Source organism: Ovis aries, chromosome 3 (assembly GCF_016772045.2).
Source record: "Ovis aries strain OAR_USU_Benz2616 breed Rambouillet chromosome 3, ARS-UI_Ramb_v3.0, whole genome shotgun sequence".
In the NCBI taxonomy this organism is placed as follows: domain Eukaryota; kingdom Metazoa; phylum Chordata; class Mammalia; order Artiodactyla; family Bovidae; genus Ovis; species Ovis aries.
The window spans coordinates 59,227,077-59,367,737 of NC_056056.1; the positions used below are offsets into that span (position 1 = coordinate 59,227,077).

The 140,661-nt window shown below is 42.0% G+C and overlaps 2 protein-coding genes, 1 non-coding gene and 1 pseudogene across 4 annotated transcripts; 2 read left to right on the top strand and 2 right to left on the bottom strand.

Moving 5' to 3' along the window:
- Positions 1-4,698: 4,698 nt before the first annotated feature.
- On the bottom strand, positions 4,699-5,263 carry LOC114113596 (glycine cleavage system H protein, mitochondrial). Its single transcript, XM_027965785.2, has one exon. It carries the CDS (start codon positions 5,257-5,259, stop codon positions 4,738-4,740), a length of 522 nt encoding a protein of 173 aa, XP_027821586.1. The 5' UTR covers positions 5,260-5,263; the 3' UTR covers positions 4,699-4,737.
- Positions 5,264-7,061: 1,798 nt separating this feature from the next.
- Positions 7,062-89,209, bottom strand: EIF2AK3 (eukaryotic translation initiation factor 2 alpha kinase 3). 2 transcript variants are annotated; one of them, XM_060413869.1, is made up of 18 exons: positions 88,746-89,209; positions 71,771-71,900; positions 47,302-47,496; positions 46,045-46,122; positions 45,270-45,403; positions 42,689-42,923; positions 41,519-41,681; positions 40,415-40,555; positions 39,444-39,566; positions 37,274-37,491; positions 36,471-36,583; positions 31,334-31,456; positions 26,535-26,684; positions 24,031-24,811; positions 20,591-20,758; positions 15,930-16,031; positions 10,492-10,554; positions 7,062-8,262 (listed from the first exon to the last, which is right to left on the bottom strand). In XM_060413869.1, the coding sequence occupies exons 1-18, from the start codon at positions 89,048-89,050 to the stop codon at positions 8,062-8,064; spliced, it is 3,423 nt and encodes a 1,140-aa protein (XP_060269852.1). In that variant the 5' UTR covers positions 89,051-89,209; the 3' UTR covers positions 7,062-8,061. The 2 variants fall into 2 exon arrangements, with proteins under 2 accessions (XP_060269852.1, XP_004005950.2); XM_004005901.6 differs by lacking the exon at positions 46,045-46,122.
- A 6,771-nt stretch (positions 89,210-95,980) lies between these two features.
- LOC114113708 (eukaryotic translation initiation factor 4B-like) lies at positions 95,981-96,897 on the top strand (annotated as a pseudogene).
- Positions 96,898-106,094: 9,197 nt separating this feature from the next.
- On the top strand, positions 106,095-106,167 carry TRNAG-CCC (transfer RNA glycine (anticodon CCC)). The gene has a single exon. It is a non-coding gene; the product is annotated as a tRNA-Gly (tRNA).
- Positions 106,168-140,661: the final 34,494 nt, after the last annotated feature.

Sequence of the window (140,661 nt, forward strand, 5' to 3'; positions counted from 1 at the left end):
TGCATGTGCTTTCTCCCAGCACAGTCTATAAGCTGTGTGGCTTCCCCATGGGACCCCAACCCTGCATGGGTGGGGGATGTAACCCACTTCAGTGAAAAATGGAGAAGGTAGTAGGCTAAAGCAACAGCATCAGGCAGAGCCAAATGGATGCTCAGTGTCCAGCCCACTTTTCCTCTCATTTAAATTAAACCCCAAGATCTCGTTCCTTTAGAAAACTTCCAGGATTTGAGATTTTTAAATCTGTTTTTAACATTAGGATTGTTGAACCATCTTTTCTCCTTCACTTTGCAAATAGTTATTTATTGCCATGACTGGTACATTTCTTTTCCTCCTCATTTGGCTATTCCTGAGGGCTGCAGCTATGTCAGTTACACGCTGTTTTCCAAATCCAATTTGACAAATAAGTGATCAAGTACCACACCTTATGCTGGATGCTGATGGGATTACAAGAAGGGGTACCCTTCTAGGATCTCAGCTATTAAGGAGATTTATTTGTACCAGTTACTGGCTCAGTTGCATCCTGTGGGGCAAGTCTGGAGGGAGGGGGCTTGGAAAGGTGTCAGAAAAGCAACAACTTGAAGGAGGAAGAGGTAGGGTTTGGAGTCCAGAAAAAGAACTCTGGGAGACAATGCAGGAGACTCCATTCTGGTGAGCCCTGAGGAGTTGTCAGGTTCTTGTGGCCCAGCCCCTGAGCTTCCAACACTGCTTTCCTACTGATAGCCAGCAGAGGCACAGGCAGAATTAAAATGAAAGAAGGGGGGCTGGCTTCCCTGCTGGTCCAGTGGCTAAGACTCTGAGATCCTAATGCAGGGGGCCAGAGTTCCATCCCTGGTCAGGGCACTAGATTGGCGTGTGTTGCAACAAAGATCACAGACCCTGCGTGAAAGTGAGTGTTAGTCTCTCAGTCATGTCCAACTCTTTATGACCCCATGGATTGTAGCCCACCAGGCTCCTCTGTCCACGGGATTTCCCAGGCAGGAATACTGGAGTGGGTAGCCATTCTCTTCTCTAGGGATCTTCTAGACCTAGGGATCAAACCCGGGTCTCCTGCATTGCAGGTGGATTCTTTACTATCTGAGCCACCAGGGAAGCCCAGGTTAGATACTTGCAAATCCTTAAGACAGTTTGGTATGAGGGAATAGACAAAAACCTTAACTAGGGATTGGAATTCCTGAGATTTGGTCCCAGTTCTGCTCTAATTGGCTGTTATCAAGGGGCAAATCACAGCATCTTTCTGGAAATGAGTTTTACAATAAGAATGGTAATAATAACATCTGCCATGGTATTTTTATAACTTTTAATTTTATTATTATTTTAAAATATAATTTTATTTATTTGACTGCACCAGGTCCCAGCCTCAGCAAGCAAGATCTTTTTTTTTTTTTTTTTCAGTTGCTGCATGTGGAATCTGCAGCTCTCTGACCAGGGATTGAACCTGGGCCTCCTGCACTGGGAGCTTGGAGTCCTAGTTACTGGACCACCAGGGAAATCCCTAAATAGCTAGCTCTCAGGATGGCTTTGAAGGTCAAACGGTCTGCAGCTGGAACTGAGTTGGCAGACTGGGAAGAAATCAACAGGATCCCTCGCTGGGGTGATGAGGAAAATAGTAACTGAAGCAGGCTAAGAGAGGAAGGGAAAAAAAAAAAAAGAGTTGAACTGGCTAGGAGCCAAGCAGAACAGGGAAGAAAGACAGAGATGGAGCCTCATTGAGCAGTGAGAATCTGGGAAGAGCACACAAAGATCTGTGACGTGTGCCCAGCTTACACACTGCTCAAATTCTAGGTAAGATGGAAACAATCATGCATTTGACCCCTGAAGGTTGTGTCTGGCGAGTTTGTGCCTGCCAGCTCTGCATGCCACATGCCTCCATCAGACACATCGTGATCCCAACACAACTGGCTTTGCCGTAGCCTTTGGTCTGCACAGCCTCCCTTTAGGGTAGAATGGTCTTTATGTCTCTGGCACAGAGTAGAAACTGAGCTACTGTGTTTGGATTATGAGTCCAGTGAATTTTGAAAAGGACTTGGTCCTGTCAAGTCTTTGGGAGAGGATGAGAAGATGCCTATTTAGAACAGGTTCAGTTCAGTTGCTCAGTTGTGTCCGACTCTTTGCAACCCCATGAACCCACAACACGGCAGGCCTCCCTGTCCATCACCAACTCCCGGAGTTTACCCAAACTCATGTCCGTTAGAACAGGTTAGGAATGTTTTCTTTCTATTGTTTTAAATTAATTTTTCTTGGAGTATAGTTGCTTGAAATGTGTTAGTTTCTGCTGTATAACAAAGTGAATCAGTTATGCATACATGTATATCCCCCTTTTGGGGTTTCTTTTCCACTTAGGTCACCACTGAGCACTGAAATAGAGTTCCTTGTCCTATATACAGTGTGTGCGTGTGTGTCTAACTCAGTTCAGTTCAGTTCAGTTGCTCAGTCGTGTCCGATGCTTTGCGACCCCATGAATCACAGCACGCCAGGCCTCCCTGTCCATCACCATCTCCCAGAGTTCACTCAGACTCAAGTCCATCGAGTCGGTGATGCCATCCAGCCATCTCATCCTCTGTCGTCCCCTTCTCCTGCCCCCAATCCCTCCCAGCATCAGTCTTTTCCAATGAGTCAACTCTTCTCATGAGGTGGCCAAAGTACTGGAGTTTCAGCTTTAGCATCATTCCTTCCAAAGAACACCCAGGGCTGATCTCCTTCAGAATGGACTGGTTGGATCTCCTTGCAGTCCAAGGGACTCTCAAGAGTCTTCTCCAACATCACAGTTCAAAAGCATCAATTCTTCGGCGCTCAGCTTTCTTCACAGTCCAACTCTCACATCCATACATGACTACTGGAAAAACCATAGCCTTGACTAAATGGACCTTTGTTGGCAAAGTAATGTCTCTGCTTTTCAATATGCTATCTAGGTTGGTCATAACCTTTCTTCCAAGGAGTAAAGCGTCTTTTAATTTCATAGCTGCAGTCACCATCTGCAGTGATTTTTAGAGCCCCAAAAAAGAAAGTCTGACACTGTTTCCACTGTTTCCCCATCTATTTCCCATTAAGTGATGGGACCAGATGCCATGATCTTCGTTTTTTGAATGTTGAGCTTTAGGCCAACTTTTTCACTCTCCTCTTTCACTTTCATCAAGAGGCTTTTTTAGCTCCTCTTCACTTTCTGCCATAAGGGTGGTGTCATCTGCATATCTGAGGTGATTGATATTTCTCCCAGCAATCTGGATTCCAGCTTGTGTTTCTTCCAGTCCAGCGTTTCTCATGATGTACTCTGCATAGAAGTTAAATAAGCAGGGTGACAATATACAGCCTTGATGTCCTCCTTTTCCTATTTGGAACCAGTCTGTTGTTCCCTGCCTAGTTCTAACTGTTGCTTCCTGACCTGCATATAGGTTTCTCAAGAGGCAGGTCAGGTGGTCTGGTATTCCCATCTCTTTCAGAATTTTCCACAGTTGATTGTGATCCACACAGCCAAAGGCTTTGGCATAGTCAATAAAGCAGAAATAGATGTTTTTCTGGAACTCTCTTGCTTTTTTGATGATCCAGCGGATGTTGGCAATTTGATCTCTGGTTCCTCTGCCTCTTCTAAAACCAGCTTGAACATCAGGAAGTTCACGGTTCACGTATTGCTGAAGCCTGGCTTGGAGAATTTTGAGCATTACTTTACTAGCGTGTGGGATGAGTGCAATTGTGCAGTAGTTTGAGCATTCTTTGGCATTGCCTTTCTTTGGGACTGGAATGAAAACTAACCTTTTCCAGTCCTGTGGCCACTGCTGAGTTTTCCAAATTTGCTGCCATATTGAGTGCAGCAGTTTCACGGCATCATCTTTCAGGATTTGAAACAGCTCAACTGGAATTCCATCACCTCGACTAGCTTTGTTCGTAGTGATGCTTTCTAAGGCCCACTTGACTTCACATTCCAGGATGTCTGGCTCTAGGTGAGTGATCATACCATCGTGATTATCTGGGTCTTGAAAATCTTTTTGTACAGTTCTTCTGTATATTCTTGCCACCTCTTCTTAGTATCTTTTGCTTCTGTTAGGTCCATACCATTTCTGTCCTTTATCGAGTCCATCTTTGCATGAAATGTTCCCTTGGTATCTCTAATTTTCTTGAAGAGATCTCTAGTCTTTCCCATTCTGTTCTTTTCCTCTACTTCTTTGCATTGATCACTGAGGAAGGCTTTCTTTTTTTTTTTTTCATGATTAAGAAGTTGAATATTTTATTATTAAATTGTTTACTCTTGTGCAAGGCTGTTACTTCACTGTATAAAAATAGCACCAGCAAACACAGTATATTGCAAAATTAAGATAGTAATATTCTTCACTGGACACTATACAACTAACAAACTTTTCTCCACTGGCAGTTATTTCTAGTGGGAAGATAATTTTGACCCAAATCCAAGGATAGCTGTAAGCAAGTTACAGTGTCATATAAGGTTTAAGATAACCATGTTATCCTTGAATTACATAATTTTTGTAATTAGTTTTACCAGAGATAATTTCAGGAATTCTGAATATTATAACTGGAGCCTAGGCTAAAATTCACAGGATGCTGTGGAAAAGATGCACCATGTTTATCTGAAGTTATTAGAAAGGTAAGCGGTATTTTCTTCAGGAAACATTGTTACAAGTAGTTTCTTTTGCTAAAAGTTGCTTTTTAAATATCTATCCACCACTAATTTAAGACAACTATGCTAGATTAAGTTGTTTCAAAGTAGTTTATTTAGGGGTTCCATTGTCACTCCTCAATAGATTTTATGTATTTCTCATATGCTTCTTCACTCATTAGTTCATCTAGTTCTGAAGGGTTACTGAATGTCATCTTGATCAGCCAACCATCTTCATAACACGACTTGTTGACAAGTCCTGGATTTTCTGCTAGAGCTTTATTAATTTCAGTTACTTCTCCTGATAGAGGAGAATAGAGTTCACTAGCAGCTTTCACACTTTCCAAAGCACCAAACTCCTCTTGTTTGTTCAACTTTGTCCCAACTTCAGGCAGACTACAGTAAACAACATCTCCCAAAGCTTCCTGTGCAAAATTGCTGATTCCCACTGTTCCAACACCATTTTCTGTTGTTACCCATTCGTGTTTTTCTGTGAATTTCCGCACCGACAGCAGAGCAGGGCCGGTGCGCAGCGCCCGGACGGCACCCGCTCGCAGTCCCCAGGGCCGCAGCGAGCAGGGCGCGCTGGGTGCCGAGATGGCGCGCAGGCTGCCGACCGCGGCCCGCACGCTCCGCACCGCGCGCAGCGCCATGTTCCTGAGGAAGGCTTTCTTATCTCTCCTTGCTATTCTTTGGAACTTTGCATTGATGCTTGTATCTTTCCTTTTCTCCTTTGCTTTTCACTTCTCTTCTTTTCACAGCTATTTGTAAGGCTCCCCAGATAGCCATTTTGCTTTTTTGCATTTCTTTTCCATGGGGATGGTCTTGATCCCTGTCTCCTGTACAATGTCACGAACCTCATTCCATAGTTCATCAGGCACTCTATCTATCAGATCTAGGCCCTTAAATCTATTTCTCACTTCCACTGTATAATCATCAGGGATTTAATTTAGGTCATACCTGAATGGTCTAGTGGTTTTCCCTACTTTCTTCAATTTCAGTCTGAATTTGGCAATAAGGAGTTCATGATCTGAGCCACAGTCAGCTCCTGGTCTTGTTTTTGCTGACTGTATAGAGCTTCTCCATCTTTGGCTGCAAAGAATAAATCAATCTGATTTCAGTGTTGACCATCTGGTGATGTCCATGTGTAGAGCCTTCTCTTGTGTTGTTGGAAGAGGGTGTTTGCTATGACCAGTGCATTTTCTTGGCAAAACTCTATTAGTCTTTGCCCTGCTTCATTCCATATTCCAAGGCCAAATTTGCCTGTTACTCCAGGTATTTCTTGACTTCCTACTTTTGAATTCCAGTCCCCTATAATGAAAAGGACATCTTTTTTTGGGTGTTAGTTCTAAAAGGTCTTGTAGGTCTTCATAAAACCGTTCAGCTTCAGCTTCTTCAGCGTTACTGGTTGGGGCATAGACTTGGATTACTGTGATATTGAATGGTTTGCCTTGGAAATGAACAGAGTTCATTCTGTCGTTTTTGAGATTGCATCCAAGTACTGCATTTTGGACTCTTTTGTTGACCATGATGGCTACTCCATTTCTTCTGAGGGAGTCCTGCCCACAGTAGTAGATATAATGGTCATCTGAGTTAAATTCACCCATTCCAGTCCATTTTAGTTCTCTGATTCCTAGAATATCGACGTTCACTCTTGTCATCTCTTGTTTGACAACTTTCAATTTGCCTCCATTCATGGAACTGACATTCCAGGTTCCTATGCAATATTGCTCTTGACAGCATCGGATCTTGCTTCTATCACCAGTCACATCCACAACTGGGTTATTGTTTTTGCTTTGGCTCCATCCTTTCATTCTTTCTGGAGTTATTTCTCCACTGATCTCCAGTAGCACATTGGGCAGCTACTGACCTGGGGAGTTCCTCTTTCAGTGTCCTATCATTTTGCCTTTTCATACTGTTCATGGGGTTCTCAAGGCAAGCATACTGAGGTGGTTTGCCACTGAGTGTCTAACTCAGTCATGTCTAATTCTGTGACCCCATGGACTGTAGCCCACCAGGCTCCTCTGTCCATGGAATTTTCCAGGCAAGAATATTGGAGCAAGTTGCCATTTCCTACTCCAGCGGATCTTCCCAACCCAGGATCTGAACTCTTGTCTCTTGTGACTGCAGCATTGTCAGGCAGATTCTTTAACACAGAGCTACCTGGGAAGCCCTGCGCTATGCAGTAGGTTCTCATTAATTATCTATTTTATACATAGTATCAACAGTGTATATGTGTCAAGTCCAATCTCCCATTTCACCCCTTGGCCCTTGACGTCCATATGTTTGTTCTCTACATTTGTGTCTCTATTTCTGCTTCGTAAATAAGATCATCTATGAGGAATAGGTTTTCTTGAGAGTAGGGTGATGACTCTTTTGAGACCTTTGATCCCATTTTAAAATCTGAAAAATTCCATTTTGGAGCTAGTTCCCTCAAATAAGAATCAACCATAAATCATTTCTAAAAGTTTTATTAAACCATTTAGACTTGAAAGAAGTCAGAATAGTTAACACACTTTTAAGTGCGTTCTGTACACCACCAACCCAAATGGATTGAGTTCAGAATTTTTATAAATAAAAAATAAACTTATTTACAGTGAAAAATAAAAAATGTTAGCAAGTTAGATGATTAAACTGTTATCTACAATCAGTTCTGAGACAGTATTAACCTACAGTATTACATTTAAGACATTTAAGATTTCATTAGATTTAAGAAGTCTGTAATTGAAGCAGTTAGTTGTAACATATGATTTGTTTCTTACTACGGCTTTTTTTCCTTCCCCGAGCCAGAATTTTTGACCAATTTACACAAAAAGCTTCATTTTTCTTTTATTGGAGGTAAAAGTACAAAAAACTCTTAAAAATCTTTCTCCCTAGAACTATCTGAGGAATAAAGCTATTTAATGCTACAAATACTCTAGAAAACTAGCTATATAATTTGTGCTACTTGTCCTCCAAAATAATGCAGCTTCCTAATTCACCCACCAGGGACAAAAATGGAGTCAGCTTTGTTTTGAAATCAGTTTTAAAACTTCCACTCTCTCTCTAGAAAGCGTCTTTCTAGAACAATATGGTTACCACCATGTAGGGACTTTCATTTTTCTGTACTATAAAAATATTTCCATTTTATAATTCTCTCTGTACATTTTAGGGACTGGTTCTACCTCCCTAGGCAAAACGTGAGGACAGGATGCTTGGCCAGCCAGTTTCAACAGACCAACGAGGGAAAGGACCGCACATGACAGGACCTCCCCTCAACTGGAGCGAAAATAAAAAGTTGGCTCAAATGAGGTGTGCGCTCCAAAATCCAGTTTAAAATCTGATTTAGAAAAGGCAGCCTATAATGCAATCAAGTGGAGAACCATATTTTCAAGTTTGCGATTTTGGAAAAGCAACATTCCTTTGAAGCAGGCTATTCTGTTGTCACCTGTTAGGGGTGCGAGCGGAACTTAAGGCTAATTGCTGGGCAAAGGGCTGTGGGGGCTGCTGGAGTGCCTTGAATGTTTCACTCCGGGTGAGCTCATGGAGCGAGACCTCTGTCTGAGGACCGTCTTTCCTGGAAACTCCAAGTCCTCGAAGATCGCGTTTTCAATGATGCTCGCAGCTTCTGGCCGTTCAGTAGCGGATGGGGACAGCATGTCTTGCACCATGGCATACTGAAAGATAAAAACTGTTTTGTGATCAAGGGGCCACTAAACCACTGCCTAAATCAGGAGTCTGCCAAATATTATGTTTCTGTAACTATGTTAAGTTGGTGAGCCAGTTTCTCTTTTTTTCTAAATTAACTTTTATTGGAGTATAGTTGCTCTACAATGTTGTGTTAGTTGTGTTGAATGTTGTACAACCTGGGTTTCTGGCATTGCAGGTAGATTCTTTACCATCTGAGCCACTTGATTCTATAGGGAATCAGTTATAGGTACACATATATCCCCCTTTTGTTTGGATTTCCTTCCCATTTAGCTCACCACCGAGCACTGAGTAGAGTTCCCTTTGCTATACAGAAGGTTCTCAATGGTTATCTATTTTATACATAGCATCAGCAGGCTATGTATGTCAAGCCCAATCTCCCAATTCATCCCACCCCATCCCACCCACCTCACCTCACCCTCCCTTGTCCATGTTTGTTCTCTACGTCTGTGTGTGAGCAACTTCTCAACTCTGCCGCTGAAATACAAAAGCAGCCACAGACCGTACGGAAACAGGTGGGCCTGCCTGTGTTCCCATGAAATTTCATTACCAAAACAGGTAGCAGGCTGGATTTGGCCTGTGGGTCATAGTGTGGCCAAGTCTTGCTCCAAATACACATGGACTATTTCAGGTTAATTGGTTGTTGCCTAATATAAAGGGCCCTAAATCACATCTCTGAAACACAGTCTGACCTTTAAAAAAGATTCATCTTACAACTGCATGTGAATGTACAATTACTTCAAGATTTCAATTAAAAAATAACCATACCAAATAGAGACACGGAGAAGGGGCACGTGGACACAGAGGGACAGGGAGGATGGGACAAGCTGGGAGAGGAGCGCTGATGTGCACCCACTACCGCGTAAAGGAGACAGCTAGTGGGAAGCTGCTTATAGCTCACGAGCGCTCAGCTCAGGGCTCTGTGATGACTTGATAGGTGGGATAAGGGGGCAAACAGAGGGAGATACAGGAGGGAGAGGATATATGTAAATGTATAGCTGATTCACTTCATTGTACAGCGGAGACTAACACAATACTGTAAAGCAATTATACCCCAATAAATAAAGAGAAAAATAAACCATGCCAGTGGTCAGGACCTAGCCCCTTTTCCTGATTTTTTTCGAACCACTTTAATATAACACATAGTCTTGTGAGTCCCCCAGGAATTGATTCACCACTTTGCAAAATACACAACAAACTAATTTTTAGTAAAATAAGCTTCACTTTAAGTTAGCATATCTCTATATTGTTATAAAGTTCATTTTTAATGCAACCCTTCAATATACTTAAAATACTGAAAGATCAATTAGACTTTTTCCAATTTGATAATTAGCCACAAATTTTAATTTACTTCAACTGAATTTACTAAGAAAATTTAAGATCCATCAATGTGTAAATTTTAAAGTGATGTGTTTGTGGACATAATATAAATAAACAAAAACTGCAAAGGGAAACTACAAAGGTTCATTACACACAGTTTTCACCATCAAGACCATTTAGCTTTCCCTTCCCACTATTCTGAATCATTTACTGTTTCTCTGAGGGGTATAATTCCAACACACAAAATCAGGGAAAATGAGGGATTTTTTTTTAAGAAGCTGTTTTTTAAGATCTGTCTCAAATTCACTAAGATAAAGAAATTAATGGCCTAATTATAACAGCAACATGATTCCTATGAGGGTGGGCTCTTTAGGTTCAGCCTTACTGAAAGGCACGAATATGCTCAATTGCTCAGTCATGTCACTCTTTGTGACCCCATGGACTACGTACAGCCTGCCAGGCTCCTCTGTCCATGGAGTTTTCCAGATAAGAATATTGGAGTGGTTGCCACGATCGAACCTGCGTCTCTTGCATCTTCTGCACTGGCAGGCAGGTTCTTCACCACTGAGCTACCTGGGAAGCCCTACTGAAAGGCAAGGTTGTTACAATCCCCGAATGGGCTGTCATGCAGCATGGAGCAGACTCCTAGCTGCCACAACAGGGACTGAACTCGCACCCCTGCAGTGGAAGGTCACACTCTTAACCAGGGAATTCCCCAGCCTTTGGTTTTACAAGTTGTATGTTGTTGGGATCAGGTCACTTTCCTCTGTAGACCTTAGGCCTCCTCATCTATAAAACTCAGAAACTGATAAGCTGACTGCTGACTTCATGTCCTAAGTAAGATTTTAAAGAAAATAAAAGATGAGAATTATACCAACCTCACGAGGGTATTTTTGAGTAAATAGTGGTGGAAATTTGAGATCTCTTACATCAGTTAGGATCTGAAAAGAAAGAAAAGTGTTACTTATCTTTAAATCCATTTTGATATGTGGATCTATTTAAACAGAGATATTTTTTTGATACTGTAAGAAAGGCTGAACATTAAGCAGATGGAAAATTTATCAATAGCTTTTCCTGACTTGATAATCTACACATCAGTGCTCCCTGGGCACAGATTTACCTGCCACCAAATCACCAAATAATTTACATATATTAGAACTGTACATGATCCTGACATCTGGATTTTAATTGAAAATGGACTGATCTGCATAAAAAATAATTCAATCATTCATGAACACACATTTGTGTTCTTAAGTGGGTAACTTTTTCTACTAGTCACTAATCACTTGTATTTGACATAAAAGGACATAGTGTTCTTTTTGAGTGAAGAAAACGAAGTCAATTGTGCTAAATTCTGAATATAAAAAATAAACTAGCTTTTTGGGAAATCTTCATACAAACAGGATAACAGTGTCTACTTTGTATGATTGCTTTGAGACTTAAATGAGGTAATTCAGGCAAACTATGTGGCACAGTGCCTTAAATTCCTTTAAAACATTTATTACTTATTTATTTTTGGTTGCTCTGGGTCTTCATTGCTACGCTTGGGCTCTCTCTCGCTGCAGCGACTGGGGGCTATTCTCTAGCTGTGGTGTGTGGGTTTCTCACCGTGGTGGCTTCTCTTGTTGCAGAACGCAGGCTCTAGGCACATGGGTTTCAGCAGCTGTGGCTCCCAGGCTCTAGAGCACAGGCTCAGCAGTTGTGGCTTGGGGGCTTAGCTGCCCCACAGCATATGGAATCTTCCTGGACCAGGGATTGAACCCGTGTCCCCTGCATTGGCAGGTGGATTCTTTACCACTGTGCCACCAGAGAAGTTCCTGATACTCCTTTTGTAATGAACCAGTTTTGAGAAATGAAATAAAGCAAGTATGTCTTTATATTTCTTGACAAATAAGCTAAAATGAACTTAAAAACATGAACTGGGTTGGCATTGTCACTTCCCACTAAAGGAAAACAGGAACTTCACTAGAAGAGTCTATGACACAGGCCACAGAAGGGAGCGCCTCACCTGCTAATAGACAGGTCATACCAGTGTGCAGATGGATGCTTGAGTCTTGAATCACAGAATTTTTAATCCCATAACATGTTTTTTTTTTTTTTTTTAACCTGCTGCCCTTTGAAAGACCTCATTAAGAAAATGAAATGGGAAGCCACTGGCTGGAATAAATTAGTCATAATACATATACTTGGCAAAGGACTGGAAAAGATGATCAAGGTCATGAGTCATCAGAGAAATGCAAACTGAAACCACAATCGGATTGTACTGCACTCCTATCAGAATACCCAAAAAACGTAAAGACTAAAACCTAAATGTTGATAAGGATGCCAAGGACCTAGGACTCGCCTACACTGTGGGTGAGAATATAAAATGGCACTTTCTTATACAGTTAAACCACTTACACACAATTTGCCAATGCTACCTCCTAATTCCCCAAGACTAATGAAAAACAGATGTATGTCTACAAAGAGACCAGTTTACAAATGTTCACAGCAACGTCCACTTTATTCACAGGTGTTTCCAACAGGTAAATGGACACAGGAACTACGCATAGATACCATGGAATTAACTTAATAAAAAGGAGAAACTGCTGACACACTGAGTAATGAATGAAACTTAAAACCTTTAAGGTGAGTCAAAGAAGGCAGACAAAAAAATGTATATACATGTATGATTCCATTCATATGAAACTTTCTAAGACAAAATAGATTAGTGGTTGCTTGGAATCAGGATGGGATGAAAGAACAAAAGGCAGCTTTTGGGGATGACAGAAATATTCTGTATTTTGAATGTAGTGGTCGTTACATGAAGCTTTAAAAGTATCACAATCGCATAAAAATGGACAAAGTGGGTACACTGTACTGTATGTAAATTATACCTCAATAAAATTAGTTTTTTGAAAAACATCTTGGTCAAATCACTGAATAGTCTCTTTTACATTCACTAATAGAATCTCAGAGGGGTTCTGGCTAAACAAAGCAGGTTTTCTGGAATTCCCTGATGGTCCAGTGGCTAGGACTCTGCACTCCCACTACCGGGGGCCTGGGTTCAATCCCTCGTCTGGGAACTAGATCCCACATGCCACAACAAAAGATCAGAGATCCTCTGTGCTACAACTAAGATCCAGCGCAACCAAATAAATTAAAAAAAAAAAAAAAGAGTAAACACTGCAGATTTTTTTTCTAACTACATTTAAAAGTAAACATTTTCACTAAAACAACTGCAAAGAAAGGAAAAACATTTTAAATGTTTAAAATGAGTGCAATGGAAGAAAAGATCACATCTTTAGAAAGAGCGAGAAAGTAGATGGAAACAGAGTGTAAGTACTTTAGCACAACAGAGAAAGATAAACCAGGGTGCCCATGAGGGATAAGGCCAACAGATGGGGAATTGCTGTGTGGAGCCTGCAGGAGGTGGGGGTGAGGGATGAAGATGGCTGTAGGAGAGCTATCAGAAGTTCTGTATATGGAGTGATATTATATACCCCCAATAGGACACAGAGGGCTTCCCCGATGGCTCAAACAGTAAAGAATCTGCCTGTAATGCGGGAGACCCAGAGTCAATCCCTGAGTCAGGAAGATCCTCTGGAGAAGAGAATGGCAACCCACTCCAGTATTCTTCCCTGGAGAATCCCATGGACAGAGAAGCCTGGCAGGCTACAGTCCATGGGATCGCAAAGAGTCAGACAGGACTGAGCAACTAACGCTTTCACTTTTCACAGGACACAGAGGTTTGCTCTTCAAAGAAACTGAACCAAGGCATTCCAAACATAGGGCCAATACAGAGGCATGAGGATGAGTCGGGGGTGGGCATGAAGAACAGAACAAGTGAAGATCTGCAACAGTAAGACACTCTCCATCCCCCATCCATCCCAATTCTTTCTCAGGCAGGAGAATGAAGCTTCTTCTCTGGAGAGAATGAGGAAAGTCCAAGAGATGCTAACATGTGAGTGCTCTCCCCCACCGCCACCCCAAAGAAAGAACTGGATCATAACACTTAACAGTCGTGTCCATTTCAGGTTGTTTTTTTTTCGGTTGCATGGCTTGCAGGATCTTAGTTCCCTGTCCAGGGATAGAATAGGGGTCCACAGCAGTTGAAAGCTCTGAGTCCTAACCACTGGACTGCCAGGGAATTCCTTTTTTATTTTTTAATGTCCACTTCTAGTTACCATTTTAGAGCACCACTCTTAAATATGAACAGACAGGATTGTCAACACGTGAAACACACACACAAATCATTACAAAACTCAGAGATATTAGTAGGGAGAAAGTAAGTGTGACTATAAAGGGGTAGCAAGAGGGATGGAACAATCTAGCCTGCAGTGTTGGTTACAGAAACCTATATATGAGATAAAATACCATGGAGCTATATATAATACAAAGTACCAGTGTCAAATTTATGTTGTACTATAATTATGTAAGATGTAACACTTGGGAGAAATTGGATGGAGGGTATCTCTTTGTGTTATCTTTGCAACTTTCTGTGCTCTACAATATTTCAAATAGAAAGCTAAAAAAAAACACGAAAGGAAAGAGACAGTATGGAGGAAGAAATACATACATACATATAATTGAGATTCTCAGCAATATGAAGAGACTGAATTCATGTAAAAAGAGTGCAAATACTACAAAAAAGGAACAATCTTAGACGATAAAAACTGAATTGTCAAAGGAATTAGGAAAGTTAGAAGAACAAGTTAAGGAACTTCTGCAAAAAATAGTACAAAAAGACAATGATAGAAAATAGGAGGGAAAAATATTAGACATTTTTAGGAATAAGTCAGGAGTCCCAGGAAAAAACAAAAAAATCGAAGAATGTATCCAAAAAAAAAAAAAAAGAGAAACTTACTAGACTAAAGGATGAGTCCCTTCTAACTGAAAGAATCTACCAAGTGCTAAGTATAGCAAGTGAGCAGGGGAGTGGGGGTGGGGGAGTGAGCGGGGTTGGTGCGGTTGGTGGAGAGATCCGGAAGGATCTGAGAGGACTAAATTTCATAACGGCACTGATAAAAACTAAATCCCTAAAGCCCTCAGAAAGGAAGATATAACAGGTCCAAAATACCCCATATTAGAAAAAATGATGCATCAGAATGGTATCTGCTTTTCAACAGCACTATTGGAAGCTATAAGAGAATGGGGCAATGCCCTCAAGGTTCTGAAGGAAAGTTATTTTCAATCTAGAACTAGAACCTAGTCAATTCATCAATTATGTATGAAGATGGGGGAAAAAAATACATTTTCAGATACCCGAGGACTATAATTTTCCCTCTCATACATTCTTTCTGAGAAATTTACGGCAGAATGTACTCCAGCAAAATAAGAGAGTAATAGTAATAAGACAGTAAACAAAACAAAACATGAAATCTAGGAAACAAGGGATCCAAGCCAGGATCCAAGCTGATTAACATCTGGGTTGCTCCTACCTTCTAGTCATTATGAAAATGCTACTATGAACATTTGCGTACAGGTTTTTGTGTGGACCTATGTTTTTATTTCTCTTGGAGAAACAGGAGTAGAACCCAGGAGAAGAACACGGTCATTCCATGTTCACCTTTTTGAGGAAGTGTCACACTGTCTTACACAGTGGAATGTACCACTGTACACCCCTACCAGCAATGCATCAGAGCACTGATATCTCCATATCCTCGCCGACACTTATTTTCTGCTTTTATTTTATTCTATTATAGCTATTCTGGATGATGGGAAGTGGTATTTCACCATGATTTTAATTCACATTTCCCTGATGAATAGTGATGCTGTACTTATTGGCCATCCGTAATCTTCAGAGAAATATCTATTCAAGTCCTTTGCCCATTTTTTAACAGCGTTGTTTGTTTTTTGTTGTTGAACTGTATTCATCCTTTATATATTCTAGACACTACTTTTAAGACTTTCAGTACTATACTCCTTAAAGGCAAGAGTCATCATGGTTTACTTTGAGAGGGGAAAGAAAACAACTATGCTTAGTTTTTCAGCTTTTAAGCATAGGACTGTGTGGTCATTTGTTCTCTGGAAAATTCTCTGACCACCACCACCGCTCCACCCTGTGGTTCCCCTAGCTTTGCCCTTATGACAAATTTGAGTGCAAAATATGGTTAAGTTATGATCAATTTAAGCAACAGCAAGAAAACAGACAATTCATCTCAACAATTTTTGAAGACTGAATGGAAGCAAAGAGTCTACAAATTCTTTCTCTTCTACTTGCAGTCAACCAAGTTGCTGGTATTAAGAATAACTTATTTTTTCTCTTACAACTCATTTTTTTGTCAGTTGAAGAGTATTTTCTTCTGCCGTTTTGGAGAGGAGGGGAAGAACTTACCCTGACCCTTTCCATCTGAGTGCCGAACGGGTATAGTAATTCAAACAGAATGAGGCCCAAAGAAAAGATGTCCACTTTATGAGAATAGCTGTTGCCATGAATCTGAAATCCCAAATAAAGAAGATTAGAAGAACAGTCACAGAGACAGTATCGTAGATGACCATACAGCATGAGGGAACCCCAACACTGACTTAGTCCCTACTTGGTTTAAATGTAATCCTGCAGGTAAAAATGTTAGCAAAGAGTTAATCATCTCTGAAGCCTCTTTTCTTCAAGTCACCCACGGTTTAAATGTAATCCTGCAGGTAAAAATGTTAGCAAAGAGTTAATCATCTCTGAAGCCTCTTTTCTTCAAGTCACCCACGGTTTAAATGTAATCCTGCAGGTAAAAATGTTAGCAAAGAGTTAATCATCTCTGAAGCCTCTTTTCTTCAAGTCACCCACACCAAGTGTAATTAAACTACTCAGCATCACAGAAGGAAGCCCAGGTATAGCACTGAGATATGCATCAGTGAAATAGGCCCAGCGGAAGCCAGGAGCCAGGAAAAGCTGCCCCCATGCCCCTGAGGTGAAGTTTTTCAAAGCCGGCACTATCTAAAGCAAATCTCTCATTTCTGACTATCTTAGTCCTCACCTATTTTTATGAGAAAATCTTCCAAACCACTCATCAACTGTGGTTAGCCCTCATTACAGCACTTAATTATGGACTTCTCTGCATTCTCGGTTGTATTTTTCATGTGTGTTATTTCTTACTTTTCACAACTAGATTATAAAGACCTGGAGGGAAGGGAGCTGTTTCTTTTGTATTCCTACCATCCAGAACAAGGCTAAGTAGAGAGAAGGCCTTCAACAAAAACTTATTTGCTAACAGGAACAAACGAATTACAACCCAACAGACTCTTAAAAAGGTCTCATTCAAATTAAAAGTGACCTCCTAGGACTCATAAGAAGCCTTTCATTTGGGAAAATGAAGCTAGGCACATAACTTGACACTTGGCAAAGGCCAAGAAGGCTGCAACTTTGAGAATACTCACATCAATATTTCTTTTTATTTATTTAATTTTTAAATTTTTTGTCTACAGCATGAGGCATGCAGAATCGTAGTTCCCCAACCAGGGATCAAACAACTGAAAGTGAAAGGATGGAGTCTTAACCGCTGGACCACTAGCCATTGCCCTAAGATTTATTTTCACTCTTATTTACCTAAAAATGCTTGTTTTCTTTTACACAAATGACTTTTGTCCAGAAACATGATTTGCAGGTCATAGCTATTTTTCATCAAAACTGTACTTATTGGTTTATTGTCTTCTAGGGTTGAGTGTTACAGAAAACAAGCTCTTTAAGCTGTAACCTGTTTTTACCCCTACCTAAATACTTTAATACTATTTTTCCTTTATCTTGAAATTCAAGATGTCTAAGTATAGGACTATATTAAAAAAGACCAATTAAATTAAAAAATGAAAATGTTAAGCATGAAAAAGAATACACTTGAATAATGCAAACAACTCAGGCAGTCTAGAAGGATACTGTACAACAGGAAAATAAAGGCCGATTCCTATGACTCATCTCTGATAAAACCTTCCAAAGATAATCTAATCCACTGGTTCTTAAAGTGTGATCTATGGATCCCTGGGGATCCCAACATCCTTTCAGGAAGTCTACAAAGTCAAGACTATTTTCCTAACAATTCTAAGATGATTTGTCTTTTCACTATGTTGACATTTGCTCTGCTGAATCTTAGCATGAATTAAGGCAGTGGCACCAACCATAATAGTAGTAATTATGTTCTTCAGTTGACATACTGGGGGAGTATGGTGGGAGAAAAAAGAGAGCAAGAAAGAGAAAAGGAGAAAGCAAGAGAGAGAGTGAGAGAGAGAAAGAAAGAAAGAAAAAGAGAAACAGAAAAAAGAGAAATTGAAAGTAAGAGATACAAAGAGAGAAAGAGAAAGAAAGAGAGAAAAGGAGAAAGAGAAAGCAAGAGAGAGAAAGAGAAAGGAGAAAAGGAGAAAGGAAGAGAGAAAGAGAAAGAAAAGGAGAAAGAGAAAGCAAGAGAGAGAGAGAAAGGAAGAGAGAAAGAGAAAGAGAAAAAAGGAGAAAGAGAAAGCAAGAGAGAAAGAGAAAGGAAGAGAGAAAGAGAAAGAGAAAAGGAGAAAGAGAAAGCGAGAAAGAAAGCAACAGCAAGAGAAAGAAAAAGAGGGAAAGAAAGAGAAAGCAAGAAAGAAAAGAGAAAAATAGAAAGTGGAAGTAAGAGAGAGGACAGTTTCACTTAAAATATCCTTGCTGAAGCAGTAAAACTGATTAATTTTATTACGTCTTGCCCCTTAGGCACGCATCTTTTTACTATTCTGTGTGACACAATGAGCAGTGTTCATAAAGCAGTTCTGCTCCACGCTAAAGTAAAATGCTGTCTCAAGAGAAAGCATTGATGTAATTGTTTGAGTTCCTATATGAACTTCTCATTGAGCTCTTCTCATCGAGCACCACTTTGACTTGAAAGAAAAACTGGTAGACCAACTGTGGTTATTCAGACTTGGATACCTGCCAGTATTTTCTTAAAGATGAATGAAGTGAGAATGGCACTTCAGGGAAAACTGACAGTTGTTGCCAAAGATAAAAGTTGAACTTTGAAGTGAACTTCAGAATTTTGGAAAATGTGTGTCCATCACTGGGAACCTGACAGCTTTCCTAATACTTAAAAGCCCTTTCTGGTGAGCTTGGTTGGTGATATTAAGATATTGATGATTTTTTAAAACATTATATGAGATTGGGAGGACTAGAAGAAGGGGGTGACAGAGGATGAGATGGTTGGATGGCATCACCGACTCAATGGACATGAATTTGAGCAAACTCTGAGGAATGATAAAGGACAGGGAAGCCTGGTGGCTGCAGTCCATGGCATTGCAGAGTTGGACACGACCTAGCGACTAAACAACAACAACAATAATGAATTGTGACAATTTTTGGAAGACACATGACGTAGAGACCCAACAGTTTCCAAATGACCAACGCACAACTTTAAAAACTCATGTGTGGGAAAAGAGGTCCATTCAAAGTGTGAAATGGGTGTTACAGCAACAGAATACAGAATGTCCACTGCTATGGTCTTAGATTCCACAGGGCAAATGATTCTTCAGAAACTTCAGAAACTTTTGCTTATTGAGTTTTGGTGATGCCCACATCTACCTGAAAATGATATTAAAATGATCCTCCCTTCCCCACTGCGTATCTGTTTGAGGTCAGATTTGCTTAATATACTTGAACCAAAATAACATAGTTCAAAGGATTAAATGCAAAAGCAGATATGAAATCTAACCCTTTTAAGTCAGATAGTAAAGAGCTTTAAAAAAATGGAAATAAATACCACTATTCTCACTAGTTTTCTTTGAGAAAATATTTATTTTTCAGAAAGTAGATTTGATAAATTTAAGACAGTTATTTTTAATTGAATTACTAAAATTTTATAAATTTCTGCTTTCATCCATAATGTGGCAAATATTGATAGACATAATCTCACAAGAAAAATTATTAAGCTCTCAATCATATTTAAGTATAAACAGGCACTGGCCAAAAAGCCTGAGAACCACTCATCTAAGCTTCTATAAGCTTGCGAATATCATCAGCATTGGGGATGCTACACTGAATCTCCCAGGATGCCCTGCTCCCCCCACTTCTGGGTTCCCGTTCCGTTTACAGAGTTTTTCCCACAAGGCAACACAGCTCAGCCTGTCTGCCGCTGTTTCCTGCCGTGCCTGTGGATGAACACAGAGGGCAGTTCGCTAAACTACCTTCAACTGTCTCTGAAAACAGTTCCAACCTAGTTCACATAAGGGGAAATGAGAGTTAGGTTTGGGAGGAGGACATTCAAAGTCTCCTCTAAATTTCTGGGACGTCCCTGGTGGTCCAGTGGTAAAGAGTCTGCCTGCCAATATAACAGACACAGGTTCGATCCCTGGTCTGGGAGGATTCCACCTGCCACAGAGCAACTAAGCCCGTGGCCACAACTATTAAGCCAGCGATCTAGAGCCTGGGAACTGCACCTACAGAGCCCATGGGCTGCAACCACTGAAGCCTGCTGCCTAGAGCCTGTGCTCCGCAATAAGAGAAGCCACCACAATGAGAAGCCTGAGCACCACAACAAAGAGCAGCCCCTGCCTGCCACAGCTAGAGAAAAGCCTGCACAGCAATGAAGACCCAGCAGGGCCAAAAATAAACAGTAAATTTCTGGCTGTTGTCAGGTTCTGGTTCAGAGGGCAAGCACATTTCATGCATTGTGAATATATTTCTTTATCCACCTCCAATCCAGCTTGCAGGAATTGCACCCTAGCTGTGTTGCCCATGGAACACTACTGTCAGTTTTCATCATTTTCAGATTTTTATTTTATTGGGTATTTTAAATGCAGCACAGATGGAGATTCACGGGGGCACATCTAGCTTGCTGCCATCCTAATTAATAAGTTATTTAGGGACTTCCCTGGTGGTCCAGTGGTTAAGACTCTATGCTTCCAAAGCAGGCAGCATAGGTTCGATCTATCGTCAGGGAACTAAGATCTTGCATGCCAGACTTCACAGCCAAAAGAAAAAAAAAAAAGGACAGAGCATACCTAAAAAAACTATTTTAACAAAAATCTATTTATTCCTCAGAAGGAAAAGAAACAGTTCACCTGTTCTGGGCTCATATACAGCTTGGTCCCCACTTGTCCCGTGTGTCTGGCGTAACCTGGCATTGGGGTCAGAACCATCTGATCTTCCTCATCTTGGTCCATTGCCGTCACCAATCCAAAATCTCCAACCTTGACCACATCATCCATTGTAAAGAATATGTTGGAAGGCTGAAAATAAAAAAGCATATAAAAGCACAGTGGGTGTGTATGGAGGACAGACAGGGAAGAGAACTATTTAAATGACTACAGAAAATAAATACAGGACACTTGATATTCTCAAGCATCTTTCCCTTTACAATGGACTAATATGAAAATGAAAACAATCCTTCAATTCTAGACAAGTACTGTGAATAAAGAAAAGGTAAGGGGAGCAAGTATTCATTGAACATCTGTTTAAATAAATCCTTAGAGATTCACATTCCCTAGTGTCTAGGGTGCTTAATCCTCAATCCCCTTGTTCTTTTTTAACTTCTTATTTTGTATTGGGGGTACAGCCAATTAACAATGTTATGCCAGTTTCAGGTGAACAGCAAAGGGACTCAGCCACACACACACGTATCCATCCACCCTCAAACTCCTTTTCCCACCCAGGCAGCCACATAACACTAAATCTCATCATTCTATACACTCTCTTGGCAAGCTTCTCTATATTTCTGACCTAAAGGATGATTATAATACTAACAAACACATACAGAGCACTTGCAATAGGCCAGAAGATGATCTAAGTGGTTTATTACCGTTTATTATTATTAACGCATGCAACTCATAACCCTTTTAGTCCTATTGGTCCCTCCTTTCACAGGTATGAAAACTGAGGCCCAGAAAAGCTAAGTAAATCACCCAAGGTCACCCAGTTAGTAAGGAGTGGAGCAGGTTCAAACCCAGGCAGTCTGGCTCCGTGAGAAAAGGGTATCTGCTCCACTGCCACATGTCCAACTCTTGCCCTGTAGTAGGAAATCACTACTACATGGTGAATGAATGAGACAGACTGATCTTTGGGCTTGTTATAAAAGGGAAATGTAGGCTGTCAAGGAGAATGACAGCTCTTAAGAACAATCTATATATATATATATAAAAAATTTTTTTTTCCTGGCTGTGCGGCTTGAGGAATCTTGGTTCCCTGACCAGGGATTGAACCTGGGCCCCACATGCAGAGTCCTAACCATTGGACTGCCAGGGAATTCTTTTAACTACAATCTTACGTTGTCTCTTCTAATATAGGCTTCCATATACCTTGTCCCGAATTCTAAACTTTGTCCCGAATTCTAAACTCTTATATGCAACTGTTCATTGGATACACCTAACCATGGGCTCCTCAAATTCAAAATCTTGCACAAGAAATATATCATCTTGGGACTTCCCCAGCAGCCCGGAAGTTAAGACTTCGCCTTCCAATGCAGAGAATCGGGTTGGATTCCTGGTCTTGGGGAGCTAAGATCCCACATGCCTCTTGGCCAAAAAACCAAAACATAAATAATAGTGTAACAAATTCAATAAAAACTTTAAAAATGGTCCACAGCAAAAAAATATATATATATACATATATATATGCATATATAATATTATCATCTTTCCCTACAGCTTACTCTAACCTCAGATAACATGACGACCATTCATAGGCCTTTGAAAGAAGGAGGGGGGAAAGCCATTTAGCTCATAAAATTTACTTTCATTGGGCTTCAAATGGGACTTTCCAGGTAGTACTAGTGGTAAAGAATCTGCCTGCCAATGCAGGAGATGCTGGAGACGCAGGTTCAATCCTTGGGTCAGAAAGATCCCCTGGAGAAGGAAATAGCAACCCACTCCAGTATTCTTGCCTGGAGAATCCCATGGACAGAGAAGCCAGGTGGGCTACAGTCCATAGGGTCAAGAAGAGATGGACAGGACTGAGTGACTTAGCACACAATACCCTACTCTTCCTCAAATAACCTTGTACAAGAGATAGGATTAGACTGTGCTGCCTTCAGTTTCCTCATTCTTCCCCTCTCTGGGCTCTGGCGTCAGCTTCTATGCACCCAACACTAACAGACTTTGGTTCCTTTTCGGTTCTCCAGCATCCATCCATCTCTCTATGCTTCCACCGGAAGCATCTGGAAGTGACTTTAGGAATTTCCTTCTGGGCAGCAAGTTCATGGTTCATGTGGGATGTTATCTGGAGGTGGTATCTAGAGCTTGCATCCACCAATAAGCAAAATCCCAGCTCCTGGCCAGAAGACTGGTTTGGGGATGGGTATGTGTCCAGTATTTCGGTCACCTGATGGGAATAGCCGACTCATTGGAAAAGTCCCTGATGCTGGGAAAGATTAAGGGCAGAAGGAGAAGAGGGCATCAGAGGATGAGATGATTGGTCGGCATGCAATGGACATGAACTTGTGCAAACTCTGGGAGATGGTAAGGGACATGAGGCCTGGTGTGCTGCAGTTCATGGGGTCACAAAGAGTTGAACACAACCAGCAACTGAACAACAACAGTGTGTCCTTGGCTTATCAATTACAAGAAAATCCAGGACTTCTTGATCAACAGCGGCAGAAAGAAATACTCTTCTCCCCAGCACCTCTAAAACATGAAGCCCTGAGAACTGCTGGCAGTTATGCTGCGACTGACATGTGACAAACACGTGACCAAAATATCAAAAGGTTAGAGGGCCTAGAAGGCTTAACATTAGGCTCAATGACAGGTCAGAATGAACACAGTGAAGAACTTTTCAACTGGGAATATATATATAACTGAGTACTTTGCTGTTCACCTGAAACTAACACAACATTGTGTTACTTCAATGAAAACAAATAAGTACTGGAGAAAGAAACGGCAACCCATTCCAGTATTCTTGCTTGGGAAATTCCACAGACAGAGGAGCCTGGCTGGCTGCAGTCCACGCGGTGGTCAAGAGTCAGACGCGACTAAGCGACTGAACAATAACAACAAACTGAGGCTGAGATGTGCAGTCACTCAGCTCCTAGGGGCCTGCCCCAGATGGGTCTGACTCTGAAAAGTGGTTCAGAAAAGTCAAGTCAATCTTCTAAAGAGAAAAATAAATAAGTAAATAAATAAGTAAAGGACTTCCTTGGTGGGCCAGTGGTTAAGAATCCACCCACCAATGCAGGGGACACTGGTTTGATCCCACGTATTGGGGAGCAACTAAGCCCATCAGTTCAGTTCAATTCAGTTGCTCAGTCATGTCCAGCTCTTTGCGACCCCATGGACTGCAGCATGCCCATGCACCACGACTAATGAAGTCAAAGCACGCTAGAGGCTGTGCTTTGCAACAAGAGAAGCCACCGCACTGAAAGATCCCATGTGCTGCAACAAAGACCCAATACACTCAAATAAATAAATAGGTAAGATCAATTTTAAATTGATCAAAAATAAGTAAATGAAATAAATAAATAGAAAAATAGAACAGGTTGAAACCCTCGAGTGACAAACCACAGATAACAGACCTTGAGGTCCCTGTGCATGAGCCCTTTGCTGTGCAGAAACTCCACCGCCTCTGCAATCTGCAGAAAGATGTGCAAACATACGCTCCTTTCTCTCGCCTCAATGGTGCAGCGGCTGTTCAGCCAGTCTTTGAGGTTTTCCTTTCTGCACAGCTGCATCTGGATGTACAGATACACCTTGGGCGAACTGGGCTGGAGTTTCCCCACCGAGCTTTTAGTGAGGTCTAAACTTAAAGTGGTCGGTCTTGACGGAGAAACAGACACAGCAGGTTCGGAAGAAGATTTGCTACCGGCATGCCGGAGCGCAGTTAGTTTATTCCCACAATGGTTGCCCACAGGCGGTTGGTTCATTCTGGGCTCCTCTTTGCTGGACGCGTTATCACAGCCAGAATCTTCAAATACTATAGACGAGGAGGTTCGCTCCCTGGACCCTACATAAGGAGAAGCTTCCGAAGGACAAAGTTCAAAGGAGTGCCCTTCATCATTACCATCCATGGTACCATCCTCCCCATCGCAGTCTGTAAGGCAGCTGTCCTGGAGTTGGCATACTGCATCTGCTGACTTGCTCACATTTCCGTGGTCCATCCCGGAAAACTCCAGCGGAGAGAACTGGCTATCGGACGAACTGGTCTGGCCACAGGAAATCCCAACTGAAAAAGACCTGCTGCTGTGTGGCGAAGGAGCTATGATTTCAATACGTTCCTTTGAAGAGAAAGGATCCATTCTGCGTATTTTAACAGAAGGTACATCCATGGGACTAGGAGAGCTGAGCGGCCAGTCCGTGCTGAGTGGGAGAAGTAAAAGGCACAAGAGTGAACATGTGCAGATTAAACTGCATGAACTACATCCTCTGTCTGCTTGTTTATTAATTTTTTTTGAGTATCTTTTTTTAAAATCATTTTTTTTACTGAAGTACAATTGTTTTACAATGTTATGTTCTTCCCAAGTGGTGCTACTGGTAATGCAGGAGATGTAAGAGATGTGGGGTTGATCCCTGGGTCGGGAAGATCCCCTGGAGGAGGGCATGGCAGCCCACTCCAGTATTCTTGCCTGGAGAATCCCATGGAGGGAGGAGCCTGGCGGGCCACGGTTCATAGGGTTGCAGAGTCTGACACAACTGAAGCAACTCAGCATGCATGCTGTACGACACAAATCAGCTATAAGTATACATACATGCCCTCCTTCTTGAGCCTCCCTCCTACCCTCTATTGATTTATTTTTACTGAGGTATAGCTGACTTACAATGTTGTAACTACACCCTTTGCTTCCAAAGCTTCAACTATAATAAAGCCAGTCACCAAAGGAGGACACAGAAATTCAATGAAAACAAGCCACAGGAGACAAAGACCACGATCGGGCCATTCCTTACCTGGAAAGCTTGATTTCATACCAGAAACTGTTATCTGGGACTGTCATGCCCAGAGCAGCCAGGTTCCACGTAAAACACAAAGCACAAAGGAAGATCAAGGCCAGGAGCCCTCAGTACCTATGATTTGGAAGCCCCCATCCAAATCAGGCCTTGACATACAGAGCCACTTCTCCTGGTCCTTCTGTGGTTGGGCTATAGACAGTGGTCACTGTAGCTAACTAGGCACCTCATGTGGATCCAGAGCTGTGTTAGGTACTTTTAGGCAGAAATTCTATTCCAGCTCTTTAGTAAGTAGTCTACTTAGTAAGTAGGCTTCCTAGGTGGCTCGGTGGTAAAGAATCCGCCTGCCAATGCAGGAGACACAGGAGAGGTAGGTTTGATCCCTGGGTGGGGAAGATCCCTTGGAGGAGGAAATTCCACTCCAGTATTCTTCCCTGGAAAATTCCATGGATGTAGGAACCTGGTGGGCTACAGTCCATTGGGTCACAGAGTCAGACACAACTGAGTATGCACAGGCTCGCATACACGCATGTGCCCATGCTATTGTGTAAGTAGTCTAGTTTTACTCCAGCCCTTTAGTGAGTAACCTGTTTCCTTTTTCTTTTTATTTTGTAGTTTTTAAAATGACCTTCTCTCCTCGGGAATAGCATATTTAACATAAGAATTATCTACAGGTTGCCTAAGTTCATGTATTTTTAAATGCAAGTAGTTTAAAACTACTTCAGAAAGGAGTTGTAAAATTGCTAACCATCAACCCTAAGAAACTAAATGAAAATTGAAAATAAAAAATGGAGACAGAAGTCAGACAACGTCTCTCATTGAGAAAGGCTACTGTAAATCCCTCAGTGAATTATAAACCATAGAGCCCTATCTACCAATGAGTTTAGAAATTCACGTTCTGGACAAAAAAAGGAAAAAGAAGTTCATGTTCTAAAAACTAAACCAACTTACGTAACTAGAGAATATTCTAAAACATGATAACAGAATCAGTAATGTGCTATTCTTTTGTTTAAAAACAAACAAACAAACCCAAAAAAACCTCTAAAGTTATAGTAATAGAAAAGATATTGTATTCATGTAAGTCAAAGACTAACCTGAAAGAAACACTCATTTTTAAGTCTATGTCAAACCAAGTTACCTGTCATCTTTTAGCCAAATTTCATCCATTTTTTCTTGCCACTTCTCTGGTGGCGCTTCCAACCAAGCATTGAAATATCTCACAATTCCTGGGTGTTCAAGCTTGGCTAAGGCTTTCACTTCTCGCATTACCTTCTCCCGAGCCAATTCCCTGAAACAGAGAAACAAAGAAGACACTGAAGGTTGCTCTGAAGAAGCAATTATATCCAACATTGCAAAATGATAAGAAAAGAATTCTTGCTTGATTCTAAAAATCAGAAACAGAAAAATCAGCCTAGTAGCATAATTCTAAAAACCAACCAAGTGTTGTATTAAAAAGTATAGTATTTCTTTTCACTTCTAGAAATAAGTGCTACAAGTGTATACATCCATTCAAATAAAGAGTTCTTAACTGACGAAAAATGAATGACTACAGACCCTTAAAGGCAATTGCTTAATGCTCATTCCTTAATAGGGAGATGAAGAGGTGGAAGTGAAGTATTCAGAAAAGAAGGCTCAGCCTGGCAGCTCTGGAGGACAGAGAAGAAGCACCCCAACAAGGTATATACAAGAATCCAAAAGGCCTGTATGTGTATCCTTCTCTGTTTAAAGCCTCAGGCTTCTCTGTCGGCTCATACGGTAAGGAATCTGCCTGCAATGAAGGAGACCCAGCTTTGATTCCTGGGTCAGGAAGATACCCTGGAGAAGGGAATGGCAACCCACTCTTCTTGCCTGGAGAATTCCATGGACAGTGGAGCCTGGCGGGTTATAGTCCATGGGGTCGCAAAGAGTCGGACATGACTGTGTGACTAACACTTTCACTTTCACTGAATATCACAGGCAGTAATGTTTAGGCAGAAAACCATCTGAATTTGATCTGCTCTGTCAGACTTTATTTTGGGGGGCTCCAAAATCACTGCAGATGGTGACTGCAGCCATGAAATTAAAAGACGCTTATTCCTTGGAAGAAAAGTTATGACCAACCTAGATAGCATATTGAAAAGCAGAGACATCACTTTGCCAACAAAGGTCCGTCTAGTCAAGGCTATGGTTTTTCCTGTGGTCACGTATGGATGTGAGAGTTGGACTGTGAGGAAAGCTGAACGCCGAAGAATTAATGCTTTTGAACTGTGGTGTTGGAGAAGACTCTTGAGAGTCCCTTGGACTGCAAGGAGATCGAACCAGTCCATTCTAAAGGAGATCAGCCCTGGGTGTTCTTTGGAAGGAATGATGCTAAAGCTGAAACTCCAGTACTTTGTCCACCTCATGTGAAGAGGTGACTCAGTGGAAAAGACTCGGATGCTGGGAGGGATTGGGGGCAGGAGGAGAAGGGGACAACAGAGGATGAGATGGCTGGATGGCATCACCGACTCGATGGATGTGGGTCTGAGTGAACTCCAGGAGATGGCGATGGACAGGGAGACCTGGCGTGATGTGATTCATGGGGTCGCAAAGAGTTGGACACAACTGAGCAACTGAACTGAACTGAACTGACACCTTTTCTGATGGATCTAAGCTCACATTCAAGGGATTCCACCATTGCTTGAAACAACATAATATTAACGAAGATGTTATATTCTCTTCCCTCCCCAAGAGAGAGGCAGCTACTCCCACTTTTCTCGCTGGGCTTTATTACTGTTAATGGTCCTGCCCTGAAAATTCCAATAGATTTCTGAATTCTTCACATTCAGTGACCAAATCCTATCACCTCCTCCTTTTAATTCCTGACACTCATTTCTTCCTCACTTCATAGAGAATAGATGGGGAAACAATGGAAACAGTGACAGACTTTATTTTCTTGGGCTCCAAAATCACTGTAGTGGTGACTGAACTCATGAAATTAAAAGATGCCTGCTCCTTAGAAGAAAAGCTTTGGCAAACCTAGAAAGCATTTAAAAAGCAGAGACATCATTTTGCCTACAAAGGTCCATAAAGTCAAAGCTATAGCTTTACCAGTAGTCATATATGGATGTGAGATTTGGACCATAAAAAAGACTAAGTGTGGAAGAATTGATGCTTTTGAACTGTGGTGCTGGAGAAGACTCTTGAGAGTCTGTTGGACTGCAAGGAGATCAAACTAGTCAATCTGAAAAGAAATCAACCCTGAATATTCACCGGAAGGGCTGATGCTGAAGCCCTAATCCTTTGGCCACCTGATTTGAAGAGTCTACTCATTGGAAAAGACCCTGATGCTGGAAAAGACTGAAGGCAGGAGGAGAAGGGGGTGACAGAGGATGAAATGGTTGGATGGCATCATTGATTCAATGGACATGAGTTTGAGCAAACTCTGGGAGATACTGAAGGACACGGAAGCCTGTTATGCTGCAGTTTATGGGGTGCCACAGAGTCAGACGCGAGTGAGCGACTGAACAATTCCTTCCTCATCTGTCTCCACTTCTGCTGCACTAATGCTCTGCATCTTAGGACTGACCTTCTTAAAAAAAAAAAAAATCTACTGAACATGCTTACATGCTTGTCTCTTACTACATACCACCTCCACTTTGATCATGTCACTCTTCTGCTTACAGGCACAAAGTTGACTGTCCATGGAGTAAAATCTAAACTCCTCTGCCTGGCATTTCAGGTGCTGGAAGCCACTTTTCCCATCTTTCTTCCATACTCTCCTCCAGTTTTTTTGGCCATGCTGCAAAGCTTACAGGACCTTAGTTCTCTGACCAGGGATCAAACCCATGCCCTGAGCAGTGGAAGCATGGAGTCTTAACCACTGCTTCACCAGGGAAGTCCTACCCCTTCATTTTTACCCTTGCTTCACTCCTGCCAGAATCCTTACTAATCTTTACACTTCTGTGAGTGTTTGCCTAGAGACTACACTCAGCCCATTAACGCATTTGGCTGTCCTTCCCCTACATGTGTGTCCACCAAGGGACAGGCTCCCCTTGAACATGGTGCAGACATCAGCACCATCATAAGGCTTGCTTTCTTTGACTGCTTTTTGGCTACATCTGCGCTTTCTTCATGAGAACCTATTTACTAAGCTAAGCCATGGGTGACAATCTTCCTCGCTTTGCAGTTATTTGAGTACATATACAAGGGCCTCAAATAGTTACAGGGTCTGGAGGGCAGAAGCCTTTCTTAATTTTACATCCTATGCAGAGCCTAATATATAGGAATATTTAAACTCAAAAATTATATACCAAAGAAAAGAAAATTATTATCAAAGCACTCATATTACCAACCAGGGTTCTTGGCTTCCTTAATCAATAAAAATTGATCAGAAGCCAGATAAGAAATTCAGGCAAGGCTTTATGGGGGCCCCTGCTATAACAGGGGCAGCGAGAATAAACAACAGGTTCCCTTGCTCACTCGCTGCCCGAGGAGGAGCAAGTTGGTTCCTTACATGGGGTGAGTGTAGGCATGTGTCCAGGGGTTGCGCCAGTGGGGTGACTTAGGTGGTCTGCCCACCCCTTAGGTGGTGGTGTGTGCAGAGGGTAAGTGCAGTACCCCGCTCTTGCTCCAGGATCTTCAAAAGAGGCAGTTGGGTTTTTTGGTCTCTGTATCTTTTGTCCACAATTCGCCAGAACTGTACATGCATGTGCTTATTTATTAGTCCTATGTATTAATAGTTTCTTTGTATTTTGCTGCTCGAGGAGAAGTGTGTCCAGGTGCAAGCATCGCAGCAAAGGGTCCCAGGTTCCAGCCTGTCTCACTCAGACCGTCTCACTCCTGTGTCTCTATCTGTTGGACAGCACGTTTAACTATTCATTAGAATGATAGTCCAGCAATTAGTGAATGTTTAATCAAGAATCCAGAGGAGAGGATGTCCCTGGCGGTCTAGTGGTTAAGAATCCACCTGCCAACACAGGGGACACAGGTTTGGTCCCTGGTCCAGGAAGATCCCACATGCCCGGTTGGAGCAACTGAGCCTGTGTGCCACAACTATTGAACCCATGTGCCCTAGAGCCCAAGCTCTGCAGTAACAGAAGTCCTCTGCTCGCCACATCTAGAGAAAGCCCTCGTGCAGCAACAAAGACCCAGCACAGCCAAAAATAAATAAATTCATTATTTAAAGAAAAGAAGCCACAGGAGGCTTCAACAATTGATGGCAAGACAGGTATTACTGAAAGCCAATCATTTTAAGTAGCACACGTTCTGAGCCCAAAATTCTATTTTCAGGAATCTATCCTAAGGAAATAGATGTGATCAAAATTTTCTGCAAAGTTATTTTTAATTTCAACAAATTGGAAACTTAAGTATTTAATAACAGCAAACAGTTAAATAAGATATGGCACAAGTATTCATTGGACTATTATCCAGTCATAAAACATCTTCAAAATATTTTAGCATTTCAATAACAAATCCTTAATTGCAAGGAAAATACTGAGCATACAATGAAGAAAGCAATAGATAAACTGCATTATACTGATAACTGTGCTACCAATGAGGTAAATTTATGACCAGTAAAAAAAAATCAAAAGAAAATACCCTAAAATGTTAAAAGTGTTTATTACTGGGTAGAGCAGACATGGATTGGTCTTTATTTTAATACTATTTCTTATTTTCCACAATAAATATAGATTATTTTTCAACGGTGATATGTATTAGAAGTTTGTAGTTTAATTCACTGTGGGAATGCCCTGAGTTGTTAAGAATCAAAAACAGGGCATATTTTTTAAGAGGATACAAAACGGTCAGAATAGATGACATTTTTAAAAGAGCTGATTACCTGGTGGCACTTAGGACATAAGATTCAGAAACTATGTTTTCTATAGTCTCCATGGAGTACAGTAAGAAGGACATACTGCCTATGAGATTAGATAATACAGTTCCAACTCCAAGTTCACTAAAAGTACCATCCATTACCTGTTGGGGAGACGGATTCTCTTGATAGCATAATTGCAGTCATCAACCTTGTTTCTAGCTTCAAAGACAACTCCAAACCCGCCACGGCCCATGCACTGAATTGGTTCAAAGTCTGTTAGATACCTAAAAAAAGAAAAGTAAATTTATAAAAGTTTGTAATGGTTTTAAATTTTGCTTTGTATAAACTAAATCTCCTAGAAATTATCTTAATAGACTGTAAATAAACTCTTATTTAGCTTTCTTTGCTTTCGTATTTGTATAAATGAAGCAAACACATTTTAATTTTTTCCCTGGGAAATTTATAAAAAGTTAAAAAGCTTCTGCTTCATGGGGAATCACTTGTTAATCACTTATTCTTACAGCAATTTTTTTTTCTCAATTTATTTAATTGGAGGCTAATTACTTTAGAATATTTTAGTGGTTTTTGCCATACATTACCATGAATCAGCAATGGGTATACATGTGTTCCCCATCCTGAACCCCCCTCCCACCTTTCTCCCCATCCCATCCCTCAGGGTCATCCCAGTGCACCCACCCTGAGCACCCTGTCTCATGCATCGAACCTGGACTGGCGATCTGTTTCACATATGGTAATATACATGTTTCAATGCTATTCTCTAAAATCATCCCACCCTTGTCTTCTCCCACAGAGTCCAAAAGACAGTTCTGTACATCTGTGTCTCTTTTGTTGTCTCATATATAGGGTCATCGTTACCATCTTTCTAAATTCCATATATACGCATTAGTATACCGTATTGGTGTTTTTCTTTCTGACTTACTTCACTCTGTATAATAGGCTCCACTTTCATCCACCTCATTAGAACTGATTCAAATGCATTCTTTTTAACAGCTGAGTAATATTCCATTGTGTATATGTACCACAGCTTTCTTATCCATTCATCTGCTGATGGACATCTAGGTTGCTTCCATGTCCTGGCTATTGTAAACAGTGCTGCGATGAACATTGGGGTACACGTGTCTCTTTCAATTCTGGTTTTCCTCAGTGTGTATGGAAAGCAGTGGGATTGCTGGGTTGTATGGCAGTTGTATTTCCAGTTTTTTAAGCAATCTCCACACTGTTCTCCACAGTGGCTGTGCTAGTTTGCATTCCCACCAACAGTGTAAGAGGGTTCCCTTTTCTCCACACCCTCTCCAGCATTTATTGTTTGTAGATTTTTTGATAGCAGCCATTCTCACCGGTGTGAGATGGTACCTCATTGTGGTTTTGATTTGCATTTCTCTGATAATGAGTGATGTTGAGCATCTTTTCATGTGTTTGTTAGCCATCTGTATGTCTTCTTTGGATAAATGTCTGTTTAGTTCTTTGGCCCATTTTTTGACTGGGTCGTTTATTTTTCTGGAATTGAGATTCAGGAGCTGCTTGTATATTTTTGAGATTAATTCTTTGTCAGTTGCTTTGTTTGCTATTATTTTCTCCCAGTCTGAAGGCTGTCTTTTCACAGCAATTTAAAAACTCTTCTGTCCTATCCAATACTTTCCATCATCCATCAAAATAGTTAATCCTTAATTCTCTAACCTTTTATCTCCTGGGGCATTCTGTACTCAAGTAGAAAATGTATTTTACTCTTATGTCAGTGCCTGTGTATTTTATGGAAAAGATTTATTCAGTCCTATTATATTTAAATAACTTTTTGTTTTTGGCTGCACCATGCAACATGTGGGATCTTACTTCCAAGACCAGGGATCAAATCCGTGCCCCCTGCAGTAGAAGCATGCAGTCTTAACTATGGACCGCCAAGGAAGTCCCTAAGTACCTTTTTATCCAGAAATTTCTCTAGGAACCAAAGCTATCTGAAATTTGCTGAGATGCCTCAGGAGACAGTGTGCTCATCACCAAAGGTATTTGGACAGAAGCTAACTCACCATCTGGCACTTACAGGCAGACCTCCACTTGGTAGCCTATTTCCCCATTAATGTCTCGCCTTGCTGCTCTGCTCTGTATGTTCCAGTCAGCTTGCACCAGGTCTTCTCAAACTCGAGGGCTTTTGCTTCCACTATTTGCTCCAATGGGAACTTATTTGGACTTAATAAAACTCTATTCTTCATTCATTCTGCTCATCTCACCACCTCTGGAAGGCCTTCCTAGACCCCTATCTTAATGATCTTATAGCACTCTGCACACAGTACATGGAATATTTAAATTAAGTCTTACTATTTTGCAGTTATTTACATGCAGCTTTCTCTCTCCGCTGCCACTGAACTGTAGGGGACTTGACTACCTGGTGGCTCAGACAGTAAAGAAACTGTCTGCAATGCAGGAGACCTAATTTGATCCCTGGGTCAGGAAGACCCCCTGGAGAAGGCAACGGCAACCCATTTCAATATCCTTGCCTGGAGAATCCCATGGACAGAGGAGCCTGGAGGGCTACAGTCCATGGGGTTGCAAACAGTTGGACATGATGAGGGACTAACAGACTTGATGGCAGGTAAGCATTCTTTTTTCTCTTTGTATTTTCATAGTCTGGTTTTACTTGGCAAATAGAAGGTCTAACAAATATCTATCGAATAATGCATGAATCAATCAATAAATGAATGCATGCCTGTGTGCTGTGGAAGATATTCTTCCAGCCACAGAAAGGAGAGTTGAACTAGATTACCTTTGGTGTCCCTTATAAGGCTAAATTTATTACTTTATGACTTGCACACTCATATTAATTTAGCAGTTGGCTCAGCTGGTTAGAGCATGGTGTTAGGAGGAGAGACAATATATCCCAACCCTCCATGGGCCAATTACTGTCCAGAGAATGAAGAGCAATAATCTGTATGCCTAAAAATACCTACTCAAGGTACTTCAGTACAAATCCATCTCCCCAACTGCAAAAGCCCATGAAGTTCACATCCTCCTCCTGGAGGGCCAACTGAATTATCTTCCTACATTAAAGAAAACACTAATGTAAAAATGGATATGTCTTTTGAAAAAAGATATATCCATTATATATAAAATCATATCCTATACATGATTACAGACTCTATAAACCTAAGTATCACCTTGACTCAGGTCCCAACTTAGGACGTAAATTCATGACTAAATCCAGAGTTCATGCTCTTAATGATGCTTAGAACATAGTAGGCACTCAATAAACACCAGGTATTACACAGATCTCCAGTATTTTAAAAACAACAGCATTCTCTTCATATTGAATAAAATGAAAGGAAAATTAAGTCTGATTCAATTTTAGAGTACGTTATTCCAATCCTCTTCAAAACAGCCTTACAAATATATGCTTATTCATCATACTCCACTCACCCTCCATCTTCACCTGTCACTCATGATTTATGGTTTAATTAAAATGTGACCTCATTTATGACACCTCTTGAATCATCATGGTCAGGATTAGTCACTTAGCTCATGGTTTTTTTCTTGTATGTTTATGTTTTATCTAGTATCACCTTCCTCCACAGACTTTAAGCTCCTCCAGGTGATAAGCCCAGTCTGGTTTGTTGCTATTTCCCCCAAAGCCTGAGCTACTGTCCTGTACACAGTTCTTCAGCACCGATGTTGAATGAACAATGAACGGCTTGGGCAGCGAATTGCCCGTGGAGCTGATGGGCCCCTCTCCTCTCCCTCCCTGCCTGCCTGCTGCTGGTGTTGGCCGCTGACATATAAGTCAGCATCTCTATTAGCAAGGATATTAAAGCCTTTACCACTTGCTGGTCACCTAGTACGTTTTGCTAGAACATACTGATTACAGTCAATTCTCAATTTTTGAGAATACAGTATGAATGCAGCTTAGATAAATCAACAGATAATCAAAATAACACACATTTTAGTTGTAATTATCAGTCTTTTCTGTCATAAAGCTGTTGTTATCCTGGATGTTAAGCAATAAGTTTCATACAGAACTTCCCCTTGTCCCCACATTACGGAAGTGCTAGGCACGCTATCAAAACCAAGGGGAAATGTAACAATAATCCATGGAATAAGAAAACCAAACCACAGCATTATTTCTAGTCCCACAAAGCATTAAAATCTGTACACCTGACAGATCTGCTAACAGAGTCTCTACTTATATTTTACTTTCAAATTATCTGAATTGGCTGCTTTTTAAGTAACCAATCTCTTTTTTCTGCTTTTAACAATGATCTATTATATTGGTGTATTTCTCCCATTTTTCTGCTTTTTATTTTAGACAGAATAAGGATGAGATAAATAACTGAGGATTAGTAACACAGGAGATTTACATCATACTCTAATAATATAATAATTATCATTTATATCATATTTTAGTATGTAATAATTATCAATTATTAATGTCAAGCCCAGTACATGGTAAACCCTCAATAACTAAGTTATCTGAATTAACAGCTCAATTTAGTGGCCATAATTCTCTTTTAAATTTCAGTTTTACTGAGATGTAATTGACATACATGGTGGCTGTGATTCTAAAGTTTTGTAACACTATACTTCTATCCATCTTATATGCCACTTTGAATGAGTTTAAGTAACTTGAAGGGTAAGTCTGTTTCAGGGCTTCCCAGGTGGCGCTAGTGGTAAAGAACTCGCCTGCCAATGAAGGAGATAATGAGAATAGGGTTTGATCCCTGGGTCTGGAAAATCCCCCGAAGGAGGGCATGGCAACCCACTCCAGTATTCTTGCCTGGAGAATCCCATGGACAGAGGAGCCTGATGGGCCACAGTCCACAGGGTCAAAAAGAGTTGGACATGACTGAAGCGACTTAGTACACATACATTAAAGAGAAAAAAGTTAAACAAGATCTTAGTTTAGAGGTTGTTTCTTCTTTTTTAATTGAAACATAGTTGGCATATAATATGTAAGTTTCAGGTGCCACTATATAACGATTTGACATTTGTATACAATATAAAATGATCACACGGTAAGTCTAGTAACCATCTGTTTCCATAGACAGTTACTGCAGTTATCACTGACCATATTCCTTACACTGTCTATTATATCCCTGTGACTTACCATATAACTGGAGGTTTAGAGCACATGTCAAACGAACTACTACTCTGGTCTTCAGCTATTTCACCCACCAGTCCCACTCCTCTCCGTTCTGGCAATCCATTTGTTCTCTAAGGCTATTCCTTTCTGGATTTGAACAGTTACCACCGGAAGCTACAACACACACATACACTCTAGCATAAGACTCTTACCGTGACACGTATCCAGAATTTTTTATGTCATTCCAGCTACTGTCATTAGCTTCTCCACTGACAGCATCATATTTATTTTCAGTTTGACACTGAGTTTCAGATTCCTTCCTTTGCTGAAGAGGTGGGGGAAAAAAATCACTCTCAGTACAAAAGCTGAATTGAAGTTAGCTAACAATATTAGGCTGTAAAATAACATGGAAGAACAAACAATACTGAGAAAACGTATTAGAAGAGCACAAAACAACAGCATTTTCTTTGTCAAAGGGAAGGGAAATGATCAGGGTGGAGCCAGGGCTGAAGAGTGAACGAAGGGTGACAAGCACGTGGAAACAGAAGTATAGGCAACAGTGATTCTAGGGTGAAATTTAAGGAAATGTACCCCTGGCCGCGCGCACGCACACACACAGACACAGACACAGACACACACACACACACACATCACGTGGAAACAGAAGTATAGGCAACAGTGATTCTAGGGTGAAATTTAAGGAAATGTACCCCTGGCCCAGCACATGGGCGCATGCGCGCGCGCGCACACACACACACACACACACACACACACACACACACACACACACACACACACACACACACACACACACACACACACACACCACGTGGAAACAGAAGTATAGGCAACAGTGATTCTAGGGTGAAATTTAAGGAAATGTATCCCTGGCCCAGCACATGGGCGCATGCGCGCGCGCGCGCACACACACACACACACACACACACACACACACACACAAGTTATCTATAGTCCCAACACTTTGAAATAAATGAGATTCTAAAAAATGTCTTACTCTGTGAGGATGAGGATGGAAGAGTCTGCGTACAATGAAAGTTGTTGCTACAATACAAAACACGATGGTTCCAACTATTTCTTTCCACCAGTGTAGGAGAAGAACAGGGTCCTTTTTGCGGATGTTCTTGTAATTTGGGTTGTCAAGAAATCTGACCGTGATCTGCGTGCTCCGTTTGTTTCTTTCCCTCTTATAGTATGGCAGATAATAACCATTATCTTCAAAAAAATAAACATTAGAAGTGGGCTTTTTAAAAAAGATAAACCAATATAGTTCCACCATTAATTGCTAATAATTATCTCATTCCCTGTGACTTATAACACTTTCAATTCCTTTTTCTAAAGTTTCATCTCTTCTTTTGCACATTTCCACAGCCTCATTTACTGTGCTTTTTCTTCCTACAGATATATTTTTCTTTATTCCATAACATCATACACTTTCTTTCTATTGAATAATAATATGACTTAAAAAAACTCTTATTCATTATCTCATTAATAATGCAATCCTTTAAGTGGAAAATAAAATTAGTATTCAAACTTCCTTCAAGGATTTTAAACTTTCCTTTCATTTAGCCACAACAAAATACCAAATTTTAGCATGACTCATTCTTCACAAGGAAAGGAAAACATTTCCACTGTGCTCTCTGGTTCATTTCAGGCTATCAAAATGAGTCTGTCCTAGAAAGCAACTTTTCTTTTTAACTTCTGTTTTACACCGTGTGGGCAGATTACACAGTTTTCTTTTACCTTCTATGTTGATCAACAACAGACTTTAGTACCTTGTTTTTCTTAACTAAATCAATTTAAATTCTACAATAACTTCCCAGTTCTACCATCTAGGGTAACTAACTGATGAGGAACCTACGTTTTTGCCTAATGCAGATTAAAGGATATTTTTTTTTTTATGTTCAACTGTTCAAAAGATGTTCAACTTTCATATCTGAATATACCCAGCTTTCCAGGTGGCTCAGATGGTAAAGCATCTGCCTACAATGCAGGAGACCTGGGTTTAGTCCCTGGGTAGGGAAGATATCCTGGAAATGGCAACCCACTCCAGAATTCTTGCCTGAAAAATCCCATGGACAGAGGAACCTGGTAGGCTATAGTCCATGGGGTCGCAAAGAGTCGAACACGACTGAGCGACTTTACTTTCACTTTCCTAAATAAATAGGAACGTGCTGCATGCCAAATTTCACCTATTTTTGACTTCCATGCTAATTTTCCTTGTCTTAAAACAAAATTAAAATAATCCCATTGTATAGCATTTTCACATAGCTCTTATGGGAAACATCTATTTTCACTATACAGACGGATATTACATAGACTAAATTATATAAGCTGATCATTAAATAAGAGCTAATAACAAAAACTAATGCTTACTGAACATTTACTGTTTCCAGACTTGGTGCCAATTAAGACTAAGCATTACTGGATTTCCCTGGTGGCGCAGTGGATAAGAATCCACCTGCCAGTGCAGGGGACATAGGCTCAATCCCTGGTCTGGGAAGATCGCACATGCTGAGGGGTATCTAAGTCCATGTGCCATAGCTGTGTTCCAGAGCCTGTTGAGTCACAAGCACTGAGCCACAGTTACTGAAGCCTGTATGCTTTAGGCCCCACAAGCCACAAGCAATGAGCCCGTACACCAGAACCGTTGAAGCCCTCGCTCATTAGAGCCTGGGCCCTGCAACAAGAGAAGCCAACACAATGAGACGGCCTTGCGCACTCACGGTGGATAGCCCCTGCTCTGCACAACTAGAGAAAGCCCACACGCAGCAACGAAGACCCAGTGCAGCCAAAAATAAATAAAATGTTTAAAATAAATAAATATAGCAGTGTGTACACGTCAAAACAAAAAAAGACTGCACTATCTCATTTAGACCTTAGAACAATTCGATAAATAGATATACAGGATTATTACCTCTTTGTTTCACAGATGAAGGAATAGAGACAGAGGTAAGTTAGGTGTGTCTAATCTAGCACGTGAAAAAACCCCTGCAAGTCTTTGGAACCTTGGCCACCATATACAACATTCGCTTCCCAAGATATTTTATTTTTTACCCTCCAATTGATTACCCTGCATTTGAATTCTATTAATTAATTTCAAATTAATAAACTAAATAAATAGAAAAATCAGACACCATTTTCAGTTCAAATGTAATCACACTTACCATAAGGATACTGCAAGATTGAAAGTGCACCGTTACTGTACTCTTCGTGAGAAAACTTATCATTACTGAGACATTTGTCAAATTCGTCAGACCCCACCAAGACAGGAGTTCTAGAAGGAGAATCTAAAAGAAAACGGTGAAATCTTAACTGTTGCGATTTTAATGAAAATGGTATGCCTCATTCATTCAAAACAGAGATATTCAACCACAGTTGAGTTTAAATATGTTAGTCAAACAATGGCCCAAGGTTTTTTCCCTTGAAAAGCAGTCTTGTAGAGAAGATGAATCATTTATACAAGTCATTAAGATATGATGTGGTATATGTGATAAAAAAAATATATACAAGGCACAGAAAGACAGCTGAAGAAAATAGATGGCTTAATATTTGAATTCAATTCATTTGAGTGTCTCAAAGAATATGATGTGATCGCCAGACAATGTTTCACAAATATTCTTAATATAAATATAAACTAAATGATACCAAGGCATGGTCAGAGAATGGTTTAAAGTTTTTCTAACCTGTCTAGAGAAACATTTTATTAACACTGATTTCTACAGAAGCAGCTGTTTCTTTGATGAAATCATGTTGTAAATGATAATCAAAATTCATTAACTTCTGAAATACCTTCCCCATTTATTAGAAAGTATGAGCATGCGTGCTCAGTCGTGGCCTACTCTTTGCGATTCCATGGACGGTAGCCCACCAGGCTCCTCTATCCATGGGGTTCTCCAGGCAAGAATACTGGAGTGAGTAGCCATTTCCTCCTCCAGGGGACTTTCCTGACTCAGGGAGTGAACCTGTGCCTGCATTGGCAGGCGGGTTCTTTACCTGCTGAGCCATTAGGAGGCCATTAGAAAGTAGACTATATAATAGTTGTGATCCTTGTGATACTCAAAACTAGGGCAAAGACAGTCATGATCAGGCCTCTGAACATCTTAATAACATTTATAAAAGTTCACAGTTCACTTACGGATTAGAGGTTTCCATTTGATGGTTGGCAAAGGAATGATAGCATTTTCACTATTGACAGATTCCAAGGCCTTGGGACTCGTAGGAAACTTTTCTGAAATTCTGACTGATGACTGCAGATACAGTTGGCCTCTGTACATTCCTAAATCAACCAGAACCCTGTCAATTACATTTAGAATCAAGTGCCAATGATTTTTTTTTTCAAAAAGGTTCATTTTGATTTAATAAAATTAGACAAATTTCAGTTATTGATTCATGTGCTACACAGCTCTTTTCAAAGACTCATGCATGAAGCACTCAAATTTGACCCAAAGGTTATTCAACAAAAACAGGGCAGGAAAGTTATGTACAAGTTACAATGTTTCTCACTGAATAATCTTTGGTAAAAACTGGAAAACCCCTCTGGCAGGAAAATTGAAAGAAATAATTGTACTCTTAGGAAACTAATAGCTTAGATGAAGTAACCTTTTCTTTAAGAAAACCTAAACACTATCATTCACAAGATACTAACAATTCAATTAAATACTATCATATCATGTGTGTGACATGTTACTTTTTCAAATTCTTGCATTTCACTGAGATTGAGGGGTGGGTAGCACACTGATAGCACTAAAAGAATTTTATGAGTATTTGGCCACAAAATTAGTTCAAATAATTAGATTTTAGGGTTTTCAAAATATATTATATTAAAGGCTTTCAATTGCCCAGTAGCACACATGAATTTTGTTTTAATTTTTCAGATAAGCTGTATAGAAAAAACTAAACATAATCTTTAAGAAGGAGCAAGTTGATAGAGGTACAAATACAAATGTAAAAAGTTTTAGACTTTGAGGATACATCATGAAACCATGCTACATAATGGCAACATTTTTAAGCATTTTAATAAAGGTCTCCAAGAAAAAAAAATAGTATGGTAATTAGAAGTTTCAGAACTGAAAGAATGAGAAAGCACTGCAGAACAGAAATCAAAGTATAAATCTTAAGGCCAGAGAATGTACTAAAGGAATTAAAACTACTATACGCACAGCTGGAGCAGGGAGCGACCATGTAGAAATAAAACCTGGACTCAACATGTACTATCTCGAGATAAGAGACATCCACTCACCCAAGTAAACACTGTTTTCTGTGGCTCCCCGGGCAGCTTCTACAATATCTTCTTCATCTTCTAAAACTCCATCACTGGGGGTGTAACTTGTATCATCAAAAAGACTGATGGGAATGACTTTGCCATCCTTAACCAACCAGGCAGATGCAATGGGAGTACAAAACTAAACAAACAAGCAAAAAATGGAAAAGAAAATTTAAATATCTTCACGCAGTATTTATACATATCCTGACTCCTGAAATACCATTTAAAACCACAGGTTTACTTAAACATTTTTTCACTTTTCCAGCTTTTTTGTTGTTGTTCAGCTTTACTGAGGTATAATTGACAAATAAAAATGTATGTACTTATGATGTGGTTTAGTTGCTAAGTCGTGTCCAACTCTCTTGTGACTCCATGGAGTATAGCCTGCCAGGATTCTTTCTCCACGGAATTTCCCAGGCCAGAATACTGGTGGGGGGTGCCATCTCCTTCTCCAGGAGATCTTCCCGAACCAGGGACTGAATGCATGTCTTCTGCATGGCAAGCGGGTCTGCACCACTGAGCTACCTGAGAAGCCACTTATGGTATACAGCGTGACATTTTGGTACATGTGCACACTGTGACATAATTAGCACAATCAAGCTGATACAGCCATCATTTCATAGCTACTTTGTATGTGTGTTTTAAGAACATTTAGGATCAACTCTCTTCACTTCTGTTTAACATTATAAGGATCCTCCGTGCTGTTTCCCATAACATCTAGGTCAAAGAAACGCTGCTGTGAGCTGTTCACCTCACCCACACTTGCTACCTTCTGTCTTTTTCATAATAGCCGCATTCTAACAGAGGGCCTCCCTTGTGGCTCAGCTGGTAAAGAGTCCACCTGCAATGCAGCAGACCTGGATTCGATCCCTGGGTTGGGAAGATCCCCTGGAGAAGGGAAAGGCTACCCACTCCAGTATTTTGGCCTGGAGAATTCCAAGGACTGTATAGTCCACGGGATCACAAAGAGTCAAACACAACTGAGCAACTTTCACATTTGAACCGATGTAAAATCACAAATTTCTTAAGAGCACACAGAACAAGTTGAAAAATTGCAAAATGGCAGTCACCTCCCCTTGCCCAACATGTCTGGTCAGACTGAGAAGGCAAGAAACACATTCATAAATTCTCAGTGGTTCTAGGTACCTGGTATTCCCACTCCAGGTGTCCTCCCTTCTTATTAAACGCCACAACTTTCCAATCTGCAACGGAGACCTTTATCACTGTATCCATCATGACAGCTTCCTGCTCTTCCACGTCTGAAATAATTTTAGACTGTTCTTTGTTTCCACTGGGCTTTAAGGTGCTTTCAATAAATCCGGCTCTAGTTTCCATGTCTGGAATATACCGAAGTTCAAAGTGGCCAACACTGAAATTCCACCTTAAATTTACAAAGGCATGTTTTAGAAATTTACATTTTAAAAAAGGGACCAAATAATAAAGAACTCTTGTAGAGTGAAGAAACAAACACTAAAATTTGGGTCATGAGAAAAGGAACAATTAAACACAAATCTTCTGGAAAAGAGCACACTATTGATTTCAGCCACAAGAGGGCGCAACTTGGATCATGACCCTTCAGAAACTGGTTCTGAGAGCTGTGATCTGACGACAGCTATGGGATAGATTTTTCTCTCAAAAATTAACAAGCGTTCACACTTCTAAATCAAGGCAATTTTCTCAAAACACATCAAAGTCACATCAAAATGCCGCCGCTTGCAGTCGGTCCTACTTCTTAATTAAAGTGTGGAAACATTTCACTCAAGTGTAGAGAAATTAACCTTTATTAGGATATCCCGATCAGCCAATGTAAAAGGCAAGATGAATACATCAAGTTTAGATTTTTATGAAAATAGAGCCTTGAAAGGCAATGTGACCCAGTATACCAAGTCTGAAGGTCATAACACCTCAGCTCCAATCTTCGTTCTCTACTGACAGATCTGGTTAGCCTTAATCTTGTCTGAGTTTTAGTGTCCTTATCTGTAAAGTGGTAGCAGTAATGTTTCCTCTATAACTAACATATAGAAAAATCACATATCTATTGACACTATAATGGTCTTAACACAGATATAAGATGGCCCTAGAATTCTGACATCTCTTAAAAAGTAGATACTCAAGGAATATGGATCTCAGACGTCAGACTCTTCCCATTCTGATAACTCAAACTCTGTTAAGTTGCACATCTGCTCCTATGGCGGCTGAACATCCAACAAGCACTCAACATTTAGGGAAACAAAATCTCATCAGGATGAAGGAGCTCGGGCTGCCAGCAAAGCCCTCGACTTACAGTCCAGGGAATGAAGAGAGAATACGTTCTTCACTGAACTTGAGAAAAGTTTTCAGGAAACAATTATTGTGCATCAAATTAGACAAAATCTCAAAGTCTGGTTCACTTTCGAAAAGATAAAGATGGGCTCTCAAATTCTTTTTACTGCACAGCAATTTAGAATTTAAATATCAGGTTTAAAAAAAGTCAAGCATGTAATTTGTGACCACTAGCATATCTAATCCAATCATGTAATTTTATCTTAGTTTTTATTTATTTGGCTGCATTGGGTCTTACTTGCAGCAAGCAGGACCCTGTGCTGTGGTGTGTGGGCTTCTCTCTGGTTGTGGCTTGTGGGCTCAACAGTTGTGGCACATGGGCTTATTTGCCCTGTAGCGTGTGGGATCTTAATTCCCTGATGAGGGATTGATCCCAGATCCCCCTGCATTGGAAGGCAGATTCTCAACCACTGGACCACAAGGGAAGTCCCTAATCAGATTATTTTAAATGTAAAAATTTATATTATTTGAAAAAGGAAACAAAAAAAGTATTTGACCAAATAAATTATGCTTTAACACTTTAAGAAAATAGATTAAAATATTAATTTAAAATTGAAGTGGTAGTCAGACAAACCACAAAACTATCTACCAGAGAGAACTTCAGAGTCCAACAGGCCCAAGTGAAACAAAGCACATCAGCTTTGTCTGTCTGTATTCAAAGAACTTTGACCAGTGAGGTTGCTGTCTAAAGTATCATTAACCTAAAACTAAGCTAATATATGGGCTTCCCTGGTGACTCTGGTAAAGAATCTTCCTGCAATGCAGGAGACGCAGAGATTTGGCTTCAATCCCTGAGCGGGGAAGATCCCCTGGAGGAAATGGCAACTCACTCTAGTACTCTTGCCTAGGAAACCCCATGGAAAGACACCTGGGGGGCTATAATCCATGGGGTTGCCAAGAGTCAAACACAACTGAGCGACTAAGCAATAACAACAAAGCTAATATACAGTCATTGTACGGGACTTCTCCTGGTTACCATATCCGAAAGCACATGGTGAGAAGTTCAGCTCAAGATTTGTTAATATTAATAGTCATGAAGCCATTTTAAATTTAGCGGCTACAGGGACTTCCCTGATGGTCCAATGGTAAAGAATCTGCCTTCCGATGCAGGGGACGTGGGTTCAACCCTTGGTGGGGGAACTAAGATCATGCATCACACATGCATGCATCACACGCCATCACACATCACACACCATGCATCACAACTGGAGAAGCCTGCATGCTGCAACCAAGACCCAGCACAGCCTAAATAAACAGATAAATTGAGGGGCTATGTTTCTCTTTTAAAAGTAGTATGCTTTTGGGGAAACAAAACAGTTCAGAAAATCTCAACAAAGAAAAAGCCGATGAACTCTGGTCTTACTGTACTTCTAAACATCAATGGCAACACCATCTCAATACACACTTCTCATTGCCACTGCGAGGTCCAACGGCTCTCACGGTTTTCTGGGTGCGCTGCAGAAGCAAGATGTCTTCTTCTTGTTCCATTTCATCATTATCCCACTGGCGACAACTCAGAGCCGAACAGATGTACCTCACCTGAAAAGACAGGTGTAAAATTAGTAAAGAGAACACGTTCCAGGAGATCAGAGACAGTAAAAGACTCTCAATAATTTATAAAAAGTAAAAGGAAGTTGAGAAAAAGAGTAAAAAGCACCCAGGGATTAAGAAGCAACAGCTATACTGTTTAGCACAGGGACCTCTACTCGATACTCCATGATGGCCTTCCCTGGTGGCTCAGCAGTAAAGAATCCGCCTGCCAAAGCAGGAGACATGGGTTCATTGGAGAAGGAAATGGCAACCCACTCTAGCATTCTTGCCTGGAAAATCCCATGAACAGAGGTGCCTGGAAAGCTACAGTCCAAGGGGTGGCAAAGAGCTGGACACCACTTAGTGGCTGAACAATGATGACAGCGGCCTATATGGAAAAGAATCTTAAAAAGAGTGGATGTATGTATAACTGATTCACCTTGCTGTATACCTGAAACTAACATAACACTGTAAATCAACTATACTCCAATAAAATTTTTTAAAATAAATTTTAAAAAACTGGAAGAAAAAAAAGCAGTAATAACTAGATTACCACCAGTTCCTAAAATGAAACATTCAGAACCATAGAAGTGTCAGTGAATATTCACTTCAGGGAACGAGTTTCAGGATTTAGACAACTTCAGTCTTACTGTGAGCATTTCCATGAAGAAATGGAGAGCTAGTTGTGATCTCTTAGTAATAATATCATGAATAAAATCCAAGGTGAGCTAAAGGGAAAAAAAAAGAAAAACCACCTTGGAGTTTCCATACAACAGAAGCATTTAGCTCTAAAAAATTAAAACCTTCTCTAACAGTTGTTAGCATTTTCAAGTACCTCCCTTCAAATCCTCATTCAAAGGAAAGGGGAAATTCTTTGGATGGTGTGACCAAAATCCTCACAGAAAGAAGCATACCTGCTAGGATACCAGAATTTTGGAGCAGCACATCAAATCACAAAACTAGCTGCCCAGGTTCAGTCCCACTGTTTTACAGATGAGAGCACTGAAGGAGAGAGAGGACCGTAAGGCCTCCTCAGTACAATACAGAGGCAGGGGGCTGGAGAAGGCAAAAAAGCTTGGGAGAATAAGAAGGCCTGTGGGCCGAACACTCAGACAAGGGATCATCAAGTTTGAAAGACTCAAGGATCAAAGACCTTTTTTCTATTCTTCCTTGTTTTCAAGTCTATATACAAATATTCAAGTATTAATGTGTTAAGGGGTTAGAAAGAGATTTTTACTTTTCTAAAAAAGCATATTTTTAGTTATTCCCAGCAATGGATTTATAAGACCCAATCTTAAGAGTCAGATTATTTCCTAACAGCTAATAATGGAGAAAGCATAGGTCATTAACAGCATGACTTTTTCATCAGACAGATTTAAATCAAATCTGACCTTGGAAGTTTCTGAACCTTTCAAACCCTCAATTTTCTCATTTTAAAATGAACACGAACTTGCCTCTTAGATTCTCTCACGACAGGCTCAAACTAGAGAAATAAATAAGTAGTAGCAATTATTGTTATCATCAGGATTATTATTAATCCTTGGAGCGTTCCTCATCTGTCCAAATAAAAATTTTTAAATGTAACCATTAGAAATATTGTGATGATTTCAAAATGATGCATGAAAAATGCACCCGACACACAGCAGACCACAGTTACTCATTCTCTTCCTTCTGCTATTCCTGACTCTGCTGTGTGACTCTGTCGTTTATTGTTATTTTGGAAAAATTCAGTTTCTCTTAATAGTATTTCCCCCTTTTTACTCCACAGTTCTTTTATCAAAAGAAATGATATCCTTGGGGGAAAATTATAACAGACCTCAACCAGTAATAGTACAGTTTAAGAAATTATTTCTTCTAGTCTTATTTAGTCTGACTTCTCCCGAAACAAACTGAACATTTTTACTCACCTTTCCACTATATGCACTGAGTCCATATGTAGTGAGAGACTTTCCTCCAACCAAGACAACATCATCTCCAAATTTATAAGACGATTCAAGAAGTGATTCGACTGTAAACGGAACTGTTTCCATGCTCTCACGATCCCGGTCCCACTGGAAGAGGTCTCCATCCAGGGAAGGAATGATCATCTTGTTCCCAAATACCTAAAATAAAAGCTAACTTTTAAAAGGATTCTATGAAAGAATAAGGAAGATGTGCTACATATATCCTATGGAATATTACTCAATCATAAAAAAGAGCAGAATAATGCCATCTGCAGCAACGTGGATGGACCTAGGGATTATCACGCTAAATGAAGTAAACCAGACAAACACAAATATCATACGATATCACTCACATGTGGAATCTAAAACACAACACAAATGAACCTAACTACACAAAAGAAACAGACTCACAACCGACACTGAGAATATACCTGCGGTTGCCAAGGGAAAGAGGGGTGGGGGAGAGGTGGACTGGAAGGTTAGAACTAGCAGATGTGAACTACAGTATACATAGAAGGAATAGACCAGCCACAAGGTCCCACTGTATAGCGTAGGGAGTTATATTCAATATCCTGTGATAAATCTTAATAGGAAAAGAATATGAGAAAGAATATATATATGTACATATAACTGAATCACTCTGCTGTACATAGAAATTAACACAACATTGTAAATCAACTATATGTCAATAGAACAAATAAATAATAAAAATAAAATAAATAAAATAAAGGATAAAATAAATAGAATAGTTAAATAAATAATTGACAAATTAATTAATAAATAAATACCAAGTTAATTAATAATTAAATAATAAATAATTTTGAAAATAAATAAAAGGATCACCAGGAACTAAGAGCCGTGGTCTCAGGCCTGATGCACTTTGGCCTCCGGAGCAGCATACGAAGTTGCACAGCTTATCAACCAAAAGCAATGTAAAAGAACCACCCGTCTCTCCTGGGGCCCACAGGTACACTCCAGTATGGTGTTCCTCAAAGTCTGTTCACCAGGAGCCAAGAGTGTTCCGTAACAAGACCAAATGAGAGTTCTGTGACTACGTGAGTTCAAGCAGAGGTTACTGTAGGAGTTCTTATGGGGATTACTATGCTAATGGATAATGTGATTTTCTAGTAAAGGGACAGTTTATGCAGCACTTTCCAGGCCTATTTTATCCACGCCAGTTACCATCAATGATTCAGGTCTAAAGAACACAGTTTGATTAAGCAGCATCCCACTCTTTCTTTCATTAAATTTCTCAGATCTGCTATGAGCAAGAAGCCTGGTAACCAAGCTGAATGATTTCATGTTCTTAGTTGTCCTTCCTTCTTGTAACAACGTTGATGGAGGGCCTATTGCGTGTCATAGGAAATACTGCCAAGGTCTCAGGCCTGCTGTACTTTGGCCTCCGGAGCAGCATACGAAGTCGCACAGCTTATCAACCAAAAGCAATTTAAAAGAACCACCTGTCTCTCCTGGGGCCCACAGGTACACTCCAGTATGGTTTTCATAGGAAACAGAATAGAAAAGACTAGAGATCTCGTCAAGAAAATCAGAGATACCAAGGGAACATTTCATGCAAAGATGGGCTCAATAAAGTTCAGAAATGGTAGGGACCTAACAGAAGCAGAAGATACTAAGAAGAGGTGGCAAGAATACACAGAAAACTATATAAAAATGATCTTCACAACTCAGATAATCAAGATGGTGTGATCACTCACCTAGAGCCAGACATCCTGGAATGTGAAGTCAAGTGGGCCTTAGGAAGAACCACTATGAACAAAGCTAGTGGAGGTGATGGAATTCCAGTTGAGCTCTTTCAAATCCTAAAAGATGATGCTGTGAAAGTGCTGCACTCAATATGTCAGTAAATTTGGAAAACTCAGCAGTGGCCACAGGACTGGAAAAGGTCAGTTTTCATTTCAATTCTAAAGAAAGGCAATGCCAAAGAATGCTCAAACTACAGCACAATTGCACTCATCTCACATGCTAGCAAAGTAATGCTCAAAATTCTCCAAGACAGGCTTCAGCAATACGTGAACCGTGAACTTCCAGATGTTAAAGTTGGTTTTAGAAAAGGCAGAGGAATCAGAGATCAAATTGCCAACATCTGCTGGATCATGGAAAATCTATTTCTACTTTACTGACTACGCCAAAGCCTTTGAGTAAGGATCACAATAAACTGTGGAAAATTCTGAAAGAGATGGGAATACCAGACCACCTACCCTGCCTCTTGAGAAATCTGTATGCAGGTCAGGAAGCAACAGTTCGAACTGGACATGGAACAACAGACTGGTTCCAAATAGGAAAAGGAGTTCGTCAAGGCTGTATATTGTCACCCTGCTTATTTAACTTCTATGCAGAGTACATCATGAGAAACGCTGGGCTGGAAGAAGCACAAGCTGGAATCAAGATTGGCGGGAAAAATCTCAATAACCTCAGATATGCAGATGACACCACCCTTATGGCAGAAAGTGAAGAAGAACTAAAGAGCCTCTTGATGAAAGTGAAAGAGGAGAGTGAAAAAGTTGGCTTAAAGCTCAACATTCAGAAAACGAAGATCATGGCATCTGGTCCCATCACTTCATGGGAAATAGATGGGGAAACAGTGGAAACAGTGGCTGACTATTTTTTGGGGCTCTAAAAATCACTGCAGATGGTGATTGCAGCCATGAAATTAAAAGACGCTTACTCCTTGGAAGGAAAGTTATGACCAACCTAGACAGCATATTAAAAATCAGAGACATTACTTTGTCAACAAAGGTCTGTCTAGTCAAGGCTATGGTTTTTCCAGTAGTCATGTATGGATGTGAGAGTTGGACTATAAAGAAAGCTGAGCGCCGAAGAATTGATGCTTTTGAACTGTGGTGTTGGAGAAGACTCTTGAGAGACCCTTGGACTGCAAGAAGGTCCAACCAGTCCATCCTAAAGGAGATCAGTCCTGGGTGTTCATTGGAAGGACTGATGTTGAAGCCGAAATTCCAATATTTTGGCCACCTGATGCGAAGAGCTGACTCATTTAAAAGACCTTGATGTTGGGAAAGATTGAGGGCAGGAGAAGGGGACGACAGAGGATGAGATGGTTAGATGGCATCACAATTCAATGGACATGAGTTTGGGTAAACTCAGGGAGTTGGTGATTGGCAGGGACGCCTGGTATGCTGCAGTTCATGGGGTTGCAAAGAGTCGGACACAACTGAGCAACTGAACTGAACTGAACTGATTACATGTCAGGGACTATTCAGTTGCTGAGGATACACAAGTAAGCAAAACAAATAAAAAGAAAACAAAAACACCTACCAATGTGGATCTCAAACTCTGGACTGGGGAGTTAAATAACATAATATACAATTACAGACTATGTTAGGGGATAAATGCCATAAGGAAAAAAACACAGAACAAGATAAAGGAGGAAGGGAAAGTATATGCATAGGTGGGGAAGGGACTGTCATTAATGGTTAAGTTCAGGGCAGGCTCCCATAGAGAAAGTAACATTTGAGCAAACTCTAAACACAAGCGCTAACTCTGCTGATATGGGGGAACAGCCCTTGCAAAGGTCCTAAGCAGGAAGTACATGGTGACAGCGGAGGGAAACAGGCTGCAGAGGCAAGGATGGAGAGCAAGCGGAAAGCCCGAGACGGTGGTGGTGATGGACAGTGGAGGTGACGCTGGTGGTTAGATAAGGGATGCGATTGGAAGGTAAAGCCAGTAGGATTTCATGGTGGATTCCCTGTACACACGAGCAAAAGAAAAGAGCCCAGGATGACTCTAAAGGTTTTGGCCAAGAACACGGTATTTCTGGAGAAAGAGTTAAATTAGTACATGCATTTGTGACATGGGCCTTTCAGCATTAACAAATAGACACAACTCAGGAATTCCCTGGCAGTTCAGTGGTTAGGACTTGGCGCTGTCACTGCTGGGGTCCGAGTTCAATAAGATCCTGCAAGCCATGTGGTGCAAAAAAAAAGAAAGGACACAGCTTGACTTATTTCAGCTAATGCCACTGTTTTCCTGATTGTGAAGGCTCAAACTTTGGAAAAGGGGCTATGAAAGAAGTATGAGTTTAAAAACGAAAAGCCTCCAAACAAATGTCGATATAAACTTAAAAAAAAATTTTTTTTTCTATATGGACTTCTTTGTTCCTTAAGCAGCATAATCTTTTCTTAAAAGAGATACTTACAGGGATATTTTAAAGAGATGCTTTTCTGTCACACAGAGTTTTAAGTTGTTGTTCAGTTAATATATCCTTTCCCCCACCCCCTACCCCCAGGTTTGTCCCACACTCCTGGAGTTCTAGAAAACAGGTTGAAAAACACGACTCTAATCCCCTTCTTTCCTTCATTTCGTAGTTCAAATCCTTATATCTCTGGCTTGAACTATTGTAATAATCTCTTCACAGGTCTTAGCTGGACATTTCCTCAACCTAACCTCTGTGTATCTTCTAGATTAATCTCTAAGTCAGAGTTAAGCTTGTTATGACACTATTCAAAAACCCTCAATAGCTCTCCATTATCTTCTTACTAAAGACCCCAAATCCTAAGTCCAACATTCAAAGTCCTCTAAACACAACCTCATACAACCTTCTCCCCCTTGTCTTTCACCTTTCCCCATGTGGGTGGAAATCAGGCATCATCACTTAAGCAGGATATTTAATGTTATTACTGTTAGTGTTCACTTATGTCATTGTCAATGTCATTCATTCTCCCTGGACACCCTCCAGTACCAACTCTGCCCACTGAAATCCCATTTGGCCTTCAGGCTAGCATCACTTATGCTTTTCCTTTGAAATCCAAGAAAATTTTAGCAGTGGAAGTTCACTGACAGAAGTCTTACTGCTATGCTTTTTGCTGTAACTATACTGAGACAATATTACAGTCTCAAAAAGTGTTCATTGTACTGTTAAATATTAAATATGTTAATGTGTACACATTTATGCTTATACAGTGGCTGTAAAATTAATGCACTCAAGCCTAGTGGCCAGATTTTATCAAATTCCATTCCCTCCGCAAAAGAACAAAGGCCTCTGAGAGACATGGCTGACTCTTGGGCTGGGGCAAGGCAAGTAGAAGGTGAACCTTTAATATCTTATTGGTCTGAAAAGTAAGAATATATACAAAACTGAAGCACCAGAATGATTAACTACTGAATTATAAAGCATTGAAAAAAACAAGGAATTTATGAGTCCATATTGTTAATAAAAAGATAAAATAAACAACATATGGGAGAGAAGGGAATGCTTTTGCTGCAATAAAATGCCAAGAGTTTACTGATATATTTGAAGAGAGGACTGCAGTTGGAAAAATTAGCATCTTGCAGTCATCACAGTTAAGACTATATCAGGCAAAAATCAGCCATGGTATTAAATCTGGGGGGAAATTTTGATGAGGAGCAGGATATCTGCATGGTCCTAGAGTATCTTCCTGTGCTTCCCTAGTGGCTCAGTGGTAAGGAATCCAACTGCCAATACAGGAGACACAAGTTCAATCCCTGGGTCGGGAAGATCCCCTGGAGGAAAAAATGGCAACCCAGTCCAATATTCTTGCCTAGAGAATTTCATGGACAGATGAGCCTGGCAGGCTTTAGTGTCCATAGGGTCGCAAAAGAATTGGATATGACTTAGCAACTAAACAACAAAGTATCTTCCCAACTGCTTATTAGTTACAATAGATTAAAAACAACAACAACAACAAAAACAGAAAAGTCATTATATAGTGGAGAATTTAGACAATACCTTGACTGGAAGATCAAATGAGTTTGATGGACAGGAAACCCTAAGAGAAGGTTACCCATACAGCATTCTGAACCAAGAATGCACAGCCTGGATCTAATCAGGAAACATCAGACAAGCACAAAAGGAGAAAAATTCTATTTTATTTTTAAGTAGAAAGCCAGAGAGACAACATTTTTCAAAAATGTCAATGTCATAAAAGATAGAGTCTGTGGGGAAAAAAATCCAGATTAAAAGAAGCTACTGGGACAAGTAACTGTACTGCCTGACCCTAGACTAGACGCTACACTGGGAATGAAAGACACCATAAAAGACATTGATAAAACTGGAATAGACAATAGATAAAGAGTTGATGACTGTACTGTGATTATGTAAGAGAGTATCTCTATTAAGAAATGCACACTGAAGCATTTAGGAGTAAAGAGCTATAACGGATATTTCATTTATCTTTAGATATTTCAAGAAAAAAAGAGTACATATGGGGGTTTGGGAGAGGAGAGATTACACATACAACTCAAATGATAGAGCAAATAAGTTTTGAGCAGATTAATCTGGGAATACAAGGGTTGGTTCTCTTTTTTTTTTTGGTACTACTTTTCATACCAAAAAGTGTGCAACTTCTTGTACCGTGAAATTACTTCCAAATAAGAGATTAAAGAGAAAAGATACTCAGCTTTGCAGCTGTAATTAAACTCAGAAGGCTATACCATGAAATTGAAGGTTCATCATAATTCTCACTATCTAAAGATCTCCAACTATTTCTCTTTATTTTTTTTTAAAAAATCTAAATTTGGGGTGACTTCCCTGGCAGCCCAGTGGTTAGGACTCTTCACCTCCACTGCCAGGGGCCTGGGTTCAATCCCTGGTCGGGAACTAAGATCCCACAAGCGATATAGCATGGTCAAAAGTAAACAAATATGTAAATAAAAATAAACATTTGATTTTTAATGAGCTCTCAAATGACATTGGCATGTATACATATGTACACCACCACATACTATCTTAGAATTTTAACATTACTATTTTATTCTTTGCTTTCTTCTATTTATTGATAACAACAGATAAAAAGTTCTAATTTCAAAAATCAAAGTTTCTCATCTTTTGAAGAATGTTCAACTCAAAGTTGTCATTAAGAACAGATTTAGGTCATGGTGAAGCTACCGCCAAAGAATTGATGCTTTTGAACTGTGGTGTTGGAGAAGTCCCTTGGACTGCAAGGAGATCCAACCAGCCCGTTCTAAAGGAGATCAGCCCTGGGTGTTCTTTGGAAGGACTGATGCGAAAGCTGATACTCCAATACTTTGGCCATCTCATGCGAAGAGTTGACTCACTGGAAAAGACCCTGATGCTGGGAGGGATTGGGGGCAGGAGGAGAAGGGGACGACAGAGGATGAGATGGCTGGATGGCATCACCGACTCGATGGACATGAGTCTGAGTGAACTGCAGGAGTTGGTGATGGACAGGGAGGCCTGGCGTACTGCGATTCATGGGGTCGCAAAGAGTCGGACACAACTGAGCAACTGAACTGAACTGAACTGAAGCTACCATAGTATTTAGCCAAAGTAATCTCCCCTTTTAAGTTACACATTAGTCAGGAAATCAAGAGTTTATTGTTCTCTACCTTCCACATTATATTCTCTCTTCTATTTACTAGAACAATAAATTCAAACTATGATATAAAAATGATAAGGGACATCCCTGGTGGGCCAATGGCTATGCTAAGACTCCTCACTCCCAGTGCATGGGGTTTGAGTTCAATTTCTGGTCTGGGAACTACATCCCACATGTTGCAACTAAAGATCAAAGATCCTACATGCCACAACTAAGACTTGATGCAGTGAAATAAATATATATTTTTTAATGATAATAAAGATAATAAAAACTTCAATAAAATGATAAAATTTAAAAACAGGTACTGTCTGGTAATGTCAACAGCAAGCACTGGCTGAGGACAAATAGGCAGAGCAGGTGTGTATCACTACAAGAAAGAGGAAGAGAGGTTGGTGGGTCTGCAGGAAACAAATAACATTTATTTTTACTTGTTTCCTCTTCCATTAAACAACTTCTCTTTATCTAAACAAGCAGGTCCTTAGGGAATACAAACATTTCGAAGTGCAACCACCCCCAATCACTCCCCCTGCCCCCCCTCCACACATACAAAAGAACAAACAAAAACCTCCATCAGATGAACAGGAGCTGCTTCCAAACGTAAAAGAAAGTAAACTTATCTGCAATTAAAAACACCATTTAAACAACCAAGAAGATGTCATGTGATTGACCATATGGAGACAAACTGCCTTATTTTATCTGCCCTTTTTTTTTTTTGGCCTTATTTTAAAAGAGGACAAAACCCATAACAAAAAAACATTATGATTCAAGCCTTGGTCATGTCATATTTCTGGATGATGATTTTCAAGTTTACTTTCAAATAGCTGCTCTTCACTAATTGGCTGCTTATGAGTCACACTCACGGCTGCTAACCTCTGCACCAATCTTTGTGAAGTCTTTGAGGCTGCAGCTGTGAAAGCAGATGGCGCTTTTTCCTTGAGAGCCACAAGAAGCAGTTGGGGCCTGCAGTTCAGGTAGAGAGATGACCTCACCTCTCAGAAAAGCATTACCTCACCCTCCCAGCATAGGAATGAGTCACCCGGAGAGTCAGCTGCAAATCTCTTGGTATAAAAAAAATGTAGGTTATGGTGATGCATTTTCACATTCCACCAGTTCGTCTCTGGAAGGAGCCATTTGTTCTGATTCGCTGCTCTGCATCTCACACTAATTATGTGCCTTGCTTCCCACTTCAGTCATTTTCAAAAACACACATGCTTATTATTTGGGGGTGGTGGCAGGGTTTCCCTCTATTTGTTTCTTCCTGTGAATAATTTTAAAATAAAAGGTTTGTCAAATCGGCAGGCAAACTCGGTATCAAAGATCCAACCCTGGTCTTTAACCACCAAGTCACAAAGCAGCTTAGTAAAAGTAATTCAATTACCATTTCTGATCAAAACTTGAATGGCATAATGCATACCAGTGGCACCCGGAATCAAGGACTGCTATTTGAAATCAGAATGTGAGGATAAGAACTCTGTTTTCAAGCGGCAGGGGGAACTTCAACTGAGAAAATAAAGGAACTGACTGAAAACAAAAAATTCTTCTTATTTGAAAAAGACATATTTTCATTTGGTTCTTCCTTCTTTTTCTATGAGATCACCTCCCCACCCACCCAGCCCCAACCTCCACCATCAACACATACACTTTGGGTGGGTATATTCAACTTTAACTTAAAATGAAAGTTTTGAAACATCAAATGTAAAGAGATGACTATAATAAAACCCCATGTGTCTATGACCCAGTTTCAACAATCTTCAACATTTCGCTACTCTCCACTCATCTGTTACATCTATTTGTTAGGGCAGTATTTTAAAGTCAGTCATAGGCATCATGTCATTCACCTACACATACTTCAGTATTTGCTGCTGAGAAATAACTACCATGCCAAATGTTACATCTGACAGAATTAAGAGGAATTCCTTAAAAATCATCTAACATTCAAATTTCCCTGACTGTTGCAAAAACATACTATATAATTGGGGCTTCCTTGGTGGTGCTAGTGGTAAAGAACCCACCTGCCAAGGCAGGAGATGTAAGAGACATGGGTTTGATCCCTAGGTCAGAAAAATCCCCTGGAGGAGGGCATGGCAACACCCTCCAGTATTTCTGCCTGGGAAATCCCATGGACAGAGGAGCCTGGTAGGCTATAATCCATGGAGTCTCAGAGTCAGACATGACTGCAGTAACTTAGCACTCAGAACTATATAATTCATTTGCTCCAACAGGAATATAAAGTCCACATATCACATTTGATTCTTTTTGTCCCCATCAGGGCCCCTTTTTCTTGCTTTGATTTACTTGAGAAACCAGATTATTCATCCTACAGAATGTCCCTCAGTGTGGATTTTGCAAGTGACCTGTTACTTTATTCCCAGTGTTTCTTTCCTTTCTTTCTTTTTTTCCCCTTTTATCTTTTCTTTTTAAAATTTATTTGGCTATGACAGGTCTTAGTTGCAGCGTGTGGGATCTAGTTCCCTGACCAGGGATCAAACCTGGCCCCCCTACATTGGGAGCATGGAGTCTTAGCCACTGGTACACCAGGGAAGTCCTTACTCCCTGTACTTCTTTAAAAGGTGTAATAAAAACTGGAGCTTTGACTGGATGCAGCCTTGATGTTTTGGGACAAGACTACCTCACAGGCTGTGCTGTAAACTTCCTATTATGGTAACAGTAGAGGTCAGACATTCTCATTCACTTCTGTATCGCCCATGGCTGCTTTTGCATTACAAGTATAAAGACCGCATAGCTCACAAAGCCCAAGACATTTACTATCTAGCACTTGATAGAAGAAGTTTGCCAACCCCTGAGTTATGTCATATTGTTACTATTAATCAGTGGATTCAGTGGAGTCAGTCTGGTCCCTCCATTTTAAAGAGTCCCATCAACTTTTCACCATTTTAGTATCAACTGAGGATCTACGACTTCAATAAAATGATAAGAGAATGACTTCCAATTCTTTCATTCTTTCTTCAATTCTTGGCTAGAATTTTCCTGAAAAAAAAAAAAAAAAAGAACTTCCCTTGTTTGGCTTTAGATGCTGGATTTGCCTCTAGTTCCCTGATCAGTGATGAAATCTGGGCCTCCTGAATCAGGAGCTTGGGGTCTTAACCACTGGACCACAGGAAAGTCCCCTCCACGGCTATTTAAAAAGGTATGCCTACAATAAATGCTGGAGAGGGTGTGGAGAAAAGGGAACCCTCTTACAATGTCGGTGGGAATGCAAACTGGTATAGCCACTGTGAAGAACAGTATGGAGATTCCTTTAAAAACTGGGAACAGAACTGCCATAATACCCAGCAATCCCACTTCTGGGCATACACCCGAAGGAAACCAGAAATGAAAGAGAAATATATACCCCAATGCTCACTGAAGCACTGTTTACAATACCTAGTACATGGAAGTGGAGAAGGCACTGGCACCCGACTCCAGTACTCTTGCCTGGAAAATCTCATGGACGGAGGAGCCTGCTAGGCTGCAGTCCATGGGGTCGCTAAGAGTCAGACACAACTGAGCGACTTCACTTTCACTTTTCACTTTTCTGCATTGGAGAAGGAAATGGCAACCCACTCCAGTGTTCTTGCCTGGAGAATCCGAGGGACAGAGGAGCCTGGTAGGAGGCCGTCAATGGGGTTGCACAGAGTCGGACACAACTGAAGCGACTTAGCAGCAGCAGCAGCAGGACATGGAAGCAACCTAGATGTCCATCAGCAGACAAATGGATAAGAAGTTGTGGTACATAATACACAATGGAATATTACTCAGCTATAAGAAGGAACACATTTGAGTTAGTTCTAATGAGGTGGATGAACCTGGAGCCTATTATATACAGTGAAGTAAGTCAGAAAGAGAAACACAAATATTGCATATTAACACATATATATGAAATTTAGAAAGATGGTAACAATAATCCTATATGCAGGGCAGCAAAAGAGACACAGATGTAAAGAAGAGACTTTTGCACTCTATGGGAGAAGGCGAGGGTGGAATGATTTGAGAGACTAGAACTGAAACTTGTATATTACCATAGGTAAAACAGATGACCGGTGCAAGTTTGATGCATTAAGCTGCTGCTGCTGCTGCTAAGTCGCTTCAGTCGTGTCCGACTCTGTGAGACCCCATAGACGGCAGCCCATCAGGCTCCCCCGTCCCTGGGATTCTCCAGGCAAGAACACTGGAGTGGGTTGCCATTTCCTTCTCCAACGCATGAAAGTGAAGAGTAAAAGTGAAGTCACTCAGTCGTGTCCGACTCTTCGCGACCCCATGCACTGCAGCCTACCAGGCTCCCCCACCTATGGGATTTTCCAGGCAAGAGTACTGGAGTGGGGGATGCATGAAGCAGGGCACCCAAAATCATTGCCCTGAGACAACCCAGAGGGATGGGGGGAGGGGGTTCGGGATGGGGGGGAGGGGGGTTCGGGATGGGGGGACACGTGCACCCATGGCTGATTCATGTCGACGTATGACAAAAACCATCATAATATTGTAAAGCAATTATTCTCCAATTAAAATTAATTAATTTTTAAAAAGGTATGTCTCTTGGTCCCCAAACTACTGATGAATGTTTCTACCATTTTGAGGATCCTGCTTTTCCCATTCCTTCTTCTGTTCCCCCAATTCTTCCACAGTCAAAACAGAAAGGGTTTTGGTGGTTGTTTTTTTTTTTTAAACATTTTCTTCTACTTGAAGACTTTCAATCAGACTTTGACGAATCAAAGGGTTCTCTTAGTGAGGCATCTGCATTCTAAGTATATTTATAAATACTTTTGAAGAATTCACACCAACCAAGAGGTGGGGAAATCTACAAGAGAGCAAGAAAATCCTAAAATCCTACTAAAGCTAATCTATCCTTGAAATCCTTTTCTCTCTGATTCATCACTCGCTACTTGAATTTTCCTATGTTAGGGATTCTACTCAGCCATAAAATGGAACAAAACTGGGTCATTTGTAGAGACATGGATAGACCCAGAAACTGTCAGAGAGTGAAGTAAATCAGAAAGAGAGAAACAAATATTGTATATTAATACATATATGAGGAATCAAGAAAAAATTGATATAGATGATCTTATTTACAAAGCAGAAATAGAGACACCGATGTAGAGAACAAATATGGATCCCAAGGAGGAAAAGCGGGGGTGGGATGAATTGGGAGACTAGGATTGACATATATACACTACTGATACTATGCATAAGACAGATAACTAATGAGAACCTACCATATAGCGTAGGGAACTCTACTCTGTTCTGTGATGACCTAAATGGGAATGAAATCCAAAAATGAGGAGATATATGTGTAACGGATTAACTTTGCTGTACAGCAGAAACCAACCCAACATTGTAAAGCACAAACTCCAATAAAATTTGTAAAAATTAAATAAAAAGTGTTAGGGATTCGGAAAGGTTGGCTGGAGGTCATTTTCTCACCATACTCCTCTGCCGGGTGATGGTTTCTCTCAGTTCCCAGGATACTAACACTTCTAACTTTTCTCTTCAACGCAGACTTTTCCTCTGTGAGCACCAGACCCATATATACAAATGCCTTCTTGACATCTCTGCTTGGAGAGCTCTCAAAGTCACTTTGAACTCACCACATCTAAACAAATTCATGTTCTCCCTCTCTACACCTGTTCTTAAGTTACTACTAATTCCTCCTTTGGCTTTTTAATTTCACAAAGACTTCCCTCCCTAAACATCTCTTCGATTCATCACTTTACTTCCCTCCACTTCCCTGTCTCACTCCAATCCAAGCTATCGCCATCTGTTCCAGACTAGCCTCTTAACTGGTCTCCACACTTCTGCTCTTCTTCCTCTTCCAGTCCATTTTCTATGGTGGTGGTTGTTCAGTTGCTCAGTCGTGTCTGACTCTTTGCGACCCCATGGACTGAAGCAAGTGAATCTTTCCTGTCCTTCACCACCTCCTGAAGCTTGCTCAAACTCATGTCCATTGAGTAGGCGATGCGTTCCAACCATCTCGTCCTCCGTAGTCCCCTTCTCCTCCTGCCTTTAACCTTTCCCAGCATCAGGACCTTTTCCAATGAGTCGGCTTTTCCCATCAGGTGGCCAAAGTATTGGAGCTTCACCTTCAGCATCAGTCCTTCCAATGAACATTCAGGAATGAGTTCCTTTAGGATTGGCTGGTTTGATTTCCTTGTTGTCCAAAGGACTCTCAAGAGTTTTCTCCAACACCACAGTTCAAAAGCATCAATTCTTCGGCGTTCAGCCTTCTTTATGGTCCAACTCTCACATCCATGCAAGACGACTGGAAAAACCATAGCTTTGACTAGATGGACCTTTGTCGGCAAAGTGATGGTTAGTGCCACTATGTAACATAGTATACTATGATTAGTACAGACAATATACATAGTCAGCAGAGTACAGGAGGGATTGGTTTAGTAGGATTTTAAGAATTTGTCTACTTTCTTCCAGATTTCCACACAACTTCTAGCTGGTGTGAATACATCATAAATATTTTCTTTTTATTTATTTATTTGGCTGCACCAGGTCTTAGTTGTAGCACTCAGGATCTTTAATTTTCATGGCAGCACGCAGGATCTTTTAGTTGCTGCATGTGACCTTTTAGTTGTGACATGCAGAAAATCCCATGGACAGAGGAGCCTGGCGGGCTACAGGGGTTCGGCTGAGCACACTCATGGGATCTACTTCCATGACCAGGGATTGAACCTGGGTCCCCTGTACTGGGAGCATGGAGTCCCAGCCACTAGACCACCAGGGAAGGCCCTTTACAAATATTTTCTAAATATAAATGCTTCCACAGTTAGAGATAACTGGCTGATAATACAAATGTCTCACTGTGCCAAACTTCTGATTCATCGGCCTCACTGAAAGTCTCAGCAAAACAGAATGTCAAAAAACCCTTTCCATTTTGACCACGCAGGAGTCTCTCCCAGTTAAAACCTTTCACTGGCTTCCCATGGCTGTGGATGAAATCCAAAACGCTTCCCATACATTATGAGACCCCGTATAGCCTGACCCCAGCCTCCCTCTATGGATTCATCTCTACCTCACCCTCATCCTACTTGCCATCCTCGCCTTCTTTAGGTGCTCTGAGCACACCATGATCATTCCTACTGCAAGGCCTTGATGCTGGCCATTTCTTCTCCCAGAGCAGTCCTTCCCTGCATCTCTGTCCATCTCTTACAGCCCTTTGTCCTCAAAGGATCTCAGTTGTAAACACCATTTCTTCTGAGCAGCCCTCTCTGACCTCCCACCTTGGGAGGTCAGGTACCCTTGCTAAGCGTCTCTTAGTTCTATCCTTCCTTGTAGCAGTTACCGTAATTCGACTATGATATTTACACTATAATAATTTTATATCTGGCTCCCCTGCTAGCTCCACATAGTGCCACAGAAGTTCCATAACGGCTAGGATCTTACTGGACCTGTAACACCAGCCGCACAGTCCTGCAGGACCCTCTGCCACCTTAAAGACCAGTTGAGTTTTGGGTGTGTTAAAGTTCAAGTACCACTGACTCTCTCACTAGGGTTAAGAAGCAGGGGCTTCTCTCGTGGTCCAGTGGTTAAGAATCCACCTTCCAATGCAGGGGACATGCGTTCCATTCCTGGTTGGGGAACTAAGATCCCACGTGCTGCAGGGCAACTAAGCCCACGAGCTGCAACTAGAGAGAAGCCTGCACATGGCAGTGAAAGATCCCGTGTGCCACAACTGAGACCCAATGCCGCAAAATAAATAAATATTAAAAAAAAACAAAAGCAGCCGCAGCAGCAGTCAGGTGCTCACAGTACACTGAGCACCATGGTAAGTGTGCTCTCGATTATAATGAGCTTCCCTGGTGGCTCAGATGGTAAAGAATCTGCCTGTAATGCAGGAGACCCAGGTTCTATCCCTGGGCTGGGAAGACCCCTTGGAGAAGAGAATGGCAACCCTCTCCAGTATTCTTGCCTGGAGAATTCCATGGACAGGGGAGCCTGGCAGGCTACAGTCCATGGTGGGTCGCAAAGAGTCGGACACGACTGAGCGACTAACACATGACGTCTCTGTCCCTAGATTTCAGTGAGAATGTTGAAACTGATGTGACAGGGAGAGTAGAGGAAGCTTATCTGCTGGAAGTTTGGTGTTCCAGGGAATCACACCTCCTCGAGGATGAAGGAGAGGGCCTCAGGGTTAACAACTAGTTAGTTGATCGAACATGAAGAATTATGAAATCTTTCAGGAGATTTGGATATTAGTCAAAGGCATCCTGTGTGACATGTTTAAAAGGAAATGTAGATTTAAAAGAAGAAGAAGAAAGAAAGAAAATGCAGAAGAAAAAACAAATCCTGAAGTAATTTGGTATTTATAATCATCAAAGATTCTGAATTATTGCCCAAGAGCAGTGAGATACCAAGCAGATACTCATTTTTTCATTCTTTCTTTCCTTAACCTATACTCAACCTATAAAACAAAATACCTCAAGGAAAATGACTAGCTTAACTGCTTAGGTATACTTTCTGCATTCATGGTGAAAAATAGAGTTTAGGAACTGCCTCTGCCTTCATTTAGATTAATAAACATCCATAAAGTAGATAAACAATATGCATAATGAGTCAGTTTCCTACAAAACAGAGCCAATCAATTTCTCACTTGACAACATGCATGGTGGAATAAATCGATTTAGTTCACAGCACTGCTTTCAGCCACGCTAAGCGGTAAATAAGACAAAATTATACCAAAGCACTGCTTCACTTCTATAATTAAAAGAAAAGCAATTAAGCTAAGCAATTATTTAAATATTGGCTTGCTCCATGACTGACAGCGACTTTTCCAAATAAACCCCCATCTGAGATGGTGCTCATCTAAGACTCACATTGTGCTAGTTTATGTACAAATGAAAAACTGCCAAATGATCAGACATCTTTCAGTATAAATTAGAGAATCTTTAGAAGAGATTACAGAGTCTCTTTTAATAAAGCAATGCTCAAAACGGTCTACTGATGGACCCTTTATGAAAAAATCAAGTAACCATTAAAAATGTACTCTTTTTCAAAGGCTCCCTCCACCAACCCTCACCCTCTTGAAGGCCCATCTTAACAAATGCAGTCTGATGCAGGGCAGGGAGGAGGCTGGAAGGCTCTCGGATTATAGTTGTTTCTGCACCTGTCTGAAACCAAAAGGCAGTGTGTCCCTTGGGGAGAAACATGCCTAAAATAAAATAAAACAAAACCCCAAACTCTAAGTATAGACCTATAATAGAATTGTTTGTTCCTTTTAAGAGGGAAAAAGGGGAGGACATTTTACAGAAAAATGAAACAAAAAACAAATATGGTATCTCTAAATAAAGAAAAGGTAAAGATATTGTCTAAGGACAGACTAGCTATATATACACAGGTATAATATGCATTCTAAATACAGAGAAGGAAGGTCTTTGCATTTATAACTGTGTTTCAAAACACAGAGAATCAGATAGTTCAATAATCTGATGTCTATTTAGATTTGGTGAACTGTGATCCTAATGCCATCTAGAGACACCAAAGAAAAACCACGCTACTATTTACAATAGCCAGGACATGGAAGCAACCTAGATGCCCACTGGCAGACGAATGGATAAGAAAGCTGCGGTACATATACACAATGGAATATTACTCAGCCATTAAAAGGAATGCATTAGACTGAATCAGTTCTAATGAGGTGGATGAAACTGGAGCCTATTATATAGAATGAAGTAAGTCAGAAAGAAAAACACCAATACAGTATACTAATGCATATACATGGAATTTAGAAAGACGGTAACGATGCCCCTATATGCAAGACAGCAAAAGAGACACAGATGTACAGAACAGTCTTTTGGACTCTGTGGGAAAAGGTGAGGGTGGGATGATTTGAGAGAATAGCATTGAAACATGTATATTATCATATGTGAAACAGATCACCAGTCCAGGTTTGATGCATAAGACAGGGTGCTCAGGGCTGGTGCACTGAGATGACCCTGAGGGATGGGATGGGATGGGGAAGGAGGTGGGAGGGGAGTTCAGGATGGGGAACACATGTATACCCATGGCTGATTCATGTCAATGTATGGCAAAAACCACTACAATATTGTAAAGTAATTAGCCTCCAATTTAAATAAATAGATTAAAAAAAAAAACATGCTAAGGAGATCCAACCAGTCCATCCTAAAGGAGATCAGTCCTGAGTGTTCATTGGAAGGACGGATGTTGACGCTGAAACTCCAATACTTTGGCCACCTGATGTGAAAAACTGACTCATTTGAAAAGACCCTGATGCTGGGAAGGACTGAAGGCAGGAGGAGAAGGGGACGACAGAGGATAAGATGGTTGGATGGCATCACTGACTCAACGGACATAAGTTTGGGTAAACTCCAGGAGTTAGTTAGTGATGGACAGGGAGGCCTGGCGTGCTGCGGTACATGGGGTCACAAAGAGTCAGACACAACTGAGTGTCTGAACTGAACTGAACTGATATCACAAAACAAAATTTTAAAACCATCAGTGAAGAACCATGGCCAAATCTCCTGAGTGCTTTGACTCTGCATGTAAATCACTAGAAAAAGGCAAACTGGATTTCAGGTGGTCCTTCTGAAAACTGAAAACAAAATTCATAACTACTGTCAAAAGTATTAGATTTAAACAGATAGCCAGTGGGAGTTTGCTGTATGACTCAGGGAACTCAAACTGCGGCTCTGTGACAGCCTAGAGGCGTGGGACGGGATAGGAGGTGGAAGGGAGGTTCAGGAGGGAGGGGACATATGTATATTTATGGCTGATGCATGTCGATATATGGCAGAAATCAGTACAATATTATAAAGCAATTATCCATCAATTAAAAATAAATAATTTTTAAAGAAAGTATTAGATATAGAACCTAGGAGCACATGTACTAAAGCTAACCAAGTAAACTTTAGGTTCATCATTCATTCTGACACACAGACACAGACACACACACATCTTAGCTTGGTTTATATCACTATTCTTTTGAGGAAGTTTATAAATACCTAGCTAAGAGGAAGAGTGGCAAATCAGATCTCTGTCCCAAGGCAACTCAACCTTCCTGCAGCTTACAATTCATTCTAAAAATAATGTGAAACCTTTGTTTTTAATGGAACTGTCAATATCTCTTATCCTCTGGGAACTTATTTTTTTCCCTTAACATAATTGAAACATGACTAAAGCAACATAATAAGCTATTTTTGTGCCTTTTGAATCAGAAAAGGTTAAGGGCATCATCAGAGCAGGTTGAGAGGCAACGAGATATGTACCTAATGGTCATGAATTTGTGCTATTTTTAAAAGAATCCTTCAGTTCAGTTCAGTTCCATCGCTCAGTCGTGTCTCACTCTTTGCGACCCCATGAATCGCAGCACGCCAGGCCTCCCTGTCCATCACCAACTCCCAGAGTTCACTCAGACTCATGTCCATCGAGTCAGTGATGCCATCCAGCCATCTCATCCTCTGTCATCCCCTTCTCCTGCCCCCAATCCCTTCCAGCATCAGAGTTTTTCCAATGAGTCAACTCTTGGTAATAAAAAAGGAAGTCAAAAAATTCCTCTAGATAATTTATAAGGGTGTTTCGTATATTTGATGGTACCTGAGCCCTGAGATTAGGACAATCTTTAGAAATTTAGTCCTATCCATCATTTTACAGAGAAGGAAATTAAAGCTCTCCTGAAATAAAGAACATGAGTTTGCGCAAGCTCTGGGAGATAGTGAAGGACAAGGAAGCCTGGAGCGCTGCAGTCCACGGGGTCACAAAGGGTCAGACACGACTGAGCGACTGAACACCAGCAACAACAACTGAAATAATTTAGCCAAGTCACACAGCCAGTTAACAGCAGCATATCAACTAGAACGAGCCCCTGAATCCCGGTGCACACTCCACACCACACAGACTGCAAAGTTCCTGTGATGATCTTACTTTATTATCGAGCAAAAGTACATGTGACTCACAACCAATTCCCCTAGCACTAATAACTTTAAAAGTTTCTTTACCCCTGAGTCACCTGGGAAGCATCAGATCAGTCAGTCACTTTAATCACCACTGCACAGAGGACTTTCCTCATGGTCCAGTTGTTAAGAATCCGCCTGCCAATGCAGGGGACACAGGTTTGGTCCTCGGTCCAGGAGGTTTCTATATGTCATCGGGCAGCTGAGCCCATGCACCACAACTAGTAAGCCTGCACTATAGGGCCCACATGCTGAAACTACTGAATCCCATGTGCCTAGAGCCTGGGCTCTGCAGTAAGAGAAGTCACTGCAGTGAGAAGCTCATGCACCACAACTAGAGAAAGTCCACAAAGCAATGAAGACCCAGTGCAGTTAAAGATAAACAAATAAATAGCAAAAGAATAAAAATAAAAAATAATCACCGCACAGAGAATTGGAGAAGGCGATGGCACCCCTCTCCAGTACTCTTGCCTGGAAAATCCCATGGACGGAGGAGCCTGGTAGGCTGCAGTCCATGGGGTCGCTAAGAGTCGGACATGACTGAGCGACTTCACTTTCATTTTTCACTTTCTGGCACTGGAGAAGGAAATGCACTTCAACCCACTCCAGTGTTCTTGCCTGGAGAATCCCAGGGATGAGCCTGGTGGGAGGCCATCTATGGGGTTGCACAGAGTCGGACACGACTGAAGCGACTCAGCAGCAGCAGCATAAAGAATACACCTTCTCTGGTCTTCTGGGTTTAATCTGTTTCATCTTCATACCACTCCTGATGAAAGTATGGAGAAACTGACGTCCTAATAGAGGAGTCAACAAATGGAGACTTACGTCACCTGGGTGGCTCCTGTTACATCTCCCCACCAGTTCCTTCTGCCTGCTGGGTTCTACCCAGTCCTTCTCTCTACACTACCTGCCCTAGCAAATGCTGAGCTTCAGACAAAGAAAATTAATTTTTCTCGCTAAAAGCTAAGGACTGTCATAAAATAGTCTATCAGATGCATTCAGAAGGGTATTGTCACGCTATGCATCCAATCTGGGGCATTTCAAATAGCAGTTTTTGTTCCTGTTTTGGTGGTGTGTCGTCCAGTTTCTGAACATAACTTCTAGATGATGAGTGACACACACCTTGCTGAATAACAGGTGACCCAAGCTCACCTGTTCTCTCTCCTTGTTAATGTTTATAACCTTACCAATACTCTCCTAATATTTTTTTATATACTAGATCAGTTGGTCTCTGAAAGCATGGTCTGTGGATTCTGTCTCAAGTGCAGATGGTCAAGTGGTTTTCATAAGAAGGTGGTGCTATTTGCCTTTCCCTGGGGTGATATTTGCATTTATGGTGGAGAAGCAACCATAACTAAAACTGGTGCTTTAGCCTGAATCTAGCACCAATTTGTAGTCCTGGAATCTTCACTTGTGACAAAATAGAAGAAAAAAAGTTTCACTCAAGAATGTTCTGATGATACCCCAACGTTCATTGCAGCACTATTTACAATAGCTAGGACATGGAAGCAACCCAGATGTTCACTGAGAGATGAATGGATAAAGAAGTGCTACATATATACAATAGAATATCACTCAGCCACAAAAAGGAAAGCATTTGAGTCAGTTCTAATGAGGTGGATGAAACTGGAATCTATATACAGAGTGAAGTAAGTCAGAAAGAGAAAAACAAATAACATATATATATATATATATATGCATATATATAGAATCTAGGAAGACGATACTGATGAACCTATTTGCAGGGCATCAATGGAGATGCAGGCATAGAGGACAAACTTATGAACAAAGTGGAGGAAGAAGAGGGTGGGACGAGTTGAGAGAGCAGTATTGAAACATATACATTACCATATGTAAAAGAGATAGTGGGAATTTGCTCTATGATGCAGGGAGCTCAAATCCGATGCTCTGGGACAACTTAGAGGGGTGGAGTGGGGAGGGAGGTGGGAAGGATATTCAAGAGGGAGGGGACATATGTATGCCTATGGCTGATTCATGCTGATGTACAGCAGAAACCATTGCAACATTGTAAAGCAATTATTTTCCAATTAAAAATAAATTTCTTTAAAAAAGAGTGTTCTGATGAAACAATAACAATTAATTTCATCCAGTTGTGACCCAAATACATACCTTTCTACTACTCTGCCCAACCAACCAGGAGGTACACATTAAGGACTTCTGCCACAAACGGAAGCATGTTTTGAGAAAAAGCACTTGTGAGACTGAGTTTTGAGCTGAACTAGCAGCACTGCTCACAAAGCTCCATTTTTACTTGAAAAACTGAGAGAAAAGCTATGATTATGAGACTTGGGTATCTGGCAGACATTTTCTCAAAAAGAAACAAAGTGAACCTCTTACTTTGAGGAAAACAATTGACTATGTTAATGATCAAATCTAAATTGCCAAGTGAAAATTAGAATCTTGTAAAAGCTGTATCTTCCCATGTGAGCTTCCCAGTACTTAAAGGATCTTCTCACGAGATTGGTGGGGATAATAAAAAGTTTGACTTTACAAAACATTCTACAAGGAAATATGTCAACATTTGGAAGATCTGTGTAACTCAATGAATCAATATTTTCCCAATGATGTTAGAAGATCCTGCATGAGTAAAAAGCAAGACAGGCCAATGGATGTTACTGCGACAGAGTACAACTGCTCATTGATATGATTTCAGATTCCACAGGGCAACTAACCTTCCAGAAACCTTCACCTGTTCTTGTGTAGCACCAAAAAGAATGACCACAATTATCTGAAAAGGCTACTAAAATACTCTCTTTTCCCAACTACCTGTGGATTTTCTTCTTCATATAGCTCAACCAAAACAACAATGCAACATGTTGAAGGCAGAAGCATACAGGAACATCAAGTTGTCTTCTATTAAACTAGAAACAGGACATTTAAAACAAGAGAGCCCCATAACCAGTGCGAGTCTGATATTTGAAGCAGGGCACCCAGAACCAGTGCTCTGTAACAACCTGGAGGGATGGGGTGGGGAGGGAGGTGGGAGGGGGGGTCAGGATGGAGGAGACACATGTATGCCTACGGTTAATTCTTACTGATGTATGGCAAAACCCATGACAACACTGTAAACGAATTATCCTCCAGTTAAAATAAATAAATTTCAAAACAAAAAACAAGAGAGCCCTAATAAACCACAGAAAATGGTAGGGACAGTGAGAAAATTGAATTGTAGTTTAAAAAACAGCTAATATAGCTGCTATCGTAAGAAAAGCTTCAAGGTTGACCAGCTGCTTATAATTTAAACACACTCAATGGCACTCAGGTTATCACAACCATTTGTCATAACGTGCAATTTCTCTTTTTGTCAGTATGCATATTTTAGTTTGTAAAAGCACACATGCTTTACACCACTACAACACACCAGAATGTTACCTCAGGTGTAAACAGCTTACAGTCTTCTGATTTTGCTCATCATCGTTTACGTCTAGTTTGAAAATAAAGCAAAATGTGCATGCCCAGGCATTATCCCAGGAGGACACAAATAAACGACTCTCATAAATGATTCCTTTGACTATGGCACCTGATTCAAAATTTGTAACTTAATTTATAATCAAAGTGCTTTTATATTAATAATTCACAACACAGAAGTTCATGATTCTCAACAGATGTTTTCAGCATACTGCTGGATAAGCAGCAGGCGCTCTGAAAGTCTACTCAAGGCTTAGCACACAGCAAGCGTGGAGGTTGGGCAAGTGCCATCTCCTTAAGTATCTGCCTGGGTGCTCCAGAACACAATTCAACCTGGGTTTTCTAGAGGGCAGTGGGGTCACTGATAGCAGTTTTTCCATCCTAATATTCCATCACCACTAATCAGGTCATTCTCAAGGCCCTCATGCTAGGTTTTTCCCAAACTTGTTACCAGCTTAAAAGCTTTTGGAAAGGGAAAGATTGATAACGAAAGGGGGAAAAATGGAGGACTTCCCTGGTGCTCCAGAGGGGCCTCCCTGGTGGCTCAGACAGTAAAGAATCTGCCTGCAATGCATGAGACCTGGGTTCGATCCCGGGGTGGGGAAGATCCCTTGGAGAAGGGAATGGCTACCCACTCCAGTATTCTTGTCTGGAGAATTCCACGGACAGAGGAGCCTGGCAGGGCTACAGTCCACGAAGTCACGAAGAGTTAGACATGACTGAGAGACTAACACTTTCCCTGGTGGTCCAGTGCTTAAGACTGCATGCTTCCACTGCAAGGGGCTTGGGTTTGATTCCTGGTCAGGGAACTAAGATCCCACATCCCACAACATGAGGCCAAAAAAAAAGAGTGGGGGTGCGGGCAGGAGGAGGAAGAGTACCCTAGTGATTATCCTCTAAGAACAAGGTAAAAGGCTGAGAATGTTCTGGAAAACAGAAGACTGCTTCTATGTCAGCAGTCATAACTCAAAAGAGGGACCTGTTTTAAATGATTTAAACAAAAGGGTAGAGTGCCAGAAAAGGAGAGAGACTTCATCTGAGTCTAGACTAAAGGTGAGAAAAATAAACTTCTGTCATTTAATTCCCCTTAACCTGCTCCTCTCATTGAGGTAGGTAGGCAATGTCATGACTTTACTGATGCAGATGCTAAAGCTCTGAGGGGCTAAGTCACCTGCACAAGTTCAGGAGTCACGTGCCAGAAAAGTTTTGAAAGCAACTAATTGCAAATAATCCAATTTGTCTAAAATTACAAGAAAATTTCAGATGAATTATATTTAAAATTAAGATGGACAACTGAGGGAACACATAGGGAATAATTCATGGGGTTTTGCAATATGTATTTCCAACTGTTAAAACACAGTTGTTTACACTTGTTTTATTATTCCTAGGGACCTCGTGGTGGTGATGATGATGATGTTAGGAAGAAGAAATTATGATCATGTTACAGCTCAGATAATGAGCTTTATTGGTACAGCAGATAGTATCCTCAATTACTCATTTATACAATTAACTCATTCCAGGCCCCAAACAATCCTAAGAAGTAGGTTACACCATCCACCTCACCTTACAGAATGGGGAACTGAGGGAAAGAAGAGCTAAGCAAATGCCTCCAGGGAACATAGCTTGCTAGAGACAGACACCCCCCACACCTAGGTGATCAGCTCCTGAGCCCCAGTCCTATAAGCAAATATCTACTAGTAATAGCAACAAGTGCTCATTTTAACTAAGTTTCCTTGTCAACACATAACAGAAAATTCTCACCTCTGGTTTGCTAAGGCTGGATGACACCAAGGAACCAGACCCCACGTCCAAATCCCACTGCTTTTTCCCATGATTCTCAGGATCCAAGGCAGAGATTCGGCCATCTAAAGTGCTGATGATCACTAATGATCTGTAAAATTCAAAATGAAAAGGACAGAGTTAAAAAGATATCAAAGGCATACACTCAAAAGAAACCAGCCTCTCCCAGACTTCCCTGGTGGTCCAGTGGATAAGAATCTACCTGCCAGTGCGGGGGACATGGGTTTGATCTCTGGTCCAGGAAGACCCCACACGCCATGGTGCAAGTAAGTCTGTGTGCCACAACTACTGAGCCCAAGCTCTAGAGTCTGTGCTCCACAACAAGAGAAGCCACCACAAGGAGAAGTCCACACACCACAATCAGAGAAGGCCAAAGAGCAGCAACAAAGACCCAGTGCAGCCAATAAGGAATGCAAGAAAGGAGCCAGCTGCTCCCCGGCCCCTATCTGTAAGGGCAGGGAGCAGGGGTACATCCCCATGACACCTGCAGTCTTTCCACCTCGTCTTGAGCCCTCCAAGACAACTGCACTATGCCCTTTATCTGCTTGTGCCACTTATGAAAAGCCCCAAGTCCAAGGTCACTCCTCGTCCCCACACTCTAATCCCCACCTGGAACTCAACATACCCTCTTCTGTCCTTTACTCTTGTATTTCCCCAACTCCCGAAGCCTTCACCCTGAAACAGCCTCCCCTGAATGTCCACTCACCTTCTTGCTCTAACAGAAACCTGAGGACACTCCTTCAGAAGCTATGAGAATGTTTTTTTCTCCATCACCCTTACCAGATCCAGTGTAGTCCTCATACCGTGCTACCATTTCTAGACTATTTTCTTTCCTTCCTCTCTAAAAACCCTCAGGATCAAATCATTGCATCCATTACCCCTCCTAATAATCGACTTTTCATCTTTGGGTCGCTGGCTCCATTCCTTGGGAATTCTGGGCTCCTGGTTCATTGTCACTATTAACACATTCTGTGGGTTTTCATGATCTGTCGACCTTGCCTCAGTCATTCCCATGATCAGACCCTACCTAGGACCTTGTCATTACCTATCACAGCTTCTCTGTCTCACTGAAATTTTAAGAATCCAACCCCAAGCCACCAACTCCTCTTTTCAGCTCACCTCCTCTACTTCTCTGACCCCACCAAAATCTATTAGCTATTGATCCTACCACTGTTACCCTGAACCTCACTACCATTATGCCTTTACTTTTTCCTTATCCAGTTTTTCGTTTTGGTTTTGGTTTTTTCCTTAAAACCAAGATAGTGTTTATTTACTTGACTGCACCGGTCTTAGTTCTCGCATGAGGGATCTTTGCTGCCGAGTGTGGGATCTAGCTCTCTGACCAGGGATTGAACCCAGGACCCCTGCATTGGGAATGCTGAGTCTTAACCACCAGACTGCCAACGAAGTTCCTCTTATCCAGCTTAAATTCCACATCTTTCATCTTAAGCACTTCCCTGCTCATGCCTTCAACTCCCTTTTTCCTCTCCTACACATCACACTGGACTAGCAGAACTCCAACCTGAGTTAAACTCAACTTTCTGCCTTTGCTCCATCTTGCATCTGGGCAGTTGAAGACAGACATAACCATGCTGACAGGTCTCACTTTTATCCATATACCATCAACATCAAAAGGGCTACAAATGTTGTTCCACAATCATAATATGGTTCCTAGTCTATCCTCTCCCACTGTCTTGGGTTAACTATTTCATTCTGCTTTTGTCCTCAAACTTCCTACACTACCTCTTCCAAGCTCGTATATCTCAGGGACTAGGCCTCCTAGATACGTGTTTACTAATGAAAACAGAAATAATCAAGAGATCCCACCATCTCATCTCTCTATGTATCAGCACTTGGACCCATGAAATCCCCCTCGCCTCCTAGTACTGCAAATGAACTGTCCACATTCCCATCCGCTCCCAACACTTCCATTCAGGCAACAGGTCTTTCCCCATGCATATGTGAGGACTTGTTCCTCAAAACCTCTCCTCTTGCCTTCCCATCAATTATTTCTTCGCTAACACGGCACTCCCCACCCCCAGCCATCAAACCTGCTACTATTTCTCCCAACTTAAAAACCAAACCAGATTAAACATAATGATCAACTCTCCCTGCTCCAGCTTCCAATCCATTGCTTGCCCCACTTTGGAACAAAGCTCCTTGAAAGAGGTGTTCTGTAGTTTTAGTCTCCAAATCCTCTCTCCCCTTCCTATACTGAACTATTTCTAATCAAGTTTTTGCCTCTACCCCTCCATTGAAAAGGCTTTCATGGGACTCACCCATGCCTTTCACAAATCCCATTCACTTGACCATCCAGTAGCACATGACCAGCCACTTCTCCTGTTCTCTATCAGCTACATTTTTCCCCCTAGTTTACTGGCACTTAAAAAAAAAAACAAATTGTAGCTGATTTACAGTGTTGCGTTAGGTTCCAGTATACAGCAAAATGATTCAGTTACATACATCTGTGTTCTTTTTTATATTCTTCGTTTTGCTTTATTACAGGATATTGAATGTAATTCCCTGTGTTACATCAAGAAGAACTAAAGAGCCTCTTAATGAAGGTGAAAGAGGAGAGTGAAAAAGCTGGCTTAAAACTCAACATTCAGAAAAGTAAGATCATGGCATCTGGTCCCATCCCTTCATGGCAAATAGATGGGGAAACAATGGAAACAGTGAGAGACTATTTTTGGGGGCTCCAAAATCACTGCAGATGGTGACTGCAGTCATGAAATTGAAAGACACTTGCTCCTTGAAAGAAAAGCTATGACCAACCTAGACAGCATATTAAAAAGCAGACATTACTTTTCCAACAAAGATCTGTATAGTCAGAGCTATGGTTTTTCCAGTAGTCATGTATGGATGTGAAAGCTGGAATATAAAGAAAGCTGAGTGCTGAAGAATTGATGCTTTTCAACTGTGGTGTTGGAGAAGACTCTCAAGAGTCCCTGGGACTGCAAGGAGACCAAACTAGTCAATCCTAAAGGAAATCAGTTCTGAATACTCATTCGAAGGACTGATGCTGAAGCTCCAATACTTTGGCCACCTGAATGTGAAGAGCCAACTCATTTGAAAAGACCCTGATGCTGGGAAAGACTGAAGGCAGGAGGAGAAGGGGAAAACAGAGGATGAGACGGTTGGATGGCATCACCGACTCAATGGACATGAGTTTGAGCAAGCTCCAGGAGATGGTGAAGTACAAGGAAGCCTGGCATGCTGCAGTTCATGGGGTTGCAAGGAGTCGGACACGACTGAGCCACTGAACAACCCTGTGTTATACAGTGGGAGGAGCCTGAAGGGGCCCCAGTCCATGGAGTCGCAAAGAGTGGGACACCACTTAGTGAATAACACACACACAATTAGGATCTGGTTGTTTATCCTCCGTCAACCACCCTTCACACAGCTACCAGGACACCATTCTCTCCTGATTATTTTTTCTCTATTCTAAGCTTCCTTTCTGAGTCTCGTTTCCTGGTTGCTCCTCATCTCTCCTATCTCCAAAAATATCCTCTACCTACATGTACTTTTCTTTCATGCTCTCCTAGATTAAAATATCATCTATTCCTGGTGGCTTAGACAGTAACGAATCTACCTGCAATGCAGGAGACGTGGGTTTGACCCCTGGGTTGAGAAGATGCCCTGAAGAAGGAAATAGCAACCCATTCTAGTATTCTTGCCTGGAGAATCCCAGGGACAGAGGAGCCTAGTGGGCGGCCATCTATGGGGTCGCACAGAGTCGGACACGACTGAAGCCACCTAGGAGCAACAGCAACAATAACAACATACATTTGCAACTTCCAAATTTATATTTCTGATTCCAGGCCCCTTCCCTGAACTCTGGGCATACATATCTAACTGCCTGCCAGACTCACACTGTGTAACAGGCTTCTCAGTGTTCATATACCTAAAATCAATATCCCCAGACTGATTCCCCCAATTCCTCAAACACATTGTGTGTAATTTTCCCTCAGATCTTTGTACCTGCTGTTCCTTTGCATCCTGGAACATACACCCCAGATACACGACAAGCTCTCAATAAATATTTGTGGAAAGAAAAGATGTGTTGAACAGTCCTTCTAGGAATTTGTTAGGTATATTTGTCTACTTCTCAAAGATGATACAACTTCCAAGCATAGACAGTTATGTTCCTGGTTTGGATTATAAAATGCTATTTTTAATCTATTCTACTTCATATATAATATACAGAAATTCAAAGTAAAGCTACAAGTTGACCAACACAAACCAGTTCAAGCAGTCTCCTTTGAAACCTTTCAAAGAAAATAAGACAAGCCAGTTCAAGTAAACTCCTTTGAAACGCTTCAGAGAACTTACTCAGTTAGCAAATGAATAAATTTATCAAGTGAATAAAAGTGTTAATTTAATTTAGTTCTCTATCTATACCAAGAGAACATTTCATGCAAAGATGGGCTCAATAAAGGACAGAAATGGTATGGACCTAAAAGAAGCAGAAGATACTAAGAAGAGGTGGCAAGAATACACAGAAGAACTGTACAAAAAAGATCTTCATGACCAAGATAATCACGATGGTGTGATCACTTACCTAGAGCCAGACATCCTGCAATGTGAAGTCAAGTGGGCCTTAGAAAGCATCACTATGAACAAAGCTAGTGGAGCGATGGAATTCCAGTTGAGCTATTTCAAATCCTGAAAGATGATGCTGTGAAAGTGCTGCACTCAATATGCCAGCAAATTTGGAAAACTCAGGAATGGCCACAGGACGGGAAAAGGTCAGTTTTCATTCCAACCCCAAAGAAATGCAATGCCAAAGAATGCTCAAACTACCGCACAATTGCACTCATCTCACATGCTAGTAAAGTAATGCTCAAGATTCTCCAAGCCAGCCTTCAGCAATACGTGAACCGTGAACTTTTAGATGTTGAAGCTGGTTTTAGAAAAGGCAGAGGAACCAGAGATCAAATGGCCAACATCCACTGGATCATGGAAAAAGCAAGAGAGTTCCAGAAAAACATCTATTTCTGCTTTATTGAGTATGCCAAAGCCTTTGACTGTGTGGATCACAATAAACTGTGGAAAATTCTGAAAGAGATGGGAATACCAGACCACCTGACCTGCCTCTTGAGACCCCTATACGCAGGTCAGGAAGTAACAGTTAGAACTGGACATGGAACAACAGACTGGTTCCAAAAAGGAAAAGGAGTACGTCAAGGCTGTATATTGTCACTCTGCTTATTTAACTTCTATGCAGAGTACATCATGAGAAACGCTGGGCTGGATGAAGCACAAGCTAGAATCAAGACTGCAAGGAGAAATATCAACAACCTCAGATATGCAGATGACACCACCTTTATAGCAGAAAGTGAAGAGGAACTAAAAAGCCTCTTGATGAAAGTGAAAGAGGAGAGTGAAAAAGTTGGCTTAAAGCTCAACATTCAGAAAACGAAGATCATGGCATCTGGTCCCATCACTTCATGGGAAATAGATGGGAAACAGTGGAAACAGTGTCAGACGTTATTTTTCGGGGTTCCAAAATCACTGCAGATGGTGACTGCAGCCATGAAATTAAAAGACGCTTACTCCTTGGAAGGAAAGTTATGATCAACCTAGACAGCATATTGAAAAGCAGAGACATTACTTTGCCAACAAAGGTCCATCTAGTCAAGGCTATGGTTTTTCCAGTAGTCATGTATGGATGTGAGAGTTGGACTGTGAAGAAAGCTGAGTGCCAAAGAATTGATGCTTTTGAACTGTGGTGTTGGAGAAGACTCTTGAGAGTCCCTTGGACTTCAAAGAGATCCAACCAGTCCATTCTAAAGGAGATCAGTCCTGGGTGTTCTTTGGAAGGAATGATGCTAAAGCTGAAACTCCAGTACTTTGTGCTACCTCATGTGAAGAGCTGACTCATTGGAAAAGACTGATGCTGGGAGGGATTGGGGGCAGGAGGAGAAGGGGACGACAGAGGATGAGATGGCTGGATGGCATCACTGACTCGATGAATGTGGGTTTGGGTGAACTCTGGGAGTTGGTGAGGCCTGGCGTGCTGCAATTCATGGGGTCGCAAAGAGTCAGACACAACTGAGCAACTGAACTGAATTTATGAAAATAAAGATTTCGCCATACTACAAACTGGTAATTTTAAGTAACAAACCAAAAGCAAAGGAACAACTGGACTTCCTTCCCCACACATTATCTCACATCCTAAAGAGACCTACTGGGAGTTGGAGGAGAAGGATAAAGTAAGCCAAAAAATTATATCATGATGAAAGGTATAAAAATTCATACCTGATAGCACACCAGGGAAAAGAAAATGAAAAATAATATATGTGTGTGTGTATATATATATATATAAAATTGAGTATATTATATACTTACAACTGAGTCACTTTGCTGTATGGGTTCAATCTCTGGTCTGGGAAGAACCCAGATGCTGCTGAGCAACTAAGCCCATCTGTCATAACTGCTGAGTCCACGCTCTAGAGCCTGCAAGCCATAGCTACCGAGCCTGTGTGCCACAAGTACTGAAGCCCGCGTGCCTAGAGCCCGTTCTTCACAAGGTGAGAAGCCACCACAGTGAGGGTTCAAAGCACTGCAAATGGAGAGCAACCCCCTGCTCACCACTACTAGAGAAAAGCCCAAGCAGCAATGAAGACAAAACAGCCAAGAATAAACCCTTTTTTAAAAAAGACGCATATGTCTTATGTAAAGATTCTGCTTTTTAAAATAAACAAGATATTTTCAGATGATGAATTGTATCTAGAGGGTATGTGTGAATTCAAGCAATAAGCGAAAGAAAGAAAAACATGCAGGCAGGAACAGTTAAGTACATCACGCTCTTAACTGGCCATTGATATTTAGTATAATCTGGTTTTCAGATTTGAATGGTGTATCCTTAATTCTTTTTAACTCCTCTTAATGGGAATAACAGAAATTTCCATAACAAACCCTGTCAATTCTTGCATGCTCAGGCATGTCCAACTCTTTGAGACCCCATGAACGTAGCCCATCAGGCTCCTCTGTCCATGGGATTTCCCAGGCAAGAATACTGGAATAGGTTGCCATTTCCTTCTCTAGGGGATCTTCCTGACCCAGGGATGGAACCTGTGCCTCCTGCATCTCCTGCATTGGCAGGTGGATTCTTTATCACTTGAGCTACCTGGGAAGCCCATGTCAGGTGTCAAAAAAAAATTCATTATCCCCACTGCTACAATTTATGGGCTCTGTCTTAAGCACATCACTGGAAGAGGGCTTTCCCTTCTGCTGCTGCTGGAAATAAGTAACAGCTGGAAGGCAAAGAGATACTTAACAGTTGAGACGGTTACATCTTATCACATTCTTGGAGAGATGCTCTGAAATACTATTGGTTGAGAGCCACATGAAGGAGACAGACACTGCTGAAAAGCAGTCCTCCAGCTGGATGCAGAACAACCAGAGGTCAAAATAAGATGCAGCACTTAGAACAAACATCAAGGCCTCCCCTTTCCTTAAAAAAAAACAAACAAACAAACAGAGAATCTAAGGCCATTTATCTCGCCATGATCCACTCTATTTGGCAGTTTCTATGAACGAGATGAAAAACTCTTTAACTTATTTAAAAATCAAAAGAACTACACAGGCAGCATTTCCAGGGGAAAGAATCAGAGCTTTGAAGTCAACCCTGTGTACCCATCCCCACGGCCCTGCTGTTGTTCTGCTCATGGTTCTATTCAAATTGCTTTCTCATGGATAAAACAGGACGATTTCACCCAGCTCAGCATAACTCAAATTGACCTGATTACCAAAATAATCTGGAGTGCTTGTTAAAAACCAGTGAAAATTCAGAGGTTCCCTCTGCAGAGGGGTTTCAGAGATGGTGACTTAACAAGTATCTGAGGTGAGTCTCAAGATAAAACCAGTCTGGCAAAGAGTGGTTTACCTCAAAGGGCGATTTCCTGGGAGTAAAATAATAATAATAATAATAATAATCCATTACTGGGATGAAGATGGCCTACTGATCAATGCTATCAGCAAACTCTAGAAATTCCTCTCGCTTACAGGTTGCTTCAGTTTACAAAGTCATTTGTTTGGATGATTCAGCAGCAAGCACTTTCTCTCACTTATAGTGTGATTCTTCAAAGCCCCTTTCAAGAAAGGTTTGCGATGACCTCTCTTGAGGCCAGGTCTCCTCCCCTCATCAGGTTTGTCTCTCCAGTGGCAGCTGGAGTACAGTGAGTGTGCTCAGTCACTCAGTCGTGTCTAGCTCTTTACAACCCTATGGACTATAGCCCACCAGGCTCCATTGTCCATGCGACTTCCCAGGCAAGAATACTGGAGTGGGTTGCCATGCCCTCCTCCAGGGGATCTTTCCAACCCAGGAATTGAACCTGTGTCTCCTATGTCTCCTGCATCAGCAGGCGGATTCTTTACCATTGAGCACCAGGGAAGCCCTTAGTTGGAACACTGGCTGTCTCCCATTCTAGACCAGTCCTTGCCCCCATCCTCACCTGCCATCCTGACAGCTTTCAATCTCCAAAATGTGGTCCGAGGAGTTCTAGTTTTATCCAACGTCCATCACTTACTGTATGTGTAATCTGACAGCTCCCTAAACGAATGTAGTATTTACAGTTCGTCCCTCTCCCAACCCCAGTTCAGCATTTTCAGCAGGGCATCACCACAACGTGTTCAGAAAGCGTCCCTTCTCTCCCCAGGCTTTCTGCATCCACCCTATCACTGAACATCTATATCAGAAATGAAACCTGCCTCCTCCCTCACCCCCTGCATTTCAGCAACAGTCGTGTACTCCTGATCTGTTTTTCAAGCTTCCTTTAAATCTTTTCATTCTTCTTCATCCCAGTGGCCTTGTTCTATGACATTAGAACATCTTAAAAAGATGTCCAACCTACACAAAAACAAACCAAAAAAAAAAAAAAAAAGACTAAAAAAATGAACAGAAAACAAAACCCAAAACAAATGAACAAAAAAAGACTTCCTGCCTCTGGTTTCTTCCTTCCTCCACTCTTCTGACAGTTTTGTTTCTATAATTGAGATCTGATCAACTTTCACAGCTCCCTGTGCCCACTGAATAAAGGCCACACTACTTGCTATCACGCATAATCTGGCATAACCTAGGCTTCTAACTCGTTGAACAAAGTTCCTTTGTTAACTTGGCTCTTGTCTCATGTCTTTTTCTTCTTTATTTTTTGGTTGTCTCATGTCTTAAATGATTTCATATGTCCCCCAAATATCACTTCTAATGAATTTTCCTCTCTTTAGAGAAACTATTTAAGTACTAATCACAATATTCAAGACTTCTGGAAAGAAAGAGCTAATATTACTAATTAAGTCTGGTATTTAGTTCCAGTGCAAAATTGAGAAAACTTGACTTTTTAATTAGCTTTCTCCTCAGTGAATGGCCAATCTCCCTTAGGTTGTTTGGAAAACACAGAACCAATCTCCTGGCTCCCCAAGCAAGCACATAAGGGTCCCGGAGCCCTGGTTTAGCAACCACAGCTTTGAGCCTGTGCTCACATCATCCCAGCAGCTGAGACTTTCCTTGACACTTCATGTTCAAGGGCTTGCTCACTTGATGTCTTCATTCTCTTCGCTCTCAAACTCCTCTTATGTCATTATCATCCATTTCAGTACAGTTAATTCTTTAACACTTGCAGCTCCCCCTCAGGCCTGGACTCAAGGACAGCCCATGTATCCATCCCCAGCACCCAGTAGTGTGGAGCTCCTAGTAAGATGCAGTAAATGTTCGCTGGATGAATAAATTTTGCTAGGGCGGATACAACTACTCACATAAAACAAAAAAGGAACTGAGAAAGATGTGAAAAGATGCGACTTGGCTAAGGTCACGCACCTAAAAGAGATTTTGGACAGAACTGCAAAGTATAAGTTTGGGGTTTTTTTAAAACTCTAATTCAACTACTCTGTTAACTATATGTCTACATAAGTGGCGACTCCTATATTACTATAGTGTGTAGCTTTTATCCCCCCCAGAAATCTCATCAAAATGGCATACATCCTATTATTGCTCTGATTATGCCCTTAACTGAGCAGAAATGCTCTTAGGCCACAATAAATACCAATTTTAAAAAATTTTGTTTGCTCTGACTTCCATCACCCAGAATCCTTGCCTATTTATAATTAAGTTTATCAGAGTCTGATAAGTAAATGCTGAATTCTTTCATACAGTAACTTTGCCTGAATAAATTTCCCATTTGAAACAGAAGTAGGTGACAGTAGAAAGTTCTATCGATTGAATAGTTTCTACATTAACAACTGCTTATTTTAAAATTGCACATTTCCTTTCATAGGAAAAGAAAACCGTCACAAAATTAAAAATGTGATTGGGTTAAATCTGCTTTTTTATAAATGTAACCAAGAATCCTCTGACTAAAATATATGCTCGCACTCAAGGAAGCATATATTCTTGTTGAAAAACGAATGTATTAATTGGACTTTACTTTGTAGTCCTCACCTACTAAGTAAATCTTCAGATCAAACTTCCTTTATTTAAACCTGCCACAAGACTAGTCATGCCCTCAATACAAACAAATATAGTGCCAAAAATTACTAACTATATAACTGACATATCAGCTAAGCCTTACAGAAATACAGTCTAAGTTTTCAATGTTGTAAACCAAGTGAGAGCAGCAGATATCCGTTTCCAATTAGAATTAAACATTTTCAAAGCACTTTGTCTGCTCTATTCTACGAAATCTTTTAAATAAAATGGTTATTGACAAATAGAACAGCGTGGAAAATATTAAAACAATGTTTTTTAAACTTTTTATTTTGTATTGGGGTATAGCCAATTAACTGGAGGAGGAAATGGCAATCCACTCCAGTATTCTTGCCTGGAGAATCCCATGGACAAAGGAGCCTGGCAGGCTAGAGTCCACAGGGTGCAGAGTCCAACGTGGCTGAAGTAATTTAGCACACAGCCAATTAACAACAGTGTGTTAGTTTTAGGTGAACAGTGAAGGCACTCAGCCATACATATACATGTATCCATTCTCCTACAAACTCCCCATCCAGGGTGCCACATAACACTGAACAGAATTCCATGTGTTATACAGTAGGTCCTTGTTGCTTATCCATTTTCAATATAGCAGTGTGTACATGTCCATCCCAAATTCCCTACCTACCCGTCCCCCCACATCAACCATAATAAGTTTGTTCTCTTAAGTCTGTAAGTCTCTTTCTGAAAAACTTAAAAAAAAATTTCCCCCTCTCACACTTAGTTCTAAAACCTACCAGCTTTACTTTCTGCATTTTAAAATGTTTTGTACTAGAAATATACAATCAGCTCCTATCTTACCAAAAAAAAAAAAAAAAAAAAAAACCCGATGGAGTTTCCAGACAGTATTTATGGAATGAAGGACCATGTGGGAGCCACAGCTTACAGCAGGTGATAAAGACAGGTCACCTTCTGCACCCAGGAGTGTGAATACAGAACAGTTTCCTCAACTCTGTCAATCTCAAAGCCAGAGTCCAGGTGTCAATCACACTAAAAAGACAATTATAGACAGGAAGGATAATCCATTACTCACCAAGTGTATTTACTTTGGCTTATAGCCTGACTTGAAAGTTATGCACAAATTCTTCTTTCAGTGTGATTCTTAGTCAGCTTTAAAAGTCTGGGGTTGCCGAGGGGACGGGATAGTTAGGGAGTTTGGGATGGACATGTACATAGTCCTATATTTAAAATGGTAAGCAACAAGGATCTACTGTATAGTACATGGAACTCTGCTGAGTATTATGTGGCAGCTGGATGGGAGGGGAATTTGGGGGAGAATGGATACATGGTATCTGTGATTAGGTCCCTTTGCTGTACACCTGAAACTGTCACAACATTATTAACCAACTAGACCCCATTACAAAATAAAAAACTTTAAATAAGTGAAAAAAAAAAGTCTGGGGTCAGAAACATGAACAGATAACTTAGTTTCCTTTCAACACTGTATCCTGTAATTCTATTATTCAATGGTCATTTTAGTTGGAAAAAAAAGGATTATGAATTTGAAAATCTGAGGAAGACTAGATTTCTAAGCCATTGATTCACATCAGACCAGCCTATAAAGGATAGAGAGGAGAAAGAAATAAAGAGGAATTAAATCATCTTATATTTGGGAAGTGTTTTCCTGTTACAACTCATTAAATCCAAAAATTCCAGTTTACAGATGCACAAATTAAAGAAGCATGAGAGATGAAATGAATGTCAAATGTAGTGATACTTTTGTTAGAGGGGAATCAGAGGCAAAAGGAACATAATACTTTAAAAATTGGTGTGATAGCTAAAACTAGGGCTTTACAACTTCCAAGGTTGTCAGATGTCAATCTGAGGATGCTCAACCCATCACAAGAATGCCAAATGACACCTTGCAGTTTGCTTTTTGTGCTTAAGTCAGAAAACTCATAACTCATCATTTAACGCCAACGTGCATGCATAAAACCGAACAGTGAGATGAGATTTTTACTTTCTTCCCAACACTCTGCAATGACCATCTCATTTAAATTTCAACTAAATGTAATATTTACCAGAAGAACTGCTGACAACAAGACTGCTACAAGAAAAGCAAGTTCATTTTAGCTACTTTTTAAAGGGGAAAAAAAAAAAAGGTTTATTCACTCATTTATATGCCTGAGATGGAGAATAAGCATTTAGACTGAAAATTCCATCACAAGAAAATGAAAATTCCATCAAGAGAAAAAAAAAAAGAATGAGCAAGTTGCATTCTGCTTCTTGAGAGACAAAAGACAACCTGTAAAGACAAAGATCTCAATTTCCCACCTTCTACTTTTAAAAGTTTTGCAAAGGATGGCTCTTCACAGTTATCTGCAATAAACACTTGGTTAATCCAGACTTGTTCCCCTAATCTTCCTTCTTTAAATAAACAGGATATTGGTTTATTATTATAGAACTGATATTCTCTTTTTCTTTCACTTTTTTCTGTAGCGCACTTAAAAAAAGTCTTTTACAAACTACATATTTATCTCTTGCTGATTCTACCAATTTACTTACTCAAGGTTTCTCCAACTTTCCATACTATCTTAAGCTACTGGGCAGACACCTAAACCCCAGCCCATATTATCCTAACCAATTCTGTTTGCCAAAGATCTCTTATTCTCTGGCAGGCAAAACTCCTCTCTTTTCACTCTTTTTCTTTCTGAGAAAAGTAGTTCTGCTTGCCAGCTAGCTACCTTCGCCTCCTCTCCTATTCCTTTCTTTTCCAACCTGTCTATACAAGCTTGCACTTTCTGCATATATAAAGAAGATCAGCAATCTCAACAGGTTTAACAGTGAGGGACTGAGGAAGTGAGGCCAAAAAGGATGAATCTTTTCTTTGGGGGCTGGGGGGAGCAGGGAGCCGTGTAGTGTGGCTTAAAGGATCTCACTCAGTTCCCCAGCCAAGGACTGAACCTAAGCCCCCAGCAATGGAAGCTCAAAGTCCTAACTACTGAACCACTAGAGAATTCCCAAAAAGGATGAATCTTTAACCCTTTCTTTAAGTATGCTTGCTTGATTGCTAAGTTACTTCAGTCATCCAATTCTTTGCAACCTTATGGACTGTAGCCTGCAAGGCTCCTCTGTCCATGGGATTTTCCAGGCAAAAATACTGGAGTGGGTTGTCACTCCTGACCCAGGGATTGAACCCTCTCTTACATCCACCTGCATTGGTAGGCAGGATCTTTACCACTACCTTCATTTTCTCAGTCCTCACCCTATGCCTGCTGTACAACCTGGCCAGCTGTACCTGTCGCCTTTGCCGACTTATTTCTCCAAAACATAAAGGGCATTTCCTGAAGTTTTTATCCCTAGCTCCTCTTTGCACAGTTTCAACCATTTACCCTGACATCTCTCCACCTGCAGGCAGTGTTTCCTACTTAATCTCTCCCTCTAGACTTCCTGCCAGCACTGCCAAGTCACCATGTCCAACACCAACCCAGTTACCTTCCCCCCCCCTCCCCTTAATCTTTCCACTTTCCACCTGTGCTCTACTCCCTAGCCATCCCATCTGCATCTTTAGCTGGTGGTGCCAAGAGAGGATGAATCAATTTATTTGCCAAGAACCAAGGTTCCACCTGCAATCTCTCAACTCTACCCACTCTGTTCTCTATCCACTGGACAGTGCACCTCTCACGGACACTGTTATAACATGCTCCTTTTGGTTTCCACACCTCAAGTTTTTTTACTGTATACCGTAATGCCAGAGAAACAGTCCCTAAGCACAAACTTAGATCAGGCCTGGCATTTGAGATACTCTACACAACACTTCTCAAACTGTAGTACATGAGGGACTTTCCTGATGGTTTAGTGGTTAAGACTCCTCACTTTCATTGCAGGGGGCATGGGTTTGATCCCTGGTTGGGGAACTAAGGGAGCTTCCCAGGTAGTGCTAGTGGTAAAGAACCCACCTACCAATGCAGGTGGACGTAACAACATAGGTTCAATTCCTGGGTTGGGAAGATCCCCTGGAGGAGGAAATGGCAACTCCCTCCAGTATTCTGGCCTGGAGAATCCCATGGACAGAGGAGCCTGGCAGGCTCTGGTACATAGGATCACAGAGTCAGACACAACTGAAGTGACTTAGCATGCACCCATTCAGGGAACTAAGATCCTACACGCCAAGGGGTGCAGCCAAAAACAAATGAACAAACTGTAGTGTCCATGTGAACTGCAGGCTGATCTTCTTAAAATGCAGATACTCATTCAGTGGGTCTCAGCGGGGCCTGATTCTGGATTTCTAACGTTTCCAGGTGATGATGATGTTACCAGCATATGGCTGTATATATACAACATGGCTGCAACCTATTTTTCTGGCCTTATCGTCTACCCCTCCCTGCCCAGCACATATGTACGTATGTTCGTAACTCTTTCGTACCTACAGGTCACTCACATGCACACATACACACAGATGCATACAAACAAAATAATGGGTGTGTGTGTATGCTCTCAGTCGTGTCCGGCTCTTTGGGGCCCTGTGGACTGCAGCCTATCAGGCTTCTCTGTCTGTGGAATTTTCCAGGCAAAAATACTGGAGTGGGTTGCCATGCCCTCCTCCAGGGGATCTTCCGGACCCAGGGATCAAACCCGAGTCTCTTGCATCTCTTGCACTGGCAGGCATTTTCTTTACCACTAGCACCACCTGGGAAGCCCTCCCTAAACACACAGCTGCTGTCCCCCTCGCTGTTTCAAGTCCAGCCTCTGCTCACCACATTTCTACCCACTTTTGAGGAAGCAACTCATTCTGCCATAGTATTTTCTTTTTTTCTTTCCTACCTCACCCCAGTACCACTCACTGAACACCACAAGAAACGTGGGACACTGATAGCACTTAATTTGCATTGCTTCTGCCCTGTAATGTCATTGTCATCTTATTTAATCCTTACTGCTGGACTGCACCTCTTGCTGGAGGACAGGAGCTATCTGCCTAACCTCTGTAACCCCAGGGCATCATTATGGGGGGTGGGGGGAGTCTTTTAAGCATCAATAAATACCTGCTCCAGTGGATCTGTATTTTAAGAAAAATGAAACCAACTACTCTACTTCATGTAACTCACTTTGGGCAAGTGCTTCAGAAGTTTAAGACAGATAAAAACATTCTTTCTGGATAGCTAGCTAATTCATTAGCAAAACCTCTGAACATTCTGTCAAATGTTTGGCATTTTAAAATCATCTACATATAAACATTCAAAGGGTGTTTCTAAAATTTTAGTACTTCCCAGGTGATGCTAGTGGTAAAGAACCCACTGCTAAGGTGGGTTCAGTCACTGGGTGGGGAAGATCCCCTGGAGGAGGGCATGGCAACCCATTCCAGTATCCTTGCCTGGAGAATGCCATGGATAGAGGAGCCTGCCGAGCTACCGTCCACAGGGTCGCAGAGTCGGACACGACTGAAGTGACTTAGCGCCCTCACCCAGGCATATAGATCAAAGCTCTGATATTTAACTGAAAAAGTAAAACTAATTTGTCATAATCTAGTCATTACTACATTTAAACTTAAAATACTTTCTAATCCAGTAACCCTCTCTGGTTTAATTTACTTAAAGCTCCTGCTATTCCATCCATTAAATGGGATCTCACTTTCTCCTCGGGTGTGCTAGTTAGTCATCTGCGAAATAATTTACCATTAAAATGCCTCACATGTGTGCCCAGCCATGAAAAGTGCTTTAAAACATGTATCTTGAAGAAACGTTTTTAGGAGATGAAACAACTCAACCAAAACAGCCCTATATTAAATGTTTATATACTAAACCCTCTAAATATCAAAGAACTGCCGAAACTCAAACAAAACCATAGCTTCTAAACTTTAGTGTGTTCAAGAATTGTCTGCAGTGCGTATTAAATGTGCAGATTCCAGTTTCTTACCCTAAGGAAGTCTAATCCAGTCAATCTGGAATGGGACTTAGAAAACTGTACAGTCAACCAGCATCCCCGGGCGGTTCTAATGCAGGTGTTCCACAGATCTCAGAGAAATACTGACCTCAACCCTGGTGCGTGGGCACTACAGGGATGTATTTAAAGAAAAATGCTGAAATCTCTTTATGAAGTTCTTTCCCCATAGAGCTGTCACACTAGCACAGGCATAAGGTAATTCATTAAAAAAAAAAAAAAAAAACCCGATGAGGGGTGCTGTAAGTTGCTTGCGGTACGAGTAAAGGTCGAAAGCAAAGAAAGTAACGTTTCTTTCCCACTTCTCACTCCGTTCTCCGAGCATCCTCCAGGTACCTTTGAGGATGCTGCTCGCACCAGAAAACTACAACCGGGTGCCAGGGAGCAGAGTGAGGCCCTTCTCTGGTCCAGGGGATGGGCAGGCGGCCCCGCTCTCTCCCCTAGGTCACCAGCAGTCCTCTGCCAGCTAGATGTCGCGGCGGAGGGGGGACCGCGGCCCCCGGATCCTCCGCGGCGCACGCGCATAAACAAGTCGCCTCCAGGGGTCAGCGATCGCGATGCTCTACCCGCGCCCCTTACCTGCCGCACGGCCGAATATCGGGCTCCTCTTCCGGCTCCGGCTCCCGCGGCTCCTGCTCGCCTGCAGCTGCCGGCAGCGCCTCGGAGTCCTCCACCGTCACTTCGGCCGCAATCACGGCGCCCGCCGCCGGCACCCGCGTAGCCGAGGTGGGAGCCGCAGCGGCCCCGAGGCCGAACGCCGCCTCCGCTGTCGGTGCGAGGAGGTCAGAGGTGCGCCGCGCGGCCACTGTCCCGGCCACGAGCCCCAGAAGCAGCGGCAGTAGCAGCGTCCGTGCCAGCGACCCCGGGCCGGTGGCGCGCTCCATCAGCGGCCCGCCCCGCGAGCCGGCATGGAGGTGTAGCCACCGGCGCCCGCCTCTCCCGCAGTTCAGAATCCCCGACCAAGGCGAGGACGCGCTAGGGACTCCGCCGCCGCCTAGACGGTCAGGAAGTCCAGCAGCTTTCCCTCGGCCACGTCTTAGCCCGGCCTCCGTCAGCGCCACCTGAGTGACAGCCTCCCCCGGACATCGCCCATTGAACGATCTTTCCGCGCATCTGCTCGCTGACTGGCTGCAGACTCTGCCACTCTCGGCACCGACGCTAGTCTTGTTGGAGCAGGTGGGCTCTCCTGGGTTGTCAACAGCAAAGCTGCCAATCAAATCGTATTGCCTTTAGCCGGAGGCCTGCCCTCTTCCGGACGCGCTTACCAATGAGAAACGCCCCTCCAGGCGGTTTTTTTGCCTGATTGGTTGATTTGGCAGTACCCAGAACGCCATTCCCCAGAGAAGATTGGCCATTGTGCTGATTGGCCTCGCCCCTCAAAGCGAGGCGCTAGAGAATATTTGAAGAGCATTGGTGGAAGCGGATGTCCCTCAAAAATCTGAGATAATTTCTTCTTGATTGGTTGGAAGCAGCACTTACTACGTGGCGGATTCTGACTGCGGAGAGGACAGTCCCAAGTGAAAGAAGAGTGAAAGGCGAGTCCCTGGTGGTGGGGTGGCGGCCGATCTTCAAGGAGTTACCGCTGTAAAGCCTGGTCCGTTTGGAAACTCAAAAGAAGAGCAGGAAAAATAAGTGACCGCACAAAACATGTAGTTCCTGAAAGTGGAAGGGGTAACGTGAGTTGGGTAGAAGATCCAGCCACTGGGCTGGGAATTACCGCTTGTTTAGAGATGCTGATTTCCTCGGTGACCTACAGCAATCTAGTCTATCCGACACGCCCCTTTCTTGTTAGAAAGGAGAAGGAGCACAGGCCTGGTGCACTTACGTCATTTGTCTACAGTCACATAAGTAGTTATTTACAGAACCATGTCTTTTCATCCAAGCCTTCTGATCCTGGTCTGCCATGCTTTGTAGTTCGCTAACAGGGCAAGAAAGAGAGAAAACCGCAAAAGGCCAAACTGGAGATTTGAATGTTTGGCCAAGGCATTAGAACTTTTCATGCAGTTCCGGACACCCTGAAGATTCCTGAGCAGATGAGTGTTGTGGTTTAGAAACAACCCAACTGCTGTGAATTCCTCAGCAGTGTTTTCAAAAGAGCATTAAAGATGAGACCAGTTGTGTGGCTATATGTGAGGCTATATCCCCATCAAAATTTTGAAGATCTTATTTTATTTAAGCTACTGGCATACAGATATGCTCTTAATTTCTTCAGTCCAAAAGCAAAACCCTCCACGTCCCCTTCCACAGTCAACCATATTTCATAGTTTCTCAGTACAGGAAAAACTGTCTTCGATTCCTCTTGTCCCCTTGTCAAACACACTACTTTTGTTCCCACAACTCCACCAAACTGCTCATGCTGTGGCCACCATTGCTAAATTCAAAAGATGATTCTCCATCTTCATTTTATCATCTATATAATAAACCCAGACAGAGGATGAAGTGGTTGGATGGCATCACTGATTGAGTGGAAATGAACTTGGGCAAACTCTGGGTGATGGTGAGGGACAAGGAGGCCTGGCCTGCTGCAGTCCCTGGAGTTGCAAAGAGTCAGAGAGGACTTGGCAACTGAACAACAATAGCTAACCCAATACATCAGTCTTTCCTGTATAAAACACTTTTCACTGGTTTTCCAGCTTCCACATGGGCCAAATCATAGCCCTCATTACCACCTCATTTTAACTTAATCTCCTCCTTAAAAGGTTTCTCTCCAAATACATTGGAGGGGGTACTAGGGTCAGGACTTAAACACATGAATTTCAAAGGAGACACAATTCAGCCCATAACACCCAGATATTCATGAGACTAGTTCTGTCACTTCTTTCAGGGCTCTGTTACCTTCCCAGTAAAGCCTCTCCTGACCCTTTTTAAAATTGAAGCCCCCCCACCCCACCTCAATTCTTAAACTACTCCCCTGCTTTATTTTTCTCTTTAATAAAATCTTTTTGGTTCAGTCACTCAGTCCTGTTCGATTCTTTGGGACCCCATGGACTGCAGTACATCAGGCTTCCCTGTCCATTATCTCCCAAGTTTGTTCAAACTCATGTCCATTGAGTCAATGATGCTATAATTTGCATATTTATTTATTGTCTGTCTCCCTCCACGCCTACATAAATTCCATTAGCATTTACACATTGATATGTTCAAAGAGACTAAAACAATGCAAAGTATTTAGTAAGCGTTTAATAAATATTTGTTGAATAAATGAAAATCTGAGGACAGAGCAAAATGGATAAATGGAAGAGATTGTAGTTGCTGTAGATAGAAGGGAGTGATTAAGGAAGCAAGAACCCAGAGTATCTGGAGAAAACAGACTGCTGTGCCTTCCATGTTGAAAGTAGAGATTAGACATGTATACTATCATGTAAGAATTGAATCGCCAGTCTATGTCTGACGCAGGATACAGCATGCTTGGGGCTGGTGCATGGGGATGACCCACAGAGATGTTATGGGGAGGGAGGTGGGAGGGGGGCTCATGTTTGGGAACACATGTAAGAATTAAAGATTTTAAAATTAAAAAAATTTTAAAAAAAAAGAAAGTAGAGATTAGAAAGTACCCTGAAAAGATAAATTATTTTGAAATGAAGAGTAGATGAGAGAGCTCAAACTAGTTGATCACTTTCTACTCAACTAAACAGATCAGATCTCCTAAGTGAGAGAATATAAGAGACAATATGAGAGAAGTGTCAGAAAATTAAGGTGAAATTAGAAATGATTGTTGACTACTTGTAATGCCCATTTGAAATTGCCCTGTGCTATGTGCCCAGTCATGTCCAACTCTTAGTGACCCCATGGACAATAACCCTCCAGGCTTCTCTGTCCGTGGCATTTTCCAGGCAAGAATATGGAGAAGGGTTGCCATTTTCTTCTCCATGGGATCTTCCAAACCTAGGGATTGGCCTGCATCTTTTGCTAATCCTGCATTGGCAGGCAGATCCTTTACCACCGAGCCACCTGGGAAGCTTGCATTTGAAATTAGCTTGTGTATATATTTTAGTGGATTTAGTCTTCATAGATCTGTGACTTTTTCAAAAGATGATCATGGCATGAACAATAACAATCTGAGCTAATGAATCAGAAATCTGCTTGCCATTTGTAAAGTATGTGGAAGGTTTTTATTATTGTTATTATTCATTTACCATGCAGGGAGGACCATGTGTTCACCTGCATGTAATGGGAATAAAAATGTGAACAAAACAGGCATGGTCCCTGCCCTTCTGAAGCTTAACAATTATCTAGTTAGGGAGACAGACACTACTTTAGTAATATATTATTAAAACCAAGAAAAGTGCTATGATGGAAAGGGAACAGGCAGGAGAGCACAGTGGTTGAAAATATTAGACGAGTCAAGCTTTATACTCAAGGAAAAAAACATGCAAGAAGTTCCATTTTGGGAAAAGAAGATAAGTCCTGAGTCATGGTCAGCTGAATGGGATAAAAAATTACTGGAAGGGAAAAGAGTATGTGCCAGTTTTAACAGCATGCAGAGTCACAGTGACTACACAGTAGCTCTGAAATCTGAATCAGTGAGACCGGCTGGGGCTTTGGACTCTTCAATGCAGTGCTGCAATGCTTGACCTGGACACATCTCTCCTCAAATGGCAAAATACAAAGAAACTGTATGAGACTAAAAATAACTACATGCATGTGAATGCATGTACAGTTGGGGCAAATTCTGGCCCCCAAAATACAAAGAGACCAAAAAACCCAACTGTCCCTTTTGAAGAGCATGGAGCAAAAGCAAGGTTGATCCCTGGGTTGGGAAGATCCCCTGGAAGAGGAAATGGCAACCCACTCTAGTATTCTTGCCTGGGAAATCCCATGCATAGAGGAGCCTGGTGAGCTACAGTCCATGGGGTCACATAAGAGTTGGACATGACTTAGTGACTAGACAATAGCAAAACTAAAATAAGTAACAATAGTACAAGAAGTGTGTATGTGTGTGTGCTCAGTCCTGTCTCTTTGCGACCAGTCAAGAATACTGGAATGGGTTGCCATTTCCTCCTCCAGGGGATCTTCCTGACTCAAGGATCAAACCATCATCTCCTGTTACTCCTATGTTGGCAGATTCTTTTACCACTGAGCCACCGGGGAAGCCCACGGCTTGAAAGGTGGGAGTAGGTAAATGCAGTGAAAGCAGCCTAACACTGGATTTCCCAGGTGGTTCAGTGGTGGAAAATCTAAGTGTCAGTGCAGGGGACATGGATTCACAATCCCTGGTCTGGGAAGATTCCACATGTTCCGCAGCAACTAAGCCTGTGCACCACAACTGCTGAAGCCTGAGCACCCTAAAGCCCGTGCATAAGATAAGCCACTGCAACGAAAAATTCACACACAGCAAATAGAGTAGCCCTGCTCACTGCAACTCGAGAAAGCCCTAGTACAGCAATGAAGACCCAGCACAGCCAAAAGTAAATAAATAAATAAAAAATTTAAATAAGCAGTCAAACATCTTTGCATTATCTGGGAAAATAAAGTACTAATTTAGTTATACTGTATTAGGTCAAGGATGCATGTTATAGTCTTAGGATAATCACTTAAAGAATGATATTAATATAAAGGTGATATAACTAATAGAGGGAGGAAATGTAATAATAAAAATCTGTGATTTATTCAAAGTGGGCAAGAAAAGAGGAAAAAGAGGACAAGAAACAGGTGGGACAGGTAGAGATTAACAACAGTAAGTGGTAGCTATAAATGCCAGTATATCAGTATTGACATTAAGCATGTATGGCATAAGAACTGTTATAATACAAAGCTTATCTACCTGGATAAAAGATAAGAGACATAACTGTAAGGTGTACATGCAGAAGTTATATATGCCAACAATAGCAAAAAGAAATCTGATGTAATCATAATTAGATCTGGAAAGGTTAATTTTTTTTTAACATTATTTTATTTTTTATTTTTATTTTTATTTTTTTTTAGTTTTTTTATTTTTTAAATTTTAAAATCTTTAATTCTTACATGCATTCCCAAACATGAATGAAAAGGTTAATTTTTAAACATTTTAAAAATAGATTTTACTTTTTATTGTATGATAATTTTATTTTTTATTGGAATATCATTGCTTTACAATGTTGTGCTAGTTTCTGTTGTACAACATCATGAATCAACCATAAGTATACCTATATCCTCTCCCTCCTGAGCCTCCCTCCCACTCTCCCAATTCCACCCTCTAGGTCACCACAGAGCACTGAGCTGAACTCCCTGTGCTGTGCAAGGGAATTGCTTCCCACTGGTTGTCTATTTTACACATGGTAGTGTGTATGTGTCAATGCTACTCTCTCAGTTCATCCCCGCCTCCTTCCCCCACTGCGTTGAAAAATCTGTTCTCTACATCTGTGCCTCTATCTTCAAGTAGGTTCATCAGTACCATTTTTCTAGATTCCATATATATGCGTTGATATGAAAAATTTATTTTTCTCTTTATGGCTTACTTCACTCCAAATAACAGGTTCCAGATTCATCTACCTCACTAGAACAGACTGAAATTGATTATTTTTTATGGCTGCATAATATTCCATTATATATATATGTACCACATCTTTATCTGTTTATCTGTCAGTGGACATCTAGGTTGCTCTCATGTCCTGGCTATCATAAATAGCATAACTATTGTGAATAGTAGTACTCTGAGCATCAGTGAACATGGGGGTATTTGTGTCTTTTTGAATTGTAGTTTTCTCAGGGTATATGCCCAAGAGTCATGTGGTGTTCTATGTTAGTTTTTTAAGGACTCTCGTTACTGTTCTCCACAGTGGCTGTACCAATTTACACCCCTACCAGCAGAGTAGGAGGTTCCCTTTTCTCCACACTGTCTCCTGTTTGTAGATTTTTTGACAATGGCTATTCTGGCTGGTATGAAGTGATACCTCACTGTGGTTTTGACTTACACTTCTCTAATGATTAGTGATGTTGAGCATCTTTTCATGTGCCTCTTGGCCATCTGTATATCTTTGGAGAAATGTCTGTTTAGGTCAGACAAAAAGATTAATCTCCAAAATGTGATAACAATTATGGAGCTCAATAGAAAAAAACCCAAACAATCCAATCAAAAAATGGGTGGTAGACCTAAATAGACTGTACTTTTTAAGAGTAGTTTAGGACTTCCCTGGTGGACCAGTGGTTAAGACCCCCCTTTCCAACGCAGGGGGTGCAGGTTCGATTCCTGGTCAGGGAGTTAGGATCCCATATGCTTCTTGGTGGAAAAGTAAAAACCAAAAAAACAGAAACAATATTGTAACAAATTTATTAAAGACTTTAAAAATGGTCCACATCAAAAAAGCAATCTTAAAAAACAGAAGAGTAGTTTTTAGGTTTATAGCAAAATTGAGCAGGAAGTACAGAGCTCCCATATACCTCCTCTCCCCGCATACTGACAGCCACCCCCAGTAGCAAAGTCCACCCCCACAAGGGTGGTACATTCGCTACAATCAATGAACCTGAGTTGATACATCATTATCATCCCCAATCCAGTGCATTTATCCCATGAACCCAGCAAGCAGATTGAAAGGTTTTGGTTACCCTGACATTGAGGTCCTGAGTTTAGATTCCTTGCTCAGTATTACCCTGAGTATCAGTGAAGGATTTCTAGAAGGCTGCTGCTGCTGCTGCTGCTGCTAAGTTGCTTCAGTTGTGTCCAACTCTGTGCGACCCGATAGACGGCATCCCATCAGGCTCCCCCCGTCCCTGGGATTCTCCAGGCAAGAATACTGGAGTGGGTTGCCATTTCCTTCTCCAGTGCATGAAAGTGAAAAGTGAAAGTGAAGTCGCTCAATCCTGTCTGTTAGCGACCTCATGGCAGGAGATTTCAAATGGACATTGCTGATCCAATATCTGGTTCTTTCAGTCAAGATAGAAACTGGTATTCTGACAAGAGATACACACTGTAGGGCCCATCCTGCTGCAGACAGCTGTGATGACTACTTGTCCAGAAGAGGTGATGATAGCTTTGGAGACAAGTGTTGAGATAGTTATGATTCATGCCAATATCATGATGTGTGTCAGCGTGAATAGGATAGTAGGATGGTCCGGTCCACATGGGGATGTGGATTGACATGGAGGCCAGGATTGCTATGATGTCTGAGGCAAGAGAGACTATGACAGAGGCTTTGATTACAGGACAGGCAGTGGTAGGAAGAGTATTTGGTCGTGGGCACCCGAGGGATTAGAAATACAAAGGAAGAGGAGACGACTATGAAGATAGATATGGCAGACGAGATGATTAGAGAGGCATGATGGTACAGGTCCTCCCACCCACAGACTCATCGTGAGTGTAAAGCCTCAGGGTACTCCCAAGGAAGACATTTCCTCTACTAGCACCTCCGGGTGAGCAGCCTCTGTGAGTGAGGGGCAAAGCTTGTTGACACAGCTGCTAGGGACGTTCTAGAGCCAAAACTAGAACTTCAAACTCGGGGGAGACACACAAGCTGACAAAGTGAAGAAATTCAGGAAAAGGAAGGGCTGAGGACAGGAAGAGAGTCATCACAGACCGCACCTAGCAGAAATGTATGAAGAAAAGATACGAAGAAGTCTCTAGAAAAGAAAATACTTACGAAGGAGAAAAATTGTCACTCTCCAACTTCTAAGCCTCCCAAACCTGAGCAGTCTCTAAAGGTAACGCCAGCTGCTCCACCAATGGAGAAGGCTCCTGGGGAAGCAATCTAACCCTCCTGCTGATCTCAGAGCTCAGACACAGAGCAGCAATAGTAGTTTCGGCTCTGCCATCTGAGCAAAGACCAGCAGGAAAAGTGAAAAGATAGATGAGCAAATGTCCCAAAAGGTCAAAGTGACAAGTCCAGTCCTGACCCAGACCATGGAGGGAACAAAGCCTGCCATAGAGTCAGGTGTGAAGGGTGGTAAAAAGGATCAAGACTCCTGATCTGATTTACATTGGAGCCAAAGAAACCTGAAGGAAATCCAGCCTCCAGGTTTGGTTCTGCAATCGGTCATGCTGCTCTTTCCTTTGACAGTGAAGGTGTAAACAAAGCTGACGATCTAACCCTGTGTTTTCTCCTTGTCTCTCTCCATCCTGGAACATTTGAGAACAAATCAAACCTCCATCCAGACAAGATGAAATAAAACTCAGCATCTCTATCGCCTGGGCAAGGTGTGAGGGAAGAGAGGATCAACCCACCAAGATAATTGAATGGTTCTGAGACTCCTGGATTTTCCAGGACTTGGAAGCTTGTGCCTTAAAACTGGGAAGGTTTTGGGCAAAACTTAAAACTGGGAGGGTTTTAGGCAGAACTGGGATACATTGGTCCCCTTTTATGGTGGCAAAAACCAGGGATCTTGTGTGTTACAAATAAGCCCTAGGCTTCCTTGTAGTCTCTGACTGGTTATATTTCCCTCCCATCTTTCAACACAGTCTGAACTCCATTCTGTCTGATAACCCACTTCATGACTCTGCTGTCTGCCTGTGCTTCTGCTCTTTCACAGCAGCTTTTACCCACTGTCCTATCCTAGACTTTGGTCTCTAATCTTTCTAGGAGAGAAGAGACTTGGGTTCGATCCCTGGGTGGGGAGGATCCCCTGGAGGACGAAATGGCAATCCATTCAACCCATTCTTGCCTGGAAAACTCCATGGACAGAGGCTGGTGGGCTACAGTTCATGGGGTCCCCAAGGAGTGGGACATGACTGAGCACGGACACACACACCCTCTAGGACTTTGCCCTAGGCTTTTCTATTAAAAAGAAGATGGTGGACTTCCCTGGGGGTCCCCTGGCTAAGACCCTGCACTCCCAATACAGGGGACCTGAATTTGATCCCTGGTTTGTTTTTTGGTGTTTTTTTTTTTTTTTTCTTCTTCTTCTATTTTTGGTGGCTCAAACGGTAAAGGATCTGCCTGCAATGCAGGAGACCCAGGTTCAATCCCCGGGTCAGGAAGATCCCCTGGAAAAGAGAATGACAACCCACTCCAGTATTTTGGCTTGGAGAATCCCATGGGTAGAGGAGCCTGGTAAGCTACAGTCCATGGGGTGTCAAAGAGTCCAACACGACTGAGTGACTAACACTTTCACTTTCAGGGAACTAGATCCCGAAAGATGCAATTAAAATATTCTGCATGCCTCAGCTGAGACCCAGGGCATCCAAATAAGTAAATTAAATTGATTAAATAAAAAGAGGGTGATATATATTTTGGTATACATATGTGCATGTGTGCTATTATATGCATATCAGTTCAGTTCAGTTCAGTTCAGTCACTCAGTTGTGTCCCACTCTTTGCAACCCCGTGAATAGCAGCATGCCAGGCTTCTTTGTCCATCACCAACACCCGGAGTTGATGCAAACTCATGTGTATCCAGTCAATAATGCCATCCAGCCATCTCATCCTCTGTTGTCACCTTCTTCTGCCAATCCCTCCCAGCATTAGGGTCTTTTCCAATGAGTCTACTCTTCGCAAGAGGTGGCCAGATTATTGGAGATTCAGCCTCAGCATCAGTCCTTCCAATGAACACCCAGGACTGATCTCCTTTAGAATGGACTGATTGGATCACCTTGCAGTCCAAGGGACTCGCAAGAATCTTCTCCAGCACCGCTGTTCAAAAGAATCAGTTCTTCAGCGCCAAGCTTTCTTCACAGTCCAATTCTCACATCCATATATGACCACTGGAAAAACAATAGCCTTGACTAGATGGACCTTTGTTGGCAAAGTAATGTCTCTGCTTTCTAATATGCTGTCTAGGTTGGTCATAACTTTCCTTCCAAGGAGTAAGCATCTTTTAATTTCATGGCTGCAATCACCATCTGCAGTGATTTTGTAGCCCAGAAAAATAATGTCTGACATTGTATCTACTGTTTCCCCATCTATTTCCCATGAAGTGATGGGACTGGATGCCATGATTTTAGTTTTCTGAATGTTGAGCTTTAAGCCAACTTTTTCACTCTCCTCTTTCACTTTCATCAAGAGGCTTTTAGTTCCTCTTCACTTTCTACTATAAGGGTGGTATCATCTGCATATCTGAGGTTATTGATATTTCTCCCGGCAGTCTTGATTCCAGCTTGTGTTTCTTCCAGTCCAGCGTTTCTCATGAAGTACTCTGCATAGAAGTTAAATAAGCAGGGTGACAATATACAGCCTTGACGTACTCCTTTTCCTATTTGGAACCAGTCTGTTGTTCCATGTCCAGTTCTAACTGTTGCTTCCTGACTTGCATATAGGTTTCTCAAGAGGCAGGTCAGGTGGTCTGGTATTCCCATCTCTTGAAGAATTTTCCACAGTTTATTGTGATCCACACAGTCAAAGGCTTTGGCACAGTCAATAAAGCAGAAATAGATGTTTTTCTGGAACTTTCTTGCTTTTTTGATGATCCAGCGGATGTTGGCAATTTGATCTCTGGTTCCTCTGCCATTTCTAAAACCAGCATGAACATCTGGAAATTCATGGTTCACATATTGCTGAAGCCTGACTTGGAGAATTTTGAGCATTACTTTACTAGCATGTGCTGCTGCTAAGTCACTTCAGTCATGTCCGACTCTGTGGGATCCCAGAGACAGCAGCCCACTAGGTTCCTCTGTCCCTGGGATTCTCCAGGCAGGAATACTGGAGTGGGTTGCCATTCCCTTCTCCAATGCATGAAAGTAAAAAGTGAAAGTGAAGTCACTCAGTTGTGTCCAACTCCTAGCGACCCCATGGACTGCAGCCCACCAGGCTCCTCCATCCATGGGATTTTCCAGGCAAGAGTACTGGAATGGGTTGCCATTGCCTTCTCTGTTACTAGCGTGTGACATGAGTCCAATTGTGCGGTAGTTTCAGCATTCTTTGGCATTGCCTTTCTTTGGGATTGGAATGAAAACTGACCTTTACCAGTCCTGTGGCCACTGCTGAGTTTTCCAAATTTGCTGGCATATTGAGTGCAGCACTTTCACAGCATCATCTTTCAGATGAAATAGCTCAACTGGAATTCCATCACCTCCACTAGCTTTGTTCGTAGTGATGCTTTCGAAGGCCCACTTGACTTCACATTCCAGGATATCCGGATCTAGGTAAGTGATCACACCATCGTGATTATCTGGATGGTGAAGATCTTTTTTGTACAGTTCTTCTGTGTATTCTTGTTTCTATGTAAATGAATGCGTATTTCTATACCTATCTATATCTATATCCCTCTGGAAGAAGAAAACACGACAAGATTGTTTCTGGAAAAACAGGGTGGCCAAGGCACAAGAATGGGAGGATAGGAGGAAGATTGTTTCATTTTTCTAGCAGCCTTATTGAGATGCAATTCACATAACATGCAATTCACCTATTTAAAGTGTAACAATCAGTGACTGAATATATTGCCCAGTAGTGCAACCAGGAAGAATTTTATTTATGCTTATTTTTTTCTTGTACCACGTGATTTGTGGGATCTTAGTACCCTGCCCCCATCAGAGATCGAAAGTGCTGAGTCCTAACCACTGGACATCCAGGGAATTCCCAAGAAGGAGAATTTTAAATGTGTACCCTTTTGTATCTTCCCAAGTAGGCATCAGATGTTATATCATCTCAGTTCAATTCAGTTCAGTTCATTTCAGTCGCTCAGTCGTGTCCGACTCTTTGCGACCCCATGAATCACAGCACACCAGGCCTCCCTGTCCATCACCAACTTCTGGAGTTCACTCAGACTCACGTCCATCAAGTCAGTGATGCCATCCAGCCATCTTATCCTCGGTCGTCCCTTCTCCTCTTGCCCCAATCACTCCCAGCATCAGAGTTTTTTCCAATGAGTCATCTCTTCACATGAGGTAGCACAAAGTACTGGAGTTTCAGCTTCAGCATCATTCCCTCCAAAAGAAATCCCAGGGCTGATCTCCATCAGAATGGACTGGTTGGATCTCCTTGCAGTCCATGGGACTCTCAAGAGTCTTCTCCAACACCACAGTTCAAAAGCATCAATTCTTCGGCACTAAGCTTTCCTCACAGTCCAACTCTCATATCCATACATGACTACTGGAAAAACCATAGCCTTGACTAGATGGACCTTTGTTGGCAAAGTAATATCTCTGCTTTTGAATATGCTATCTAGGTTGGTCATAACTTTTCTTCCAAGGAGTAAGCGTCTTTTAATTTCATGGCTGTAGTCACCATCTGCAGTGATTTTGGAGCCCAAAAAAAGAAAGTCTGACACTGTATCCACTGTTTCCACATCTATTTCCCATGAAGTGATGGGACCAGATGCCATGATCTTCGTTTTCTGAATGTTGAGCTTTAATCCAACTTTTTCACTCTTCTCTTTCACTTTCATCAAGAGGCTTTTTAGTCCCTCTTCACTTTCTGCCATAAGGGTGGTGTCATCTGCATATCTGAGGTTATTGAGATTTCTTCGGCAATCTTGATTCCAGCTTGTGTTTCTTCCACCCTAGTATTTCTCATGATGTACTCTGCATGTAAGTTAAATAAACAGGGTGACAATATACAGCCTTGACGTACTCCTTTCCCTATTTGGAACCAGTCTGTTGTTCCATGTCCAGTTCTAACTGTTGCTTCCTGACTTGCATATAGGTTTCTCAAGAGGCAGGTCAGGTGGTCTGGTATTCCCATCCTCTTTCAGAATTTTCCACAGTTTATTTTGATCCACACAGTCAAAGGCTTTGGCATAGTCAATAAAGCAGAAATAGATGTTTTTCTGGAACTCTCTTGCTTTTTTGATGATCCAGCGGATGTTGGCAATTTGATCTCTGGTTCCTCTGCCTTTTCTAAAACCAGCTTGAACATCAGGAAGTTCTCGGTCCACATATTGCTGAAGCTTGGCTTGGAGAATTTTGAGCATTACTTTACTAGCATGTGAGATGAGTGCAACTGAGCATTCCTTGGCATTGCCTTTCTTTGGAATTGGAATGAAAACTGACCTTTTCCAGTCCTGTTGCTACTGCTGAGTTTTCCAAATTTGCTGGAATCCCTTAGAAGAAATGGAGTAGCCTTCATGGTCAACAAAAGAGTCTGAAATGCAGTACTTGGATGCAATCTCAAAAACGAGAGAATGATCTCTGTTTGTTTCCAAGGCAAACCATTCAATATCACAGTAATCCAAGTCTATGCCCCAACCAGTAGTGCTGAAGAAGCTGAAGTTGAACGGTTCTATGAAGACCTACAAGACCTTTTAGAACTCACATGCAAAAAAGATATCCTTTTCATTATAGGGGACTGGAATTCAAAAGTAGGAAGTCAAGAAACACCTGGAGTAATAGGCAAATTTGGCCTTGGAATATGGAATGAAGCAGGGCAAAGACTAATAGAGTTTTGCCAAGAAAATGCACTGGTCATAGCAAACACCCTCTTCCAACAACACAAGAGAAAACTCACACATGGATATCACCAGATGGTCAACACTGAAATCAGATTGATTATATTCTTTGCAGCCAAAAATGGAGAAGCTCTATATAGTCAACAAAAACAAGACCAGGACCTGACTGTGGCTCAGATCACAAACTCCTTATTGCCAAATTCAGACTGAATTTGAAGAAAGTAGGGAAAACCACTAGACCATTCAGGTATGACCTAAATCAAATCCCTTATGATTATACAGTGGAAGTGAGAAATAGATTGAAGGGACTAGATCTAATAGATAGAGTGCCTGATGAATTATGGAAGGAGGTTCATGACATTGTACAGGAGACAGGGATAAAGACCATTCCCATGGAAAGGAAATGCAAAAAAAAAATGGTTGTCTGAGGAGGCCTTACAAATAGCTGTGAAAAGAAGAGAAGTGGAAAGCAAAGGAGAAAAGGAAAGATATAAGCACCTGAATGCAGAGTCCCAAAGAATAGCAAGAAGAGATAAGAAAGCCTTCTTCAGCGATCAATGCAAAGAAATAGAGGAAAACAACAGAATGGGAAAGACTAGAGATCTCTTCAAGAAAATTAGAGTTACCAGGGGAACATTTTATGCAAAGATGGGCTCGATAAAGGACAGAAATAGTATGGACCTAACAGAAGCAGAAGATATTAAGAAGAGGTGGCAAGAATACACAGAAGAACTGTACAAAAAGATCTTCACGACCAAAATAATCATGATGGTGTGATCATTCACCTAGAGCCAGACATCCTGGAATGTGAAGTCAAGTGGGCCTTAGAAAGCGTCACTATGAACAAAGCCAGTGGAGGTGATGGAATTCCAGTTGAGCTATTTCATATCCTGAAAGATGATGCTGTGAAAGTTAGGTCATCTACTACAGCTTAAATGAAGTACTAGATTAAGCGACTTCCCTGGTGGTGCAGTGGATAAGAATCCACCTGCCAATGCAGGGGACATGGGTTCAGTTCTTGGTCTGGAAAGATTCCACATGCTGCTGAGCAGCTAAGCCCATGCACCACAACTGCTGACTCTCATACTAGGCCTGTGAGCTACAACTACTGAGCCTGCGTGCTGTAGCTGCTGAAGCCTGTGGGCCCTGGAACCCTTGCTTCACAACAAGAAGTCACCGCAATAAGAAGCCCATTCACTGCAACTAGAGAAAGCCAGCACAGCAACTAAGGCCCAGCATAGCCAAAAATAATTATTAATAATTTTTAAAAAATAGATTACTTAATAAAAATTGACAACAACAAGAGTTTCTATTACCCTATGGTCTATCATACAATAGGACTGGAGCTTATAAACAGACTCAGTGTTTTCTACTTGTTTTATGCATTCTTTATCAAATATTTTAAATGCCTAGGCTGTGGCCTGCCTGCTAGGCACTGAGATTCAGACAGAAATTATTCTCATCATCAGGAGAAAAACAGTATTCATTTTAAACGTTCCTAGCAAAACTGGTAGCTCTTTGGAGGAACACATGATCTATATTCCCATTTGCATTCTGCACCCCCTGCCAGGTGGTTGGGAACACACATTCAGTGCTTGTAGCATAGACGCACTAAAAAATGAAAAAAGGTCTGGGAGAAGTCCTCAGTTTCCTGAAAGTCTGTCTCCCCGATTAATCTTCAGGTTGGCTTGAATAAAATTTTCCATTTCTTTCTCAAGAAAATAAAAATAAAATAAAATAAGGTCCAAGGCACGCTTCAGGTGGAAAGACCCCTCAAGGTCTTCACTGGGTGGGTAACTTTTGTTGCCAGCAATCAGAGAGTGGAGGAGGACTCCTCAAAAGACCTTGGCCTGGATACAGATCTTCCCCCTCTTGTCTCCTCAGGGAACTTACGTCTTTGCAGAGACTTATTTCAGCATTTTCAGGCACCTGTCACCAAGCATGGCATCCCAGGACAGGACCCTGTACAATAAAGTGTGGCCGCAAGTTTAATCCCAGAACCCCCTTCAACATTGCACAAATTAGAACTTTGTTTTTTGTTTTGTTTTGTTTTGTTTTTTGGCTGAGTTGGGTCTTAATTACAGCATGTGGGATCTTCACTGGATCATATGGAATCTTTTGTAGTGAACCATGGACCCTCTGGGCTTCCTTGGTGGCTCAGATGGTAAAGAAACTGCCTGTAATGCGGGAGACACAAGTTCGATCCCTGGGTCAGGAAGATCCCCTAGAGAAGGGAATGGCTACCCACTTCAGCATTCTTGCTTGGAGAATCCCATGGAGAGAGGAGCCTGGTGGGCTACAGTCCATGGGCTTGCAGAGTGGGACAACTCTGAGTAAGCAACTAACACTTTCAAATGGACTCTCTAGTTGTGGCTCGAGGGTTCTGGAGCACAGAGGCTCAGTAGTTGTAGAGTGCAGGCTCAGTTGCTGTGGGGCAAGTGGGCTCTTGGTTCCCCATCAGGGTTGAATCCAAGTCCCCCGCATTGCAAGGCAGATTCTTAACCACTGGACCACAAGGGAAGTCCCAGAACGTTTTCAAAAGGTGTTTATGCTTATCTTTCATGTCCTTTCTTGACTCACTCTAATTTTCTACCCTGAACCTATGTTACCTGCATATTTTTCAAGTTAAAAATTAAACAGTCCTCATGATGCCTCTTACAAGAAGCCTTTCCTGACTATTCCTTCATCTCCTCATGGTAGGTTTGGTTCCCTTTTCTTAGTTTCCATGGTACCCATGCTCACCCCTAGCATAGGACTTACCATAAGTCCTAATCACTTGCCTCCCCCTTAGACTGTGTTTTCCTTACGGCAGGTGCTGTGCCTTTTATAACTGCGTCCCTTGGGCCTTGACTGGGCCCTGGTACACAGAAGGAGTGTTTCTCTTTCCACCTCCCCTAACTGTCCTGCCTTTAACACCCACCCAGACCAAAGAAGACCTTCCTTTCAATCAACTGATTGAGTAAACTTTATTGCCAACAGTAAGAAAATGAAGGGGGAACATCTCAAAAGTCCATTGTCCTGGGATCCAGGGTTTCCATTTCCTGTCTTCCTAGGGAACTTGCCCCTCACACATAGACAAGTTTTACTAAGCCTTGAGTACCCAACACTATGAAATGAATATGTGATAACGAGGATTCCTGGCTTTGTTGGCATGGCCATCTTGGGAATGCTGGAAGTCAAGGACCCTGGGCATACTATTTGGGGAAGAGCTGTATTGCTCAAGAATTAAAGGTAAAGGACAGGGAGGCAGAGAGCTAGGAACTAGACCTAGAACTTCAGACAAGATGTAAATTGGAGGGTGGAAAGGCAGATAAGTCAGGAATTTCTGTTTTGGGAAACAATTGATAGAGGAGGAAAAGAGCACCAAACTAACACCAAACTTAACAGGCATTCAGTTAAATATGGGCTTCCCTTGTGGCTCAGCTGGTAAAGAATCCGCCTGCAACGTGGGAGACCTGGGTTTGATCCCTGGGTTGGGAAGATCCCTTGGAGAAAGGAAATGCCACCCGCTTCAGTATTCTGGCCTAGAGAATTCCATGGACTGTATAGTTTTTATACCTTATACATTTTATAGTTTTTATACATTAAATATGCTCAGCAGAAAGGAAGACAGAAAGAGGGAAAGAAGCAAAAGTAGGAGGGGATGGAGAAAGAAGATACAAGAGAAATAACCACTTAAATTATATAGGTTTTGGGACCTCCCTGGTGGTCCAGTGGCTAAGACTCTGCACTCCCAATGCAGGGAGCCTGGGTTCAATCCCTGGTCAGGGAAAGTGATCCTGCATGCTGTAACTAAGACCTGGCATAGTCAAATAAATGAATAAAAATGTTTTAAGGAAATTAAAAAAAAAAAAAAACAGAAAAGAAATAATCAGTAGGCTTAAAAATAAATGATACAGGTTTGTGTGTGTGTGTTAGTTGCTCAGTCATGTCTGACTCTTTGTGACCTCATAGACTGTAGCTCACCAGCCTCCTGTGTCCATGGAATTCTCCAGAAAAGAATACTGGAGTGGATTGCCATTCCCTTCTTCAGGGAATCCTCCTGATCCAAAGACAGAACCCGGCTCTCCTGCATTGCAGGCAGATTCTTTACTATCTGAGCCACCAGAGAAGGCCATATAGGTATTTATATTTCATTAATGAACAGGGGATCCTACCCAACGTTCCACTCAGTGCTATTCGAGAAGAGTTTGAGAAGGGAGAATTGACATATACTTTACTTTTAGTGTACTGGAACTCAGCTTTGACTGCGCTTGAATTACCAGGGGAGCTTTTATTGTTGTTCAATCACTCAGTTGTGTCCAAATCTTTGTGACCCCATAGACTGTAGCACTGGGCTTCCCTGGTAGCTCAACTGGTAAGGAATCCACCTGCAATGCAGGGGACCCTGGTTCAATTCCTGGGTCAGAAAGATCCTCTGGAGAAAGGAAGGCTACTCATTCCAGTATTCTTGGGCTTCCCTGGTGGCTCAGACCATAAAGACCTGGGAGACCTGGGAGACCTGGGTTCAGTCCCTCAGTTGGGAAGATAATCTGGAGGAGGGAATAGCATCCCACTCCAGTATTCCTGCCTGGAGAATCCCCATGGACAGAAGAGCCGGTGGGCTACAGCCCACGGGGTCGCAAAGAGTCAGACATGACTGAGCAACTAAGAACAGCACAGCACACAGACGGCAGCACACCAGGCTTCCCTGTCCTTCACCATCTCCCTGAGCTTGCTCAAACTCATGTCCATTGAGTTGGTGATGCCATCCAACCGTCTCATCCTCTCTCAGCCCATTCTCCTCCTGTTCTTAGTCTTTCCCAGCATCCAGGTCTTTTCTAATGAGTCAGCTCTTCCCATCAGGTGGCCAAAGTATTAGAGTTTCAGCCTCAACAACAGTCCTTCCAATGAACACCTAGGACTGATCTTCTTCAGAATGGACTGGTTGGATCTCCTTGCAGTCCAAGGGACTCTCAAGAGTCTTCTGTAACACCACAGTTCAAAAGCAACAATTCTTCAGTGCTCAGCCTTCTTTATGGTCCAACTCTCACATCTGTACATGACTACTGGAAACACCATAGTTTTGACTATAGAGACCTTTGTTGGCAAAGTAATATCTCCGCTTTTTAATACACTGTCTAGCTTTGTCATAGCTTTTCTTAAAAAGAGCAAGGGTCTTTTAATTTCATGGCTGCAGTCACCATCTGCAGTGATTTTGGAGCCCAAGAAAATAAAGTCTGTCACTGTTTCCATTATTTCCAAGAGGGAAATATATATATATATATATATATATATGTGCGTGTGTGTGTGTATGTGTGTATGTGCCTGGATCCCATCCTCAGAGAATCTGATGTAATTAATTAGTTAGAGATACAGCCTGGGCATCAGGCTGGTTAAAAGCTCTCAAGAAATTTTTTGGTAAAGTACACATAACATGAAATTTACTGTCCTAACCATTTTAAAGGATGTAATTCAACATAGTACAACCATCACCATCATTCATCTCCAGAACTCTTTCCTTGTAAAACTAAAACTCTGGACTCATTACACAATAGCCTTGGCAATCACCATTCTACATTCTGTCTCCAAGATTTTGACTCTTCTAAATACCTCACATAAGCGGACTTATACAGAATTTATCTTTTTGTGTCTGGCTTATTTCACCTAGCATAAAATCCTCAGAGTTCAACCGTGTTGTAGTGTATGTCAGAATTTCCCTCCTTTTTAAGCCAAATAGTATTCCATTGTATGTGTGTAACATATTTTGCTTATCTATTCATCCATTTATGAACACTTTGGTTTTTTCCAAACTTTAACTATTGTAAATGATGCTGCTATGAAGATGGGTGTACAAATATCTCTTCAAGACCCTGCTTTCAGTTCTTCTGTGTGTCTGGATCCAGAAGTGGGATTGCTGGATTACATGGTATTAATAATTTGGGGGGAGGGAATGATCCTACAGGAAATCAGAGTTCTATCAGTTGAGGAGGGGATGAAGGCTGGGCAGACAAAAACAACAGGTGTCTAGTAGTGAGGAGAGGAAGAACTCTGGAGTGGAGCCTTAGCATAGCCAACTGCGGAGCTGGAGTTCCAGGAAGACTGAGTGGGCCTTAGAGAATCAATCTCTGAAGTTATGATTTGGGCCCTTGATTTTCTCTTCACTGGTGAAGCCTGAGAATAAGAGCTTCACTGGAGAAATAGAGGCCCCATAATATATGTAATGGAACATCACTTGCCATAAACAAGAATTAAATACTGCCATTTGCAGCAAGGTAGATGAACTTAGAGATTGTTAACAGAAAGTTGTTATGGGGAGGGAGGTGGGAGGGGGGTTCATGTTTGGGAATGCATGTAAGAATTAAAGATTTTAAAATTTAAAAAATAAAAAACTAAAATTAAAAAAAAATCAGAAAGAGAAGGACAAATAGCCTATGATATCATGTATATGTGAAATCTAAAATGTGACACAAAGGAAGTTATTTACAAAACAGAAACAGACTCACAGACATGAAAAACAGATTTATGGTTACCAAAGGGGAAGCAGGAAGGAATAAATTGGGAGTTTGGGGTTAGCAGATATAAACACCTACATATAAAACAGATAAACAGGGAGCTACTGTATAACAAAGGCAACTATATTCAATATCCTGTAATATATAATGGAAAAGAATCTGAAAAAGGATATAGATATATGAAATATATATATATATATATATATATATATATATATATATATATATGAAAGTGAAAGTATTAGTCACTCAGTTGTATCAGACTCTTTGCGACCCCATGGGCTGTAGCCTGCCAGGCTCCTCTATCCACAGGAATTCTCCAGGCAAGAATACTAGAGTATATCACTCCCCACTGATAATCAGGGGGCAGAAGTTTTTATAGGCAGAGAGAAGGGCTACATTGCAGAAAGAGCACAGTCAGCTCTGACAGTCATCTTGAAATTGGTCATCAGAGTTGTGATCGGCATCCTCCTGATTACTTTCGGTACAGTTGATCTTCAGTTCCAGGGTGGATTTGTTCCCATTTCCGTGAGACCAGTTCTCGAAACTGTGGCGCCTTATGTCATGGCTACAGTCTGGTCATTATGTAGTTAACTTCTCCCACCTGGTAGAGGTTCCAGTATCTATAAGACAGCTCACAGGATATGGCTCCAAATATTATCTATAGCCCTTGAGAAGGAACTAAAGGTCCTTGACTTTACTTACTGTCTAATCTATTATTGTTTTGTTCTGTTTGACTGCTTTTCTTTGCTTCTGCATTTTCTCACTTCTCTGATTAAACTTATTCCTTGGCTAAATATTCCACAGACAAAAAAAAAGGTTAAGGACATGGAGCCAAGGAACATAGGATCTTGTTCTGTTTTAAAATGAACACAACATTCTGAATCAATTGCACTTCAATTACAATAAATAAATAAACTACCTGGATGTTTAAAAGCTGATTTCAAAGGGATACAGGAGAAGAAACAACATGAAAGGATCCTGGCCAGGAGGACATGCAGGGACTCACCAAAGCTCAAGGCAAGAGCTCTGCCACCTGCCCATGACAAAGAAGGTCCTATCCACTGGCGCAGGTGGATAAGGGCTGTGTTTTCAGCACTCCCAGGTCACTAGCCACCAACTCACATAAATCCCACTGTGTGAGAGGTTCAGGGGTCTTGTCGAGGGTGGTTGCACTGCGATGTTGAATTGTGAAAACTGTAGAGCAACAACAGTCCCGATCACAAAAGCAGAGCATCTTAGAGAAACTCAGGAGACTAGATGTAGGTGAAAGCTAGAGAAGTCATTCAACACTGGCGTGATTCATCTAGGAAGCTGTGACATTTTCTTCCTTAGATATCTTTAAATAGACAATGAAATAAATCTCCAGCTAAATATCAATTCCTAGATGTCTTTTCTAGGTGCTGCCAGTCCTAAGGTTTTTAATCCTCTTAAAAGCTGAAAAGTAAAAATAGAAACCAGGATGTGTCTTTCAATTATAGTTTTGATGCCTCTTTGACATATTGTATTAATTCCTGGCTTTCATATTCTGAAGCTTGGATGCTGAGATTTGAAGGATGAGTGGCTGTTATCTTTATTCATCAGTTTTTAGAAAGATCTGAACCCTTTGGGCACAGCAGTTGAGAGAAGCCCAGGAAATAGTAATATTAAATTCCAATCTTGTTTTACCCACTTCACTGTGGCAAAGCTCCTGACTTTTTAAAAAAATATTTATTTATTTATTTTTATTTGGCTGATCCTAATATTTAGCTGCAGTGTGTGAGGTCTTTAGTTGTGGCATGTGGGATACAGCGTCCCAACCAGGGATCGAAATTGGGCCCCCTGCGTTGGGAGCATGGAGTCTTAGCAACTGGACCACCAGGGAAGTCTTGCTCCTGACTTTTTTTTTCCCTTGTAATTTTATTTATTTATTTTTGGCCACGCTCGGTCTTTGCTCCCCTAGGGCTTTCTCTAGTTGCGGCCAGCGGGGGCTACTCTCTGGTTGTAGTGCTCAGGCTTCTCATTGTGGTAGCTTCTCTCTTTGTGAAGAGCACAGGCTCTAGGGAACGTGGGCTCAGCAGTTGCAGCTCCCAGGCTCTAGAACACAGGCTCAGTACTTGTGGTGCTTGGGCTTAGATGCTACTCAATATGTGGGATATTTCTGGACCAGGGGTCGAACTCATATTTCCTGCACTGGCAGGTGGATTCTTTACCACTGAGCCACCAGGGAAGCCTCCTGACTTCTTTAAGCTTCATTTCTCTCTCCTTTTTATTCCCTACCTCTTCTTTTCCTATCACTTGCATATTTATCTTGATAAAACCGAAGCACTAATGATATCAGAGACATTAGTTTAATTTTTAATTATCTTTAAATGTGCCCAGTAGGAAAAAAATGCTTACCCTTCCCTCCTCTATTCTATGGTTCTAACAGAATAATTCCCACTAATTTTATAGAATAATAATAAACTTATAGGGACTTCCCTGGCAGTGCAGTGGTTAAGACTCTGTGAAGACAAGGGGTGCAGGTTCGATCCTTGGTCAGGGAACTAAGATCTCATATGCTGCATGGCATGACTGGAAAAAAAAAAACAACTTATAAACTAGTAATTCCCTTTAATTTTCTTACAAATAAACACAGCTGGTTGGAGAGAGGACTGGTGTAGAGAGTTTGAATCAATGCTGACCCAGAACTAAGAAAATAATTCAGAGTTCACACTATTAATTGTGAGTCAGTAAGTGTCATTTTCCTGAAAAAAACAAACAAACAAACAAACACCAGGAGTTGGAAAAAGAAGTCAGGGGGAATCATCCTGACAGAACCTTCCCTTTTCATTTTTGGCAGTGAGGGATGCAGGAATCCTAGGTCCTCAACCAGGAATCAAACCCAAGCCCAGTGGAAGCATGGAGCCCTAACCACTGGTCTGCCAGGGAATTCCCAACTGTCCCTTCCAACCCAAAGGTTTTTTGGCTCTCATGTTCATCTATTTGCACTTCTAACCCCTGCAGGTTGGCCCTTCTTGGGTAGCATGAAGACAGGGTCATCTGTCCTTTATCCTAAAGTACCATGGGTCTGAGCTGCCACCAGTTCAGGTATAGCCCCTCTTGTTAATTGCTGTCTCTTCAGCATCCGTGCAACATTGCACACCTAGTAGGCGCTCAGTAAGTACTGGTGAAATGACGTGAAATAATCAATGAATAAATGAATGACTAGAACCAGTGGTGTTTGCCTGCACTTGTTGCAGAACTGAGATGGTGGAGGCATCCACCCTTCTCTTAATGCTGAGTTTAGAGACCCCCCACAAGCCAGAAATTTAGGCCGGTATCACCCTTACAGACTTCCCCCAACAACCATACTCTGAGGGAAGTGATCAACCCTGGCTGAGCTGACGTGGAGGGTTGTCAGCCTGTGATGTTTGCTCTTCTGATCCATCTGCAGAAACTCAGGCTTCCTCTCTCGCAGCTGTGCTTTGAGGTAACGAGATGTCGCCACATTCGTCCTTTCCGGACAGCCTGTGGTGAACTGAAATCCTCCTTTCACTTTGAAAGCAGCTTCTTTGCAGCTCCTGCACGTCAGAAGCAGGGCAAGCATGCCTATAATACATTCACTCTTCCTATTGGCTTAGTAATTGTGTTTCCAGCCAGGCGACCATCACCTGATCCCAGAGGCCAGCCCCCTTTTCACCCAGAGAGGCCACCAGTGACTCAGATGTGGATCTGTTTTTCTGAAACCCCAAGGCAGATGGAGCTGTGGCCAGGCTGCTAGTGGGTGGGGCCCAGATGATCTGTGCTTCCTTTAACAGTTTATTCTGAGAGAACTGGCAGAAGCCAAAACGTGGAGATCAGAGACAGGCTGTGGGATAGGAGAGTGTCCTCACTTTATCCTTTTAAACATCTCTCTGATGACTATCTCCCTCTTTGTTAAATCAGTGAAAAAACTGTCCTTTATGAGAAAACCTTTTTTTTTTTTTTTTTTTGGCTGCCTGGTATGAGAGATCTTGGGATTCCAAGGTGGCACTAGTGGTAAAGAATCCACCTGCCAAGGCAGGAGACGCAAGAGACATGGGTTCCATCCCTGGGTTGGGAAGATTCCCCTGGAGGAGGAATACTGGCAACTCCAGTATTCTTGTCTGGGAAATCCCATGGACAAAGGAGCCTGGCAGGCTACAGTCCTTGGGGTCACAAAGAGTCCAACACAACTGAGCATGCAACAACAACATGTGGAGTCTTCGTTCCTGGAAACCCACACTCTTGCTCCTTGCAGGGAAGTGTGGAGTCTTAACCACTGGACTGCCAGAAAGTCCCGCTTTCATAAGAAAACCTTGATCTTAGTTCTGAAAAGAAGGCAGGAAGGGTGGCTTCTACACACAACTCTGGGCTTGGAATTGTTTTTCTAAGCTAAAAGGCCAAGCACGTCATGAACTTGAATGTGTACCAGGTAGCCATACACAGTTCAGCAGGGAGGAGCAGAGATAACCCCCAAGTAAAGGTTCTTTGAGGATGGGAGAGAGAACCTTTTCTTGAAAGGGAACATTTCAAGCCTAGCAACCTTCTTACACGGAAGGGCGTCTTCCAAGCGCCTACTCAACGCTGGTCCAGACTTGATTGCATGGTATCGTTCTGCAGACATTGGGATTATTTCTCAGCCTGTGGCAATACCAGAGACTTTGTTTTTTCTTTTTGCTTTTCTATGATGGTTAAAGGAGGAAATGCTAATTGGGCCTCTGCAAAGCCAAAGCATAGAAATAACCCAAACCACGAATAGAGAAGTCCTTTAGATGTAAACCCCAGCTCTTATGACTGGTTCGTAGTTCATACCAAATTTCTCAGAGCTGTATGAGCCTCACAGGACTAAGCATTACTTACTTCTTTTCTAAATGCAAAAGGCGGGACTTCCCTGGCAGTTCAGCAGCTAAGATTCAGCATTTCCACCACAGGGAGCATGGGTTCAGTCCCTGGTGGGGGAACTAAGATCTGGCATGTGGCTCTGTATGGCCAAAAATTAATAATAATAACAATAAAAATTAAATGCAAAAGGCCCTTTGTGCACATGTACTAGGATAGAACCTTTGTACATAGATCTTTATTGTCCTGAGAAGCCAAATAAATCCTTCTTTCATGAATGAAAGATGGGCATGGACTTGATCAGTTCCAGGGATGGTAAATTTGATTGCATCACTGAACAGAAATCGCGAGAACCGTATCTATCATCAGGACAGACACAGAAGGCAAAAATGGAAATGAATTAAGGTAAAGTCATCTGAAATGTACAAAATCATTATCTGAAAATATCAGCAAGAGATCTGGTCTTTAGAGTTTCCAGGAGAACTTAGCTAGGTTACCAAAAATTAGATTGCTTTCATATTAAACAACTAACTTCCTCACAGCAAATTTGCTTGATTTAAATATTCCTTTGAAAGTCTAAGAAGCTGACATCATAGCTAGGATAGCTATGAACCTTATGGTCAAAGAGGGAGTGGGAGTAGGAAGGAGCAGGCAAACCATTTCTTGCTCAAGGAAAAATTCTATTAGTCTAGCCCCAGACCAGAGACTTCAGATTTGACTAGTCCTAACTCAAGTAGTTTAATAAAACCAAAAAAGAAATAAAGAAAGAGATTGTGAGAGATACACCTACAGAGCAGGGGGCAGAATGTGAAGGGCTTCTCTTGTCAGACTGAGAGCTTTGCTCTGCACACAAAAGGAATAGAGAACTGGGGAGTAATAAGAAAGAAGATTATGTTTATTTCATGTGTCCCATGAAACACAAACCTCAAGAAATGCTTCTTGAAAAAGTGGTCACATGGACAAATAAGTTTTGGAAAGCCAGTCCACTCTAGTCCTGGAATCTCCTGGAGATTCATTTGTTTTAAAAGTCCCTGAAATGTCACAAGAAACTGATGTTATTCTGCTTAGTCCAGGGAAAGAGGAAAACACAAAGGAGAATATATTGTTGACAAATCTATTCAATTTTTCTAGTTCACTTCACAGCAATGAATTGATAGGTCGCCTTTTTTTTTTTTAAATTTGTGGGGCTTCCCTGGTGGCTCAGATGGTAATGGAATATTGTCCAATTAATGTAGTATCACACAAATATAACTCACATGTTCAAACTCCAGCAGCGAGTGACCTCAAAATAAAGTCCCATGATTGTAATATGAAAACACCCAGTGCTCAGGGACTTCCCTGATGGTGCAGTGCTTAAGAATCTGTCTTGTAATGCAGGGGACACAAGTTCAATCCCTGGTTGGAGGACTAAGATCCCACATGCCTCAGGGCAACTAAATTGGTGTGCCAAGAGAGTCCCCAAGTCACAATGAAAGATCCTGAGTGCTGCAGGTAAGACCCTTGGCAGCTAAATAAATAAACTCAATGCTCAGCTCCTCTAACAGAAAGTCTTGAGTTTCTGGAGATTCTCCTCTGAAGATATTCCTGGGATGCTCACAGGTCTAGTCCCAATGCCTTTTGTGTGATAACTGCTCAGTCATGTCTAACTCTTTGTAACCCCATGGACTGTAGCCCGCCAGGCTCTTCTGTCCATGGGATTCCCCAGGCCAAGAATACTGGAGTGGGTTGCCATTTCCTTCTCCAGGGGATCTTCCCAACCCAGGGATAGAACCCAGATCTCCTGAATTACAGGCAGATTCTTTACCATTAGAGCCACCAGGGAAGCTTTAATGCTCTTTAGGCTTGGCCAGTTTGATTCCAGTTAAGCCCTTTTTCCTATTAGGAGAACAAATGGGCTAGAGAGACCCTGCTCAGATCCATGCCCAGCTCACCTGGTCCTGCTTGCAGACTGTTGTCACTCCTCACTGCCCACTCACTGCCTGGACACAGAGAGCTTGTAGACGACTCTTTGTCATTTGTTTCCTCTCTGGCCAGCGGGGAAACTCATTTCAGAGTGACTGCTCCTAAGGGAGCTGCAGGATGCCAGGGTCATAGTTTTCCCCTTTAGCTGTACCTTTCCCCTTCTCAGAGTGTTAAACACACCTGCATGCTGGATATGCATAATGGGGAAAATTGGACCCTGGGAGAAGGCTCACCTCCTGTACTAGGCAAGGTTCTCCAGAGAAACAGGGCCAATAGGATGTGTGTGGGGGCAGGAATAGAGCTGCAGATGTAGAGAATGGGGGAAAGAGAGGGTGGGACAAATGAGAGAGAGTAGCGTGGACATATATACGCTACCATGTGCAAAACAGCTAGCTAGTGGGGAACTGCCGTATAACACAGGGAGCCCAGCCTGGTGCTCTGTGATGAACCGCAGGAGTGGGATGGGGATGGTGTGGGAGGGAGGCTTTCTTATAGTTGTTCAGTCGATCAGTCGTATCCAACCCTGTGACCCCATGGACTGCAGCATGCCAGGCTTTCCTGTCCTTCACAATCTCCCAGAGTTTGCTCAAGTTTATGTCCATTGAGTTGGCGATGCTATCCAATCATCTCATTCTTGGCTGCCCTCTTCTCCTTTTGCCTTCAATCTTTCCCAGCATACATATATCCCAGCAGATATGTGTATAACTAAGCTGATTCACATTATACAGCAGAAACCAATACAACGTTGTAAAGCAATTATCCTCCAATTAAAAACAAACTTAAAAAAAAAACTTTTAAAACTGTAAAAAAAAAAAAAAGGAAGATGTGTGTTGTGTATGCATGGAGAGAGAGAGGAGGGTTTTTAAGGAATTGGTTCATGTGATTTGAGGGACCAAGTTTGACATTTTCAGGGCAGGCCAGCAGGCTGGAGCTGGAGACTCAGGGATGATTTGATGTTGTGATCTCAAGCCCAAAGTTCATTTGGAGGCAGAATTCCCTTTTCTTCTGAAGACCTTGAGCTTCCGTGGTGGCTACTGGTAAAGAATCCACCTGCTAATACAGGAGACTAGGGTTTGACCCTTGGGTCTAGAAGATCCCCTGGGGAAGGAAATGAAAATCCACTCCAGTATTCTTGCCTGGAGAACCCCACGGACAGAGGAGCCTGGAGGGCAACTGTCCATGGGCTTGCAAAGAGTCAGACACAACTTAGAGACTCAACAACAACTGGAGACTTCAGTCTTTTTTTCTTTAGGCTTTCAACTGATTGAATGTGGCCCACCCACATTATAGAGGGTAATCTGCTTTACTCAAAGTCTACCAATTTAAATATTAATTTCCTCTAAAATGTGCCTTCACTGTGCTATCTAGACTAAGAGAAACTGAAAGTCACTCAGTCATGTCTGACTCTTTGCGATCCCATGGACTATACAGTCCGTGGAATTCTCAGGCCAGAATACTGGAGCGGGTAGCCTTTCTCTTCTCCAGGGGATCTTCCCAACCCAGCGATTGAACCTGTGTCTCCCACATTGCAGGCAGATTCTTTACCAGCTGAGCCACAAAGGAAGCCCAAGAATACTAGAGTGGGTAGCCTATCTCTTCTCCAGCCGATCTTCCCTACCCAGGAATCAAACCAGGGTCTGCTGCATTGCAGGTGGATTCTTTACCAACTGAGCTATCAGGGAAGCCTGATATCTAGACTGGTGTTCAACAAAAACTGGGTACAATGGTATAGCCAAGCTGACATATGAAATTAACCATCACACCCAGGTGTGATGTGGAGTTGGGTTCACTCTGCCAGGCTCCTGGGTCATTTGCGGTGCCTTACCTCTTGGGCTCCTTGTCCTTCTCTGCCATCTGACATCCTGGGGCCAGGCCTCAACTAAATTCTTAACTCAGGGCAGCCAAAGTAGTATAAAGTAGACAGAACCATTCTCTCAAACCCATCAAACCAGCTCTGATCTATTTGCATGACTGTTTGCAGTTTTGTCATTAAAGTTCCTTTGGCAAAGAATTTCTTCATTCTTCAAACACTGAAATCTTTAAGTTTATTTATTTAAAAACTTAATAGAATGACAACATGGAAATGCAAGGTAAGTGACTGGCTACCAGACAATAAAGGAAGGCAACAATACTATCCGATAATTTGGTGCTCAAAGAAACTGAGTTCAGAGCATGACAGGAGTTTTGGGGATGTCAATGTGTAATGGGAATAAATGGGTGATACCGAGCCAGGGAACCTATGTGATTACGGGTCCATATGTGGCAGAGAATATTTTCAGCTGCAGTGATTTGGTTAGATCTACCTAGGTTCTTAATCTCAGATTCATTAAAACTATTTTGAGGGGTGAGATTTATGATTTCATCCATTAAATGTTTTGTAAATTTTACTTCTCTCCTCTCTTCCCATTCTAAAGTCATCCCCTTTTCTTTTTTCAATCTTTCCCCTTCAGAGATGCCAGTGCTAGAACTCTTTTGGAAGCCAGGCCTCTGTCACTAAATAATGCCTGGTGATTTTGATAACTGCTAAGTTATTTTACACAATAAACTAGCTCAGGCATCATAGTCCATTGTGAAATGTTAGCTTCTAATTCTGCCTACTAACAGCATATGACCCTATGAACTGTAGCCCACCAGGCTCCTCTGTCCCTGGAATTCTCCAGGCAAGAATACTGGAGAGGGTAGCCATGCCCTCCTCCAGGGGATCTTCTTGACGCAAGGATCAAACCCAGATCTCTGGCATTGCAGGCAGATTCTTTATCATTTGAACTTTCTGGAAAGCCCCTGTACTGATGTATTGATGTGCTTACCGTATAATTCACAACACTATTTTTTTGTTCTTCTAGCTTTATTGAGAGGTAATTGACAGACACTACTGTGTAAGTTTAAGATGTCCATCATAATGATTTGACTCACATATGTCATGAAAAAATCACCACAATAAGTTTAGTGGCCATCCACATCTCATACAGAGAGAAAATGAAAGGAACAGAAAAATTTTTTTCTGTGTAATGAGAACTCTTAGGACTTACTCTTAACGATTTTCATATATAACATATAGCAGTGTTAATTATATTCATCATGTTATACATTATATCCATAGCATCTTAAGTTACATTCATAACATCTTTTTTAGTTTTTGTTACTCTAGCATATTTTTGAAAATGTATTTATTTTAATTGAAAGGTAATTGCTTCCCAGTGTTGTGTTGGTTTCTACCAAACAGCAACATGAATCAGTCATAGGTTTACCCATGTCCCCTCTCACTTGAACCTCCCTCCCACCTCCCTTCCTAACCTACCTCTCTAGGTTGTTACTGAGCCCCCAGCTTGAGTTCCCTGGGTCATACGGCAAATTCCCATTAGCTATCTATTTCACGTATGGTAATGTATGTTTCCATGTTACTCTCTCCATACACCCCACCCTCATTTGTAACTTAAAAAAAAAATCCCACTATGTTAAAAAAAAAATGTTATAATATGGATCCATATTGGAACTAAGCCAAGCCTTTGACTTTAGAACACAACGGACCACACCTTCATCAGGCCACATGACACAGAACCCAAGAGTATCATCATAATGAAAATGTGTTCCAAGCCTTAATCGCTTGTGCAGTGCTTAGTCTTATGAGTCTGAGCAGTCTGAAAGCATTTGTACCCATTAGGAAATGGTACATCATCAGCATCCAATCTTCTTCTGTGGCCATTTAATGGACACATGTAGTGCTGAATACCTAAGCAGCAGACCCTAAGAAAAGGAGGCAGTCCATCTGCAACTCCCTCGTCTTGGATGTTATTTCTCATGGTAATGTGGGAATTTTAATATTCACCCCCTTTCTAATTTTCCTAGTCTCTCCAACTACCACTAGCGAGAACTTTGTGTAATGACCTAACTGATTGCTTGAGACCCTTAGCAGACTAAGAGAGAGGGTACTAGCATCTAGCCTTAGTGGGATCAGTGCAAATGCTTAGCACTGTGGCCAATGCACAGACCAAATGGGCTTTTTACTTTTTTGTCCAGGTGAGTAGTGGTCTAATTTTGCTACCTATTAAATTTTTGAAATCCTATTGCTCGACTGTATCTCAGATCCACAAAATTAGAATATCTGGAGGGAAGCAGGCATTGGTAGTTTTTTAAAATTTATTCTATTGAAGTATACTTGATTTACAATGCTGTGCTAATTTCTGCTGTACAACAAAGTGATTCAGTTATGCATATATATAGATAGATAGATATAGATTCTTTACATATAAATACATTCTAAAAATATTCTTTTCCATTATGGTTTATCACAGGGTGTTGGCTATGGTTCCCAGGCTATACAGTAGGTTGTTGTTGTTGTCATTGTTCAGTTGCTGAGTTGTGTTGGACTCTGCCACTGCACGGACTGTAGCCTGCCAGGCTCCTCTGTCCATGGGATTTTCCAGGTAAGAATACTCGAGTGGATTGCCATTTCCTCTTCCAGGGTATCTTCCTGACCCGGGGATTGAACCTGCATCTCCTGCATTGGCAGGTGAATTCTTTACTGCTGAGCCACCTGGGATTTTTGTAAGGACATGGAATTCTCTTACATATGAAAGTCCCCTACCTTTTGTTTTTCATTTTTCAAAGTCAAAGACCTTTGAACTGGAATCTAGTCCCTAAGAACTCCTGGAAGTTTCAAATATTTCTTTGGGGGATTTTGAAGGAATATCTTTCTAGAAGGGTGGAGAGACTCATAACCAATATTGAAGAAGGAAAAATTAAGAGATGAAGAGGAAACTCCCTTATTTTCCTTGGATCCTATTCAAATGAGCATCTGCTGAGTTTGGGATCAAGTTGTATCTTGGATTCAGGTGACGTTCTTTTCCTTAGCATGTTGATCCCAACCTCAGAGACCAAGGAATTATTACCAGACTTCTGAAAAGTCTTTGACTGAAGGCTGACTAAACAATGTATCACACACAGATCTATGACAATCCAATATCTGTAGAAATGGCATCTTTAATAAAATACAAAGATATTTAAATCCACTGAAGAATTTATGCTAGATTTTTCACTATGAGCTTTATTTGGTTTACAAATAATAGAAAAAAACAATAATAGAAAAAGCAATTAAAAAAACAGCAGAAATCTGCAAGATTTCTTTTTTATATGTTCAGTTCAGTTCAGTCACTCAGTCGTGTCCGACTCTTTGCGACCCCATGAATCGCAGCACGCCAGGCCTCCTTGTCCATCACCATCTCCCGGAGTTCACTCAGACTCATGTCCATCGAGTCCATGATGCCATCCAGCCATCTCATCCTTGGTCGTCCCCTTCTCCTCCTGCCCCCAATCCTTCCCAGCATCAGAGTCTTTTCCAATGAGTCAACTCTTCTCATGAGGTAGCCAAAGTGCTGGAGCTTCAGCTTTAGCATCATTCTTTCCAAAGAAATCCCAGGGTTGATCTCCTTCAGAATGGACTGGTTGGATCTCCTTGCAGTCCAAGGGACTCTCAAGAGTCTTCTCCAACACCACAGTTCAAAAGCATCAATTTCAGATGTTACTCATACTTGTTATTGCCCACTCCTTCTTGAGGTAGACATTGTCTATAGCTGATTCAGCTGTGATAGAAGATCTAATAGGAAGAATTTGCTCACAGATGGGCAAGCAGAGGAAAAAGACCAATGGGTCGAGACAAGGGTGCAATCTCAGGGTCCAGCAGCCTGCACTTCATATGGAGATTCTCGGTCTTGTTTGGAAGCTCTGGGTTTTCTTTTTCTGGAAGGCTCCATTCTGGGGCTCCCTGATGGTTCAGCGATTAAGGCTCTGAGCATCCACGGCAGGGGGCACAGGTTTGATCCCTGATGGGGAACTAAGATCCTAAATGCCGAGTGGCCAAATAAAAGGCTTCCATCCTGACTCTGATTCAAGGTCAGAGATATTTGAGAGAATTCCCCTTGGAAGCAGTCTCTGGTAACAACATAAAGGTAAACACACAGACAAAATCCTGGACCAGAATAGTCATTCACTCATTCAACAGTCTTGACTATCAATTATAAGTAATAGTTGCTCAGTCGTGCCCAACTCTTTGTAACCCCATGGACTGTAGCCCACCAGGCTCCTCTGTTCATGGGATTCTCCAGGCAAGAATAGTGGAGTGGGTTGCCAATTCCTTCTTCAGGGGATCGTCCCTATTCAGGGCCTGAACCCGTGTCTCCTGCATTGGCAGGTGGATTCTTTACCACTGAGCCACCAGAGTAGCCCTACATGTAAATGTATTAGTGACTAAACACAAGGGTAAAAGTATCAGCATGGAACATTATCAGGACCAGACTGAAAGTGACAGTGACCTATTAAACAAGAGAAAGATTCAGTCATTTATCTTCCATTTCACATCCAACTTGACTTCAGGTTAGCCAAAGAATAGACAAAGGAAGCCTTATTTTTCTCAACATCTCTATCTGTTCCCTCAGAGCCTAAGGATGACACAGGAAATGATTGCAAGCCACTGAGGCTGGAGGAGGGGATGACCGCTGGTGACCGTGCCTCATGACTCACCCGAACTAGACATCGGCTCTCCCGAGGGTGGCTGGATGGTCCCTCATACACCCTCCTCAGGTGCAGCCATTCCCAGGCACTGTGAGTCATTATCATGAGATGCCTGCCTCTGCTCCCGCCCCGGCCCCGTGCCAAATCAAACACACAGGCTACAGCACCCTGAGCCTTGTTTACCTTGAAAACTTGGCTCAGCCCCTGAAGTCCATGCATTATCGATGTGCAGGCTATACATGGGCAGCATGGGCAGCAGGCTGGGTCCCACTTTCCTACTCATCTACCCCACTGTCCCTCTTTGTTCCCAGCACTGAGCAGCGTCTGACAGTGCCGGGTGATCCACCTTTGTGCAATCCTCCTAACATTCTTTTTTAAAAGGAAGGATATTCTTTTTCTTCTTCTTTTTTAAAATGAAAGTATTAGTCACTCAGTCATGTCTGACTCTTTGCAACCCCAGGGACTGTAGCCCACCAGGCTCCTCCATCCATGGAATTCTCCAGGCAAGAATACTGGAGTAGGTTGCCATTCTTCAGGGGATCTTCCTGACCCAGGGATTGAACCCAGGACGCCTGCATTGCAGGCAGACTCTTTACCTCTGAGCCATTTTATATTTATTTATTTATTTGGCTGTGCTGGGTCTTAGCTGAGACATGCTGGATCCTCCATCTTCCGTGTGGCCTGTGGAATCTAGTTCCCTGACTAGGGATCGAACCCAAGCCCTCTGCACTGGGAGCATGGAGTCCTAGCTAGTGGACCACGAGGGAAGTCCCTCTCCTAACTTATTTTAAGCATGTAACTGGAGTCTGCTTTTACCATGCTTAACCAGATGCCCTTGGTAGCAGAGTGCAGAGCTGTGTAATCCACACACTCTGAGGGGTGTTGTGTGTGTGTGTGTGTGTGTGTGTGTGTTGCAGAGGGTGGTGTTGCTGAAGACTGTGTGGTTGAGTGTTTTTACTAACACCAGCTGACCAATTCATTGCCTCAGCTTCACCCAAATTTCATGCCTAAATTGGCATCTATTTGCCTATGCCCAGTCCAAAGGCTGGACTTCCCAGGTGTCTCAGTGGCAAAGAATCTACCTGCTAATACAGCCAATGCAGGAGACAGAGGATCGATCCCTGTGTCGGGAAGATCCCCTGGAGGAGGGCATGGCAACCCACTCCAGTATTCTTGCCTGGAGAATCCAATGAACAGAGGAGCCTGTCAGGCTACAGTCCATGGGGTCACAAAGAACTGGACAATACTAGAGCAATTTAGCACTCATGCAGGAAGGGTTTCATGGAATGTGGGATTTTTAGATCTAATAGTGGGAAAGTCCCAGCAAAACTGGGACAGATTGGTTATCCTATGACCCCAGATGTCTTGAGAAGGTACCATAGTTGATTTGAAATCCATCTGAATCATTTTTGTTCACTTGGTCATATTCTTTCTAGCTTTGCCCAGGTCAAAGCATTTTGAGTGTGAAGTAAAACAGGTACATTTTACAATTCCTTATATGATTTATATAGGAGGATTTGATAGGGAAACACTTTGCAATAAACACACACACACGCGCGCACACACAAACAGTCTAAAAGCTACTGTCCCCGTGCATGGCTCTGGTCCCCAGCCCTTTGCAGAGTATTTGTCGCAGGAGCTTGATAAATATTCGATACACTGTTGAACCAAGTTTAACTGAGTACAGGATTGGATCACATTAAAAAATCTCAGGGTTTAGAAAAATCTGGAGGAACTGGAGATATCTCTTCCAGATATCCTGCAGAGCAGGAAACAGCAAGACTTCATAACCTAAACATAGCTGGTTAGCATCACCTTTGGTGACCAAATCGATCTTCAATAGACAGGGTGGTCTGCCACCTAGTGGTAAGTGTTAACATTGCTCCCTGGTAAACCACAATTCCTATGTTGGTTGGGTGAATTTACTGAACACAGAATTATAGTGGGTAAGGACTGGGTGAGTCCCAATGCTATGACTAACCACTAAAGTAAAGAAACATGATAAAGAATATGTTTTAATGATTTTTGAATTATTTTATATAAGAAAACCCACAAGAGGATAGGGGAAAAGACAAAGAAAACTAAAATCTGTGGAGTGCTTATGTGAACTAAACATTCTATATAGATTTCTTTACCTCACAACAACCTGGTCATGTGGGTAGTATTGTGTGTATTTTACAGATGACAAAATGGATCCTCAGAGAGGTTAAGACATTTCTCTGAGATGAAAGAAGAAGATTATGGGCATGGCACAATTATTCCTGGCTCCAAAGCATGAACTCAGGGTGTTGTTACACTACATTTTCCCATTTAAAAGATCACTTAAAAATTACCTTTATTGTATCATAGCTTACATACACATGATTGTATGTGTTTAACATTTTATTTTTTTATTGGAGTATAATTGCTTTACAATGTTGTTAGTTTCTGCTGTACAACAACATGAATCAGCCATAAGTATACACGTATCCCCTCCCTCTTGTTCCTCCCTCCCACATCTACCACCACACCCCTCTAGGTCATCACAGAGCACAGAGCTGAGCTTCCTGTGCTTTATAGCAGCTTCCCACTAGCCATCTATTTCACGCTTGGTAGTGCATATATAGCGAGAAGGCAATGGCAACCCACTCCAGTACTCTTGCCTGGAAAATATCAAACTCAAACCCCCAATTCATCCAGCCCTCTCCTTCCAGCCCTGTGTCCACTTGTTGGCTCTCTATGTCTGTGTTTTATGTTGAAGTAATTATATACTCATAGGAAGTTGCAAACATTTTACACCTTCTGTAACTACAGTAACACTATCAAAGCCAGGAAATTAACATTGCTGTAATGTATGAGTACTTTTTATTTGGTCATGTATAAATTCATGCAACCCAGCTGCAATCAAGAGACAGTATTATTCCTTCACCACAAATGCCCCGTAAAGTCACCCCATTCTGTGTCTATCTTAGCCTTCTGTAGGGATACTGTGGGCTAGAAATGCCTGAGCTATACTGTGCTTGATAAGCCCCATCTTTATCATTCCCCCTTTTGGAGCCAGAGTTGCAACTGGACTGGCCCTTATGGTTCTTATTATGATTACATACACATATCGTCAAAAGCCATCTGGGAACTTCGAAAAAACAAAGTTTATGACACTGGAGGGTACACAGCATATCTTGGGCCACACAGCAAGGTCACGGGAGAGAGTGAAAGAGAATATGGACCTAGGGTTCAGTCTTTATTGGGGTCGAGGATGGGATGCCTAGGGTTTCTCAGGTTTACTCTTTTGGGAATTAAAACGTGGGAAGAAAGAAGCAGGGTTGCGCACTCAAATGAGTTATTGAGGTCGGTCAGGTCTTTCCAAAAGGGGGACTCCTTGTGTGGGGCAGCCTGGCTCTTTATCTGGTTGTGTTACAAGTGGCATGTGTGTTTAAGATGAGCACCTTTGAAGTAGAGGCCCCAACCCTCAAAAGCTTAATGTCAGACACTTATATTCTACAATAAAAAGAGCTAATAGTCAGTTACTTGCAATATACACACCCCAACTCTCCCTTCCACCATTCCTAAACCTTGGTGGCCCTTAATCAACTCTCCATGTCTAGAATGTCATTTGACAATGTTAGTTAATTGGAATCATACAGTATGTGATCTTTTCAGATTGGCGTTTTTTTTTTTTTTCACTCAGTGTAATGCTCTGATGTCCATGCATACTGTTGTGTGTATCAGTAGTTCATTCTTTTCAACTGATGAGTCAAGTTCCATGGAAAGTATGTGCCACAGTTTTTTAACCTTTCACCCATTGAAGGATCTTTTATTAATAGCTGTTTCCAGTTTTTAGTATTACAAATAAAGTTTTGATGAACAGTCACATATGGCTTTTTGTGTGGATGTGGGTTTCCATTTCTCTGGACTGAACATCTAGGAGTGCAATTGCTGGGTCATATTCTAGATGCATGTTTTTTAAAACTAAATTAAGTTTGCCAAGCTCTTTCCAGAGGGTATACCATTTTACATTTCCACCAGAAATATAAGAGAAATTCCTTTTCTTCACGTCTTCTCCTCACATCTTCTCCATCATTTGTTATTGTCATCTATTTTTTATTTTATTTTATTTACTTTATTTTTGGCTGTGTTGAGTCTCTGGTGCCGCATGGACTTTTCTCTAGTTATGGCAAGTGCGGGCTTCTCGTTGGAGCGGTTTCTCTGGTTGTGGATCACAAGCTCTAGGGCGTGCAAGCTTCAGTGGTTGCAGCATGTGGGCTCAGTAGTTGTGGTGCATGGGCTTAGCTGCTCCACAGCATATGGGATCTTCCTGGACCAGGGATGGAACCTGCATCTCCTGCATAGGCAGGTAGATTCTTTACCACTGAGTCATGGCTTTCCAGGTGGTGCTAGTGGTGAAGAACCTGCCTGCTAAAGCAGGAGTTGTAAGAGACCTAGATTTGATCCCTGGGTTGGGAAAATCCCCTGGAGGAGGGCATGGCAACCCACTCCAGTATTCTTGCCCGGAGAATCCCATGGACAGAGGAGCCTGGTAGGCTATAGTCCATGGGGTTGCAAAGAATTGGAGATGATGAATCAACTTACATGGATGCACACACCAGGGAAACCCACCCATTTTTATTTTAGCTGTTTTCATAGGCATGAAGTGATATCTCAGTATGGCCTTGTTACCTGTGTCCAGCCATAAGCCATGATCAAGATAAAAAGTGAGAAAAGTGAGGGCTTTCCTGGTAGCCTGCTGATGCAGGAGACGCAGGTTCAATCCCTGGTTTAAGAGGATCCCACATACTGTGGAGCAACTAAGCCTGTGCTCTAGAGCCTGGGAGCTGCAACTACTGAAGCCTGTGCACCTTAGAACACGTGCTCTGCAACAAGAGAAACCACTTCAATGAGAAGCCTGTGCACCGCAACTAGAGAGTAGCCCCTGCTCTTGGCAGCTAAAGAGAAGCCATGCATAGCAACGAAGATCCAGCACAGCCAAAAAGAAAAAAGAAAAAAACCTGGGGAAGAGAGAATTTATTACTTGTGTCAAGTAAGGAGAACAACAGAGATCTTGCCCAAAGCAGCACTGATGCTGAAAGCTCAGATTTTGTGCACAAGTGCCAAATCAAATCTGAGACAAGAGTTTTAAGTGAAGTAGAAGAGAATAGCTTTATAACCAACCTAGATAGCATATTCAAAAGCAGAGACATTACTTTGCCAACAAAGGTCCGTCTAGTCAAGGCTATGGTTTTTCCAGTGGTCATGTGTGGATGCAAGAGTTGGACTGTGAAGAAAGCTGAATGCCAGAGAATTGATGCTTTTGAACTGTGGTGTTGGAGAAGACTCTTGAGAGTCCCTGGGACTGCAAGGAGATCCAATCAGTCCATTCTGAAGGAGATCAGCCCTGGGCGTTCTTTGGAAGGAATGATGCTCAAGCTGAAACTTCAGTACTTTGGCCACCTTATGAGAAGAGTTGACTCACTGGAAAAGACTCTGATGCTGGGAGGGATTGGGGGCAGGAGGAAAAGGGGACGACAGAGGATGAGATGGCCTGGATGGCATCACTGACTCGATGGACGTGAGTCTGGGTGAACTCCAGGAGTTGATGATGGACAGGGAGGCCTGGCGTGCTGCGATTCATGGGTCGCTAAGAGTCGGACTGAGTGATGGAACTGAACTGAACTTGGTTCTACAAAGAGCTCAAAGATATTGTTATGTATATCCCTTAAGCGGGAATCAGGATCTGCCTCAAGGCCACACTATTGTTTTCCCTCCTTGGTCTCTGCATCCTCTCCCTTCCCTAATTAGCAACGGTTTGAACCTGGATTTTAGAACTCAGGGAAGGTCAGGGAGCCTGAACAGAAAGTTTTCCTGCACCCAGGAGTCCCACAGAGTCCTGCTCAGAGTCAGTGTCTACTCAAAACAGCAAAATTATGGAAGTTTTAACCTAAGGATACATGCATATTCATGAAGGGGTTTGAGCAGCTGAGCATTCAGCACAGAATTAGAGCAAAGGTTGACAGAGTGCAAGCGTTAGTTGACTGAAATCATGAGAGTTAGAAAAGGTTGGCATAATCATTCCTTCAGAGAAGGCAATGGCACCCCACTGCGGTACTCTTGCCTGGCAAATCCCATGGACGGAGGAGCCTGGTGGGCTGCAGTCCATGAGGTTGCTAAGAGTCGGACAAGACTGAGCGACTTCACTTTCACTTTTCACTTTCATGCATTGGAGAAGCAAATGACAACCCACTCCAGTGAGTGTTCTTGCCTGGAGAATCCCAGGGACGGGGGAGCCTGGTAGGAGGCCGTCTATGGGGTCGCAAAGAGTTGGACACGACTGAAGCGACTTAGCAGCAGCAATCATTCGTTAGGTTCTGACCACTTGGGGGCTCAGCATGTAGTTCCTGTCTTTCGCCCGGATGAGGGGCTGAGTTCCTGCAGAACTCAAAGGTAAGCGTTAGATTGTATTTCTTCCCTTGAGGAGGAACTAGAACTTTGCTTTATGGCTGAACTATTGATTCTTGACTGCTTTTCCTTTGTTCCTGGATTCTTTTGTTCCCTTAAGATCATTAACCACTGAGGCCTGTTCAAGGGCAAGTCTTGTGGCTAGGCTTAGATCACAAAATTGCTTCTCTTCTGACAAGAAAACCATGCCTCGCTCTCTTCCTCTGGGGACCCCTACCCTATCTGCTGATAGTCTTAATTTTCATTTTCCTAGGGAGTAGTGGTATTATATATCTATGTGCTTATTCCACCCCACCCCCTCATTTCCTGATTGCATCCTTTTGGTTTTTGTTTTTTACTGCTAAGTTTTCAGCATTTTAAAATATATTCTTGTCCAACAATAATCACATTGAGGCTGAAAAGAACAAAAGAGTTTTATTGGGGGACTTAGGAACCACAGTGCAGGAGACAGAGATTCAGGTAAAATAGAAGATTGTTCCAGGTTAGAAAAAGAGTCAGGGGCTTATAAAGGCAAAAGCAACAAGATTGTTAAAGTCGTCTCTCAAGACTAGGATTTGCTCTGAAGCGAAAAAGGAAATATTTGTCCTTATGGGCAGTCATGAGTTATTTAGAGTAATAGTCTGATAAGTTATCTTGAGTTTCTGGAACACTGTGCAGATGTTCTGGAAGCCTACTTTAAGACAATGTGTTCAAAGTTCATATTCCATCTGGCTGAGCCCTGCATAAGTCACACTTCCTCAGTGGTCTCCTGGCTCAAGTTTAGAGCTCTCTTAGCAAAACCGACTTCATTCTGATTTTCCTTTCACATTCTAGATATAGGTCCTTCTTCAGCTTTGTGGCTTGCAAATATTTCCTTCTAGTCTTTAGCTTGTCTTTTCTTCCTTTTCATCATTGACAGGGTCCATCAGAGAACAATATAGAAGAATAAGAAATACATTTCTCTTTCATCCATGATTCCTCTTAAAGCCCTTGTGATTTCCTAAGTGATAAGAGGTGTAGGAACATCTTTTGTTATGATATTTAGTTTTTGTTCCCAGCTCCTGAAATAGTTGCATAGCATAAAAGTGACAGGAGTATATTGAGTTATTTTTACAAGTCCCTTTCAAATGAGACAGGAAGTTGGGAAGGTATAACCTTTAAAAGAATGACATGGCTGTTGAGGACACGACATAAACTGGTTAGAACCAGGTGGGTTCAAGATAGTGAAAGATTCAACTTCCAGTAGACTTTGAGCCTCATTAGCTTCCCAGGTGGCTTGAATGGTAAAGAATCTGCCTATAATGCAGGAGATCAGGGTTCGATCCCTGGGTTGGGAAGATCCCCTGGAGAAGGGAATGGCAATCCACTCCAGTATTCTTGCCTGGAGAATCCCACAGACAGAGGAGCCTGGTGGGCTGCAGTCCGTGGTGTCGCTAGGAGTCAGATATGACTGAGCGACTTCACTTTCCCTTTTCACTTTCATGTATTGGAGAAGGAAATGGCAACCCACTCCAGTGTTCTTGCCTGGAGAATCCCAGGGACAGGGGAGCATGGTGGGCTGTCGTCTCTGGGGTCGCACAGACTTGGACACGACTGAAGCGACTTAGCAGCAGCAGCAGCAGCAGCAGCAGCACTAGCCTATGAAATTAGCCAGCCCATAAAAGCTAACCACCCCTTAGTTGAGGGCCTCTTACCTTCTGAGATGGACTACACTCTATCTATGGAGTGTTTCTCCCAGAGTTGCTCTCACTGTCTGAAATGGACCACATTCTGTCTATGGGATGTGTATCACTCAAAATAAATCTATTTTCACTTTTGTATGGCTTGCTCTTGAATTCTTTCCCGTGCAAAGCCAAGGATCCACATTTGATGGCCTGTCCCAGGGACTCACTTGAGACCTGGGATATCACCATCCTTGTATTGCCAAAATCTTGGCTTTCTCTGCCCACCAAGGGGCTTCCCAGGTGGCCCTAGTAGTAAAGAACCCACCTGCCAATGCAGGTAGATGTAAGAGATTGGGTTCAATCCTGGGGCAGGAAGATCCCTCAGAGGGGGACATGGGAACCCATTCCAGTATTCTTGCTTGGAGAATCCCATAGACAGAGGAACCTGATGGGCTATTGTCCGTAGGGTTGCAAAGAGTCAGATATTACTGAATAACTTACCTTGCACACACGTCCACCTAAGACAAGAAATTATAGAGACAGAGTTTGGAGTAAATAGAAAGACGGTTTTAATCCTTACTGGCTAAAGGGGAAACACAGCAGGCTGGAGCCTCAAGAACTGTGCCCCCCTAATCAGAAATCTGGAGGATCATATAGATAGGGGCTCCAAGGTGAAAGCATCTAACATTCTTCTTCCTCTTGCATTGTTTCAAAAGCAGTCAGAGGCTGGCGACAGGTAGCCCTGTGATTAGGTCTTGTAGCCACTTAGGTCTATTGTCTTGGCATGGTTTATTATACTGCAGCCTTCTTTTCTTTTTTTAAAAATTAATTTATTCATTTGGCTGCTCCAGGTCTTAGTTGGGGCACATGGGATCTAGTTTCCTGACCAGGGATTGAACTCAGGCCCCCTGCACTGGGAGCTCAGAGTCTTAGCCACTGGACCACCAGAGAAGTTCCTGCAGCCTTCTTTCTATAGTGCAAAAAGAGAACTACAAGGGGTGGTCTGAAAAGAGAGTGCTGCAAAGGTAAGCACCAGATATAGGATGGGATTAGCATAGAGTTAAAGGATAACAGGGCTTCCTTGGTGGCTCAGACAGTAAGGAATCTGCCTGCAAAGTGGAAGACCCAGGTTCGATTCCCTAGGTTGGGAAGATCCCCTGGAAGGGTAATGGCAACCCACTCCAGTATTCTTGTCTGGAGAATTCCATAGGCAGAGGGCTACAGTCCACGGGGTCACAAAGAGTGAGCGACTGAGAGAGTGAGCGACTGAGCGACTAACACACACACAAAGGATAACAGGTGCAAAATGTAGCTTATCCAGACTTAGAGGGAGATAGGTACAGGATGTAACTTACATATTATCAGGTTAGTTTTTAGAAAAGTAAACTTCATTACAGACTACAGATTAGAACAGTTAAAGAAAAAGAAAAACTCAGGAAAGGGCAAGAGTAAAAGGAAAACTTTTTTCTCTTTTTCATTGCAACGTCCTCTTGCACCACTCTTTCCTGCAACTCAACCGCAGCCTGAGTTTATGTTAATGAGATGACTTTTGGAAGAACCCTACGAATGTGGTAGGGGTTGCTAGCTTCCAGGGGAACCAACCACTGTGATCAGAGAGCTGGAACTTTCAGCCCCAACCACACCTCAAGGAAGAGGAGAGGCGCTGGAGATTGAATCTATTCACCAGTGGCCAATGATTTAATCATTCATGCCTGTGTTATTGTTAAGGGAAACACTGACTGAAACGGTCCACCATAGCCAGGTACCACCGTAACCATCTGCATGAGTTATTTTATGACAGGAGGTCTGGGTAAGGAACATGAAACTAATGAGCCACCACGAACTGGAAGAATTCAGCAAAGGTCAAAACCATAGAGGAGACTCCAGGCCATATGTACCAGCCTCTCAGACTCTTTCTCTCTGGAGTCCATCTTGGCTGAGTGATGTGTGCACCACTAGGAGGGACCCTGAGTCAGAAGGACTGGCCAGAGACAACCTGGAAACTAATCCCATCACCATAAAACCCAAGACCACGAGTCACACACATGGCAGAGCAGTTCTCCTGGTTTCCCTTATCCCACTGCTCTCCACCCAGGTGCCCCTTCCTAACAGAGCCTCGTACTTTGTTGGCATGAGAGTCTCCTCACATAATTTATTTCCAACTATTAGACAAGAGCCACTCTCAAGCCCTGGAAGGGGTTCCCCTTCCTACCAAAATTATGAAGCCCTCATAAAAACTCTTTAAGTAAGGAGTTTGGGAAGCTTCCAGATTGAACTCATGGAGGTGCTGGTGGAAGCAGATAGGGTACGGGGTCCTGGAGAAAGAGAAGCAAGCAAGGCTTTCTTTCATTTTGGTCTTAGGCATTTTGTGACCTAAGTCTGGCCACAATGCTTGCCTTTGTACAGGCCATGAAATTAAAAGACCCTTGCTCCTTGGAAGAAAAGCTATGACAAACCTAGACAGCATATTAAAAAGCAGAGATATCACTTTGCCGACAAAGGTCCATACAGTCAAAGCTATGGTTTTTGCTGTAGTCATGTACAGATGTGAGAGCTGAGCCATAAAGAAGGCTGAGCGCTAAAAAATTGATGCTTTTGAACTGTGGTGTTGAAGAAGTCTCTTGAGAATCCCTTAGACTGCAAAAATATCAAACCAGTCAATCCTAAGGGAAATCCACTCTGAATATTCATTGGAAAGACTGCTGCTGGAGCTGAAGCTTCAGTCCTTTAGCTACCTGATGCAAATAGCTGACCCACTGGAAAAGAGCCTGATGCTGGGAAAGATGGAGGGCAGGAGGAGAAGGGGGCAATAGTGGAGAAGATGATTGGATAGCATCAGCAACTCAACAGATATGAATCTGAGCAAACACCAGGAGATAGTGAAGGACAGGGACAGGCAGGCTGCAACCCATGAGGTCGCCGAGTCTGACGTGACTTAATGACTGAACAACAAATGGAAATGAAGGAATTCAGGAACAAAGGAAAAGCAGTTAAGAAACAATAGTGCAGCGATGAAACGAAGCCTTAGTTCCTCTTCAAGGGATATATATCACAATCTGATACTTACCTTTCAGTTCTGCGGCAACTCAGGTGGAGGATACAATAACGATGCTGACCTTTTTTGACCCTGGTGACTAAATCAACTAAAGCTTAGACTCTGAATCTTTACCCCAATTCTGTGCGGAGTTCTCTGCTGTTCAAGCCCCTTCATGAATATACATATACTCTTAGCTTAAAATTTCCCTAATTTAGGGTCTTTCCTAGTGGTGTGTGCATCACTCAGCCGAGATGGATTCCAGTGAGAAGGATTCTGGGAGGTTGGTAGGACATATGGAATGGTGAATCCTCCTCTCTCCTTTTGACCTTTCCTGAATTCTTCCGGTTGCTGGTAGCTTTTTGGTTCTGCATTCCTTACCAGGACCTCTTGTTGTTAAGATAGCTCATGCAAGCAGCTACAGTCTTGCCTTACTGCTGGGCAAGCTGTTTCAGTCAATACTTTCCCTAATAGTCATAGTAGAGCAGGGAAGAAAAGGATTTTTTTTTCTCTCAGTAATCTTCTAAAAGGTTTAGGTTGACACCTGCCATTTCTTATTGTTATCTGTGGTAGGCTGAATAATGGTCCCTCAAAGGTGTCCAAATCCTAATATCTGGAGCCTGTGAATGTTACCTTGTATCCCATGGACAGAGGAGCCTGGCAGGCTACAGTCCCTGGGGTCCCAAAGAGTAAGACATGACTGAGCAACTACCACTACACATCCAAGTATGATAAGAGGGATTTTGGGGTGTGATTAAATTAAGGTTCTTGAGAGGAGGAGATTATTCTGGGTTATCTATGTGGGTCAGATATAATCACAACGCTCCTAATAACAGGGAGTAGATCAGACTGAGTAGTAGGAAATGTGACCACTAAACCAAGTGACGTAGGAAGAACCATAAGCCAAGAATGCAGGCAGCCTCTACCTGCTAGTAACAAAGATAGGACTAAAAGTTGATTCTTCTATCTCATCTTCTTTTTTAATTGAAGTAAGGTTGATTTGGGGTTTCCCAGGTAAAGAACCTGCTTGCCAGTGCAGGAGACATAAGAGACTCAGGTTCAGTCCCTGGGTTGGGAAGATCCTCTGAAGGAGAAAATGGCAACCCACTCCAGTATTCTTGTCTGAAGAATCCTATGGACAGAGAAGCCTGGTGGCTACAGTCCATGGGGTTGCAAAGAGTTGGACACGACTGAAGCAACTTAGCATGCATGCACACAGGCACATAGTTGATTTACATTTCAGGTGTACAGCAAAGTGATGCTATTTTAGATAGATAGACAGACAGACGGAGAAGGCAATGGCACCCCACTCCAGTACTCTTGCCAGGAAAATCCCATGGACGGAGGAGCCTGGTAGGCTGCAGTCCATGGGGTTGCTGAGAGTTGGACACGACTCAGTGGCTTCACTTTCACTTTTCACTTTCATGCATTGGAGAAGGAAATGGCAACCCACTCCAGTGTTCTGGCCTGGAGAATCCCAGGGATGGCGGAGCCTGGTGGGCTGCCGTCTATGGGTACGCACAGAGTCGGACACGACTGAAGCGACTTAGCGGCAGCAGCAGACAGACAGATAGATTCTTTTCCATTATAGGTTCTTAAAATATACTGAATATTCTTCCCTGAGGTATACAGTAGGTCCTTGTTATTTTTCTTAATATTTATTTATTGAAGTATAACAGACTTACAATGCTTCAGGTATACAGCAAGCTGATTCAGTTATGCATATATACATATATTGTCTTTGAAATTATTTTGCGTTTAGGTTATTACAATATATTGACTATAGCTTCCTGTGATATACAGTAAACCTTTGTTGCTTGTTGCATATCTATTTTTTAATTAGAAATCTAGCATTCTATTCATATGTAGTCAAACAAGTAGAATCAAAATGTCGTAAATTTTTTAGTTAGGCAAATTCATAAGTTTTCTAAAATATATATACTATACATATTATTATACAGTGGAAGTGAGAAATAGATTTAAGGGACTAGTCTGATAGACAGAGTGCCTGATGAACTATGGACGGAGGTTCGTGACATTGTACCGGAGACAAGGATCAAGACCATTCCCAAGAAAAAGAAATGCAGAAAAGCAAAATGGCTGTCTGAGGAGGTCTTACAAATAGCTGTGAAAAGAAGAGAAGTGAAAAGCAAAGGAGAAAAGGAAAGATATACCCATTTGAATGCAGAGTTCCAAAGAATAGCAAGGAGAAATAAGAAAGCCTTCCTCAGCAATCAATGCAAAGAAATAGAGGAAAGCAATAGAATGGGAAAGACTAGAGATCTCTTCAAGAAAATTAGAGATACCGAGGGAACATTTCATGCAAAGATGGGCTCAATAAAGGACAGAAATGGTATGGACCTAACAGAAGCAGAAGATATTAAGAAGGGGTGGCAAGAATACACAGAAGAACTGTACAAATAAAGATCTTCATGACCCAGATAATCACGATGGTGTGATCACTCACCTAGAGCCAGACATCCTGGAATGTGAAGTCAAGTGGGCCTTAAGAAGCACGACTATGAACAAAGCTAGAGGAGGTGATGGAATTCCAGTTGAGCTCTTTAAAATCCTAAAAGATGATGCTGTGAAAGTGCTGCACTCAATATATCAGCAAATTTGAAAAACTCAGCAGTGGCGACAGGACTGGAAAAGGTTAGTTTTCATTCCAATCCCAAAGAAAGGCAATGCCAAGGAATGCTCAAACTACTGCACAATTGCACTCATCTCACATGTTAGTAAAGTAATGCTCAAAATTCTCCAAGCCAGGCTTCAGCAATACGTGAACCATGGACTTCCAGATGTTAAAGTTGGTTTTAGAAAAGGCAGAGGAACCAGAGATCAAATTGCCAACATCTGCTGGATCATTAAAAAAGCAAGAGAGTTCCAGAAAAACATCTGTTTCTGCTTTATTGACTATGCCAAAGCCTTTGACTGTGTGGATCACAATAAACTGTGGAAAATTCTTCAAGAGATGGGAATACCAGAACACTTGACCTGCTTCTTGAGACCCCTATATGCAGGTCAGGAAGCAACAGTTAGAATTGGACATGGAACAACAGACTGGTTCCAAATAGGGAAAGGAGTACATCAAGGCTGTATATTGTCACCCTGCTTATTTAATTTATATGCAGAGTACATCATGAGAAATGCTGGGCTGAATAAAGCACAAGCTGGAATCAAGATTGCCGGGAGAAATCTCAATAACCTCAGATATGCAGATGACACCACCCTTATGGCAGAAAGTGAAGAAGAACTAAAGAGCCTCTTGATGAAAGTGAAAGGGAAGAGTGAAAAAGTTGGATTCAAGCTCAACGTTCAGAAAACGAAGATCATGGTATCTGGTCCCATCACTTCATGGGAAATAGATGGGAAACAGTGGAAACAGTTGCTGACTTTATTTTTTGGGGCTCCAAAATCACTACAGATGGTGATTGCAGCCATGAAATTAAAAGATGCTTACTCCTTGGAAGGAAAGTTATGATCAACCTAGACAGCCTATTAAAAAGCAGAGACATCACTTTGCCAACAAAGGTCCATCTAGTCAAGGCTTTGGTTTTTCCAGTGGTCATGTATGGATGTGAGAATTGGACTATAAAGAAAGCTTGGCACCAAAGAATTGATGCTTTTGAATTGTGGTGTTGGAGAAGACTCTTGCAAGTCCCTTGGACTGCAAGGAGATTCTAGTCCATTCTAAAGGAAATCAGTCCTGTGTGTTCATTGGAAGGACTGATGTTGAAGCTGAAACTCCAATACTTTGGCCACCTGATGCAAAGACGTGACTCATTGGAAAAGACCCTGATTATGGGAAAGATTGAGAGTAGGAGAAGGGGATGACAGAGGATGAGATGGTTGGATGGCATCACTGACTCAATGGACATGAGTTTGGGTGAACTCTGGGAGTTGGTGATGGACAGGGAGGCCTGGCATGCTGCAGTTCATGGGGTTGCAAAGAGTCGAACAGGGCTGAGCGACTGAGCTGAACTGAATTATTTATATATATGCATACAAAAGCTTTTCTACTACTCTTGATAAAGGCTTGAGAAAGAACATAAAAAAAAAGAGATGGAGCAATTGGAAAACATAAACTAAATGAAATGGGAACACTGAATATGAAGTATAAAAAGTGAAACAAACTAGATAAAAGTAAAAGATTATCATATAGTCCAGTTATTTTTAAACATGGCTGCTCATTAGTAGGTCCTTATTGTTTATCTACTTTATATATAGTAGTGTGTTTTAATCTCATTCTTTATTCTTTCCATTCCATCATACTTATTCTATATGATATGGATTCAATCAGATATGTTATATGTGTTAAATCATATTTTGATAACTGTAAGCTATTAAACAATTTCGTTTGTACCAAAATCTTGACATGCTCATCTTGTCCATGGATCACCCAATGTATCTATCTGTTCAGCCAGCTAACAACCACATACTGCTGCTGCTGCTGCTGCTGCTAAGTCGCTTCAGTCATGTCCGACTCTGTGCGACCCCATAGACGGCAGCCCGCCAGGCTCCCCCATCCCTGGGATTCTCCAGGCAAGAATACTGGAGTGGGTTGCCATTTCCTTCTCCAAAGCATAAAAGTGAAAAGTGAAAGTGAAGTCTCTCAGTCGTGTCTGACTCTGTGAGACCCCATAGACTGTAGCCCAACAGGCTCCTCCATCCATGGGATTCTCCAGGCAAGAGTACTGGAGTGGGGTGCCATTGCCTTCTCCAACCACATACTGAGCACCTACCTTTGCTAGTGTAAAGCCCTGTGGACACAGACAGAAAAGGTAAGATGCAGGCTCGAGGCTCCGAATCAAGGAGCTTGCCCTCTAGTGGGCAAATAGATGTATATCAGCATGAAAAGTACTGAGATAAGTTTATTCAGGAAGTAAGGCCCTAGTCAGGTCTTAGAAAATGAAGAGGCATTAGCCAGACGAAGATGAAGTTGGGGGCCAGGGTTGCGGAAGGATGCGTGGAGGACACTGGGCATGAAGACACGACAAAACAAGGTGCACTGGGAAACTGTTGCTGGCTATGATTGGTGCTTATGAGGGAGGAGGATGCCCAGGGAAAGATCCCCTGAAGGAGGAAATGGCAACCATTCCAGTATACTTGCCTGGGATATCCCATGGACAGAGGAGCCTGTAGGGCTACAGTCCATGGTGTTACAGAAGAGTGGAACAATACTGAAGGGACTGAGCACACACGCACACAAGCATCCTCCCACACTTACTATTCCCTCTGTAAAAAAGGACAAAGAGTCTCACTCATCATCCGGCTATACTCAACCCTGCCCCAGTAGTGCTCTCTATGGGTGATTCAGGATGGAGTAAAAAGGATGAAGCATTTAGTGTAATGGATACAAGGCCCCTAGATAGTTAAGATGTGTATCTAAGGAAGAATTTTAATGACTCTAGATTCTTGCATCTTTCCATACTTGGGAAAGAACTAAAATCATTAACTTGAGAATCTTTGTGTGTGTGTGTGATTAGCAGTCTTATTTTACCAAGATGTATGAAGTGAAGTGAAGTGAAGTCACTCAGTCGTGTCTGACTCTTTGCGACCCATGGACTGTAGCCTACCAGGCTCTTCTGTCCATGGGATTTTCCAGGCAACAGTACTGGAGTGGATTGCCATTTCCTTCTCCAGGGGATCTTCCTGACCCAGGGATCGAACCCAGGTCTCCCACATTGTAGACAGACACTTTACCATCTGAGCCACCAGGGAAGTCTGACCCCTATGGGGGTATATTACTGCCCATCCCCCCCACCCCCCAGCTCTGGGGCCACCTGATTGGAAGCAGGGGTGACCCTGGCTACCACCCATCCCCCCCCAACTCTGGACCCACCAGTCAGCCTGATTGGAAGCAGGGGTGACCCCCCCCCCCACTCCCCGCCATGGGGCTATAGTGATTGATTCTCTCCTTGTTGTCTACATGTTACCTCCAGATCTATTGATACTTCCCTGGGTTTGACTGGTTCTTCCTTGATCCCATCACAAGCAGTGGAATTCAGTTTGCAAATGATGAAAAGTGAGTACTGTGGGAGAGAATTTAGAAGAACCCCAACAACCCTCAGAATAAGCGTCTTGAGTCATGTTAACCAAGGACGGTGGGATTCTGGACATGTAGGGGTCTTTTCTAAGCAACATATCTCTATAAAGGGAACATCAGGTAGAGAAAGGGAAGAAGGAAGGTGGAAAGACTGCAGAGTTAAAGAAATAGGAAAACAGCGTATCTTTTGGTCCATAGAACTGTTTTACTTGAAAATTATTTGTCAAAACCAGAACTCTTGAACAGGTGTTAAAGCAGCAAGAGTAACTGTTGTTCAAAAAATGACTTTGCCTTAGCCATTTGATTTGTGTTTGGTTATGGAAAGATGTTCTGAAGGTTAATATTAAAAATATTTCTATTAGGTAAACCAGAAGTTTCATATTCTATTTAAGGACTCTTTCTTAATTGAACAACGTTTAAGTTCAATTAACATTATCTTTGTGATATCTTTATTTCATGGACTTTATTCTAAAAAAAAGAAAAATTTTATCTGAATATTCAGTTAGCATTTAAAAATCTACATTTTTAAAAGAAGAATTACCTAAATAAACTGGATTTCCTCTAAAACTGAACATTCAATAAACTAAGATCATGGCATCCAGTCCTATCACTTCATGGCAAACAGTGAAAACAGTGACAGATCTTTTCTTGGGCTCCAGCATCGTTGCAGATAGTGACTGCATCAAGCCATGCTTGCTCCTTCGAAGAAAAGCTATGACAAACCTAGACAGCATATTAAAAAGCAGAGACATCACTTTGCTGACAAAGATCTGTATAGCCAAAGCTATGGTTTTTCCAGTAGTCACATATTCATGTGAGAGTTGGACCATAAAGAAGGCTGAGTGTGCAAGAATTGATGCTTTTGAACTATGGTGCTGGAGAAGACTCTTGAGAGTCCCTTGGACAGCAAGGAGATCAAACCAGTCCGTCCCAAAGGAAACCAACCCTGAATATTCATTGGCAGGACTGATGCTGAAGCTGAAGCTCCAGTACTTTGGACACCTGAATGTTAAGAGCCAACTCATTGGAAATGACCCTGATGCTCGGAAAGATTGAGGGCAGGAGGAGGAGGGGGACAGAGGAGGAGATGACTGGATGGCATCACTGACTGGACGGACATGAGTTTGAGCAAACTCTGGGAGATGGTGAAGAATAGGAAATCCTGGCAGGCTGCAGTTCATGGGGTCGCAGAGCCCTGACGTGGTTGAGCTACTTGAACACCAACGCTTGACTACATTTCCAAGACCAAAAAGACATGTATGTACTGGCCGCCTCCCTTATCTTTTTGGAATAGTTCCACAGAGGTGAAATGTTATTTCCCCAG

What these genes read in the sequence shown, in the direction of transcription:
- LOC114113596 (XM_027965785.2), bottom strand. Translation starts at nt 5,259, where the DNA reads ATGGCGCTGCGCGCGGTGCGGAGCGTGCGGGCCGCGGTCGGCAGCCTG.
- EIF2AK3 (XM_060413869.1), bottom strand. Translation starts at nt 89,050, where the DNA reads ATGGAGCGCGCCACCGGCCCGGGGTCGCTGGCACGGACGCTGCTACTG. An exon ending in AATTCTGGATACGTGTCACG is followed by an intron (nt 31,457 to 36,470) that starts GTAAGAGTCTTA and finishes TTCTTTTTTTAG; the next exon opens with GTATCTAACAGACTTTGAAC. An exon ending in ATTTGGCTAAAAGATGACAG is followed by an intron (nt 24,812 to 26,534) that starts GTAACTTGGTTT and finishes TCTCCCACTCAG; the next exon opens with CACGGACTGGCCGCTCAGCT.